The following is a 143,314-nucleotide window of genomic DNA, read 5'->3' on the forward strand; positions in this document are numbered from 1 at the left end:
GGAGGTGACACTTGAGCTGAGTCTTAAGGGACTGCTGAGCAAGCAGATCTGAGCAACAGTTACTTTGAGAACTATTTCTCAGCCTTTATCACACAAGAAGCCTAACAATTGGTTACTGTCAGGCTGATTATCTCATGGAGATGATATCACGCTGAAGGCGCTGGGGTAATTACCAAGCAGAAGTTACAGCCCAATGCCTGTGATTCCAGGGTGATGACAACTTGGGCACCATGGACTCTTATGGTGAATGATGCCCTAAGGTCCTTGAAGCAGGTGGTCCCGTTGGAATGCACCACAGGGGCTGCTGCAGCCTCCATGTTCAATGGAAGGTGCAGGAATGGAGGCCCGGCCCACTGGGGAAGGGTGTGGAATCATTTTCTCTTCATGAAGAATCAGCTAGATGGGATGGTGACAAGGACCGTCCGGCCTGGAATGTGGAAGGGAAGAACCAGATGACCTCGGGAGTCTCCTCTGATAAGAAGTTTCAGAATTTGGCTTTATTTCTAACTTATCCCAAGGATCTTGCCTCAAAGCGCTGCCATTGGTCTTTCCCTCAAACTAATTAGCCAGGTTTCACACCACCACAGGAAAGGCATCCATGCATCCCACTCCCATGCTTCTATGCCGCAGGTGTGGGGAGCCCACAGAGGCCTACAGAAGTTGAGCACTTTGCAAAAGGCCACTCAGGGAACCAAAAATAGAACATTGTCTGTGGCCACTCCAATGGGTCAGGTAAGCCACACCCCTCCAAACAATGCAAAGAAAAACAGCTTTTCCTGCCTACACACTTTCTCTCCACCCCCAACCACCAAATCCCAGAAGAAACTAAGCAGATAAATGAAGCCAGCCTAGAGCCAACGGCTGAAGCAGCCCCTATGCGCCTGTTCTTGGCTCTGGTGGACGCACTCCCTCCGGCACCCTCACTTTCAGCTCCAGCAGATGAGGGTTCCTCTAAGGCAGAACTGCAGACCCCAAATGTCAGTGTGGCACGGGGTGCTGGGGAGACTCAGTAAGTCTTAAAATGCCCCCTATCTCAGTTATCGTCCTCTTTCTGTTTCTGGTGTGTGCCTGTCAGAATCTGAATAAGAAGGATTCAGGTTAGACCTTCCGAAGAATTTACTTATTTCTAATCGATAAAAGAGGAACGTGTGATAACCCAAGGAGGCAGCAGAGTTTCCTTCTCAGGGGGATTTTGAGGAAGAGGGCGCTCTACCTGGTGAGCCTTACAAGGGTCTGTTCGGAGGCAGGGGTGTGGACAAAGTGACTTCCCGGGAGCACAGGGCGTGGCTCCTCCAGAGGTCAGGCTGAGACCCCAAGGGCTCGGGGCAGAGTGGGGCAGACAGTCGTTGGGGAGGGACACCACCCCAGCCCACAGGACCCTCCCTTCACCTGGGGTCTGCCCTCCATCTGCCTACTCTCCCTCTCCCCAACCCTCCCCACGCCCAGGTTAAATACAGGAAGTAGGTGTCCTTTTCCCAGAAATGTTCTCCATCCTCAGTCCCTGCTTTCTGGAGGCTGTTAAACTGAGATGGAGGGACTTCCCTGGTGGTCCAGTGGTTAAGAGTCCGCCTTCCAATGCAGGGGACGCGGGTTGGATCCCTGGTCGGGAAACTAAGATCCCACATGCCGCGGGGCAACTGAGCCTGCGAGCCACAGCTACTGAGCTCGCGCACCTCAACGAGAGAGAAACCCCGCATGCCACAACTAGACAGAAGCCCGTGCACCGCAACGAAGACCAGATGCAGCCAAAAAAAATAAAGAAAATAAATAAATAAATATTTTTAAAAAAACAAAACTGAGATGGACAAGCAGACTAGCCAGACATTTAAAACCTCTCTTTCCTCCCTGCCCTGGCAACTCTGGGTTGGTCTGGACACTGTACTCATATGTTCATTGTTTCTTTTAAGTAGCACAGAAGGGTGAGGGCACAGCAGGCTTGGTCAGAATGTCTAGAACTGGCCCCACCTCTGTGACTTACTGGTTAGCAGCCCTCTCTGAGCTTCATTTCCCATGAAATGAGCGTAATGCCACCTACTTCTTAAGACCACCAGGGTGAAAGGAGATAAGGCAAGTGAGGTGGCCTGCCCATTGTCTGGCACATAAATATTAGTTGGATGAATGACTGAAAGGCAAGTGTCCAACCTAAGCGTTTGCCCAGGCCCCAGTGGGAACACTTCAGTTCACTCTGTGTTTGGAAGGGGTCATGAAGATGGGGCCTAAGCAGCTGCCTAAATAAGGGGAGAGACTGAAGGGCCCTAGATCCTGGGGTAAAAAGCCTGAGCCTCCCCTGCAGAGCAAATTCCACCCGGGGTTTCTGTGAGGGTCCATCTCCTGTGGTCTTTCCCAGGTGAAAACATGAAGGAAGGAGAATTTCTGGAATCCAGGATCCAGTGTCAGCTTGAGAACAAACCAGAGGGGTTAGAATTCATTTCCTGGGATGGAGGCAGAACTACTGCTACCTCCCCTTTGCTGCAGCCCTTCCCAGCCAGGGCTGCTCTCCCCAGGTCTCCCTGGTACCACCCAAGCCTAGAAAGCCTGAAGCCTGAAGAACCGGCCCAAGGTGTGCAGGGTGAGAAACCCTGTCACCTCAAGGTAGGGGCAAGAGCCTAGGTCAGCAGCCAGAGGAGCTCGTTACAGTCCTGCCACATGAACTGTGTGATCTCATGCAATCCTGTCTGAGCCTCGGTTCCCCAACTGGAAAATGGGAATAATAGCTCACACCCTATTCTCCCTACCATATAGGACTACTGCAAAGATCCAATTATTCTATGCAGAAAAAGCGCTTTGTAAACTGCAAGTACTGTGCAAACACGGAAGAGCTATTAAAGGCTCTGGAACAGAGGACATGTGAGATGGGACAGATTGTAAATTCTTCCTGTCTGGCAGGGGGGCCAGAAAGAATCCTTCCAATTGGTTTTGCTTTGATCTTCATTTGAAACTTAATGAGCACTTAAGGCATTGCTGACACTCTAAGTTTAAAAATTAGGGACTTCCCTGGTGGCGCAGTGGTTAAGAATCCACCTGCCAATGAAGGGGACACGGGTTCGAGCCCTGGTCGGGGAAGATCCCACATGCCACGGAGCAACTAAGCCCATGCGTCACAACTACTGAAGCCCGCGCGCCTAGAGCCCGTGCTCCGCAACAAGAGAAGCCACCGCAATGAGAAGCCCACGCACCGCAACGAAGAGTAGCCCCTGCTCACTGCAACTAGAGAAAGCCCGCGCGCAGCAACAAAGACCCAACGCAGCCATAAATAAATAAATAAACAAATTTATTTAAAAAAAATTAAATTTAAAAGTCATTACTTGTTCCCTTCTTTCCACACTCACTTCCTCAGCTCTATTGAGCACAACCATTAACCAAAAACTATTTTTAACTGTCACTAATTTGATGTAGACTGAAACAAATGAAAGACAAATATTTTGTTAGAAAAACAGATTATGAACCAAACTTGAGTTTAAAAAAACCTAGCTAATGAGTTCAAAATGAAATTAAAACCAAGCCACTGCAGCTTCTAAAACAACTGAACCGTAATGAAGTTGGAACAGCAAAATATGCTCCCAAGTAAATCAAACTGATTCTACATATCATCAAAGGCCCTGGATCCAAAAAGCGCTTCTGGTCCTCACCTCTGCTGGTCCACGCTTTCCCACGTCAGATTCTGCACTCCTTCATTTAACAGGATGCCCCAGACGTCCCAGATGTGCTAAGTCACCAAGGATGCAGAGATAAGGAAGAGACAATTCCTTCCCTCCAGGAGCCTATGGCCCAACACACAGGTATTTCCTATTCAAACATGCTCCCACTGCCCATCGCAACTGCCTCCCCACTCTAAACCCTCTTCTGCCTGAGACCACAGAGTGAGATGGAACTCTCGGCACCTCCACAAAGCCTCATTATTGCCAGAATCAGAGCGTGAAACCAGCCATAAAACAAAACACCAAAAACCCAAAAAATAAAAGTTGAGCCCCAAAGGCCTCTGTGGTGAGGTGCTCCTGAGACCAGCCCTTCCCAGCCAGCAGAGAAAGCATCCTTTGATTTAATTCTGCATCGTAACCTTGCAGCTCAGACATGCTTTCTAATGATCTCTAAAGATTGTCCCATCATCCAGTCCTCTCCACAGGAATCCCAGAAAGTAGAAAAAAATGAGATTGTTGCTTGTCTACGGTAGTCAACCACCCACACTCAGCAAGGGGGTGAGCTGGGAGCCAGGCCTCCTGTGACGGGCCCAGCAAAGTTCCTGCAGTGGAAAAATAGCCCTGGCTTGCTGCTGCTACTGCTGCTGAGACAGCTGCTGTGATTAGCTTCTCTCCCACACTAACAGCCAGAGCTATCCATCCTTTAATAGTCCTTGGACCCTCCCAGCTGAAATCACTATTGCCTTCCAGGATAGAGTCCTCCCTATCTGGTTCCTGGAACAAACCTCACCACAGACTTGAGAGTTAGTTGTCTGAGTGCAGATGAGCTTGTCTTGGCTATCTGTGTTCTTATCTAGTTGCAGGCTTCTTTTATCTCCTGTCATCTTGGCCCAGGCTAATTCTATGGACTTCTGTCTTGATATCTCTGCCTAGCAGTCTGACCCCCAGTTACTAGCAGGTACTCTTGTCCCCCAACCGTTGAAACCAGCCTGCGGCCAAATTAATTTCCTAAATCCTGTCTTCCAGTTTCCTCTCCATCAATAGCCTTGTCCTGGATTATGTGTAAGGACAAACAAAGGGCATGGAGGCAGAAGTTGCTTGGATAAATGCCTCTGTCTATCCTGCCTTCAGCCATCACCAGAATTGTTCTGCAGGGCAGTGGGAGGAGAGACACTGGGAAGAATTTCAAAGTCCAGCTGGAGTCCCACCAACACTAAAAAGCCTTCCCCAAAGGCTCCAGCCCATCTTTACCCTTCCCTTCACTAGACCCTCACTGGATTTTTCACCTGGATCCAAGTTTTAGACTTAATCACACACTTTGTTTTGTGATCTGTTTTATGTGTCTCCACAACTGATCAGAAACTTCTAGAAAATATGGACTATGTTAAATATAACTACATTATATAAAATTGCCCAGCATTGCACTGGGCGGGGATTATCCCTGCCTGCCACCTAGGTTTCCAAGCTACCAGACACACTGCTGCCACAGCCAGCTTGCTAAACATAGACCTGAAGTGGCCACTCAGGGCGCTGGACAGTCCATTCCCAGCCCATCTCCCAGCCTCCACTCTCTACAGTTTCTGCTTCTGGACCTTTGCTCACAGCTCCACCCCAACCCGCCCGCCCCCCCCCTCCCAACGCCAAAAACAGGCTAAAGCTTACTCTTCAAGATTTTCCAGGTACCCCCAAATACCATCTCTTTCCTAGAGCCTTCTAATGTTTTTGTCAGAAGTAGTCACTCCCTGGAATTTCCAGAGAAGTATTTTCATACTCCATATTTCAACATATACTGTCTAGCACATAGTAAGCACTCAATAAATATGTTTAAAAGAATAACTAAACACCTTCTATTGTGGTTATTTATGCTATGAATATCTCTTTTTCCTCCACTAAACTATAAGCTTTATTATCTCTGTATACCTCATCTGGGCCCAATAGATGTTGAAACAGTAGACATTCAATATGTGTGTACTGAATTGAATAGTAGATATTCAGTAATGAATAAAATGAATGAATAAAATTCACTGAAATGAGTGTATCTAAGTAGTAGGTACCAGCATAAAAGGTTTCTATATTACTTAGTACAAGTGACCAAAAAACCCAGTTTAGTCTAGATTATACATTCATAATGAGTCATGTAACTAACTCATCTGTAGGAACAGCAAGGGTACAGTAGGATATGAGGTAGAGTTGATTCAAATGCTTCCAGAACTTGCTCTTTAGCTTCCTTCTCTGTCTTTCTCTGCAGGTAAGCTTTATTCATTCCTATGGCAGGCTTCTTTCATGTGGCAGGGAATATAGTCCCTCATACTTCCAGAGCTTCACTCCTCTGAGTGTCCACTGCTGGAGAGAATCAAGCCTCATTTTCTTTTTGGCCTTAAACTCAAAAATCTCAGGAAAGAATATAATTGGCTCAGTTTGGGTCAGGTAGAGATGGGGCCTCTAATACAATGACAGTTCCCATATTAACAATGAGGAGAAAGACCACCTTAAAGAAGACCTGGGTCTGGGAGTGGGGAGGATATCTGCTGTTCTAGACAGATAAAACAGTAGATATTCACAGGAAGGAGAGGTATAGTCTGCATTCAAGAAATCTGGGGAGAAATGACACAGGTAATTTGGGGAACTCAAAGTGGGACTCTCAAGAGGCCAGAGGAACATACTCTGTTAACAGCTAAGGGAGAGACAAGGCTGACTGCATTTTCTTCAAGTAAGAGTCAGCTTGAGGACAGGGTCCACAGTGATGGAAGCCCACTAGACTGACCTGCTCTGGGGAGGCCATGACACCTGGATGAGGAGAGCGGGGCTAGAGCTCAAGAAGTAGAGAACATGCAAAGTCAAGGGCATGGCAGGGATAAGAAGGAAAAGGGTCTAGTCAGAGGCTAGTCAGCCAGCCATACACAACAGCCCAACTAGGAACTTTCGATGCTAGAGTCAGTAACCCCCCTCTTGCCATGGTGGGGGAAGGGGCACAATTTTACTCTCCCACACTTGGCGGTTACTTTTTTTTTTTTTTTTTTTTGCTGTACGTGGGCCTCTCACTGCTGTGGCCTCTCCCGCTGCGGAGCACAGGCTCTGGACACGCAGGCTCAGCGGCCATGGCTCACGGGCCCAGCCGCTCCGCAGCATGTGGGATCTTCCCGGACCGGGGCACGAACCCGTGTCCCCTGCATCGGCAGGCGGACTCTCAACCACTGCGCCACCAGGGAAGCCTGGCAGTTACTTTTATGTGTAGATTTATCTTTATCTTTATCCATTCTAGATTTCAAGCCCGCTGCTAAAAGAAACAAGGCACCAAGGCTCTGGGTTTCCAGAAAACACTGGAAGGCTTCAGGGGCTGGCTCAGTTATAGAGATCAGGTAGGTGACAGCCACCCCACTCCCACATTCTCCCTCCTGTCTACAAGGGGACTGGAGTTGGGATGGGGTCGGGGAGTTCTTCCCTCATCCCACAAACCCCCACCGGTGAAGGGGACACTGGGCAGATCTACCTGACACTGGCCCAGGGACCCCAGCCAGCCAGAGGCAGGACAGACTTCAGAGCCCCTTTGGGCAGCACCTGCCCTGCACAGCCTGCCTCCCTGGAACCCAAGGAGTTTGAGGAGAGGATCTAGCCTTTCGAATACTAACCAGGCATCATTTCCCGGCCCCCACATGCCAGGCAGCCAAAGCAGACTCTTCCTTTAATGGGCCCACACATCTGGCCTAAATTGTTACTCCTCCAAGACAAGTTTACGGAACAGTTAGGCAAGGCCTCCGCGCACAGCCACTGCAGACAAGCTTAAAATACACTTTAATACATTTAAAGCACCATTTCAGAGACTGCCTTTCTCATGATAAAGATGCAACTGACACTCACTGGGGACTAAAATGTCAAGCGGTTGCAGTCCGGCAGGGAGCCTGACAAGCCATTAAATCTGAAGCTCTGTTCTGCTGATTCCTTTCCTTCCATTGCCCTGTCTTCCCCAACAATTGATCTGGGCTCCTGAAACTGACATTTTGGTAGGACCTTCCAAACTCTAACAAGGTACCATCTCTATCCCTGCCATCAGTTCTTCCACTGAAATGCCCTGGGGAGTGGAGTGGGATGGACCAGAGGAGGTGGAAGAGAGGCGGGGAGTGAATGAGAGCGCACCTCACCTTTGGTGTCCTCTAAATGCCAAAGAGGAGGAGACTTTCAATCTCTAGGAAAAAAGGACTGCTTGAAAAACAATCCATGATGACTTCCAAAGAGGGTGACCCTAAACTCCCCTCCACACCCCTGGAACCTTCCATCTGCTGGGCTGGGCTGGAAAGGAGAGGCACAAGGATAGGCAGGGGCTTATTCTGGATTCAGCTCCCAAAATAGATGGCAGTAGGCAACCTCTAGCACCACATTAGGAAACTCTGAGTTCCGAGCCCAGCCCAACCACTCTAAAAAGTTTCTTTACTTTTGTCTCTTTAACTTTCCCTGGCTCAGAAATAGGACATAGATGAGTTATTGAGAAATATTAGGATAGAAAAATAAAGAGAGGAAAGAAAGGACCCCAATGTTAGGACACTGGGAAGGGTGTTAATAGGCAGAGGGAAACCAGTTGTGTCTAATCCACAACTCTGTTTCTCCACGTGCACATGGTTCTTCATCCCAGGGTAGGGAGGTCGGATGGCAAAGGAGGACAGGTGTGGTGTGAGGTGTTGAGTTAGGATGGGAGGATCAAAGAGGTCTCTTCCCAAACCCTGAAGCTGTGGCCAGTCACCCGTCTCTCAGCATAGTTTACAACTCTAACCTCTGAGGTCTGTGTTAACCTGCCTGTCATTAGCATATGAATGTGTGTGTGTGTGTGTGTGTGTGTGTATGCGCCTGCTGAGGTAGGTGTGGGAATATATCAGTCAATGAAGACATGCAGCGAGAACCAGTTGATGGTGCACGTTTGCACCTGAAAGCCAGAATTTTTCAGGCAAAATCTAGGAGTGGCACTGTTGCACAATGCTGGTGGGTGTGTGGCTGCTGGGTGTGATTAACAGTTTATAGTCTATGTATAAGTGTGCATGGATGTCTGAGTGTGTGCAAACTAAAATGGAAATGTGTGCCGGAACATGATACAAGTGCAGGAGAGTACACAGGCTTTGGAGTCAGTCTGACTTGGCCTTGCATCCTTGCTCTGTTACTTACCAGGTGTGTAATCTTGGGCGAGTCACTGATCCTCAATCTCAACTCTGAAATGAAAATAATAAGACCCTTCAAGATTGCCATGAGCATTATAAACCGTATATACAAAGCTTGTGGTGCCATAGCCCACACAGAGTTGAGCTAAAAAGTAGGCAGCTGTTGGGACTTCCCTGGTGGTCCAGTGGTTAAGAATCCGCCTTCCAATGCAGGGTATGTGGGTTTGATCCCTGGTCGGGGGAACTGTGGGGAACTAAGATTCCACATGGCGCGGAGCAACTAAGCCCGTGCACCACAACTCCTGAGCCCACGCGCTCTGGGCCCCAGCGAAGATCCCACGCGCCGCAACTAAGACTTGAAGCAGCCAAATAAATAAATATTAAATAATTTTTAAAATGTAGGCAGCTATTTTCATGCACTGTGGATGTGGGTACAGAGGCAAGAGGGAGCAAAATGTGACCTGGGAGTGTGTGTATGAAATTTGGGTGAGGAGTGCGTACTAATGTGCGTGTATAAGCAAACGGTGTACAGGTGTGTGCATCTAAAGCAATGCCTTCGCCTTGTCCAGTGGGCCCCCTACTCAGACAGGGGCAGGAGGGTGGCAGGGGGCGGTCCAAGTTTTCGCAGACACCTTGGGTTTCTGGGTCCTGGGTCTAAGTGAGTAAGAGGTTGAGAGGAGCTGCAGGAAGCCAACCGCCGGCAGAAGCTTCCTTTTTTCCCTCCACCCAGCAACAGTTGAATACCGCCACCCACATCCACTCCCGCTCCACCCACACCCTACTTTGCTTTCAACAAGGGAGAGAAAGGGCGGGGAGGAAACTCCACAGGAAAGAGGATTCCTCCCCTTCTTTCCCCATTCCGCCTTAAAACAAACCAGGAAGCAGCCACAGCTCGCAATCGAGCCACCTTAACAGTGGAGTAATGGTCTGGCTTCTCGCCAAGTCCCACCCCCGTTCCGTTTCTCGCTCCTCCTCTTTCTCCTCCCGCTCCGGCCGGGCTGGTGAGCCAGAGTCTGCCCGAGTTGGCTGGAGCTGTTGCCATGACAAGCATTTTCTCAAGAAAGCTCTGCTGTTGAAACCGTCTAAAGCTGGGGGTTGAAAGGGGGCACGAACTTCCTGGGGAACTATCCCTCCGAGGAGAGTAAGACCAGAGACACCCGCCCAGCTCCCCTGCACCCTTTCCTTCCAGAAACCTGAGAGGTCCTTCCCTTTGGGAGGGCCGGGGGAGGAGACCCAGCCCACTCCCTGGTCGTGGCTGGAAAGGCAGAAGAGACCAGCCAGCATCTCCGGCGTGGTTGCCACATTGGACCGCTGGGTGGTCACCCCCACCCTACCCCTGTGCATGGACAGCCAGAGGGAGAGTCCCGCGTGGAGAAGCCTGGATCTTTGCTAGAAAGAGAGGTAGGCTTGCAGAAAATGAATTGAATCTTGATTTGTAAACTTAGTTTCTTTCTTTCCTCTCAATGGCTTCTAAAACTCCCTGAATTTCCTCTGACTAGCATATTTCTTGCGACTGGGTTTAGGGTGTGTGTACGTGTGTGTGTGTGTGTGCACAGATTTGTCAAATACTGTATTTCCTTCCTAGATTCAGCTCTTAGAAACCATATAATCAAACAAGTGATTTCTCCTTTCTTCCCCCCTAGTTTTTGTCATTCCTGGCCTGTGGGTGTAGGGAAGTGGAGGGACTGTATTCTTCATACCCAAATTGAGCTTTTGGAAAAAGCATTTGTTTTCCCCCATTCGTTCCTGCCCTCCCCCTCCCCCTTGGCTTGGGAATGAGACGCAGAATGGAAAACTGTTGCAAAAATATTTTCCGGGTCCGTTCCCTTTCTTGAAAGCACCAAAGAAAAACGGAAAAAAAAAATGAGTATGAAATCTTCAACAGGAAGGAGGGACACCAGTGGGGACTGAGGGAGGGGCTCACTGGGGGGATGGCTGGAGGTAGGAGCTAGGAGAAGCTGGGGGTAGGGAAGGGGAATGTACAAATTAAATTTCCTTGGCTTTGTAGAGAAACCTCAGCAATTTCTCTCTACCGCTTGCAAAACATCCTCAGACTTTCACGTCTATAATTAGTCGTGGAAAAAGCCGGGAGTTCCCTCGTACCGTTGTTGTTTGGTTGTTGTTTGAGTGTGTGCGGAGAGTCAAGAACCAACTGTATGAGTGTCTCTGAGGGCACTGCCCCATATATAGCTGTTCCCAAAGGGGAGAAGAGGTGAAGTTGGAAAGTTTGCAATTTCAAGGCTGGTGACTGTGGGGCTGGTGAGTGTTTGGTGGTTGGGGGTTGGCCACAGGCATCCTTGGGAGGGTCCCTGAGCATCCTGGGCCACTGCGCTGTCTTGCTGAAGAGCTGTAAATTAAGGCCGGGATTGTCCCTCCTGCTTTCATCCACAAACATACTCACTCAAACACTTGGCTTGCTCTTGGTGTGGAAGAGGCAGGCTGGCATCCTTTCCAGACGAGTCCAGCCTCACACACTCTTCCATCTCACTGAAGGATCCACCACTTTTCTCTTGCTGGGTGTGGGGGATGCGAGAGTGGCTAACCACATCCTGGGAGAGAGTGGGCACTCTGCTGGCCAGAGACAGTACCCTCGTGGGCATTCCTGCCGGACTTACAGTAACTTGCAGTCGGTACCAGCCAGCCTGGTAGGGGGGAATCTCAGCTGAAGGAATAGGCGGGCACTCAACTGGCATCACTTGCGGAGGGGAAGTAAAATCCCACTCTACCAGGCTACCTCCTCCTCTGGGTGGGGTGTCTGGCAGGCAGTCTTAAGATTCTCTTCTCCCTCCTTGAGACTTCCCCCAGAGCTGCTCCTTCTGGTCCTTCCTATTTGGAGCCCCCCCCCCCTTTCTGCTCCCTCAGGTCCAGGCCCTCTTTACGAGGAAGGAAGGGAAGGGAAGAGACCTGGGTCACCCTAGGCTGCGACAGGCCACAGAGAGGGACCTAAGGGGTTAGGAGGAGCTGGGTGAGGGAAGGTTTAAGAGAAGGAGGAGGCCAGGAAGAGTTGTGGAGCTGGGTTCCCTCGCTGGTTGGCTAGGGGTGGTGGCCTGGGAAGCTGACTCTGGGAGGGGGTAAAAGGGTGCTCTATGAGGTGGGTCCTGTACCGAAGCTGGGGAGGGGGGTGGTGTGCGTGGGAAAGAAGCACCTGCCCCCTGTCCCAGCTAGTTTGGCTGGAAGAGTGGTAAAGGCAAGAGGTTAGAAACTGGAAAGAAGGAAGCAAAAGAATTGGAGGATAGCAGAAATGGGGGCCGGGAAGCAACAGGAACCAGTTTTCATCCTGAGGTTTTGGATGACTGATTCGCCTGCACCCAAGGACAGACAGCTCGTCTCTCCCTAGATTCTGCTGGAGATGGGAATGAGGCCTTACCCAGTGGGCAGGGGACCCATGACAGGATCCATGCCTTGGTTCTGTAGAAAGCCAGGGAGGAGAACCTATTTCTTTGCTTCTGCCCGGGAGCCCCATCCTCCCTGCCACCATCTTGCAGAGGTACAAACCCCGAAATCACACCGCCCGCCACCCCACTGCCTGCGCCCTCCCATTCTGGGAGCCCATAATCCCACCGTTCCTGCAGCCGACCTTCCCGTTTTCAGTGCTCTGACTAGGGGTAGATTCGGGTAGGCTCGGAAGAACTTCTTGAGAAGCAGAGCGCGCGTCGAGGCGCCTGTCCCGTGGCCTTGAGTCGTGGGTGGGTGGGGCGGCGGGGGGGAACTCCCCGCAGCCCCCTCCCTTCCCGCCGGGGCCGCGGGGCGGGGTCGGTGCCGCCTCACACCCTCGGCCCCCTCCCCTCGGCCGCTCTGCGGCCACGCCCGGTCGCAGCCACTCCTGCAGCGCCGCTCCACCCTCGGGCTCTGCGGGAATCTGAGTACTCCTTGCACCGGGCGCTCAGAGCTGGAGCGGAGGTTACCTGCCTCTGGGGCCGTGCTGAGCCTCGGTTCCTTCCACTCCCAGTTACCATCTCCGTGTCCCTGGCTGGATTCAAGGTCAACTCGAAGGAACACAGCTCGTTTTTACCTCTAGGATTCCTAGCACCTAGGCGCTTGGTCAATGTTGGAAGAAGGAGGTGGCATTTTGGGGGAGTCTGGGAATCAGCAGATCTGGGGATCCACCTCATTCGGGCTGACTCCTAGCTTGCCCTGTGGTCTTCGGTTTCCCCCCTGCAAGGTGGAAAGCTTGCTCCCGCAGTAATGGTGGGAGGGAGTGCTGAGTCAGATTTGTGGGATTTCTACGGCTTTTGGTGTCAGAAGAAAGTCAAAATGGGAGGGCGCAGTTAGGGGCAGAACTGGCGCAGTTTGCCTGAGGTGTGAGCGCCAGAAGTCGTCAGGTGGTGTGGGGGAGGGGCAGAGGTCCCTGAGCAATGGGAAGGGGGAGCCTTACTCTTTCCCACTCTGACCGCAGCCTCTTGAAAAGAAGAGGGGTCCTGGGCCACTCAGCCCAACACCGACCCAGCAATTCAAATATTACACAGGAAACTGCCTCTTATTCAAGAATTTAACTTCTCTCAGCAACCCCCATGAGCCCTTTTCTCTTTTTTTCTATTATCCTGGCCTTGGACCCAGCACCCAGAGAGAGGGATAAGGCCTGCCCATTCCAGATCCACCAAAGCCTTGGAGGGAAGAAAGGAGGTTGTTCATTCTTGGTCCCAGGACCTTAAGAATCACGTTTGGCTTAGGTTGACACAGGTATTTGGTTTGACTTTGAAGAGGAATGCCCTACCCTAGGCCTCGCTGCCTTCCCAGAGTAATTATTCCTGCCCTCTGACCTCTTCCCCCCAGCCTACCCTGAGATAGGGCTCTCTTCCCAGCCAGTTCCTTGCTCCTCAGACATGCATGCATTGACTTCTGTCATCTCTGATTGCTATTTGGTGGATAGAGGTGAGAAGGAGAGAGGGATGAGAAAGGCCAGGTCTCTGGGTCACAAGGAAGGAGAACATCTGGGCAGAGTCAACTGGGATGACATCCTTTCCCCACTCATTTCCCCCTTCTGTAGAATGGGTCAGAGGAATAAAGCTGCCCCCCCCCCCCGGGGCTGGAGTCCAAAAGGGTTGCGTGGAATGTTTTGTACTCTGCTTCCTCTCCCAGCATCTCTCTTTGTCTCCTCTTTCCTCTTTCCCTTGTATGAGCCATTCTTGTTCCACTGACTTATTTCCTCTGCACGTGTTAAAACAGAAATGACAGGGACTTCTGCCTCCACCTTAAGCCAGTCCTCTGTGTTCAGCCCACATAAACGCGGGCTGAGGAGGGAAACCAGGCAGGACCTAGTTAGAACCAAAGCCAAGGACTCCCAGTCAGGGGAGGAGCTTTTGGAGGCAATTTGCGTTGGGAGAGGGGGTAGCAGAGACGCCAAAGGAGAGAAAAGGGAGGTGAGAACGTAAGTGTCAAGGGCCGAGGGTCCCTCCCTCTATTTGGACTCTCCTCACTCTAGTTCTTCTCTGCAACATCTAACAAAACAACATATGCATTTACCCAGCAATCCTATTTCTAGAAATTCATCCAGAAAATGCACATTCACAAATACAAAAAGATGTGTGCACAAGGTGATTCTTTAAGACATATTTGTAATAGCCTTACAATATTTTTCTTTAAATACCCTTCTAACAAATTTATTCACTTTTTAACCATTCCTGTGTGGTAAAAGTCACACTTTTTGGTGTCCAGTTCTATGAGTTTGGACAAAAGTGATCATCATATAATCAGCACCGCCATGAGATACTGAACCACGGTGTTTGCCTTTCCCGAATGTCCTATCGATGGAATTGTACAGGATGTGGTCTTTTGTGTCTGACTTGCACTCAGCATGACACAGTTCAGAGGTTCCCATGTTCTTGTGTGTCTCAGGAGTGTGTTCCTTTTTATTACTGAGTAGTGGTCCATTGTTTCAGGTTGTTTATCCATTCCCTAGTTGAAGGACATTTGGGTTGTGTCCAGATTTTTGGAGATTGTGAATAAATTCGCTATAAACATTGGATTCAGGTTTTTGTGAGAACATCGTTCACTTCTTTAGGGTTATAATTTATAAGAACCTGCCAGACTGTTTTCCAAAGTGGCTGCACCATTTTGAACCAACACTGCATGAGAATTCCATTTGCTCTACATCCTTACAAGCACTTAGTATGGTCAGTTTTTTTTTGGGGGGGGGTAGTGTTTTAGCTAATCTCATAGGTGTTCAGAGGTACAAAATTAGTTGGTAATTAGACTTATTTGATGTCATCAGCCTGAAACGCCATCACCTAGTAAGAAATAAAGCAGGCATCTCTGGATGTTATCAACCAAAAAACAAAAAAAAAGCGTCTGCTGGGGTAGAATGAGAGCCATCCTACATGATAACTGAGACTTCAAAAAAGTGAATTCATTAAAAAAATAACATTAAAATTATGTGTTTGGGGAAAAGGGTGGGGAGGTGGAAACCAGTCTAGACTTAAAGAAACTAAAGAGATATTATAGCCAAATGCAATGCAGAAACCTTAATTGGATCTTGGGTCAAAAAAAAAAAAAAGACCATAAAAGACATTCTGGGACAATTGGGAAATTTTTAATATAGATATTAGATGACATGTAATTTTTGTTAATCTTTAAAGGTATGCTAGTGGTCATGACAATGGTTTTATAGGAGAATATCTTTATGAAAAAGTATTCAAGGGCACAGTGTCTGCAAGTGATTTTCAAATGGTTCAGCAAAAAATGTATATATATACCTCAAGAGAGGGCATACAAGATGCTAACAATTGGTGAATCTAAGTGAAGGGTATGGAGTTGTTTATTGTACTATTTTTTTCAACGTTTCAAATTTGAAATGTTTCCTAATACCAAGGTATGGAGAGAAGTACATGCTAGGAAGGACTCCAGATTCCTAGACTGCCCTCACTCATTGCCCTGACTCCGGACCGACTGACCAAACGGGGCATATTTTCTGAGCTCTCTAGCACCCCCCCCACCCCAGCTCGCTCGCCACCCTCCCTGGGGAGTCTTTGTTTTCACTCTCACTGCTGTCAACATCAGGCTTTTCTTTCTGGGTGGGAGTGGCTGGGGCACAATGGGCTGGGCAGCTGGGCGGGCCAGGAGCAATGGGTGGAAGCAGGCACTTCCCCACAATGCCATGGGCCAGCTGAGGAAGCCTGCGGTTTGAGAGCTTCCAGAATCACCCACCTGCCTTCTGAGGAGGGTCCCCAATTGTAAGAGGAGGAATCCACCAACAGTCCAAAAGTTGTTTCTGACCAACCTTTCACATCCCTTCTGAATTCTATAATGAGGTGCTTCTGAGAGAAGCCAGCTGTGCCTGCCCTGAGCCTTCATGTGTGGGCTAAGCAAGGGCTCCTAGGTCCTCCCTTGCTGGAGCCTGCATAGCAGCTGCACTGTCACTGACCCAAATTACTGTGCTGTCCACCACTGCCTTTTCAGCCTGGTGCTAGCTCTGGAGAGATATCAGGTTTCCAGGAGGTGTATCTCTCTCTCCCCCTCTCTTTTCTCCCTGAAAAGCTTGGGACTAAGGCTCTGTGTGACTCAGTGTTTTTTTCATGTAGCAGAGGGCTCTTGATCCTTTAGTCAATTCACCTTCTGTCTTGCTGAGGGAGGCTGAAAGAGCAGAAGCCAGGAAGTTGAAAGGGGGCAGACAGGGAGGAGTTTGTTCTCACGCGCTGCCAGGCCTGCCAGAAGAACATGGGACTGGGAGTCAGAAAACTGGTGATCATGGGACTTCCCTGGTGGCACAGTGGTTGAGAGTCCACCTGCCGATGCAGGGGACACGGGTTCATGCCCCGGTCCGGGAAGATCCCACATGCCGCGGAGTGGCTGGGCCCGTGAGCCATGGCCGCTGAGCCTGCGTGTCCGGAGCCTGTGCTCCGCAACGGGAGAGGCCACAACAGTGAGAGGCCCATGTACCGCAAAAAAAAAAAAAAAAAAAAAAAGAATCCGCCTGCCAATGCAGGGAGCACCGGTTCGAGCCCTGGTCCGGGAAGATCCCACATACCATGGAGCAACTAAGCCCTTGAGCCAGCCACAACTACTGAGCCTGTGCTCTAGAGCCTGTGAGCTACAACTACTGAGCCCGTGTGCCATAACTACTGAAGCCCACGCGCCTAGAGCCTGTGCTCCACAGTAAGAGAAGCCACCGCAATGAGAAGCCCGCATGCCACAACGAAGTGTGGCCCCCACTACTAGAGAAAGCCCACGCACAGCAATGAAGACCCAATGCAGCCAATAAATAAATAAAATGAATAAAATAAATTTATTTTAAAAAAAAGAAAACTGGTGATCTGGGCTTTTGACTACTGTGTGACCTTGACAGAGTCAGGTGATGTCTCTGGGCCTTCGTCTCCCCCACTATAAATTGAAACCAAGCTTGGACAAATAGGCATTTCTTTTTTTTTTTTTTTTTAATTTATTTATTTATTATTTTTTATGTTTTTGGCTGCGTTAGGTCTTTGTTGCTGCGTGCGTGCTTTATCTCGTTGTGGTGAGCAGGGGCTACTCTTCGTTGTGGTTCGTGGGCTTCTCATCACCGTGGCTTCTCTTGTTGCGGAGCACGGGCTCTAGGCACGTGGGCTTCAGTAGTTGTGGCTCGAGGGCTCTAGAGCGCAGGCTCAGTAGTTGTGGCATACAGGCTTAGTTGCTCCGAGGCATGTGGGATCTTCCCGGACCAGGGCTCAAACCCGTGTCTCCTGCATTGGCAGGCGGATTCTTAACCACCGCACCACCAGGGAAGTCCCAAAAAGGCATTTCTGATTCAAGATTCTCTTTTTCTACAAAGAGGCAAAACTCTCAACACCCAAACCAAGCTCTTTATCGTAGTCTAGCACAATGTAACAGCCTGTAGCTAAGTTCCATCCTTCTTCCCAGGATGACCAGACATAAGGAGACCTAAAAAGATCTGCCTTGTGGACAGCCACACCCTCAAGTTTTGGGACTAGAACAGGTTCTCAGAGTCCCCATCTCCACCTGTCTGTAAGTTCAATTGAGTACCTACTCAACACCTTCTAAGGCCACGATTCTGCTATGTCCTAAGCTAGAGAAAGAAAGATTAGCTAGAGATACAGAAATCCAAGCCTTCAGGTAGTATACTATCTCCTAAGGAAAATGATCCCCCCCACAAAGAGTTATTAGGTCCAACCATATGAAATTGCCAGTTTGCAACCGCTTTTAACCTATAAAAGGCAATTTAATATGATTCAACATAATATTAATATTATTAGATATTGGAAATCAGGAACTACAGTCAGTACCATGGGATGGAGAGATGAGATTTTCATCTGAACAATGGATTGGGTTTGGAGAAATTTGGGTAAAGCCACCAGTTGCTAGGCCGGTCTGTCCTACCTCTCTCTCAATCCAGACTTTTGGTCCTGGAGGTAGACACATTGGCCGAGCCCTTGTCCAGACTTTGGTTGAGATTTCAGCATTAGCATTTCTGGTAACTGGCCAGGGCAGCTGCCCATGGGTAGAGAGGAGAGTGCTGCCCATCTATAGTCCACTATTCCTGTGCCCTGAATGCCCTGCTTCATATCTTGGGAATTGAGAATGGAGGAAACTAAGAAAGGAAGAAATAGGAAATATCCATCTAATTTCTCCCCCCTCTAGTGGCAGACAACAGCGGGGACACACACTTGAAGCCTCATCTGGCACAGTGATACGGGAGCTGAAGGGGTATTAGAGGGAATGTGGGGACCAGAATTTGGCAGGGCTCACCTGAAAATTATTCTTGGGGGAGGTGATTGCCAAACAGGATTTGAATGAGGAGAGAAAATAGCTTTGATGAAGGAGAAGATGGGGGTGGGGGTAGATGGGAGGAAGGGTTGTGCTGCTGCATCTGGCTGAGGACACTCAGCTGTCGTGGAGAGCCGGATGCTCTGGCAGGTGAGGGAGGCTGTCTGCTCCCTCCTGCTGAAATGCCTCCAGCCCTCTGTCTGAGCCAGCACCTGGGTCTCAAGCAGGATGGCATCTGGCCTCAGCAGCAGCCTGCTGCCTGCCTACTCTCCTGGTGCTCATGGACCATTAGGGTGAATTTTGATGTTTTCTCCCCTGCCTGTACTACAACCTTCTTTGTGGGGAGCACTCATAGGACATCTGTTAGGATGCTAGGATAGGCAGAGCCGGCATCCAAACTTCCAGGGGCTTTCTGACCTTGGTGCAGGGGAGGTCAGTCACCAGGCTTTGGGCTGGGGGGTAGCTCATTTTATTGAGCCAGGCATTTGAGATGGATAGAGTTGGAGAAATGGTCCAATTTCCCTTTATCGCAAGTGAGAAAACTGAAAACTAGAGACTTGCCCAAGGACACCAGACTAGTTGGAGGCCAAGCCCAGTTCTCCCCACTCCAAGTCGATGTCTGGGCCCCTGAGCCCCTCAGTGCATCACTGCATGAGCCAGATCAACACCAAACCACGTTGGTACCCGATTTCTCTACCCACGTAACTGGGAGAATTATTCCAGCCCCTCTTAGGATGACGTGTGACACGATGAGGTCATGTGCTAGAAGCTTTTTGGAAGAAAGATGCTAGAAACCATAAAAGTGCTGTGCTGTGATTGCTATTATTAACAATTAAGGTCATTAGGACTAGAGAATATGCAAAGGAGAAGCACTTTTGACACCACCCTTATCACTGTGTATCTCCTGATGGACCTGGTTTTCTTTCACAGCCCCTCCCAGGCAGCTGGGCCTTGAGCTGGGAGAGGCAGGATAATGGAGAGGGGAAGCAGAAGTCCTGGAAAAGGACCTCCTTCTTCCTGGGTGTCCCCAGCCCAGCCCTTTTCTCAGGATGTGGCCTCTCGGAAGGAGTGTGGAGGGGAAGCACTCTGACCTTCACTTCTTCCCTGGCAGCTGACTAACCCAGGTGGGCTGGGAGCTCTGATTTTGGGGCTAAGAATCAGCAAGGTTGAGCCACTGTAATGGGACAGCACAGATCGATTTTATTGCCAGAGCCAATCTGTCACTCATTTGCTCGTTTATTTATTTATTTGTTCATTCAACAAACACAAAGTAAGCACAAATTGTGTGCCAGGCGCTGTGTTAGTATTTGGAGAGAAGTGGCGTCCGGAAGGCAGGGAAGGACTAAAAATCACCTACTTTCAGCTCAAGGACAAGTGTCCTGAGCCTGGGCGCCCACAGCAAACTCTGATTGTAGCAGTGTTCCAGAGAACTTGCATTTGTGTTCTTGGAGAATACCTTTAACTCCCAAACTCAGGAAGATAAGGCCTAGATTCCGTGAAGGATTGAGCTGGGAGAGGCACCTCTGTGTTACCAGTGAGCCTGTGGCCTGATGATGAAGGACTTGCCCTTGTCCTTTGCGTTCTGGGCCAGGGCCTGGTGCTGGAGCTGGGTGTTTCTGCAGCCTGGTATACCCAGTCCTTGGGCTGGCATCCCAGTGTCATCTGACTTTGTAACCCCCTGCTTATGTTCTCAGAATCTGATGGGGCAGAGACGTTCTGTTGCCGGGATGTGCAGAGTTCCATCTGAATGGAACCTCGGAATGAAAATAAACTTCAAGAGAAACCCTCCAGTTTCTCCTCCAATCCTTACGTCTCATTTCAGCCCTTCCACCCTACTTGTGATATTGAAGGATAAAAGAGTGGATTTAGATTCAGTTGATACATGTTATACACATCTTTATTGAACCTCAGTTTTCCCATCTATAACGTGTATATAATATCACCTTTCCTTATCTACCCTATAGAGTGTTGTGATGGACAAATGAGATACAGTGGATGACAGCATTGGGTAAACGCTGAAGTGCTGGATGTATGTAAGGCTTATTATTTCCAGTGGCCCCCTTCTCATTTTCCGGTTCGCATTTCAGTCCCCTCTACTGCCCAGTCGTTTGACGCCACTTGCCAGCACATCCTTCTCTGATCTCTCACTGTCCACTCCAGATTCTGCTCTTACCGTGTCTTCTCTCCTTGCCTAGATCAAGATCTAAAACAACACTTGTTGCATCTTAAATAATACCAACAGTAGAAGTAATAGTCTGAGCTAACATCCATTATGTGCTAGGTATTAAATTTGGATTATCTCATTTAATATTCTTTTTTAAAAATTTATTTATTTATTTTGGCTGCGTTGGGTCTTCGTTGCTGTGCACAGGCTTTTTCTAGTTGCTGTGCGCAGGCTTCTCATTGTGGTGGCTACTCTTTGTTGCGAAGCACGGGCTCTAAGCACGTGGGCTTCAGTAGTTGTGGCTCACGGGCTCTAGAGCGCAGGCTCTGTAGTTGTGGCTCAGGCACTTAGTTGCTCCACGGCATGTGGGAGCTTCCTGAACCAGGGCTCGAACCTGTGTCCCCTGCATTGGCAGGCGGATTCTTAACCACTGCTCCACCAGGGAAGTCCCATCATTTAATATCCTTAGCAGACAATAAAGTAATACTAGTATTATCTTCATTTTACAGATTAGTAAAGATGTTCATAAAACACAGGCTGAGGTCCAACCCAACTGTAGGCCATTTCTGAATTTCCTCTTTCCATTGCTGAATGACTGAGTGGTTGACAAGAACAGGGAGAGATTCGACAGCATTTATTGAATGTCGACTAAATACGCTGATTTCAAATTATGTCACAATAACCACCTTCTGAGACAGGTACTGGATTTGTCTTAGACATCATCTGTTTGCAGAACAGAACCAACCCAAAGAAGCACAAGTAAAAGGGGGCTTTAGGAGGTTACAGAGAAATATCACAGGATTAGCAGCAGGCAGTGCAGCACCCGGTGGACCGCGTCTTTTCTCTGGAGCTGCTAGCACTCTCTTCTCTGCCTCCTGGTCCACATGCGCAGCACCCATTGTGGTTCACCAAGCAACAGGTTCGATCTCCAAATTGATATGACCTTCCTGCTTAGCTCTCCAAAGTAAATTAACTCAGTTTCTCCAACCAAATGTCAAGAGATGCTGATTTCCAGCTCACGTCCAATGTCCACCCCTGCTAATTATCCGTGGCCTGCTTGAGGAGAGGGTGGAGTAATCAAATCATGACCACCCAGGTCTATCCCTTCAACAGGGCCTATGGGTGGGAGCAGATGTTTCTAGAGGGGAAATCCTGGACCTCAGGTAGATGCAAACCCAAGTATGCTCTTTACCACACCGGACTGTCACTAAGGACATCATGGAGATGATGCCCTGCAATGCAGCCCCTGAAGAAAAGAGCATGTGAGTTGTCCCAGAGTCTGCATGTTCAGGTGGGCCTGGAGAAATAAGAATACCATTTTTGAGCTCTGCTATATGCCAGGCATTTTATGTGCGTTATCTTTTATCCTTACAACATCCCTACAATGTGTCATTGTTTCATTTTATAGATAAGAAAGCTAACACTCAGTAAGCTAAGTTAGGGCTAGGCTGATATTTGACCCAGGCCTGTCTGACACTAAGACCCTTTCTAGTAACCAAGACTCACCAAAAAAAAAGATATTTTACATTGATCCTGCTGTAATGTATGCTCCATGAGGGCAAAGATCTTAGTCTTTTTGTTCACTTATGTATCCCACCTAAAATAGTATGTGGCATATAGTAAGTGCTCAATTAAAAAAATCATTGAGTGGATTTTGTTTTAGTATCTTCTGCACTCCTGGGCTTCCCATGGTCAGAGGGAAAAGGGTAATATTCTAACTGTTGGAGGATGGGCCACTGAAATAACTGGGGTAACCCTCTGGGTGTGCCTCTGATCCCTACTCAACTCTACTTTGATGAGAGACATTAGGAACAGTCCCTCAACATGAAGGAGTCTAAAGGCAAGTATGGCCCTATATCCATCTGTGTCTCCTGTCCTGTACATCTGACCTAAGACACTTAGCCCTGTGAAGGGAGCAGGTGAAAGGAGATTTCCCAAACACTGGAAAATACACTTAATGGAACAGGAAATAGGATGCCAAGCTCCTCTGTCCCTAGAGAAAATAATGCTAATTTCCATTGGGTTTCCAGCCCCAGGATCCAGAGTTTACCAAATCCTGAATCTCTTCGCATGCCCTTCTCTATAGCAATGCCCTCTGTCTTCAATCACCCAGACAGCCTTCCCAATCCCAGATTTGGGAGAGTCAAACGGAACTGGGTTCAAGTCTGCCTTGCCATCCTTGTGACCATGGACAAGTTTTTCCGTGACTGGACTCAACTTTCTCTGAAAAAAGAGGATAACATATTAACAAAGAGTGCTACGTGTTCTGAGGACCTGGCCCATAGTAGGTCCTCGTTGAATTTCAGTTTTTCCTCTTCCATCCCTCCAGTTCTCCCTTCCTTCTCCGTGGATCCCACAGCCTGCCCACCTGCTCCCTGCTAACTTTTGGGCTGAGTACCTTTATAAAAGGGTCATAGTCCATTGTCTCCAGGTAACTGAAAGGCCCAGAAGGCCCCAGCTTCCTGCAACTTTCCACCAAAGGGCTTTAGGGACTGACTGCGGACTCCATCGCTTCCGCATGGCAGGTTACCCTCTCAGTGCCAGTTCCAAGATTGTGCTCGATCCTTGCACAGCAAGAGTCCTGGCAAAATAAGGCAGAGTGGCAGGTGGAAAGCTACAGTCACCTCACCTTATTTGCTCCTGGCTTGCATTCCTCCCCCGGGAGGTATACTGTAAGAGCCATGCCGGGAAATCTCTTGTTGATGCAGGGAGCCAGACTGGGTGACGGTGCTCTACTTGGTTGTAGAAGCTGTGGCCCAAGGATGCCATTGGTATCATGCAGATCATCTGCCAGCTGCCACTGGACTCAAGCAGGCTACTTAATAAACAGGCCGGGGGACTTCCCTGGTGGCGCAGTGGTTAAGAATCCACCGGCCAAGGCAGGGGACACGGGTTCGAGCCCTGGTCCAGGAAGATCCCACATGCCACAGAGCAACTAAGCCCGTGCGCCACAACTACTGAGCCTGTGCTCTAGAGCCCGCGAGCCACAACTACTGAAGCCCATGAGCCTACATCCCGTGCTCCACAAGAGAAGCCACCGCCATGAGAAGCCCACGCACCACAACAAAGAGTAGCCCCTGCTCACTGCAACTAGAGAAAGCCTGCGCACAGCAACAAAGACCCAACGCAGCAAAAAATAAATGAATAAATATATAAATATTAAAAAATAAACAGGCCGGAGAGTCCCAGTCTGGGATCTCCTCCTCTCTGCCCACTACACACCCACACAAACTTTAGCTGGTATGAAGTGGCAGCTTGGCCAAGGTAATGCATGAACCAGAACTTGCCCTTCCTGCGCTGGAAGGGGCTTGGCAGTGAGAGGGTGGGTTCTTGCTCCTGCTTCCTATGGATTACTTAAGTGCTCCGGGCTCTCTTGGAGCGGAGGAGATTCTCCAGCCCCCTCCCAGTCTCTCAGGGAAGGCATCCAGTGACAGGAGATGCTTTCAGAAGAAGTGAGCATGTGAGTATTAACCAAGTTCGTGTAAGCAGGCCTATGGCAGTGTGGTTGCCGGGACGTGTCAACTTTTGTGGCTCTGGCTACAGCGTCAGCCGGGCCCACACACAGCCTATGAGCTGCTTGAAGGGAGGAGTGGTGCCTTCGTTAGCTCTGTTTAGCCAGTGTTTAGCACAGCTCTTGGTTCAAGGAATGATCATCAGTAAACGTTGGATGGATGAATGACTGAATAAACAAATAGAAATGTTTCTGTAAACTAGAGTCAAGATCACAGCAGAGTTTACGTTTCTTCTTCCCAGGGTCACCATCCCTGTTCAACACTTCATCATCTCATGCTGAATAATTGCGAAGGACTCCTAGTGACGAGCAGGGTGGTCTAGAGGAACGAGTTCTAGATTAGAAGTTGTGAGATGTGGAATTTGAACCCTTAAAGTTGCTCTGTCACTTTGGGGATAGATCGGGGCTGCTGTTTGTTCAGGTGCAAAATGAATAGTCTGGCCTAAGTATACTGCAGGGATGTTCTAACTCCCAATTCTCCTCATACCCAAACAACCCTGCAGATTACTTAGAGTTGGTTAGCAAATTTTAAAAATAAGATTTTCCATAGAAATCCAGATTTCTTGCCTCTTCTCCAAAAGTGGAAGTCTGACAAAAATCCTGCCTTTTTTCCATGGCAACAGTTAGCAGGAACTAAGTAACTGCCACCCCATTCAGACATGCATATGCTTGCTAGTTTGCCACAGACTCCTCCTCTCCCTGCTGCCTACTGCCTAATGCTCAGCCTGCTTCACTCATTTCTGTGCCTGCCTGGTCTGTGTAGGCATTTGAATTTGCAGACCTAGAATGGGGAAAGCAAAACTTCTAAGGGTGGAGGCAAGGGCACCTAGGAGGGGGTAACAGCTCAGCTGGGCTTGGTGGCAGAGACCGGGGGATCTTCCTGGGAGGTTGGTGACTGGGTTGTGAAAAGAAACAGTAGCCAGTGCCCCAGGAGACTTTGCTTAGGGACTTGGCCTCCAGGATTTGTTAAGCCTGTCTGAGGAAGCTGTCCCCACTTCACCTGTTTCCTTTTCCTCGGACCCCTGCTGGGAGATTTTGAGGCTCCCTGGGGCTGCCTCTGTATAACTTTACCTGGCCACTACAAGGCGGGGAGGAGGGCTGGGGCTCCATCTTAGAACCCTGGCAATGGCGGTAATTCCCTTTTCACTTCTCTCACTAGTGTTTTGGGCACAAACAGGTCAGACCATTGGAATAAATACAACATGAGGCAACCCAGGATCCCAGCTGTATTCAGATTGGTGAAGTGCACGTTCTCCTGTTAACTTACTCAGCTTATCTCATGCACCTGTTGCTGTAAACAGCTGTACTTCAGAGCTCCGCAAGGCTGGCCAATCCCAAAGTCCCTTGTCTAACTGGAAGCTAACTCGTGCCCCAGTGTAAGTCAGGGCTGTTTCTTACTCAGCTCCTTAGTTATCCTGTCTAAGTCCTAGGCAACTCTGCCTCTCTCTTACCCTAAGCAGGCAGAACATCCCCTGCATACCCACTCACAGAAACTGTTTTTCGTACTTTCTGGTTTGCATGCTTTTCTTAAGGGATAAGTAAGACTTGCATAAGTCCAGAGATAATTGTTAACATTTTGGTGTATTCTCTTTTATTCTTTTATATATGTAGGTGAGGTGACTAAACATTTTTAAAACAAAATTGGGACTACATTGAATATCAAGTTTCTGATTCAAATTTTTTCTTACCCAATACTAAGTCATGAGCATTTTCCTACATCCTAAGAAACTGGCCACAAGTCAGTTAAAAATATGGTCCATGGGCTTCCCTGGTGGCGCAGTGGTTGAGAGTCCGCCTGCCGACGCGGGGGACACGGGTTCGTGCCCCGGTCCGGGAGGATCCCACATGCCGCGGAGCGGCTGGGCCCGTGAGCCATGGCCATTGGGCCTGCGCATCCAGAGCCTGTGCTCTGCAGCGGGAGAGGCCACAACAGTGAGAGGTCCACATACCGGAAAAAAAAAAAAAAAAGGTCCATGGAATCAAATAATATATCAGGCAACCTGAGGCGAAAGGTTGATGTGATTTTGGAAGGGAAATAAAGATACTGTTGCCTGCACCCTTTGCCTTGAAAGTTGACAGTCTGGAGCCAACCTGGGTGGGGCACAGGGGTCTGAACCTGGGATGAAGAGATCAGAGAGGAGAGAAAGCTTGGAATTCTTGAATTGCCTTTGAAAATTCTTTCCCTCTGTGTGTCTGGATCCCACATGAGGGTCCAGGCCAACTTGTGTTTGAAGTGAGAGTTAAAAATGTAAAGTGGCTTTTACACAGGCTCCGTTAAGGGCCGGGCTCTCTGGAAGATGTGGAACGCCCTAAATCAAGCCCCTGTAATGTAAAGTGGCTTTTACACCTGTGAGTGGAATTACTCATTAATGGCAGAGAGGCTGGCTCCTCCTGCTCTCACACTAGCCCGTGGTTGGAAAGAACCACATGGCTTTCCTGCCTTCTTTCTCTTAAATGGGTATGTGTGAAAGAGGCCTAGTATATTTTATCTTGGGCTGCATATATTTTTTAATTTTTATTTTTTCAATTATTTTTTAAAATTTTATTTATTTTTGGCTGTGTTGGGTCTTCATTGCCGTGCACGGGCTTTCTCTAGTTGTGGTGCACGGGCTTCTCATTGTGGTAGCTTCTCTTGTTGCAGAGCATGGGCTCTAGGCACGCAGGCTCAGTAGTTGCGGCACGTGGGCTCTAGGGTGTGCAGGCTTCAGTAGTTATGGCACAAGGGCTCAGTAGTTGTGGCTCATGGGCTCTAGAGCACAGACCCAGTAGTTGTGGCACAAGGCTTAGTTGCTCCACGGCATGTGGGAGCTTCCTGGACCAGGGATCCAACCTGTGTCCCCTGCATTGGCAGGCAGATTCTTAACCACTGTGCCACCAGGGAGGTCCCATCTTGGGCTATATTTTTAAAGAAAAGAAATGTTTTTGTTTTTGTCTTTTAAATAATCATCGAGGACTAGATCAAGGAGGGGCAGAGAGAAAGGAGTTAGGAAGAGCAAGAGGCTGCCACCACCACCAAAATTAGCAAACGTAGGGCTGGGGACAAAGACGAGGTCAAGTGCATATGATGGAGACAGAAAGTCCCTGTGCTTTTGGTAGGCAGCTCAACACCCCTCAACAGTTAGGATGCTTTGGAATGAAAGCCTAAGGTGTCAGCCTCTTAGAGGTTGCACTAACCAGCAATTATACATTTGAGAGTGACAAAGAGTCTTGGTGACCAACATGATGGATATAAGCTTATCTGAAGAATGTTGGCACTTGTTCAGTGTAGGCTCAAGGAGTGGGACATGAAGTCTTGGGTTCATCCACGAGCTGGTGCCACCTCCCTATGTGACTCTGGGGAAGACTTCCACCACTTTGTGCCCTGGCCCACAGGGAGGTTTCACCTTCGCACTTTCCTCCTTCCTAGGGAGGTTTCATCCCTGTACCTTCCTCCTTCCTAGGCCATCTTAGAGAGATAGATGAGGAAGATGGAGGGAGATGCTTTGGTTTCCATTATGAAATAGAGGAATCTTTGTTATTATACTAGTTACTCCAGAAACTCCTGCCATAACACAGGAAGATAACAGACTGGGTGTTATCATTGCAGGTGTCACCCAACTGCTAAACTTCAGCCTTTTCATTCTCCTTAAAATATCAGATAATATAATTCTGAATACCTTACAGGATCATTACAAGAATCATATGAGACAGTGGGTGTAAAAGTACTTTGTACAACGAAGATTCTTGAGTGGGGAAGCCCCTCCTCACTCATGTGACTCCTCTGAGGTTTGGAAGGCCTTTTCTCCAGCTCATCTAAAATTTGAGCCCTCTTTCTTAGGTAGGGTGGGTTCTCTCCATGCTGTAGATGGAGGGTGAGACCCAGCAAGTGTGAATGGTTTGCTCAAAGTAGGTAAAAAAGCTGGAACTCTAGAGGCACTAAAAAGAGCCCCTTAATGGAGTTCCACTCTTGACCATGCCACTAGCTAACAGCGCGACCTTGAGCAAACCCCTTAACCTCTGAACTGAGGTTTCCTCATTTGTCATTTGTTTCTAACCATGAGAACTGTTAATAGATAATCTAGGGGGAGAGTGTAGAATCTAAAAAGAAGTATTCTGCGAAGTTAAAAGCACTATACATGTGTGAAAGTACGCTGTTAGAGCTCAGAGGTGTTCCTGAGGATGTCAAGATGAACCAGTGTTTAAGGCTACAAATCCTAGAATCCTATTATATCAGAATTGGAAGGGGCTATCACTCAACTTCCTCAGTTTTACAGACGAGAAAAATTGAGTGCAGGGAATCCACACAGTCCCCACTTGTACCCTGACCAGGTCACACTCTACTCTAGGGCTCAGGTTCCCCACATGTGTGGGGTGCCCTCCAGTTTTACCTCTCCCTCATCCCAGTGTGGAGGAGTGAGGACTGAAGAGATCATGTACTCTGCATACACACCATAGTGTCCTGTGTCAAAGGCTCTCAGATTTGCCACAGCCTTCCCTTCCACTGGGATGCTAACATCTAGAAGCACCCCAGTATTTGTCCCTGTCCTCTGACATCATGCAGCCGCCGATAATCAACATTCGTGAAGCGGGCGTGCTGGGCAGAGTGGGGAACTCGGCCCTGCGCCCAGCGGTCACAGCAGCGGCGGGACAGGGCTCTCTGGAGGATCAACTGTGCTGAGCAGCCGGCTGAGTCATTGAAAGCGCAGGGTTGAGCTCTGGAGTGTTTAGGGAGGCTAGGTGAAGGGCGGGGTGAGACCTGGAAGGGTTCCTGAGGCTGAAAGGTGGAGATTCCTCCCCGGGGTGTGGCACGGGGAGGACAAGAGTCCTGGGGGAGGATCGGGGGCTGCCGGGCCTGACGGCGCGGTGAGTCACTGCCTCCTCTGAGCAATCGCGGGGCGGAGGGGTGGAGGCGCCCGCCTTCTCCCGGGCTTTGGTGCAGAGCCAGACTTGGAAAGGGCCGAGGCATTTGCTGCCCCAGCTGCTGCCGTGGCCAGGCCCGGGCGCGTTGGGAGCCGAGCTGCGACACGTCGGAACCCGGCCGCCCCGGGCCAGGGCGAGGGCGAGGACTAGACCGGCCCAGCGAGCGGAAAGGGAGGCCCGGGGAGCTACGGCGGCACAGCTGCTACCCTGGGTCTCCGCCCGCCTACCGTACAGAGGCCGGCGAGGCAGCGTGTGGAGGCTGGGCCGGGGATTTCGTGCTGGCGGGAGGCTCGGGAGCTCATCGCTGGCCTCCCGCGCCTAGAGCCTGCATAGAGCTCCTTGTCTGGGTGGGGTTGGTGGCAGCAAGAGGACCCAGGAAGTCTCGGCGGGAAGGGGTGGGGGTTCTCCCCGAGCTATTTCACTTTGGATCCAAGAGGAGACTGGCGCTTAGGCCTCTGCCCCCAGTTGCTGTCTCCCTCCATTGTGAAATGAAATGCCTCTCTTTCACCTCTCCCCACCCAAAGCGGGGGACCAGGTCACTGCCGACTTCTCCCTCCCACCTTCCTTCTGTGCCCCTCCCGCCTTCTGGCTCTCTGGTCTCTAGAGGAATAATGCAAACCAGCCCTCTGCCCTGCTTCCCTTTACCCCCACGTCTACCCAACACCGCGCCCAGCCCACCCCCTCACCACGCCCAAAATCAGAATTTCTAAATTGGTTGATATGTTACTAGCTAACATGGTCAAATGCAGTACATTGACTGTTGTTAAATGGCAACTTTAGACCGTGAAGTCGACAACAGAAAGTCTTATCTAAAAGAGTCTTGCTAACTTAACTTTTGGTTAAGATCCATGACTTTGATCATGCGGATTAAAAAATGTTGCTGGCGGAAATACTGGAAACATTTTTCTTTCTTCTCTCTCTGATCTCTAGCTCTATCTTTTTCTTCCTTTTATTTCTCTGGTGCACAAAAATGGATGTTTCATGATACATATTCTTCACTGGTTTATGTATGTCTCTCTTTTGCTACTTATTTATATAGGTTATTAATGTATTTTAATAACCTGTTAAAGACACCTAAACTCACCACCCAATCCAAAAATGAGATCACTACCATATTTTGCATCCACCTGTAATCCCTTTCTATGCTATCCCCCTACCTCATCACCCATCCCAACCACTATCCAGAATTTTGTGTTTACCATTCTTTGGATAAACATATGTACGCCTAAATAAATATATTATTTAATCTTACTTCATATTCTTTATTAAAAATATATACTGTGTACAGTCTTCTGGGGCTTGCTTATTTTCATTCAATATTATAATACTAAGATTCATCCCTGTTGAGTGTAGCTGCAGTTCATTCATTTTCACTGTTATGTAATATTCCATTAGCGAAGCTATCTCCCTTTTTCACCATAATGAACAGTACTACCACAAACTTTCCTGTTCATGCTTTCCTCTGCAAGTCACTCCTAGGTATCAGTCTCAGAAGGGAATTGCTAGGTCTTAGTATGTGAACATTCAGCTTTATAAGATAATGACAGATTGTTCCCAATATGTTTGTAGTGCTTCTGCCTCTACCAGTAAAGTGTAAGAGATGCTGTTGGTCCATGTCCTCTCAAGGGCCTGGTATCATCAGACTTTCAAATTTTTGCCAACTGAATGGTGTAAATAGTGTCTCTTAGTGGTCTTAATGGGCATTTCTCTGATTACCAATGAAGTTGAACAGCAGAAATAACACTTCACAGATCAGACCCACAAAAATTGCAGACATTGGAGTTATTGGATATAGAAAAAATTTTAATATACTTAATATGTTAAAAGAAATAGGAGGGTATTGAAAGAATGATGTAGGGACAGGAAACTCAATTGACCAGGCAGATATCCAGAGAGAACTTCTAAAAATGAAAAAAATACAATAAAAGAAATTAAAATTTCAATGAATAGCTTAAAGTAGTATTTTGCAGCTAAAGATAAAATTAACGAGTTGTAAGATATTTCTGAGTAATTATAGACAATGGAAGATGGAAGAGATGAAGATGGAAAATGTGGAAGAGGTATAGGGGCATAGAAAATAGATCAGAGATTGGCCACATAGTAAATATTTTAGGCTTTGTGGCCCATATGGTCTCTGTCATAACTACTCAACTCTGCTGTTGAAACATGAAATCAGTCACAGACAATATATAAATGAATGAATGTGGCTGTATGCCAATAAAACTTTATTTACAAAAACAGGCAGCAAGCTAGATTTGGCCCAGGTTATATAGTTTCCCCACCCCAGGAATAGAGTAAAAAGATCCCGATATACACTTAATTAATGCTCCATACTGAGATAATAGAGAAAATAGGAGTATGACAATGTTTAAAGCAGCAGTGGTCAAGAATTGATGAAGTAAAAAAAAAAAAAAAGAATTGATGAAGTATAATCATTATATTTGTGAGGCCTAATGAATCCCAAGAGGGACAAATAAAATTCACCATTAGACACACAATAATGAAACTACGAAACACCAGAGATAATTTTAAAGTAACCCAAAAGATAAATTATCTTCAAGGGAATGACAGTTAGACGGACAACAGATTTTTCAACCTCAACAGTAAAAGCGAGAAGATAGTGGAATAATATCTTCAAAGTTCTGAAGCAAAAAACTGCTAACACAATATTCTGTCATCAGTGAAAATCTTCCAAGAATGAGGGCAAAATAAGGCCCTTTGTAGACAAACAAAACCAGGTTTCTACCAATAGGCTTTCCACAAAAGCAACTTCTAAGGGAAATAGTTCAGTTCAAGAAGAAGAAAAATTACCCACAAGGAAGGTACAAGAAAGAATGATAAGCAAAGAAAATTGTAAACGTGGTGCTAAATCTAAATATTACTCACAAAGAAAATAAAGATAACAGTGTCTAATTTATAGCAATAAAGTGAAGCTGTAATTAAATTTGCCAGTGACAATAGCATATAAATTGGAAGATAAGTAGAGTTTAAGTGTTCTAAGGTCCGAGTATTGTTTGGGAAGAGGTTAAAGATATTGATTTTCAGAAGTTTTTAAGTTAAATATACATTCTAGGATTCTTAAGATTTCTAGGCTAACACTAAAAAACTAGGAATAATATAACTTCCAGACTAGTGGAGGGGAAGAAAATGGAAAGAAAGAAAAGAATGAAGACAACAGGAAATATGACAGTTTAAAAAGGTTAAGGCTGTGATATAGAAGAAAATAATAACTGTTACCATTTATTGAGTAGATGTCATGTTAGTCATTTTGAATCATTAATCTTCATAATTTCATGTAATATACAAAAGAGTACCAGGCACAAAGTAGGCATTAAAATGTACAGTTTCTATTATTACTATATGTCTGTGCTTAAAACAAGATCTGGACCTTAGTAAGCACTCATTTATTGAAGAATGACTTAAATGGGAGTGAATATTGATTCCTATCTAAAGATGAACAAACTGAGGCTCTGAGAAACATGATAAAAAGAAAAGCATCAGGCAGCATGAGAATGAAACTCCACGACTCTTCTACATAGGAGCTTTGTGGTTTTGAGCATAAATGCCCCTCAATTTTCTTATTTGTGAAAATAAGTCGAACAGTGATTGACACGTGACAATGCTCATTAAATGCTTAGTGCTCACTAAATGATAGATGCTATTGGTAGGGAACTTGTGCAGAGTCACAGAGCTTGGATTCCAATCCAGGTATTTGGAATTCAACCATACCTACTTCCCGCTCTACCATGTAGTAGACTTTCCCTCTTTCTCTGATGCAGAAGTATCCATACAATAGCTGAGAACAGGAGATTTGGATTCAGGCTGACCTGGGTTCATGGCCAGGCTTGACCACTATAGGACTTTAGTTAACTATAGGACTTTGGGCCTCAACTTCTTCAACTGTTGAAAGGGGATAAAAAAAAAAAGAAGCTATTTAAAAAGGTGGTTGTAAGATTGTGAGACTGCATGCCAATCACTTCGATGGTGGAGATCACAAATTAGATCCCAGTTTAATATAAGAGAGAGTACGAGCTTTAGGGAGCAGTAAGAAGAGAATGGTTTCTAACACTGGAAAAGAGATTAGTCTGGATGACCTTAAGGTGTTCATTTCTTCCTTAAGCAGAAGCAAGGGAAATACTGCAGTGCTTCTCCACTCACCTTCTGATGGTGAGCAGGTCTCTAGTGACTCCAGACCCAACAGTTGAAATGCGCTGATTGATGGTGTTAAATAATAACCACAGTAATTATATTTGAGTGCTTACTGTGTGGCAGCAGTGTGTGCTTTTACATGGATTATTCAATTATCTCAAAATCTTGTGAAATATTTTAAGTGGGGTTACTATTATCATCCCCATTTTATCAATGCCAAAATGGAAGAGCAGAGACATTAACTAACTTTCCCAAGGTCAAGCAGGTAGTGATGGTGGATCTGGGGTTTGGGCCCACCTGCCCACAGAGCCTGCGCTTTTGATCACTGCACTATACCTTATAAGGTGACTGGTCCCTGAGAAAAAGAACCCTCGTGTCTGGAAAGCACCTTCAAGGCAATAATGTGGGGAAAGTGTGGCCTTTGCCAAACTCGGGTTTGGATTCTGGCTCTGCTTTAGTGTGTGGCCCTAGACAAGGTATTTAAGCAGTTTTCTTCTCTGTAAAATAAGGGTGGTAGTATCCACTTAGTTTGTTGGATCAACTGAGATCGTATATGAGGTCCTTAGGAAGACTGGAGACCCTGTATTTCCATCATGGGTCAGGAAGGCCTTAGCTGTACCTGTTCTAAGCAGATGCCTATGTGCTCTGAGCTGATGATGGGGTGACTTTGGGAGAGTGAGTAGATGAAAGCTGACTTTTTTCTCTGCTTCTTTAAAAGGTGATTTATACATTGCCCTCAACCCTTCTACATCCCTGCCCCTACCCCCTCACCACCACCACACACACACACCACATACACACAGAGCATGGTATTCAGAAAGCCCCAGTCTGGACTTCCCTGGTGGCACAGTGGTTAAGAATCCGCCCGCCAATGCAGGGGACACAGGTTTGAGCCCAGGTCTGGGAAGATCCCACATGCTGCGGAGAAACTAAGCCCATGCGCCACAACTACTGAGCCTGCGCTCCAGAGCCCACGAACTACAACTCCTGAAGCCCACGTGCCACAACTACTGAAGCCTACACGCCTAAAGCCCATGCTCCAGAACAAGAGAAGCCACCGCAATGAGAAGCCCCGCACCGCAATAAAGAGTAGCTCCCGCTCGCCGCGACTAGAGAAAGCCCGGGCACAGCAACGAAGATCCAACGCAGCCATAAATAAATAAATTTATATTAAAAAAAACAGGAAAGAGGGGCTTCCCTGGTGGCGCAGTGGTTGAGAGTCCGCCTGCCGATGCAGGGGACACGGGTTCGTGCCCCAGTCCGGGAAGATCCCACATGCCGCGGGGCAGCTGGGCCCGTGAGCCATGGCCGCTGAGCCTGCATATCCAGAGCCTGTGCTCCGCAACGGGAGAGGCCACAACAGTGAGAGGCCCGCGTACTGCAAAAAAAAAAAAAAAAGGAAAGAAAGAAAGCCCCAGTCTGCTTCCCCTCCCCCTGGCCTTGCCACTCAGCCTTGCCAGGTCCCCTGTTGAGTTGTTTGATGTTGTGCTAGGCCCTCCATGGGCTCTCAGCTCTGGGCAAGTCTGTGATAACTGACCTCTGCGCCACTGGGCCTCCACCACCACTGCCAAGACGGGGCTGAGCTCCTGGTGACAGCAGCAGCTGGATTCCACAGTCCTGGACTAGACTGTCCTTCCCTTCTCACCTGTTTGTACCAGCACTATTCCATTTGCTTTCCTGTCTTCTTTTTTTTTTTTTTGCGGTACGCGGGCCTCTCACTGCCCGTTGCGGAGCACAGGCTCCAGACGCGCGGGCTCAGCGGCCATGGATCATGGGCCCAGCCACTCCACGGCATGTGGGATCTTCCCGGGCCCGGGCACAAACCCGTGTCCCCTGCATCGGCAGGCGGACTCAACCACTGCGCCACCAGGGAAGCCCCTGTCTTCTTTTTTTTTAAAAAAAAATTTTATTGTGGTAAAATACACAGAACGTAAAATATATCCTTTTTAACCATTTTTAAGTATACAATTCAGTGTCATTAATTACATTCACATTGTTGTGCTACTATCACTGCTATCCATTTCAAGAACTTGTTCATCACCCTAAATAAAAACTGTACCCATTAAACAATAACCCCTGTACACTTTTCCCCTCAAGCCTGGGCAACCTCTATGCTACTTCCTGTCTCTATGAATTTGTGTCCAGAGTAGGTACTTCACGTAAGTGGAACTGTACGATACTTGTCCTTTTGTTTCTGACTTCTTTCACTTAGCATAATTTTTTTCAAGCTTCATCCATGTTGTAGTATGTATCAGAATTTCATTCCTTTTAAAGGCTGAATAATATTTCATTGTATGGATATACAACAGTTTGTTTATCCATTCATCTGTTGATGAATGCTCTCTTTTTTAAAAAATTAACTTATTTATTTTTGGCTGCATTGGGTCTTCGTTGCTGCACGGGAGCTTTCTCTAGTTGCGGTGAGCAGGGGCTACTCTTCGTTTCAGTGCGTGGGCTTCTCATTGCAGTGGCTTCTTCTGTTGCCGAGCACTGGCTCTAGGTACGCGGGCTTCAGTAGTTGTGGCACGCGGGCTTAGTTGCTCTGCGCCATGTGGGATCTTCCCGGAGCAGGGCTCGAGCCCGTGTCCCCTGCACTGGCAGGCGGATTCTTAACCACTGCGCCACCAGGGAAGTCCCTGCTCTCTTTTCTTTAATCGAACTTCTTTGGGCGTATCATAATTCGCAATAATATGGAGAGAACAGCTTCTTGCAGCAGAACACGGAGGGGTGTCACTGTCCCAGGTGGTGGGAGAGGGTGCAGCCAAGTGTGCTGTTTGTAAACTCTGCTCTGAAGCCTCTTCTGGGGTTTCACCCTTCCAGAGGTCTCTTCCCAACAGGTACATAACGTGCTGACGTCACCTGAACCCAGAAGTGCTAGTGGCAAAGGAGAGAAGGGATTATCTGGGGCTACAAGCTTGCCTTTGCCTGCCTTCCTGGGGACAGAGCCTACTGCTGCCCCAGGGATGCTGTGTTTTCAGTGCTGTAGGCAAAGGGTCTAGAGACTCTAGAGCAACTTTGGTTTTCCTGTTTATATTGTTAAGTTTTTGTTTTGTATATTTCTTCTCATCAATCTCTGTCATTTCTGGTCTCCTGCTTGACACGTCAGTATTTCTGTGTGTACTATACTATAATCGTAGGGTTTATTAATAGAGACGTGTCCTGTCTTCTTTATTTAGACTTCTGTATCTGGGAGTTCCCTTAAGGGAAGGGCTCTCTTCCTTTCTCTGAATCTTCCTCCACCCTTTTTTGTTCTCCCTTCTCTGCTTCTCTCCCTTTCACACCCCCTCAATGCACCAGAGCCGCATAGCCTTTATGTGGACCACAATCTGTACCCTCAAGGTGTCCGTGGCTAAGATGATGACACACACCGTCATCACACATACCCTCAGCGTGTCTCACAGTTACTTCTCAGGGGAAGTGGGAGAACCTATACTAATCCTCTGAGCTCATCAGGACAGGAATCTCCCAGCTTCAACATCCTGGGTTGGGCCTAACATCATCTGACTGTTTTATATAGGCTGCTCTCTTACCTCTTATTCCTGTTTCTTTCCACTTTCTTTATAGGAACTTGTAGCATGTAGTATGTCTTAGCTTCTAGGCTCTTCCTGTGGTTGCGTGGCCTTAACTGAGTCATGTCACCTTTAAGACCATGTGTTATAAAATCTGTAGAATGAATAATATCATCAGTCCTGTTTATCTTAAAAGGCTGCTTTCAGATCACACATCAAAGTGCTTTGAAACTACGAGGCAGTACCCGGATGTGAGTTCTTACCTCAATCTTCTTTGACTCTCATGAAGTTTTCTGCCCTTCTCCTCAGTCTTCCTGACACCACTTAACAGAAAACCTCAGGCAGACAGATTCCCAAGATAAAGCTGCCAAAGTTGGAGATTATGGAGAGATCCGTGAATGGGGAGTATCAATGTCTTCCTGGCACACAGAGCCAGGATCCAGACCCAGTACTGGGAGGTATAGGAACAAGGTGGCCAGAGGCACTGTGAGCCTCTGACAGAGGGGCAGCCTTGGTTGCCTCCATTCTGCAAAAGCTTCTTAATGCAACTGATCTTCATCCAAAGGCAATGGCCCTTTGGATACAAAAGAAGTAATAACCCTCTCAACTTCATATGAGGCCAGTTACTCTCATTATCTCCTTTTTTCAGATGAGGAAATTAAGGCCTAGGCAGAATGGATTTGGAGGAGAGTGTGCTGAGGGGAAGGCAAGCCTAGTGCTACTTGGGAAGAACTGTTAAGGGAAAGCCTGTGAGCTGTGAGGGGCAGGAGCCTGGCCAACAGTGGGCAGATCTGGCCCCCAGGCAGAGCTCCATCAGGGCCTGGGCCCACGGGGCTGGCTGCTTCTGGTGTATCCTCTGGTCACACTGGATTCACTTCTGGTTTTCTTCCTTAGATATTTCTTAGGGTCCGCTGACCCAAGTCAATGTGCCAGGTTGACGGTTAAGTGCAACTGCCAGCCCATAAGACACCTTTATAAAGATGTTAGCAAGGTGTTCCCTTCAGATGAACGCAGCGCATGGGTGCGTAGCCTACCTGGCAAAACCTAGCATGTCTCATCTCCCAACCCGCTCCTTACCATGGCTCATCACATTCAGGGCACACTGCACACCTGTATGTAGCAGCTCTGGAAAGCTGTAAGAAACCTCTGCTTTGCTCAGGGTGTGGGCTGAGCCCAGAGTTGGGGGTGGGGGTGCTGTGAGTGAGCTCTCCCTGGCAGTCACGTGACGGCTGCAAGCTGGCCTGCAGAGCAGACCCTGGAGGTGTTGGATACACACAGGTGAATGGGTAAGTGAGGTATTTCCGCCCTTCATTTGACACCTAAGACAGATTTCTTCGCATCATCTGCCCCCCCTGCTTTCCCATCTAGATTTTCTTAAATTAATTAATTAATTATTTTAAAAATTTATTTTATTTTTGGCTGTGTTGGGTCTTCATTACTGCGCGCGGGCTTTCTCTAGTTGCGGCGAGTGGGGGCTACTCTTCGTTGCAGCACGCAGGCTTCTCATTGCAGTGGCTTCTCTTGCGGAACACAGGCTCTAGGAGCGTGGGCTCAGTAGTTGTGGCTCGCGGGCTGTAGAGCACAGGCTCAGTAGTTGTTGTGCGCGGGCTTTGTTGCTCCGAGGCATGTGGGATCTTCCTCGACCACGGCTCAAACCTGTGTCCCCGGCATTAGCAGGCGGATTCTTAACCACTGCCCCACCAGGGAAGCCCCTAGAATTTTTTTTTTGTTTAATATTTATTTATTTGGCTGCGGCAGGGTCTTAGTTGCGGCACGTGGGATCTTCGTTGCAGCATGTGGGATCTTTTAGTTGTGGCATGTGGGCTCTTAGTTGCAGCATGCAGGATCTAGTTCCCTGAACCCAGGCCCCCTGCATTGGGAGCACAGAGTCTTAACCACTGGACCACTAGGGAAGTCCCCCATCTAGATTGTATAGTCTTTTTGTCCTAGTGCCCAGCACAGTGTTTGACTCATAGAGGCTTCAGTGTAAAATGAGGGGATTTGTATTAGGCTTTCCCCAAATTTCCCTACCGGGCTGTGATTCTGGGATTTTGTGAGGTGTTTGCTGTAGTTGGTAGGAAGAGCAGAGGATCTGCTCCCTGGAAAGCCGAGGAACTTACTCTTGAGTGCAGTTACTAATAATGAAATTGTGATTAGGTCTGGCCTGCCTCCTAGCTTGTGGCCAGTCAACCCCTGGCCCCACTCTGCTTTGAGAAGGTAGCGGGGCATACATGGTACTTAACCTACAAAGGTGCTGCAGTCACTGCTTCTGGGTGTAGCAGAGTCCTGAGCAGGTCTGTCTCCTTTCCATCTCTCCAGTATGAGTCAAGCTGGCAGCAGCTCTAGAGGAGGCATCCAGGGGGTTCTTGTACAATGCAGAGAGCTGCCCATGAGCATGAAAGGGAATTCCTAGGCCAGGTGGCCCCATTCACCTGCCAGCTCCTGCTGGAAAGACATGGTAGCATTTTGGCACTTGACACTATTTTGCCCCATCTGGCTCCCTTTGGAACGAGAATAAAGAGTCCTGACCAGGGGGCCTGGGGAGGCAGTACGCTGATGCTGGTATAGGGAGCGGCCAGTGGGGTGGGCCTCAGTTCTGGGGAACAGCACCTCTACGTGTCACTTTTGGGGATAGTTGCCTCACCTGTCTCTTGCAGGCAAATCTCAGAGGCTTTGGAGGTCCTTGCCTTTCCCAAAGCAACTCAGTTTCAGCCTCTGTTCTCCTTGCCTCCTAGGTTAGGTTGGCTGGGCATTTGAAGAGAAGTTGCTCATCTTCCTAGGTAATTCCTAGGTTTATTTCACCCCCTACATAGTGCCTTATCATCCTAAAAATGGGGCCTTCACCCTAGCCTCCCCAGGAAGAATGGGGACTATCAAGTCCATTTTCTGTCCCCTGTAACCTTCTGTAAACTTCTCTTCATTGTACGATATGCCCCTCCTGTCTTAGCTCTTGAAACTACTCCCATTGGAAAAAAAAGGCAGTTCACCCTCCTACCCCTCTTCAGGGCCATATTCTGTTTGTTCTCTTGGAAACCATGGCAACTTGGCCTAAGAGGCCACTTCTACCACCTTGGAAGTTAATGCTCCAAAGCCTTGTACTCACAGCTGCGAGGTCTCTAACACGTTTTTCCAAAGTGGGACAGGAGCCTCTGAATTTTCAGTTCTGCTAAAAGAAGAAAGTTTCAAACAAACCAACCCCGATATAATCCTTTTACAAGTTGGTTAGGAGTGGGAGCAACATTCCCTGTAAGATCCAGAGTATGAATACAGGCAGCATTAGCTGGGAATCCTGAAGCGTATTCTGGAGTGTCTGGTCCACACTTATTTTTCTTATGCTCTTTTCTCCTTTCCCTTCTCACAATTACTCGGTTGCTTAGAAAATTCTGTTGGAGGTGCTTATCTTTTAGCTCACACCAACTTTTTTTTCTTTTTCTTCTTGACATGTTTGTACTTCTTGCTCTGGTGCTACCTTTTAAAGCCCCAAGTAGGGAATCCAGGGAGCTGTGATGATTGACTGCAGGAACCCGGTAGAAGAATTCCACAGCCTTAGACGGCAACGTTTCCATAGCCTCACTGCCGAGGGACCTCCCCCACAAGGAGTCCTCTTGCTTGAATTGGCCGCTGGAGGTGGGAGGGGAGAGAGTGGGCTGGCCTGTCCTTGGCTTCTCTTTGGACTTGGAGGCTTGCAATGGGAGGGTTTAGTGGCTGAAGCCTTGAAGGGAGGGCACTGACCCCTCCCCCCACACTGAAAAGGATTTTCTCTGGAGATAGAGGTCTTAACTGATTTGGAACAGCTGGCCAGGGCATGTGAGACTGGAGCTCCCACAAACCTTTGCAGAAGCAAATGTTGGGTAAATAGTGTGAGATGCCTACAGAGTTCTGGCTCTGCTGGATTAGGATGCCTTCTGCTGCTCCCCCTCTGGTCCCCTCTGCAAATCCTTGAATCCTTGCAGGTGGTGGGGAGAGCTAGGAGAAGGTGGCCATGTCACCAGGGAGCTGAACGTTTGCCTCCATCTGTCTGTACCCAGCCCCAGTTTTATAGGCTCAGAGTGGAATTCAGGTGGAATAGTGGAGCCACCTTGCAGCTTGTGGTTGGGTAGGACTAGTTTATCATGTTCAGTTCTGAATTTTCACCTTCTGTGGGAGTACTGAAAGGATCCAGAGTCCAGTTGTAGCACAAGGTGTATTTTACATCTGTCTGATCTCCCAGCCTCTTCCTCCATCAGGCCACTTCCTATTTATACTGGATTGGGAACGGCTGAGCATACTAAATCCTGACTTTACTTTTTAATCCATAGGAATAGTCTCATATCCTTCCTCTCCCCCCACCTCTGTTAGGGCTTCTCACTTCTGAGTCCTCAGTGTTTGCCTCTGCTTCAAGCATGGTTAGATACTACATATTCGACTTATCCAGGCAAGCTCCAGGTAGATTTGGGAGAATGCAGATTGGTTCATAGAGTTCATCCTGTGTGCCTTTGGGCCCATCATCCATGACCCATGACACGGATCAGCCCTGTGTTGGCGCTAGCTGTGGCAGCCCCATGAGTTCCCGGCTTGCCTCTCAGCACTTCCATACTCTTTCGCTATTTGAGCCAATGTGGACTTGACAGGGCTGATTGGTTTCAGAAATTACCCAGGTAAGGGGAATGGAATTCTGTCCAATTAGGTTGTCCTTGGAGATGTGGAAAAGAGAGAATGAGAGAGATTTTGAGATTGAGATAGATAGATAGATAGATAGATAGAGGCTATCTATTTCACATCTCTGTATATCCCTTTCCCTTCTTTAAAGATAGAAGATAGATAGAGGAGGTGAGAGGAAGAGAGAGAGAGAAGGAAGGAGGCAAGAAGAGAGGGAGAGATGGGGAAAAGGATATACAGAGATGTGAAAAAACAAAGTGAGAGGCTTGGAAATGAGGTATAGAGAGAAAAATGAGGAGGTGGAAAGAGATTGGTGCTGGGTATTTTTCCCATGATTTTTGGTAGCTCAGTGCTTCAAAAATAATCCAGAAAACACCCTTTTTTGCCACTTCCTACAGACCTCCCCCCAACCACCATCATCATAGTTCTCCCAGGTTTTTCCTTGGAGGTATGGCAGTGATGTTCAAAATGCTGTGTGTGGGAGTTTAGAATCAAATGGGTGTTAGGAGAACTTGAATTCTTTATAGTTTACCTTTGCTTCTGCCTAGAGAGCGGATGATTCCTACAGTGATGGCTGGTTTCCCTTCTGTCTGCACCAGAAAGGCCCTGTGACTGTGTCTTGGAGAACAAGGGTGACGTGCCTCCAATACACCAACACTATATATCCCCAGAGGGAAGAGGGACTTACAGACAACTGATTCTCTGTGCAGATTGGGTCCCCTTCTGGGCCTTCCATCTTTCTGCTTCCCTTAGAAACAAAAGCATACTGGAGCAGAGAAGGGTGGTTCATTCATGAACTCCACATGTTAGGTTGGGCGCTGGGACAGACACTGGGAGAGAGAGGTGATACAACCTTTCTGCTCACTCAGAAGAATAAACGGTACCTTCCTCTTTCTCTCCTGTGAGATTTCCATAAACAGCCACCAGCTGGGGCTGAGTCACCTCTCTGCCTGCCCGTTGTTTCTTTCAACAATGGGCCCTGTGTCCATCACTGTGGATCTGAGCCCTTTTGAATAGATGCTCTTTCTAACCATGATTTTTGGAAGCTTACTCTACCTTGGGGGTTCTGAGACATGTCTGTTTCTTTGTCTTTTATGTATTCCCAAGTAACGGCCACTCAGCCTGAGTAAATACCCTGAGACTTAGGAACAGAAACACTGGTGTCTATGATGCTATCAGCCTCCAGTGCCCCATATTGGGCCCTTTCCTCACCTCCTCCCTTCTCCCTTCCTATCCTACAGGAACAACGGGATGCTGATGACAGTTGGTTTGACAAGCCTAGAAACCATGTGTGCTCTGCTCTTTTGACCTCAAGGTGCTGCCAAGACTGATTTGTGTCCCAAGTTCTGATTTTCCCAGCAAGATTTTATCAGCTCACCCGGCTGTCAGTTAGGACTTTGACCTCTCCTGGGGCAGCAGAGGGTGCTTCCCTTGTGGAATCAGCAGCAGCTTCCCGCTTCCTCCTCCCTCTTCCCCTTGGGGGCTGTTCTCATTGATAGCCTTTCTGAGCCATAGTGGTATCTGCAAGACATTCACTTATAATCTGAGATGGACAGAATTGAACAGTCTGTGAGATTTGCTCTTCTTAACACTGCCCTAATTTTATTTTTTAATCTGATTAATATGCCCATCGGCAGTGGGTTTTTTCTCCTACTAAGTGTATAACAATCCAAAAGGAACTGGAATGAGATGGAGAAAGAAGAATGGTAAAAATCCTGCAGCACCTTTTGTATTTCCAAGCAGCTGTTTCTGGAAGGTGTCTCTCTATTCCTTAGATACCATTTAGTGACTGGCATATTTATCAGTCAGCACACACTTTCAGCTCAGTTGTGTGTGTGTGTGGGTGTATATGTGTGTGTGTGAGATTACCACATGGTAATCTTCCACTCTCTTGCCCCACTTGATCTGCCTGTGCCTGATGGCCCATTTCTTTGTTCTCATTTGTTACTCTAAGTTTGACTGGGCGAGTGGAGAAGGTAGGAGGCTATAGTGCCCCATCCAGTAGCAAGAGGTAGGAGGTACTCGCTATTTCTACCAAAATCTTTTCCCAAGTGCCTAGTGCCCTGGAGACATATGTGTCCAAGGATAAATCAACCTCGCTTTTGGTCATCCTTCAGCATCTGACTCCTTGGTGCTGGTGAGAGGTCCTCACCACCCTGACTAGAACCTTGAATCTTGTTGTGCAGGAGTATCCCTTCACCCCAGAGCTCCCTGAGGAGTAAGAATTGGATGAAAGTTCTCTGTACAAGTGGCGGAAACATGTGTCTCTTCAGAGGTAACTCAGAGATCATTTCCGGCAGCCCTCCAGCCAGGAGTGACCAGGCTCCATGCTGGGTGACACTGTACCCAGGTTGTAGGGGGTGGGGCTTGCTTTGAGGCTCTCTTCCCACGACCCCTGGTGGAAGTCTCCGTATCTTCATCCTGATGTTACAGGCAGCCAGTGGGGGCTGGTAGGGAGTAAGGGGATGCGAGGAATGCTGCTGGCTGGAGCCAGCCTTTGACAGGAAGGAAGAGGACAAAGCGCCTTTGTCTCTTCTCAGTGTGAGTGGTGCAGAGGTGAGAAAACCCTGAGTTTGGACCTTTCTCCTTGACGAGCTGAGGCAGAGGCATGTAGGGGCAAGAAGCCGTACATTCCCTTCTTTAAAGGAACTTACTCTACTCCTCACTTCAGTGTTCCCCCTGCTGGCTCAAACCGCATGCTCTATAGTCTGGCCATACTCTTTTTGTTCCTGAGAAAGTTGTGCTGACATTTTTTTTTTTTAAGCTGTTTTAGGGGGTTGGGAAAGGAAAACTTTAAAGGTAAAATAATAAAAAACAGACCACTCTGCCATTACAGGCACATAAATAGCTCCACCATAGCCAGGCTGCAGACTCACTTTGCCATAGCAACCTCGACGAGTGTTTATAGCAGCCTGTCGCCCCAACTGGAGAACGGCAGCTGGCGATGCTCATCAGCTGCGCCCGTGCCGCTGCCTTGGCCTCAGCACAGCAGGCACGCACCCCCCCACCCCACCCCGAGAGGTGGCGCAGGGGCCACAGACCAGCCCTTCTGCGGGGGCCGTGGGAAATGACAGAGCAAAAGCAGCATGGGATTCAGATGTGCTGGGGGGCAGTAATATTTGGGGAGCCTGAAGTGAGTGGTGGGTGTCTTTTGCATCCGTGTTTCCCCCGCCCCTGGGTACCACACCGCCTCTCATCTCCTGCCGAGTAGGAAACAGGAGTGCAGAGGGTGCTTAGCTGCACCAGAACCCGAAAGGGGTCTGGGTTTTCCTCTGAACCTCACCAGGTATCTTGTTTTAACCTTCTGAGTAAATCTTGGCTTCAGCTGCAGCCTGTTCAGGGAGGTCCTCTCAAGTCTATTTTCTCAAGGACTCACGGGAGAGGAGCTTTCCTTGGGAGGATCATGGGTCTCTCTGGGAAAGAGGGCTGCCCCAAGATGAATGGAAGCAGAGATCAACATTCTAGAAGGACTAAAGGAGGGTGAGACGTGACAAGAGCCTCCTGTGCCTCCCCTGTCAGGCTGGATCTGAGGACAATGTCGGGACTGGGCCCCTAGTCGAGGCTGTCAAAGTGCTTTAGCCTGGTGTTGCTGGAGAGTCTCACGACGTTGTAAACTCGGCGTCGTTCTCAAGTGTGGTACCCAGACCAGCATCAGCATCCTCTTGTTAGGGAGCTTGTTATAAATGCACATTCCCAGGCCCCACCCCAGACTTCCTGAACCAGCAACTCTGGGAGCCCTCCTGGGAGTCCTGATGCTCAGTCAAGTTTCAGGATCACTGCTCCAAGGCACAACAGAAGTGCAAGAGAGTATGGTCTGCCCACTTTCTAAAGACCAGAACTGGCTTAGCGCCTCCTGTGTGAAGAAGGAAGAGTGAAACTGGGGGGTGAGGCGACAGCTATTCGGGAATGCTCCCAGCTCTCTTTCCTGGTGAACTCCATCTTCTCAGCATGGAGCCCTTGTCCATTCACCTGGGAATTCCGGGAAGTAGCTGGGCTGAGAGAGCCTGGAAGAGGCAGCGGCGGGGGCTGGCTCTCTGTAGGCTGTACCGGCAAGACGGCCGAGGACTGGGGGAGGCGATGGGACGCCGGCAGGCACGGTGTCCAGGGTGTGGCACTCTGGCTAGTGTCTGGGTCCCACAGGAATGTTATTTTGCTTCCTCTCCTGCTGAGCCCCTGCTGCCCCGGCAGTCTCTTTTAGGTAGATGCCATGTGGCCTCCTCAGTCTGAGGCCAGGCAACTTCCCTCTCACCCGGAGGCCTGCCCAGAGCCTGAGGCCCGGGAGCAGGGAGATCCTGACTGACTCCAGTAGTCAAGGGAGATTGGCCCTCCTCCCCCCTCCACGAGCATGGCAGTGATTCTGCTGAAATTTGTTTCTAAAAATAACACAGGATCCAACCCAGCTGCTAAAAAGCCCCTTGATTCCCTTGGGACCAAAATGTGGAAACACCGCAGCAGCCTCAAGAAAGGCAATCTGTGTTGCCCAGGAGAGTGTGTGTACTAGATATTTGAATGCTGCTGTCCAAGGGTCTGCCTCTAACCGTCCCAGTTTCGAGCAGCTGCACCTTAGTGTTAGAGGCAGGTACCCTTCTAACCCACATCCTGAGCATTTCCCACAATCTGGCCAGCACTCCTTTCATTAGACAACAGACCTGGCTGGCACTGTTGCTCCCACCTGAAGTCACCTCTTGTCCTCTAATCAGCTGAAGGAGGGGGAGGTTGCTGTTCCATCCTCTACATTTTTTTTTAGCTCTAGCTTGCTGTGAACGTTTCCTCAACACCCCTTGAGTCACAGGAGTCCGCGGAGGTGACCCGGACCCGTATGACTCATAGTATTTGGAAAAGAGGGTATATTCCCTATGGCTCTAGGCTCAAGGGACTGCCCGTTTTCATCTTGATCTGTTGATGCTATTATTAGGATGAATGCAGGGGAGTGACAATGCCCCACTAGACACATGCCAGCTTCAGTTTCCCAACCCATGCTGTGAAGCTTCCTGTCTTCATCTCGTTGGTTCCTGGAGTCTCTGAGAGGGGCCGGATCGACAGGCCAGATGATCAGGAAGAGACTGTCATCGGCCTTGGGTCAATTCGTGGTATCACTGTTGAGAGAAGGCTGTGCTATCTATGGGCCTGACCTTCTCCCTGCCCTCTGAAGGCATCTGGCCAGAACTGATAGGTTTTGTCCTCATTGTCATAGCATATCTTAGACAGTACAGCCCCTCCAGGCTCCAGCATCATAGTATGTTTTATTTTTTTCAGACCTCAGGTACAGACGATTGAGTCAATCATACTAGGGATTCATGGCCCGGTATTATCGTTGGTCCATGCGAGGCCCTTCCTGTGCTCACTGTTTCTCCATAGCCCATGTCTTTTCCCTTCCTTGCCTAGGAGCAGCATTCTCATGTGTTAATATGTATCTTTTTGTTTAAATACATCCCTTAAAATGTATAGTTTTGCTTTAGATGCATGTGTTTTTAACTTTTGTTAAAGCACCTTTTTTACCCCCACTAAGCACTATTTTTAAGATAGCAATATTGTTGTGTGTATATCTGATCTGTCTTTCTAACTGTTGCATAATATCCCCTCTTATCTAGCCCACATATTTTACCTGTCCATCACTGGGAGAGGGGATCCCAGATTGCCTTCAACTCTCTGTCACCACAGATAACGCCCCAGTGAACATCCTTACACACGCCCTTTTCTGAACCTGCGTGAGAGTTTCTTTGGGAGAGGTACCCACTTGACGACTGGATCCAGGGTATGCATAGACTTAGTTCGGTCAAGTACGAGGTGGCTCCAAGGATGAGGGGAATCTCTGGACCCCTGAGACCCAGGGGTTGAGAGCAAGACATTTTCTCCAGATGGATGCTTTGATTCTAGCACTGCATTTCTGCTGCTAGGTTGAAGAAGACACTCTCAGGGTAGCAGACTTGGGGAGGGGGAGGGTAAGGGAGGGACCCTCATGTATACCACCTCCTAACCAGCAAGTGATGTTTTCTCTTTAGGAAGGGAGTACCCACCAGAACCCAAATCCTAGGGGCTGGCTGAGAATTAGCATCAAGTTCCAAGACCAGGACCAGAAGCACAGGCTACCGTATGCCATGCTGAGGCGTGGTTTGGGGCCTCAGCCCTCACTTGGCTTCCTGGCACCAGCATGGCTATTACTGATGAAGACAGGTGGTGCCGCCCACTACCTGAACTTTAGCCAACATCCTCTGCCTCTGACCTTCTTCCCATATGCCTCCAAAGGGCCTCAGTAGACTGAAGGAGGGTATGTGCGCAGGTCTGCTCTGCAAGTCAGCAGGCATTAGGGGAGCAATTAGGGCAGGGCGGGCATGGGGAGGGAAAGAGTACCTGGAACCACGATGAGGATGGCTGCTACACCCAAGTGGTGGGAACTAGCGCAGGTGGGCTAGACTCTGGGTTATGGGAGTAAGGGGCCTGTAATGAGGAGGGAGCAGAGCAGCCTTCGTGTAGAATTTAGACTTTCAGAGAGAAGGGCCAACCAGGGATGTTTTCGCGCTGGGCAGCCTGCCATGTTCAGGTGCTTGCCAGCTTTCTTGAAAGCCCCTCTAAGAGGTATGACAGTGCCGAGAAAAGGAGTGAAGCTTAAGACACTGTAGGTAATGGCCGAGGAACTGCCCCCACTGGAGAAAGGAGGGAGAGAATCTAGAGCCAGGGCTCTCTGTGCCTCTCCCCAGTCCCTACAGGCTGCAAGGCCCTGGGTGTGAGAAGAGGAGTGGAGGGAGCCCTCAGCCCCACTCCTTCAGTCTCTAGGTGGGAACTGGATATACTTGGAATCATGCCAATCCAGAGCTAAGGGCATTCTGGCTGGGGGGGTACGTATGTGTGGGGGTGGGGATGGAGTGGGGAGTGTCTGCCCCTCACAAGCTGTAGCTCTACCCCTACGCCTGCCCTGATGTGTTGTAGAGGCTTCAGGGGTTGTGGGCCAGGGACAGATAGATAGGTTTATATGGGCCTTCTGATCAAGCTGTAGGAAGTAAACCTGTAGCTTTTTTTTCATTTTTCTTACAGGATTGTCCTTGTACTTGAGGCAGGGTGGCTTTGGATTCAGACTAAGACACAAATCCTGGTTCTCTGAATCTCTATTTCCCTGCTATAAAATGGGGTGCCCTCCTTATAGAGCTGTTATTGAAGATTCAGTGAAACAATATGTGGAATAATGATAAATAACTACTATGTATGGACCAACCACTACATATCAGCTGCTATGCTAGGCTGCTGCCTATACACTACACCGTGTGTGCGCATGTGTGTGAGTTTACATATATGATTTCTCTTGGGGAAGTGTGGGCTCGAAGCAGGTTTCATACTTCAGTTTGGTGCATTCTAAGGTGGGTCCAGCCTACTCCTGTGCCACCCGCCTCCCCACCCGCACAAGGTCTTCCCTCCCTGGACTGACGCTCCAAACACAGCATCTCTGAGTGCTACCAACTCACTTCTGAGCAGAGGCTCCCAGCCCAGCGAAGAGGGCAGGGCATGAGAGTCCACTCCACCGGACAGCCCCTGCCTGCAGCCCGGAAACCAGAGTTGAGCATAGCTACTTATTATTCCAGGCAAGTCTGGCTGCAGTGCTGCACCAGCCTGAAGCCCTAGGCCCCTGGACCCTCCTGTTTCCTTTCTCCTCTTTCCATTCATACTTCACTTCCCATGCATCACGCCAGATTCAATAGGAGCCTTTGGCAGGGGAGATTCAGGGGGTGGGTTCCTTTCAGATTCTCAGAATACCCTACTCCCTACATAGGGAGTTACCCTTTTTCCTCATAGCCTGGGGATGCACCCCAGGAAAGTTAAGAGTAAGGGATTTCTTGACAAAATTGGAGGAAACAGTGTCTGACTATTGTTTGTGGTTTGGTGACTTAAGGCATGAGGTTTTTGTCTCTGGCAGCTCCTCAGTTTAGAACTTGCTAGGGAGCTTAGCTGCATATTGAGTCATCAGGAAATATAGGATGGTCTGCTTCTCAGGCATGTGTAGGAACAGGAGGGGGTCTCTTTCACCCTCATTGCCTGGGATGTGATGTAGTTGATTCTGAAAGAGAAAGAGCAAGGGTAAGAGTCAGCATTTCCTCTAAGCGGTTATGTGTATTCTCTGTATCCCAAAGCTGCCTACTTTTTAAAGGACTTATATTTGTCAGAAAATGGGGAGGTCCAGACTTGAGGGAAGGAGCAAGTATAACAAAAAGAGGACCAGGCAGTCAAGGCCACTGACTTGCCAAAGGACAAATCACTTTTTATGTCTGACCTCAGTGTCTTCATCTGTAAGGTGGGAGTCACAGCTGTCCTGCCTAAAATGGATATGACAGTCCTTTTACATGTCACTGCAAGGTGTAGAACAGATGTTACAGAACTTTAGGAGGAAAAAAACTAAAATGATTTCATGATCATATAAGTAGTATGACTTCTTGCCCCCGCAGGAAGGGATGAGAGTTTGCTCTTCCATCCCATCATCATTAAGCTGGCAAAACGCTAGAAACGGGGAGTGAGAACACACCTCACCCAGGAGGCCCTGAGCCGAATGACTAATCCTGACCTGGCAAGAGGTGGTACCTCCCTGGCATCTGAGCACTGCATCTGAGGCTGAGCCTGTGTGAGCATTTACGTACTATTCTTTGCCAGTTGCCTAATAAGGTTAGGGGCTAGGCAAGCCCAGCCGTTGCGGAGAGCTCTTATTCTAGGAGCTCAGAGAGGAGTATCGGCACCAGCTATGCCTCTGGATTCCGGAAGAACTTTCGCGGAGAGCCCAACTTGAGAAAGGGTCCCGAATGGGCACCGTCCCTGTGACTTTGTGCCAGCAGCTCAGTGCTTGACCTACATGTGTGTCTCTAGAGCAACCCGAAGCAGACAAACCTCATTCTTTTCTACTTGTCCCATGTGTTCTAATCTTAAGTGACCTTTTCTCCTTGGTTGTCTGTGTGAGTGGAAGAATCTCTCCTCTTTGATCTCTTCAGACTGCCCCTACTTCTCTGGAGATCCAAGGCCGCATTGCCTAGTGGTTATAGCAAATGGTTATAACCTAGCTAATGGTTACTGCTAATGAAGCTGCCTTGGAATTTTCCATTCTTTTGGGGGTGTGGGAGTTCCCCCTGGCAAGGAAAGATGGAGGGGCACATGGAAATTATTGCTCTTCTGCTTAAAGGGCTAGATAAAAAAAGTTCACTAAGATCAAATTAAGCTTTTTTCATCACTTGAGTGTCCTATACTGGACACTGGTCATCTTTCATCTAAGATTTCAAAGCACTATTTCTATTTATAATCCCTTCCCTTTATCACTTTCTTAGGATGGTGTGAAAAGGTAGGGCTGATTCTTCCCCCAGATAAAGATGGGAGGAGCTGAGCCCTAAGAAAACTGAGCACTAAGAAGGCCAAGTGACTTGCCAAGGGGTACCTGGGAAGATGGTGAATCTGGTTCTGAATGTACTACTGGTTATTCAACCAAAAGAATTAGCTGAATGCCCACTCTGTGCAGGTGCTCATCTAGGCACTGGAGAGAAAGCAGTGAAGAAGACACGTGAAAAATCTCTGCCTTCATAGAACAAACACGGCAGTGGGTAGAGAGTAAAAAAAAGTAAAATCTTCTGATTTCCAGTTAAGCTCTCAATCAGCACTGTCCTCAACATCCTCTTGAAAGGTTAAGGGGTTCAACTTAAGGGTCAGCTGGGCTTCTTGCTGCTATAGCCCTTCCCACTGCTTCCAGACTTGGAGAAGAAGGTGAACTGGAGAGAAAAGTCTGTGGTACTGCCTATCCCTATGCCAGTATGATTGAAGAGAGTTTGACACTCTGCCTCAGGTTCTCTCCAGACCTCCTTGTTCCCCAGGATTCTCTGATGACATCTAAAAAGAAAGGGAATATGATGTTTAAAAAACAATAGCAACAACAACAAAACAAAACCCTGCTTGCGTAACCCTTTGTAAGTCAGAGTAGCTCTAAAAATTTATAGTAGAAGGAGGAGGCAGAGGGCAGACTGGGAGAGGGAGGGGTTTAACCACCTCCATCCCCGTGGAACCTGCCAAGGACAGGATTGATCACAATTAGCGGGAACTTTGGCCACGTGTGATTTTTGGAAAATTAATTGATAAAAGAGTCAAGTCCTTATCTGATGGTCCTTGTGCTCCCTCGTTCACCTTCTAGAAGCAAGGATGTCATCCATTTATTAGAGAGGGGCTGGGCCCCCGGTGTTCGGGTGCTGTGTTCAAGAAGAGCCCCTTCACATTTAAATAGCCAATGTGTGGCAGTCCTCCTGCAAGCCACACAGCAGCCCCTTTCTGACGCTGAGAACGGGGCTCAGGATAAGACTTTTCACCTTCATCCTCCCTATTCTCACCTGTACATACTCCTGACCCTCTCTCCCTAGTGAGCACGTGTAAGAGGTAACAACACATGCCTTCCTGAGGGGAGAAATGCTGGTTAGAGACCCTCTGGTGTCACTCATATGCAGACTAACTTTGCTCCCCTACTCACCTTGTGGCCCTAGGCTCTATCTGAATCAGTAGCTGTCGTATTCCTGCCACCCCAGAGGAACTTTAACACTCATAGGCTTCAAACTCACTATCTTCCCTCCTCAGAGGTCCTTCTGTCCCCTTAATGTAAAAAGGTTCCACCCTGTATCGCCTACTGACAGAGCATTTTACTCATCCTTTCCCCCCAAAAGCTTTTTGGAGCAGTGGGGGGCTCAGCTCCTGATCTATTGACACCTGCGGCATCCTGAGGAATTTCTATACAGCATCAGGCTGAGTATTCTGAGGGGCTGCAGAGGATTGGGCATCTTCTACCAGGCTGTCCTCCTGGTTTGTAAATGTGTGTGTTAGGAGTAGGGGAGGGTGCAAGGTATGGGGGAGGGTGGCAGACTGGCAGGCCACCCTCCAGATCACTCTGGTCTGGACTCCTTTTCTGACCTATTCTCACCTCTTAGAAGTAAGGTCAGACTAAAAGATTCTATAGCAGGTCCCTCAAATAGACAGGGAGTGCATTAGAACAATTAGAGGTCATAACCTTTTATTTCCAAGTTTCTGAAGTTGCAGGATTTGTGTTACGTGGTTTGGAAGAGGTGAGGTATGAAGACTGGGGTATATCTGAAATTATTGGAGTCTACAGGCTGCTGGGGCCTCCCAGGGAGGAAGGGGCCTCAGCTCAGGCCTCAGCTATAAGTTCAGCTCAGACATCAACTGTCACCTAAACCCTGTGCTAGAATGAGTACCTCTTGCCCTTGCAGATGCTCGATCTCCATGCTGCTCTAATTGTTTCTTTTTGTCTATCTTTGAATCTTTATTCCAGAGATCCTGTTGTCATCGGTATCCAGGGAACCCTCCTCTTCCTCCTCCTCCTGCCACCTCTCTACCACTGCAGTCGCTGGTTGTTGCTAAGATTGCCTCCATGGTAACATGCACATCCTGTTTACACCTCCATCTGTGCAAGTTGGTCTAAGCTAGGAACCTACCTACCCTGGACAACCACTTCCATCACCACCTGGGGACACCAATCATCGTGACACGTGGTCCAGTTCCACTCAGTTCCCCCATCCTCTTCCTCCTCCTACTGCCAAGCTTCATACCCAGAAAAGGATCTGAACTACGGGTTGCTACTCTGAAGCTTATTGCACAAGATATAGTCGATCTATTTCCCGTCTGGGCTCCCAGTGAAGCAAAAAGTAAGAAGAAGTGAGGCAGAGAGGCAAGAGACCCTGATCAGTGGAAGGGAAATTTCACATTTTCTCTGGTTGAGGGGCTTGGTAACAGCAGGCAAAATGACAAACCCAACAGAACACGCCTTGCCAGCCAACTCGATAATTGAGAGCCATGAAGGGGAATTTGGCTGCACGGTAATGGACCTGAGGAAGCTCATGGAGCTGCGTTCAGCTGATGCAATAAACCAGATCAATGTCCACTATGGAGGAGTAATGAATCTCTGCAGTAGACTGAAAACCAACCCGGTGGAAGGTAAAGGCCGTACCAGGGGTGGGGAATCGGAGGAAGGTGGCTAGTGTTAAAATATATTATTTTCCCAACTTCTAGAGAAGGAACATTTCTGGAGACCTTGCTGGTATATCTGTGTCTGGTGGGTAAAGTATAGTATCTGAAGCGCTGGAAGGAGGTGCGACTATGGAGAGAAATGTCATTTCTTTCCCAGAGATGATGTTGAGTGACTGTGGTATTCTCTGAAGATCATTCTTTCCTCCTTTTTCTGTATCAATGTACAGAAGGCAGAAGATCTCTATTTTATAAGTGTTTATGTTAGAGATGCTTTTATCAGTAATCAAGTCCCTTATTCTGTATCAGTCTTTGATTGCAAAGGTTGAAGATAAAATTCTTCCCTACACTGATCTTACAGTGTAATATGAAGAAAAGTGGGTGAGTCTATCTACCTAATGTAGCACTTCTCTATGGTACACAGTTACAAACGGGATGGTAAGTCATAACGTAGAGAGTTGTACCCACCATATCTTTGGATTACTCACTCTGTTTTCTTTCAGGGAATTATTGATGACTTTTTCAACCCTGTCCTATGCACTTTTAGTATAATTGTTCATAATCTATTCTTAAAAGAAAATGAGGGCTTCCCTGGTGGCGCAGTGGTTGAGAGTCCGCCTGCCGATGCGTGGGACACGGATTCATGCCCTGGTCCAGGAGGGTCCCACATGCTGTGGAGCGGCTGGGCCCGTGAGCCATGGCCGCTGAGCCTGCGCGTCCGGAGCCTGTGCTCCGCAACGGGAGAGGCCACAGCAGTGAGAGGCCCGTGTACCGCAAAAAAAAAAAAAAAGAAAAAAAAAGGAAAAGGAAAAATCCAGCTTCATGCTTACCTGGCTCAGTCCAGTTGCCCAGTGAGCCACGATAATTTTGCCTCATTGAAATGGAGAGAGTACCAGAGGAATCTTATTTTCTCCTTTGCCTGGTTTCAGCATCTGTTACAGGTCCTTGCTTGGTCCTATCAGTCAGGCAGGCCATGGTTGAGTAGCTTGAGATAGAGCAAAGATCTTGTCCTTTAGATGCCTTCAGCCTCTTGAGGTATACCATTTCTGACCCTTCCTTGGAGGCCACATCATACTTCTTGCCAATTCTAAGAAGTTTTGACCCCTAGCCAATGTTATAAGTTACTGACTTGGAGTCCAGACTCTCTAGGATTAAAAAAAGGAAGAGATTTTTATCTAGATATCTGTACATTGCCCATGTCTTATTTTATTTTATTTTATATTTTGCAATCAAAGAGAGCTGCCCTACACGTTCTCTGTACTTCTAGAATTCAGTTTCTTATCTCATAGGCTCTAAGTTCAAATATTACCTCTGGGCTTCCCTGGTGGCGCAGTGGTTGAGAGTCCACCTGCCGATGCAGGGGACACGGGTTCATGCCCTGGTCTGGGAAGATCCCACATGCCGCGGAGCGGCTGGGCCTGTGAGCCATGGCCGCTGAGCCTGCGCGTCCGGAGCCTGTGCTCCGCAACAGGAGAGGCCACAACAGTGAGAGGCCCGCGTACCACAAAAAAAAAAATTACTTCTACCATTTACTAGCTGAATAGCATTGAACAGTTTGCTCAGCCTCCCTAAATAAACATCATTTTCTTCTTTGAAAATGATGTTAGTACCTAGGCTGCAGAGTTATTGGAATTAAATAATGTAATGTTGTATACAATGCCTACACTTATAATGGGTGTTCAATAAATTAGTCGTCTCACATTAAAATGGAGTCCAGGTGTCTGAAGATATTTGCCAGAATATGAGCGCCTATGGAGTGCAATGTGTTTTTACATCTGGAGAGGCTGCTGCAGTCTACTTGCAACCACTGTCCATTTTCTCCATTCACCTGTTGATGTCAAAAAGCCTGGTTAAGATGGCAGTGTTTAGTTGCTTTCATGTGGCTTAGCAAAGGCCTTCTGTTTAGTATCTAATGACTGCCCTTTGGATAATGCCTACTTCTTGTCAGCTAGATTTCTTTATTCTGCCACTTTCACAGTAGCATTGACCTTAAAGAGAGGGTATTCTTATTATGTTTAACTGAGATACTGCAATACTTTTGAAACATTCATCAGAATTTAAGCAGGATCTTTCTTTTTCCCTTCCTCTTCTGTTCTTATCCCTTGGGTCAGTTGTTTCTCTCACAAAGTGAAACTCAGAAGTCCAAATAAGCTGGAACCTAAGAAACTCCTAAGAGCCGGGTCCAGACTTTCCTCCCGATTTTCCAAACCCTTTCTCATAGCTGTTATTCTTAACTTCCTGATTCCCAGAGAGCTTCCATTCCCAAAGGCCAGCATATATATTGTACTTTAATCTCAACATCAGATATCAAATGCTTAGATTCTTTCCCAGTCCTGGTTTCAGACCTGTAGTTGAAAGTCACCCTTCTGATGTCAGGTGCCTCTGTCGCTACAAACCCTGGCCATGCCTATATCCCAGTACCCCTACCTTTGTCACAGTTGTCCACTGCCATTCTCCTCCTTCCTTAGATCACAAATATGTATCCTGATTTATTTCATTACGACTTACCCATAGGGCCGGTCCTGGAGCTGGGGAGGCAGGGTGTCAGAAAATAACTTTTCCGTGAGTAATTTCTAGCCCCCAGTGCCAACAGTGACCCCCTCATATGTGAGAAGAGTAAAGGGATGGGAAAAGGAGACACAGAAGAGCTATGACACAGGAGTCTCTCCCCAGACGGGGGTGGTGCTGAGCGGTTTGGTTGGACAGGCTGAGAAAAGAGCATCAATATCCAGGTGCCATAAAAAAACAGCCTGTTCACAGAAGACTGCTCTGAGGTGCCTGACAGCCTAGCATAGCTGTGCGAGGCCCCTGCAGGCTAATAATAAGAATAAAGAAATTTTCCCGGTGTTAGAATTCTGCTGATTGGAAACCAAGGTGAAGTAAGATAGGGGAGATTGGTTCCTAGAATATGACTCTTCCCCTTTATTTTCTGTTGGATTGATAGTATCTTTAGTATAGATTGGTAGATTGTTTTATTTTTTTTAACTTTTTTTTTTTTTTTTGCGGTATGTGGGCCTCTCACTGCTGTGGCCTCTCCCGTTGTGGAGCACAGGCTCCGGACGCGCAGCCTCCACGGCATGTGGGATCTTCCTGGACTGGGGCACAAGCCCGTGTCCCCTGCATCGGCAGGCGGACTCTCAACCACTGCGCCACCAGGGAAGCCCGGTAGATTATTTTAAACCATAGCTACTAAAGGGTCTTATGGAACTTGGAGTTTATAACATTTCAAACACTAACATGTTTTTTTTATTCTGTCTCACTCGCTCGCTCGCTCTTGCTCATAACAGACCAAAAGGTTTAAATGACTTGCCTAAAGTCTTACCACAGGGGAGAACTCGATGGAATAATTCATGTTTTCTGAATCACAGTCCATTAATGTTCTGCTGCCCCTTTGGCTAGAGCAGCAGCATGGAGAATCTCAGAATCACAGATAATTTTACAGTTTGTTTTGTATTCCAATGCCTGATAAAATGTCTAACCATGACCCAATGCTAATGTGAGTTTAATGTTGGCTTGCGTTCCTTGAGTACAATGGCTAGTTGGAACAAGAGGAGATGCCCCAGTGGCCAAGAGTTGGTTACATTCGAGATGACGTGGAGGTGCTCAGCCTCCATGGCATTCAGCAACGACCAGACACAAGGCTGAGTGTGAGCAAAAAAGGGAAGGAAAGTTGGGGAAACAAAAAGCGGTGGGGGAGACGTGAAAGACGACACATGCTTTCTTCTAGGCCACTACAGAGTTCAGCCTTCATGGCCATGTTAAAGAAAGGCAAAGAGGCAGAGGTGAGGCTCTAGTTCCTGGATAAGCGGTGGCTGTGTTGCCTGAGGTTTACCAGTAGGGAAAACCTGAGCATTTTGCGCCAATGGAATCTGTTTAGTTTGCTTGCTTCTTTCCTCATTCCAATTTCTTTATCCCCCCTCTTTCTATTGCCTCTTCTTTCCCCATTACATCCCAACCCCAGCCAATCTCTCCAATCCCCAGAGAGCTGAGCATTTTGGGTGCTACCCCCTAGAAGATAGCCTTTTATCTTCTGATCAGTTTTCCATGCCATCTCCTGGCTTCCAAGAGCAAGAGAAACCTTTGTGAATCTGGAATGAGAATTACCTGTGGCTTAAGGGGAAGAAAGAAGAGGTATTTTTCCTTAGTCTCAGTCTCCCTTTGTGTGCAGGAAGCAGAGAGGATCCTAGTTGAGAGATTCTTTGGTCTAGATAGAAAGTTGTATGAATTCTTCTTCTCCATAGAACTTTTCCACATTGGTCCTCAGCTGTGTTACCCTTTTTAGGAGGAAGAATGATGTTTTCTGAGGAGGAGCTAGGCCAACGGTTAGGGGGGAGGTCTGGGCCCAGATGAGAAAGGGCAGAGAAGGGGAGCCTTGACTAAACAATGAGTCATTACCTGTGGACTTCTTTCATAAAGCTAAAGACTATTTATGTTGAATTTGGATCTAGAAGAATGTTGGTGGGAATTTCTGTCTCATGTTCCCTCCGTACCCTGCTATTCCTTTCCGCCTCTACAGAGTTGAGGGTGTGACAGTGGGATACAGAGGGTTTCTAATTTCTTTTCAACCACATTAAACAAATATTTAATGTCCGGCAGGTGCTGGGGACACAATGGTGAACACGACAGGCACAGTTCTTGCTTCCATAAAGCTTACAGGCAATAAGAGGATACACAAAAATTAAGGCAATTTCAGAAATATTGTCATAGTGCTATGATGGTATTATGGGAGCACACAGTACAGGGACCTAAGCTGAGGGGATTGTAGGGAAGGAAAAGGGGGCCTAGGAGTCAGAGGTAGGACTCCTCCATCGTGTGATTGCCTAGGGAAGCTCTGGCCTGGCCATGCTCTGTGGTAATTGCTACCACTTAGTAAATGTTCCTGGCATAAGATGCAAGCATCTTTGCCTTGCCTAATAACTGAGCACCTACTAGGTTTTGGGAGCTGAGATTCTTTGGGGAGTAAAGAGCAGGAGGGGGAAAGAATCTGTTTTAAGACAGCGCAAACTTTGATTTTGGTTCATTAACTGCAGGATTTAGGTTAATATCTCCTGCCACCTTAAGTTCTCTGGGGTTTAGCTGTGTTCCTGTTGCCATGCCTTTTGAGGTCAGTGGCATGTTCTACCAAGAACTATCCATTTTCCCATAAGCTGGGACATACTGGGATTGGGCTCTTCCTCAGTGTAGGAGATTGAAATTTCCAGTAGCATTGTCAATCTGAAAGAAAATTGCACACGTAGCCCCAATAAATGTTCACCTACAGTACTTCTAACACTAATATTATTTACATAGTAGGATCTACAAGAAATAGAAATGGATGAAGTAATACAAAAAGTTCCAGTACCTTTCCCACGCTCTAACGGATGAATGCATGCCCCCCATTTAGAGACCACTGCTTTAGAGAATGTTGATGTTGCAGGGGATGTAAAGAAATGGGCAAGTGGATATGGAATGGAACGGATATGAGAAGAAGATGGGCAACTGGCTTCTCTGAGATTTTCCTCCCTATCTGTAGGGCTTATAGTCTGATTTAGAAAATAGACTTTTAGGAGTCCATCAATTTCAACTTAGAAGCATGGCCAAGCTACCTCTCTTTCCTCATGCCCTCTGCCCCATAGCCATCACCTGGAAGATGCCAAATAAATTATTCTAAAAACAATTCATGTGGGCATGACTGCTGAGAATAACAATCTGTGGTCCTCTCTGCCTATCACACTTTGGGCAGACATATTAAGTTTAAGGTATGACAGAGACTCATGCCAAAAGAATATCTTAGAGGGAGGAGAAGGGTTAGAGATGGGCAAACCAGCTCAAACAGCCAGAGAGCAGCTACACTGTGATGTGAGTAGCTGTGAAATATTTAGTACTTGGCAGAGGGGTGGGAAAGGTTTTCACAAAACCTGGGGGAAGCAGCATCAACAGTGGGATGGTAGATGATTTGAGAAAGACAGGAGAGAAAAAGTGCCCTCCCTTAGTCCCTCCTCCCCCTGCAGGGAATTCCATGTTGCATCCTGGGAGTTCCCTGTCTGGTTTGAGTTATATGCCTAGGGCTGAATTAGGCCAACCATGCGTGACAGCTATGGGCCTGCTCTTTCCCAGGCCAACCCCAGGCTCTGTGAATTCTTTTCTATCCAGCTCCTCCTTGCCCGAAGCAAAAAGTGTTGTTTTGCTTTAAACCTTCTTGTCAGTGCCTTGCACTGGACCATCAGCTAGGGGAAGGAAGAAAGATAGCATCCCCTCCTTGGCTGGGGCAGATGTTGCATCCACCCTTGGAAGTGGAGCTTTCGCTCTCTGTATTTAGCTCTGAGGTGTGAGTACTGGGGGGTGTGACACCGCAGGGGAGTGTGTGCGTGCAGCGTGGGAGAGGGCGGCCGAGCAGAGGGTGAGGAGGGCGCTCTGGGGAGCTGTCTCTTCTCTGTGCCAGAGTTGGAGTGTTCACAAAAGGCATACAGCAGAGGGCCAGATAGGGGGAGACATTCCCTGAGGAAGCTGTCCACCTAGGGCAGGGCTTTAGGATTGCGAGTGAGAAAGGGGCATTCTTCTCTAAGTCCATCATCCTCTTGTTGTGACCTTAGGGAGACTGCCTTCTCTCTGGGGGCTGGAAGGCCAGCAGGTACGGAGCACATCTCCAAGCTGTGGGTGTGTTAAGCTAGAGATGCAGAAGCCGGGAAACTGCTCTGAATCCTCGGAGGAGTGGCAATGGGTTAGCAGCAGTAGCTGGCTGAAGCCTGTCAGTCCTTATGTTGATTTTAGGCTACTCTTCCCTCTTGCCCCCTAATCCAGGGTTTTTAAGGTAGGACTTGAAAGGTATTCTGATGTCTGTTCTTATATAAAATAGGATTGCCTTCAAATCAACCCAGAGAAACCTCTCCCTTATACTATCTTTGTAGAAGATTCTGCTGTCCCATTGGCAAGGTATCATAACTCAGACAGCTGGGAAGTCCCTCATGATGTCTAACCTAGCCCCACCCTTTCTGGGCCTGGGCTGGCTCTGATAAGGGGTGCCTCTGCCAACAGTCCTCGGCCTCCTAGGGAAGCTGGCCCTGGCCCTTCCCTGCTGGAGCCAGGCCACTGAGGGCTGGGCCTCTGCTTCTCCGCCCAAGCCCTGGGTCCCCGCACAGGCTCATAGCAGACACAGATTTTCCACTGCTGTTTATTCCGTCTCCCGCCAGCCTGGGCAGGGCTGTGTAATTCCCCAGCGTGGGGTGGGGGCAATGACTTCACAGACTGACATTCTTGTCACCTCTCCTAGCTCATGTGTTAAGTCTGGTTCTTCGGGCCAGATGTATTCCCAATTTGGGTAGGATTTTCTCTCTTATGTTCTTGGGGACAAGGTTTCTTCTCATTTTCTTGATGTATTTTTAGGGGAAACCCTTTTCCAGTGTTTCCAGCATTTTCTCCCTGCCAAGTCTTCCTTCCCCTCTTCGGGAAGCGGTATATTTTAGAAGCAACTGTGGAGATAAGGGACTAAAACCCCCTCCTGGGCTGGACAAGTATTTATGTGAAATCACAGCTGCTGAGATCAAGGCCTGAGAGCCTCTTGGGGGCAGGAAGAATGGGAATGGAAAGCCCAAAATTGGGGATTGGCCGAGCTCCCAGTCCCACATGGCTTTCCTGTGCCATGCCACATGTCAGAGAGGATTCCCAAGGCTACTACGCTGACAGCCCCAAACTGCCCCTCCCTGCCACAGGGCATGCTGGGAACTTGGGCAGCCACTTGACTTCTTAAGGTAGCTATTGTAAGAGCGTAGGGTGACTTAAGGTGGAGCAGAGAGATGAGAGAAAATGGCAAAAGGGAAGTAAGTGTGTGACTTTGAGGGCATCTAAGTGAGAGCAAGGCCTGACCATTTTTGTTTTCCATAACCTGTCTTGTTTCATTTGCTTGGGTCCAAAAAAGGCCAGTAATGAACCTCTTATTGAATACAAAATTCATAGATTAGACTCTGACAGACCTGGTGTCACCATCCCTGAGGACGGGAAAAGATGGGACTAATTCACCCCGGTTGTAAAATAAAGAGTGGGAACGGGACTGATTTGCCTAGAGGTGTAGAGAAAAGCAGCATGTGGGCCTGCCCTGAGGTAAATAAAGGAGGGTGGGGGACCAACCATCCCTGTTTGCCTGGGGCTGAGGGGCCGTCCCAGGAGTCAGGAGCTCCAGTGCTAAAACCTGGAAAGCCCTAGACAAACCAGGACAAGTTAGTCACGCCAGAATGAAGCTTCAGCTGAGTGCGACTGCCTCCACACCCCAGCCCCACTGTGTGTAGGTTGGCATCCAGCTGCTTCCTGTAGAGCGGCATAGACTGCGGCGCACTTACTTGAGTAGTTAGAAAACCTCTCCAGGCCATAGTTTGCTTATATGTGAGGTGGGGTTAATAGCAGCTACTGCATAGGGCTTTGCAGTGTTTCGGTGAGAAGACACAAATGTGCCTGGTGAAGCATCTGGCACAATTGTAATCGCTTCAGTGTTCACAGTCTTATTTATTACTCATTCATGCAGTTCATTCAATAAATCTGTGTGCATACTGTGTGTCCAGCACTGTTCTAGACCTAAGGAACAAAGACAAAAATCCTGCCCTTGTGGAGGGGCATAGACAAACGTAGGATAAGTATATAATCTGTTCTGAGAGAAGACCTGTAGAGGGAAACGGTTAAGCAGGATAAGGGGATCAAATGTGCTAGGGGCAGAAAAGTCTGTGTTAAATACGGGGGTCAGGGTGGGCCTCACGAGGAAGGTGGCGTTTGTGCAAAGACCTGAAGGAGGTGAAAGGATGAGCCCTACCTAGTGAAGAGGAATCTGAGAAAGGAAACGTGTGCAGGGGCCCTGAAAAAGAAACGTGTCTAGTGCATGCAGAGAATGGCAGGAAGGCTAGCTTGATGGCATCTCAGTGAACAAGGGGAAAATGGTAGGAGTTAAGGGGTGGGGGGCTGGGGGCTCATAAAGGGGGCTTGGCTTATAGGCCATTGTAATGTCTTCTGTATCCAGTTTCATTCCAAGTAAAAGGCACCAGAGGATTCTGGGTAGATGAGTGTCATGGGTTGGGCTGTAAGAGATCATTCTGGAAAGAGAAGAGACTGAGAACAGAAAGGCAAGGGTGGAAGCAGCAGGCCAGTTAGACAGTCGCAGTGGTCCAGGCGAGAGATGACCGTGACTCAGACCAGGATGGCAGCTGTGGAACATGAGAAGTGAGGGAACCTTGGATATATTTTGAAGATAGAGCTGACAGATTCCCTGACTAAACGGATATAGTGGATAAGAGGGAGAGAGAGAGAGAGGAGTCAAGGGTGATTATGAGGCATTAATATGAGAGCAGGGAGAGGCAGGGCTACCTCAGATGGGGTGCTTTTAGCGAGACTGTTCTTGTGGTGTTGACGCCATTTTGGCCTTCATTAGACTTATTGGGATGTCCCTTGATGATAACCTCTAATATCTGATGTCTTGATTTGCCCTCACCCTTGTTAAGGAGGGAATAACATATCCTCCCTTTAATTGTGAATCCTGCTTTCTTGAGAAACATCCTAGGTAGATTAACAAATTAGCAGAACTCCTATTTCCCTCCAGCAAGCCTGGCCGTCCAGCACAGCAGTTCCAAGTTGGCACAGACTTGCTATCTCAGGTCCCTGAGAGGAAGAACCAGCAAGGCCCTGTCCCCTGGCAACTCTGCCTCTGCCTGCCTGGGGGTCAAGATGCCCTGCCCAGAAACACTCCTTTCCCAGGCCCTGGATTTTCCTTCCTGCTGAGAACTGACTTCTCAGAGTGGTAGAGGCAGGGATTCTCTGGCAGGCAGCCCAGCTTGCTTCTAGCGCTTTGGTCAAACCCGCTCCCCTGCAGAGCTCTGCTGTGCCTCTCAGCTTTCCAGCCAGGGTGGTGCTTTTGGGCCCAAGGAGGCAGGAGGCCCTGGATAAGAGCATCAGGCGCCACTTGCCCTGTTTCCCTCTCCTGAGCACTGGCAAGAGGAAGTGGTCTGCAGTCCTCACTCCACAATCGTGGGTGCCAGTTCACACCCTCACTTTACCTCCAGGCGGGGTCCCCAGGTAGATTTCAAGTACCTCTCCTGATGGTTTTTGTTTTTAGGGTGGAGAAATGGACCCCGCAAACAATACTCCCTTGAGTACCTATTTTTCCATTTTCAAAATCTTGCTCTGTCTTCCTTAGTTCTAACCCAAATCTCTCTCCTTGCCATTTAAAGTGACACTCTTGCATCCTATTCAGTGGAGATGGAGAATAGATGTCTGCCCTCCTGCTAAGCCCCCATTCCCCACCAGTGGAGTAGCCCTTCATGTTGACTAAAGTGTGAAGAAGTCCTCTGGCATCAGTATCCCCATTTCCTCCTTGCAGCTTCCGGTCATCTGCTTTTCTTGCACCTCTGTGTGAAGCTGGGTTAAGTGTCCCCATCCTTTGATTCTAACCCTCCTCAGCTGCTGATCTTTTTTCAAGACAAAGGTTGCCTCACCCTGACTGTGGGGATCCCACAGTATAGCCAACAATGTCCAGTGCCAAAACCAGGGCTAATGTGCTAATCAAGTTGTGTAAACAACTTGATAAATGTCACCTGGCATTAATTAAAGTTAGAAGCTGTCTCCTCTTCCCTTAAACTATAACACCCCTAGGGCCCAGGAGAAGGGCCTAAATATGAGGAAGACACTGGGAATAATTCTGCCTCACTCTTCTTCTCTCTGGCAACATGCCTGGACTGTGTGTGCACACTCACACAGGTACGTAAGCACATGTGTGTTAGTGGGGGGCATGCTGATAATCAAGGACTGAGTACTACCTCAGTGGCTTCACCTTCATTGTTCTCTTTTTATTCAACTTGAATAATAGTGCGTCTCCTAGTACTTTGTCTAAGTAGTACTTCTCTTAGCACCTAGTACATCTCTAAGTACATAGTACTTAGCAGAACAATAGTGCTTCTTAGTGATGTGTGTGTGTCTATGCATGTATGCCTCTGTGTGTGACAGAAAAGGATGACTGTGTGCAAAAAGGGGATGCCCAAAGTTGGAGTCTCGAAGCCTCTACTCTGTTGATCTCCTGAAACCACTGAAACTTGGACGGGACAACTGGTTGGGCTCTGTCTCCTAGCCTCCTAGCATGACCTTGGGCAGATAGCTTATTCTTTCTTGCTTTTGTGTATGAGCCACTGGGTGGAAGCCAACTCTGTTTTTAGTTTTTATTTTTTTTTTAATTTTATTTTATTTTTTAATTTTTGACTGTGTTGGGTCTTCATTGCTGCACACGGGCTTTCTCTAGTTGCGACAAGCAGGGGCTACTCTTCGTTGAAGTGCATGGGCTTCTCATTGCGGTGGCTTCTCTTGTTGCAGAGCATGGGCAGTAGGCGCGCGGGCTTCAGTAGTTGTGGTGCGTGGGCTCAGTAGTTGCAGTGTGCAGGCTGTAGGGTGCACGAGCTTCTGTAGTTGTGGCACGTGGGCTCAGTATTTGTGGCTCACGGGCTCTAGAGCACAGGCTCAGTAGTTGTGGCGCACAGGCTTAATTGCTCCACGGCATGTGGGATCTTCCCGGATCAGGGATCGAATGCATGTCCCCGGCATTGGCAGGCAGATTCTTAACCACTGTGCCACCAGGGAAGTCCCAGCTCTGTTTTTAAGTCATGAACAGCATTTACATGTTAATGTGAGAGGAAAGTTCTGTGTGAGTCTCAGGAAACATTTTAATGTGTGTGCTCTTAGAGCTGGAGCCTGGAGCAAACCCCATGAGGAAGAGATGAAGTTTTAGGTCTAGGTTAGCTTACCCTGGAGACCAAGAGGAGTGAGTGGCCCCTGTGACCAACTTGTCTTGGTTTGCCCCCATTTTTAGACTGAAAGTTTCACACCCCCTGAGTCTGAGCAAAAAGTCTGTCAGCCACAGAGACCAGTCACCCTAACTGGATCTCATACTTGGGCAGATCGGGAAGCAAGGTATCTTTTTTAAAGGGATCTTTTAACTGCCTTCTTCTGTCATTCATCTCTACCCCTTTTTTCTCGCTCATTTGCTCCACTCTTATGTCTTTTTCAGGCCTATCTGGAAACCCTGCAGATCTGGAGAAACGTAAACAACTATTTGGACAAAACTTGATTCCCCCCAAAAAGCCCAAGACCTTTTTAGAATTAGTGTGGGAAGCCCTTCAGGATGTCACACTCATCATCCTGGAGATCGCGGCCATCATCTCCCTGGTCCTGTCCTTCTATCGCCCCCCTGGGGAAGAAAATGAACGTGAGTATCTTGAACAGACCAGCATGACTCTGATCTGGGTTCTTTCCAGCGCCACCAAAAAGCACTTAGTATTCATGTTGACAGATTATAGCTTTAAAATGCCCCCCCCCCCCCGCATTATCCAGAGCGGGTTCTCCAAAGGAAACTAACAAGTAGCTAGTAAGCTATTCTTCCAACCTATCCTGATTCCAGGGTCTTTTCCCCCTTTTCCCATCAAATCCTTATTCAGAATGTCTTAAATTCTCTATGCTCACTCAACCAACAAAGCCCTGCATCTCAGAGTTCCCCCAGTTGTGTGAGCATCATAGGAAGTCGTAGTGGGAACTACCATGTTGGCGGTCATAAGTTCTTTATATGTGACTTGCCTGTAATTTGTATTGATATGTTTCATGCTAGTCATTTGCTTCTTTTAGGTAAACATAAATAGTTATATTGGTGGTGAGATGACGCCCAATCCTGCTGTCCTCCAGTATCCTCAGAGGAGAGCTATTCTACCCAAGAGAATAGCTGTTATTCTCTTTCCCTGTCTTTCTATTCTGGGGGGTTGCAGAAGCACCACCCCCATTTTTAATGTCAACAAAAGCCCCTAGGTGACCCTTCTTTTCTCTACTTTCCCTGGGCTAGAGTGCGGTCTAGCCGTAACTAGCCCAGAAGATGAAGGGGAGGCAGAAGCCGGCTGGATTGAGGGGGCAGCCATCTTATTCTCAGTGATCATCGTGGTACTAGTGACTGCCTTCAATGATTGGAGCAAAGAGAAGCAATTCCGGGGGCTGCAGAACCGCATTGAAAAGGAACAGAAATTCTCCGTTATCCGAAATGGTCACATCATTCAGCTCCCTGTGGCTGAGATCGTGGTGGGGGACATTGCCCAAATCAAATACGGTAAGAGCTCTGTGTTTCTTGTACCTGTGCCACCCTCCCTATTTCAAGGCTAGGTCCTTTGGCATAAGGGGGCTGCTTGGAATTGCTGAGGACCCAAAAAGATAAGACCCCAAATTGTGTTAGCTTCTAGGTTAGAGTTTAAGGAGGTTATGGAAGAGAAATTCACAGAAAGCAGTAACTGAAACTCCCAAAGACTGTTAGACTGTACCCTGTGTGGCTTAGATTAAAAGTATATAATATTCAGGCCATGGGAATGTGTTTGGGGATCAGTAACTATTTGAATTTATAATACCCGGAATGGAGTCTTATCCCAGGTTGTCAGAGCTGAAGTTGTCTTTCAAATGCTCTCCAGATTCTCCCTGGGCCTTTGCCGTATAGGCAGGGCCCATGGGAGCAGCCCTGAGATGGGGTTGGATGGTCCTTACCTACCCTCTTTCCCTGTTGCCCCTTCACCTCTGTGTACTAGGTGACCTGCTGCCTGCAGATGGAATCCTGATCCAGGGCAATGATCTCAAGATTGACGAGAGCTCTCTGACTGGGGAATCGGACCATGTCAAAAAGTCCCTGGAAAGAGACCCCATGTTGCTCTCAGGTATGGCCTCTGGCTACACCAGCTCCCATTCTACCTCCCCCCAGACAGTCAGCCACAGAGACCATATCCAGACCTTGCTCTCCTTTCTGGCCCTGCCCCAAGGTTCAGCTGAGGCAGTAGCATATTAGTGGGTTGAATACAAGGATATCAAGCAACCTATAAGAGGTTGCCTATGAAGCAGGTGCTATAAGGGCTCTGCTGGCTGGGGGTAGGTGGTGGGAAAGGAGCCTTACCCTAAAGCAGTTAGGCACATTGTTTTCCTTACCCCCCAGTTTGCTTGCTCTTGATCTTTTCCTATTATCTGCTGAGTATATCACTATCCACGGGAGAGGAAGAAAGAGGGATTGCTTTTTTCCAGGTCTACGTTTCACACCAAAGAATGGCCAGGTATAAAAAAAACAAAAAACACTTCTCTTGTCTTCTTTCTCATTTAGGGACCCATGTCATGGAAGGTTCTGGCCGAATGGTAGTGACTGCTGTGGGTATCAACTCTCAGACTGGAATCATCTTTACCCTCTTGGGGGCCAGTGAGGGGGAAGAGGAAGAGAAGAAGAAGAAAGGTAAAGGGCTTTCGGGACGAGAGTCTTTTCCCTCCCACCCCCGTGGACAAACTAGGAAAGGGAGCAGGTCTGGATGCAGTACCTGGTTGGAAGAATCTGCAGGATGATGAGTGCAGATATCCAAACTCCTTGTTGAGCTAAGGGTATCATCCCTGGCTCCCCACAGTGCTCTAATGGAAACCAGATCCTGGCTCTAGGCTCCCCAGTCAGGTTGCATTGATTCCTGTGTCTATTGGTGGATTGTAAAGGGATGAGGTAGAAAGCCTGCCCCAAATGAGCTGGCGAGGTGCTCAACTCCCCTCTGTGTAGTCCTCCGACCCTTGCCCCTTTTTTCCTCAGATATGGGGGGCTATATGAATCATCAAGGCTAAGGGAAAACTGTCCAGGAGAAGAAACTGGATTCCTGCTGAAACTATAGGCTGTCAGTGGAAGAGAGACACGGCCAGGAGAGTTAGCCCTGTCTTTGCCATTCACTTGTTCCTGAAAGAAGGAAAAACAGAAGGCAAAAAAAGATAGCAAACCATATCTACACCTTTCCCTTAAGAATTCCTTCTTCCCTTGGAGGAGAGAAGGATTTCTACCAGTTGGCTGGAGGACCTTCTTGGGCTGTTTAGGGAAGGGGAGTTAATGAGAAGGAGACAAAACACATTCACTCAGGAGCTAGACTATCCGTTTCTGCAGCTGCCTGCAAGTGAATAAGGAGGACGCTTGCTTGGCGCTGGTAAACTGACATGGAGGCACCTTGCAGGGCCTTTGCCACCAGGCAGAAACAGTTCAAACCTTTCACTTCCTAACCCCCACCCCATTTCTCCAAGTGGTGTGACTCAGGCTGGGAGCACCCTCCCAACAGCAGCTGTGCTCCAGGAGAAAGCAGCTCAGAAGTGGGTGTGCACTCACCTGCATGAGTGGCCTGGTCCATACCCCAAGGATTCATGAGAGCCCTTAATGAAGATGGAGGTAAACAGATGTGAGCTTCCTTTACATTCCCTTTCCTGCAACTCAGCCCCTTTGCTGTTGCCCTTTTGGGCTCTGAGCAGGACCGAAGCATTGGATATCTGATCTCTTAATAGTCACTTTGGGTCTCCACCCCATTTTTTTCTTTCTTGTTCAAACAGGTAAAAAACAAGGAGTCCCTGAAAATCGCAACAAAGGTAACCTTTCCACCCACTCATTTACCATCTCTACCTGCCCACACTCAAACCAGGCCTTCCCAGGCCATCTGCCTCCTCCCTTTTCCTCTCCATAAATTTGTTATCTGCTGCTGTGGCCCAGATGCCTTATCCTGAGGAAGGTGCAGAGATTTGGGGGTGGTCTCAAGCTCTCAAACCCAATCTAAGATGGGACGACAGCATCCTCTGCTGTTGGCTCAAGGAACTTTATGTCAATCTTGGAGAGCCTGTGAGATTGATCTGCTCTTCCCAGGGTGCTGAACTCTTTGCTTCACTGCCCTAGGCCAGATTTAAACAACAACGGTCATCGGTTTCTGGGTTGGAAGACTTCAGGGTCCTTATGGTGGAAGGAGTTGGGGTGGGCAGTCCCTGCACCCTCCTCTGTTGGCTTCCTCGTCGGTGTCCTCTTCTGATCTGGATTCCTTCTCAGCTAGTCTTCTCAGGGGTGGAGAGAGCCCTTTCTCCGTGACCTCACTCCCCACCTCTTTCTTTGTTCTCTCCACAGTCTGTTTTCTTCCTCCTAATCTGATGTGTGTTGCTTTTTTGGTGGCTGTGTTTACATCCTGTCTCTGTCTTGTTTGTGAGTCTGACAGCAGAGACAGTATCTCAGGAAGGGCATCTAACCAAAGGAGTCGAGCTCTGCAGGGGTGAAATTGGAGGGGTGCCAGGAACCAGCAAGAACTGCTCTCTTGAGACAGCTTCTAGAGATTTTTTCCTTTTGTAACCCACATCATAGTAGTTTTTAGAAATAAAGGCATCATGTCGGAGAACCAGGGCTCCACAAAAATAATTCTTTAATTTTAGATTTCTTTAACTCTTCTTTTTAAAGCAAAGTGGATTTATATGTCTGTCTTTACCCTGGCTTTCTCTCATTCCAGGGAGTCCCTCACACCAGCTTCTTCCCTTTTCCCCTAGGTCCCACTCTGTACCTCCCTACCTTCATCAGACAGGGGAGAAAAGAGATTTCCTTCCCCTATCGTTCAACTAATACGAGAGGGAACTGGAAAATACCCTGTGTCTGGGGTCCGTGTTTCTTCCTTGACAGTCGATATAGATATAGATATAGATATAGATATAGATATAGATATAGATATAGATATAGTGAGAGAGAGATGAAGCTTTCAAAGAGCTGACTAGGACCCTTATGCTCTAGGAATATCTACCAGCCTTCCCCTTCAGCCCCTTTCTGCAGTAAAGATTCACTATATTAAGCACTGAATTCCGGGAAGGATGGTTGTTGATAATAGCACTTAGTGGCATGACTAATCCTCTTGCTGGAATAAACCTGGCTTGGGACTCTGAGGTAGTGCCAGGAAGCTGCCACTGAAGTGGAAATCCATACCCTAAAAGCACCATATTTCACCTCCAGTTGTTAAGATATCGTTCCAAAAGCCCTAATAGAGGGTCAGAGTCAAGTTCCCTGTATGGCATGGGGTGAGGGTGGTCAGATCTGATGTCAGGGGTCCAAGGTATATTCCAGGAATAAGACAGAAGGATTTGTTAGTTTCCACTTGCCTGCTACTCAGTGCTACTACCTTGCCTGCTTACCTGTCCTATTTGTGTGTACACCCTAGCAAAGACTCAGGATGGAGTGGCCTTGGAAATCCAGCCACTCAACAGCCAGGAGGGGATCGACAATGAGGAAAAGGAGAAAAAGGCAGCCAAGCTGCCCAAAAAGGAGAAGTCGGTGCTGCAGGGCAAGCTGACGCGCTTGGCTGTACAGATTGGGAAAGCTGGTGAGTAGGGTGGAGCCTTCTTGGTTTGTTTATCAGTGCTATTCTGGATCCTCGCTACTTTGCTTGCCTTCTTTCTACACCAGCCAGGTCTGGCAGAAAGAAGCTGAAAATTCCAAGTGGCTAGTGCAGTCCAGGTAGCTGTGTCTCTCTCTGCGACTGTTTAGCTTTTGCAGAGAGAGATGTTTTCCTGTGTGTTAGGGTTAAAGGCGCAAACAAATGGGAGATTTACATTAGCAAGAAGGAAGACTTCAATAGCTACTCACCTGCTTGTGTGTTGGCTTGTAAATTCCTTAACGGTAGAGAAGGCTGTTGTTTGCTGAGGGCAATTCCCTAGCATAGGAATGGCCAGGCATAGAGCAATCAGTTCAGAATAAGGACTGGAGGGAAAAGGAAGACAGTGATTAAAGAGGCGCTTTGCAGAGCAGATGTCAGTAAAGGCACTCCTGTGCATCGTGAGAGGAAGCAGCTTCTCCATCGCTCGCCTCTGCACTCTCCTCTCTCCTGCCTTCTTTCAGTGGTGGGGTGGGGCGGGGGATTTAGAGGAAGCAACAAAGGAAGATCGCTCCTTCAGCGCACATATCCCTTAAACTAGTCTTTTTCCACTGTTTATTTGCTGACCTCACCTGTCTGTTTACTACAGTACGTTTCTGTGTGGGGCCTGAGATTCTGCGTTTCTAACCATCCCCCAGGCGATGGCAGTGCTTGCTGCTCTGCTAAGCACACATTGAATAGCGAGAATCTATGCTGTCCACTACTGCAGCCACTAGCCATGTGTGGCTGTTTCCGTTTAAATTAATGAAAATTAATGAAATTAATGAGAATTAGATATAGTTAAACATTCAGCTCCTCAGTCACATTAACCTATTTCAGTTGGTCAATAACCACATGTGGCTACTGGCTGCCATATTGGACAGTGCAAATAGAGAACGTTTTAAGCACCACAGAGAGTTTTATAGAGTGTCAGTCTGGCCTATTCATCCAGTTCTAGTACCTAGCTAATTTTGACCACCATGAAGTCTCTTGCATATAAACAATACACAGATGAGGGACTTCCCTGGTGGCGCACTGGTTAAGAATCCGCCTGCCAATGCAGGGGACACGGGTTCAAGCCCTGGTCCGGGAAGATCCCACATGCCGCAGAGCAACTAAGCCCGTGCGCCACAACTACTGAGCCTGCGCTCTAGAGCCCTTGTGCCACAACTACTGAAGTCCGCGCACCTAGAGCCCTGTGCTCCACAGCAAGGGAAGCCACCGCAATGAGAAGCCCGCACACCGCAACAAAGAGTAGCCCCTGCTCGCCGCAACTAGAGAAAGCCTGCGCGCAGCAACTAAGACCCAATGCGGCCAAAAATTAATTAATTTTTAAAAAGAAAAACACAGTACACAGATGAGATAAATTGCAAGTGTGGAATCAAATTGCTGAGCCTGGCACACGGGTTTGAAGCATTAAACAGATCCTACTGTTGTGCTCCTAATCCCTAGCTTATTCTTTAGGGAGGACAAGCCACCTGAGGGCTAGCCACTGGTCTCCTCTGTTTATTCATTTCACACATCATCTAGACCAAGGACCAGGGGGAAGCAAGTGAGGTGCCTGGCACCACCCTGAGAGTGAACGCCTTCTTAAATTTTGCAGCCTAGGTGCCTTGCTTGCCTCACCTCTTAGGGCTGACCCTGATGAAGCAAAGTACAAAAGAATATGCTTTCAATGATACAATCACCTGTAGCCTTGTTCTGATCCCTCTGAATCACTGGACCCTCAGGCAAAGCAAAGACACAAATCAAACTATGATTTGAAGTGGAACTTTTCCCAGATATTGTGCCACAGGTAGATACAGATGCCCTCAGAGCAGCCAGGCAGCACCCAAGGCAGTTGGAACCCCTAGACCAGTTGTTTTCTGATCTTGAGCAGATTCTTCCATTGTAGGATATGTAGGATGACCAACTATCCCAGTTTGCTTGACACTTTCTCAGTTTTAGCACAGAAAGTCCCACAGCCCAGGAAACTGCTCAGTCGCAGGCAAACCAGGATGGTCGGTCCGCCTCCAGTGTGCTATACCAAGACCTCTCTGTGCCTTAGAGAGACACAGAAAAGGGGATGATAATAGTAACATCTCACAGGATCGTTGTGAGGATTAAATGAGTTAATACCTGTGACGTGCTTGCCTGACTCATAGTAAGCACTATATTAATAGTTGTTATTATTGTCATCTTCTGTCTGTGCCATGTCAGGAGAAAGGTTGGGAAGCACCGCTCTAAGGGTTAGTTATGTAGGTGATGTGCTAACACCATAGGGGCAACACTGTGAACAAGTTGTGAATTGCCTGACATTCTCAGGCTACTAGGGAAGAAGTTAAAATTGATAAACTACTAGGAAATAGGCACCTGTAGTCACTACATTATGATTTGTAGGAAGAGAGTAGGTCTGAGATAGAAGCATAGAATGCTATTTTAGAAAACTAGACCAATCCTCTTATTTATGAATGAGGAAATAGGCCCAGAGAGGGTCAAGACCAGTCAGAAGCCACAAGTCAAGTTAGTGCAGTGCTGAGAATAGCAGCCCTGTCTTTAGGATGCAAAGCCACCTCTTTCCCCTACACTGTAATGTACAAGCGCCAGAGAATGGATAGGGGCTTTGGGTATGACTTAGAGAGTCATTTTAAAAATGGATAGCAAAGGCTACAATTTATGCCACCCATCTCTGGCTAGGGCCCGAGGAATACCCTGAAGCCTGGGTTCATTTGACTTGTTTCCTGGACAGGTCTGATCATGTCTGCAATCACAGTTCTCATCCTGATTCTGTACTTTGTGATCGACAACTTTGTGATCCAGCGCAAACCATGGCTGGCTGAGTGTACTCCCATCTACGTCCAGTACTTTGTCAAGTTCTTCATCATTGGCATCACTGTGCTGGTGGTGGCTGTGCCAGAGGGGCTGCCACTGGCAGTCACCATTTCACTGGCTTACTCTGTGAAGGTGAGACTGGAATGAAACTGTGTCTTCTTTCAGAGCAGAGACCAGAGGGGAGGGTACCGTGTAGCCTCTGGGATGGGCCAGTCTGTCTTCATAAACTCTGGGTGATGCCTTCAGGAGCAGAAGCCACTGGCACTTTGGAAGGACCATCTGGATCAGTTGCATCAACATTTAAGCAATCCAGTAGAATCTTAAGAGTATTTACAAAAATGGTATCCTGCATTTTTGTGTGGGACCAGAGAATGAAATGTGGAGAGATGCTGGCTAGGCAATGGCCTTTGACCTGTATTTGGGAAGTCTTTTCTCTTCTCCTTTGTAGAAAATGATGAAAGACAATAACCTGGTACGGCACTTGGATGCTTGTGAAACAATGGGCAATGCCACGGCCATCTGCTCCGATAAGACAGGCACATTGACCATGAACCGCATGACTGTGGTGCAGGCTTATATCGGAGAAACCCGTTACCATCAAATCCCAAGCCCTGATGTCCTTGTGCCCAAGGTCCTGGACCTTCTTGTCAATGGTATTTCTATCAACAGTGCCTACACCTCCAAGGTTCTGGTAAGCGTTTCCTTTGCCAGGACACTTAAAATGGGTAGGTGGAGGGAACCATTCATTTTCTCTTGTTTATTCTGCCTGAATTGCCATCCCACATCCCATTTCCCACTCCCCAGTGAACATGTTTGGGGTGAAACTAGGAAATAATCCATGGGAGTAGATTGGGGGATGGGAGGGCAAGGGGGAGGCAGGTAGGAATCTATGGCTATGAAATGACCTCCAATCACCAGGTAAAGGTAGTATGTCTAAAAAGATCTTGGGACTTCTCTGGCAGTCCACTGGTCAAGACTTCACCTTCCAATGAAGGGGGTGTGTGTTCGATCCCTGGTCGGGGAGCTAAGATCCCTCCCACATGCCTCGGGGCCCAAAAACCGAAACAAAAAACAGAAGCAATATTGTAACAAATTCAATAAAGACTTTAAAAATGGTCCACGTCAAAAAATCTTAAAAAAATAAAAATAAATAAATAAAAAGAGACCTCATGCTGGTCAGGAGTAAATTACTCAGTTTCTAGAAACTAAGAGAGAGTGTTAGAATAAGACCCACACAGGGTGAGACACCAGCACCACTCCCAGGGCAACTAAAAAATCCCCAAGCCCTGGGTGGCTCAGGGACCACAGTCGGCACCCCCACGGGCCCTGGGTACATGTGTGAAAGCCTCGAGCGGAGTCCTTCCCTTCCTAGGTTCTCTCCCCAGCTTCGGCACCTCATCCAACACTCCCATGTGTGTTTTTCCTCTCAGCCTCCGGAGAAGGAGGGCGGCCTGCCGCGGCAGGTGGGCAACAAGACCGAGTGCGCCCTGCTGGGCTTCGTCACGGACCTGAAGCAGGATTACCACGCCGTGCGCAGTGAGGTGCCCGAGGAGAAGCTCTACAAGGTGTACACCTTCAACTCGGTGCGCAAGTCCATGAGCACCGTCATCGAGAAGCCCCGCAGTGGCTACCGCATGTACAGCAAGGGTGCTTCTGAGATCATCTTGCGCAAGTGAGCGCCCCTCCCCCGCTTCTTCCTCCCTGCAGGATCCTCCCCTCAGGGAGGTCAGAGTGCCAGGCCTCACACTGAATCCACCTGGATGATGAGTGAACCCTCCTTCCAGGCGGTGACATCATGACTAACATCTGAGCTTGGTTCAGGCCAAGCCTTGCTGTTAAGTATTTTGGATACTGTACTTACTCTTCACAGCTCAGCGAGGTAGATGCTGTCATTATCCCTGTTTTACGGATGAGAATTCAGAGGTGCTGGGAAGTTCAGTAACTTGCTGGAAGTGATACAGCTCTTAGTGGCACAGCCACGGTTCAGACCTAGGCAATCCAAACTTCCATTTCCTATTCTGAAAAGAGATAATAATACCCACCCATCTCACAGGGTTACTCTGATTAAGTGATTCAATGTATGTAAAATGCCTTGCACATAGCAAGTATTGATACTAGAAATGTTAGTTCTGCGTTCCCTTTTCCTTTTTATTCTCAATTCTGATCACATGAAGTTGCATAATCAAAGTGGCTAGATGATCCATAGGTCATTAAAAGGTGACCTACGTGGATCACCTACGTGGATATAGGGCCAGTAGCTAAAAACCAGTGCCCCAGCTTGGCTTGAGCCACCCCCTTTCGAGTGACACGTTCTTGTTGAGAACACCCTCTGCACTGAGCACTCTAGATACTGAGGATTGAGAAAGTGTCTCTACCTTTGTGAAGCTCAAAGGAGCAGGCAATCCACAAATGACCCTTGATATCGTATCCACATAAGAGTAGGAGCAGACAACATGGGAGAATCAAATGCTCTGCCCACCTAGACGTTACCCACCTACTGGCCACCCCACCTTGGAAAAAGGGGCTCAGCTTTGGGTTATGAGTGGAGATTTATGGCCACACGACAGTGTCTTTAGGAGTAATGCCGAGTGGCCAGAATGTCTGTAAATGACCATGCAAGCACATGGGGGGATGCTGCTTTCTGACTGTGTGCCCCACCAGGTGTAATCGAATCCTGGACAAGAAAGGAGAAGCAGTGCCGTTCAAGAATAAGGACCGAGATGAGATGGTCCGCACCGTCATCGAGCCCATGGCCAGTGAGGGACTCCGGACTATCTGCATAGCTTACCGGGATTTCAATGACGGAGAGCCCCCATGGGACAATGAGAGCGAAATCCTCACTGAACTGACCTGTATTGCAGTGGTGGGCATTGAGGATCCTGTGCGCCCAGAGGTGAGGCTTTGACTTGAAAAAAGGACTAGGAAACATGAATGGAAGTCTTACAGTGGCCCCGGCCCATGCGCCGGCCCAGTGTGACCTAATGCGAGGCCACCCAGGAGTTGCAGGAACTGGGGTACTAGCTCCATTTCTAGTTGTAACTTAGGAAACTTAGGCAAGTTTCCTAACTGTTTCTCATTTGCTGGGATAGATGCGTCTGTGCTTCCTGCTTCACAGAACTGCTGTAGAGTACTGAACTCATAGAAAGTGGCATTCCTACAGTTCATGCTGTCTGAGGGGTAAGAAGCATAGGTTTTACTGGGATTATTGTTTGGTACTCAAGAATCGTCAGGAGATGGAATTAACTGGAACACCAGCTTTGTGTCTAGCCACCTTCTTTCAAGCAACACATTCTTGTCGAGCACCCCTAGAATAGCTAAGCACCACTCTCAATTGTAGGGCATTGAAAAAGTCTCTGCTTCTAAGAAGTTCAGACCAATGGACTATCAACCATCAAGACCCAGAGACATGACAGTGTGTCGTGCATTTGGGAAACTTAAAAGAATTGGTATTGTTGGAGTATGTGCCAGGGGGGTGGAAGGTGGTTAAAACTTCTGCTAGAAAGGAAGGCAGTGGCAAAATCTCAAAAGGCCAGGCGTGCCCTGCTAAGAAATCTAGATTGTGAGTGGGAGAGTAAGCTTTCACACCCGGCTCCTGAAGCAAATTTCCCCTTCAACTCATGACACAATAAGGCAAATTCAAATGTGAGTATCATGGATAGGACAGAAGCAAGGTGGCACCAAGCGATATAAAAATGACCAGACTTAGCCCACGCCCCATGGTTCTGCTTCCAGGGTGCCTCTCCGCTGTCCACCATGAGGGGACAACTGAACAGGAACAGCCTACCAGGCCTCGCCACCCCCACCTCCTCCATTCCTCTTGCCTCACTCTCCACAGGTGCCGGAAGCTATTGCCAAATGCAAACGAGCTGGTATTACTGTCAGAATGGTGACAGGTGACAACATCAACACAGCCCGGGCCATCGCCACCAAATGTGGCATTGTGACACCTGGGGATGACTTTCTGTGCTTGGAGGGCAAAGAATTCAACCGACTCATCCGAAACGAGAAGGGAGAGGTGGGTCTTGGGTGGGAGGAATCAGGGCCTCCTTTATTAGGCGAGGGCTGGTTCACGTGTAAGGCATCTGGGACAGGTGGGAGGAAGTGGGTGGTTTTTAAACTAAAATCTATTCATAGTGAGATGTCCCTTTTACCAAAGCTGTTCAGACAGTAAAACTGGATTTTTTTCTTCTCACTATCTTCATTCACAAGCCATCTTTTGAGACAGTGTCACTAACCTTTCATGTCTTTCCATTTTTTTCAATTGTGGGATGATTCTGTACTGATTTCCTTCTACCTCACCCCTCCTATGTCACTGCCTTGTGACTGACAGTGGCACAGGTTGGTAGGAGGACATGGTCTGGGTGTGGAGCAGGCCAGAGCTACATTAGGTCAATGTAGATATTGAACCTAAGATCTCAGAAGCACTACTTTAGCCACCTGAGCCAACAGCTAACCCTGGCCCACCTCTGTCAAGGGTCTAAGAAATGCGGAATTGGGGCTTCCCTGGTGGCGCACTGGTTGACAGTCCGCCTGCCGACGCAGGGGACACAGGTTCGTGCCCCGGTCCGGGAAGATCCCACATGCCGCGGAGTGGCTGGGCCCGTGAGCCATGGCCGCTGAGCCTGCGCGTCCGGTGCCTGTGCTCCGCAACGGGAGAGGCCACAGCGGTGAGAGGCCCGCGTACCGCAAAAAAAAAAAAAAAAAAAAGAAAGAAATACGGAATTGGCTCCCAGGTAGGGAATTCGCAGGAAAAAGAAGACAAGCGGGGCCTGAATGGTCACCATCCGTGAATCTGCCCTGGAGCCTGAGTTGGCTGCTTCACCTCCACTGGAGGCCAGGATAACACTCGCCCGGGGGCCATGGAATACCAGTTCTCCCAGAAGCTCAGCGTGGGTAAAGAAGTAAGATTTTCCCAGATGGCTGTTCTGAGCTTGACTGACCCAGGTGTGGTCTGGTGTTGGCAGGTAGAGCAAGAAAAGCTGGACAAGATCTGGCCTAAGCTCCGGGTGCTGGCGCGATCCTCCCCCACTGACAAGCACACACTGGTGAAAGGTGAGGCTGGTTCCTGAGGAGGTACCTAGGATAGAGGAAGGCAGGCGGGGATGAGCACAGATCAGAGCCATCAACCAAAGCAACTCTCCTGTCCTGAGTAGGGAGGTCCTAGGAGAGCTTCCCCGCTCATGGGAAGAACATACAGTTTAGCAAACATCTGAGGCCCTGGTGAGTATAAGATATATAATATAATAAAGTTGTTTTTAAACACTATCCTATCTTGTTTGTTGATAGTACTGTGAATTAGACAGTACAGGTTAAGCTAGTCCCATTTTGCAAATAAGGAAGTTTGAGGCTGAGACAACAAGTAACCTATCCAAATTGCCCAACTGGTAAGTGGAAGTGTTACCATTCAATCCCTGGGTCTCTGCCTTCAAATCATCCAGTGCTTTTTCTACCACATAATAGCTGCCTTGGGGCACCGGACAGGATATTCGACAAGGTCAGACTTTCTTAGCTTAGAGTGCTACCCGTGAAACAATTTACTGCCATCAGGTGACGCTACAGAACCTCTAGCATTGGGAAAAAAAGAAGGAAAGAGCGTAGAAAGGGAGGTGGTGGCAGGGACCGGAGAGGAAGACCATAAAACTGCCTTTCATGGGGAAATGGCCTCAGATGGCACATGTGGAACTCACTGTAGTGTGTCTGTTTTTCCCAGGCATCATCGACAGCACTGTTGGGGAACAGCGGCAGGTGGTGGCTGTCACTGGGGATGGCACAAATGATGGGCCGGCTCTGAAGAAAGCAGATGTTGGTTTTGCCATGGTAAGCAGCTCAGCGTAGTGTGTCTCTCTGCTGCAAGCTGCCTCCTCCACTGGGAAGCCAGGACAGGCTTCTGGTAACCTGCTGCTTCCCGTACCTTCACATCCCCCTTTGTACTCTTTCTCTAACTCCATCTCGCCTCCCTACCTGGCCAATAATAATATGTATAATGAGGGACCCATCAAGTATGAAGGCAGGGAAATCATGAGGTATCATTACCCAGCAAAGCAAGACCAACTGAAACTTGCCCATGGACATGATGGTATTGTCTGCCTAGGCACACTATGGAAAATTCACATTCTATATGGAAAATGTGCACTCTATAGTTAGCACTGTTCGTCACTCTGCTTTTCACTTGTGAGGCCCGGAGCATCAGAGTCACTTGGAAAGTTCATTTAAAATCATATATTCCAAGGTTCCACAGTCGGCTATCTTGATTCAGTAGCATCTGAGCTGGGTCCCAGAAGTGTTTGGATTTTCTGAACAGGTACACTTATTGATTCTAATGCTCAGGGACATTTAGAAGTCCCCGGATTGCAAAGTACATTCTCACACTCAAGTAACTTATGATTGTAAGCTTCCCATACACATTGAACTGTTGGTGATTTTTAAGAAGTGGAAGAAGATTCAAGAAGAAATCTGTCTTTAGGGTGCTCTCTTTAGCCAAAAGATAAATTTAAAAAGTTTTTACTCTAGGAAATTTCAAGAATATACAAAAATAGAATAGTTTATTGAATCCTCATGTATCTGTCACCCAGCATCAAATATCGACACTTGGCCAATCTTGGCCCACACATACACATTTCCCCATCTACACCTGAATTACTCTGAAGCATATCCAAGATATTATGTCATTTCATCCAGTATGTGTCTCTGGAAAATATATATGTATCAATAAAATATCTAAAAGAATCATAGTACCATTGTCTCACAACAAAATTGATTCTTTACTATCATTAGATATCTAGTCAGTGTTCACATTTCCCCAAATGCTTCATAAATGTTGTTTTAATACATTATTTTTCTAAATCAGAATGCAAACAAGATCCATACGTTGCAATTGGTTGATACATCTCTTGAATCTATTAATCTATAACAGTATGTCCTGAAGTGTGCTCTTCCTTCCAGCTGTACCTGGAAACCTATAGAAATGCAGATTCTCAAGCCTCACTCCAGATCTACTGAATCAGAAAGCTTGGAGTTGGGGCCCAGCAGTCCATGTTTTAACAGTCCCTCTGGGTGACTCTGACACATCATAAAGTTCAGCAGCCACTGACCCTGTAGGATCTATGTGTCAGGGGTCCCCAAAACCACCCTTCTGTGCGTTCACTGGAAGGACTCAGGGGACTCAGCGTACAGTTGGACTCATGGTTCAGATTTAGTCCATTGGTATAGTAAGAATCTAGTAAGGCAGAAAGTCACAGGTAGAGTCTGGAATCCACACGCAGGGTCCTGTATGATCTTTTCCTCCCATGAGGGGTCACAAAGAGCACCTTCTTCCCCCAGCAATGAAAATGCAGCAGTACATGTGATGTTTCTGCCCAGAGAAACCCACCAGAGACTTGGTGTCGTAGGTTTTTATTGGGGTTGGTCGTATAGGCACCTTCTGCCTAGCATGTGCTAAGATTCCAGACTTCCAGAAGGAAGTAGGTTTTCAGTGGAAACCATATGTTTGGGCACAGTCTAGGCACAGTGAATCACTAATTAATTTTCAGTTAATTATTGACTGAGAGCCAAGTTTCCAGGTGCTAGCCGAGGGCCAACCTTGCAAACAGAACATTCTCAAGAAAGCAGTCTCAGGCCTGCTATGTAACTCTTTTCTGCACAATCCCTTTCCATCTTTTTTTCTAGCTACTTAGTTTTGAAGGAATAAGGTTGTTTTTCTACATAGAATATCCCATGGCAGGGATTTTGTTGATTGTATCCCTATAGTGTCCTTTAACCTGTTCTTTCAGCCCTTGTATTTCCTATAAACTAGTACTTAGTTCTATGAGCAATCAGATTCTACATCCCATCTTTCATTAGGGGTTGCAAAATGACAATGTTCTGATTTTCTTTATTTATTAACTTGAATACTTCTGTAAAAAGAAATTTGCCCTCGTCGATTATTTGGTTACTGTGAGGTTCACTTCCTACATGAAAGACAGGTTAAATGCTTGATTTTTTCTCCCTTTATTAACCAGTTTTCAAAATAATGAGTTGACTTTTTAGGATCCTCCAAAGGTGACCAATGAGTTGTTCACTTTTTAAACTTACTAAACTACTAAAAGTTAATTGTCTGTTTTTTTTAAATATCATTATGAGCTCATGGTTTTAAGTATATGTGATATGTTTTGATCCATTGCCCTTATTATTATTCTGATGTTTATACTGACCCATCATTAACCTCTTCAACACTGCTAAGTCCTTTGGGTACAACCTCAGTTGTCTTTAATAGCTTTCTTGGTCTCTTGCATGATAAGATGTTCCAGATTCATCATGCATATTTCTTGTCCTAGATCTAGAATCATCCACTTCTCAAAGGAGTTCTGCTTCATTTCAGTGAGAAATGATATGTAGAGAACACAATCTGAATGTCAGGATGTTCCTTACTTCTTAGTAAATTATTGTTTCTAGAACTTTTCAGTGGACAAAGCTAGGAAATATGTCTTTTTGCTTTATCCTAAAATATATGTAATAGTCTCAAAATAGCAATAATAATACAATTACTCTACTAAAAACAGTTAAAGATTTTTCTTGTAGTTCTTTTTATCCTGTAGGTACATCCTAACATCAAGTTACTGTGTTTTTCAAAAAGTCATTTGGAACTTTTCCCTTGGTATGGTTGTGCTACCAACTGGTTATATCATGGGGTTTTTTTTCTTCCATTTTTGAGATTGCTTATTTTAAACTTAATTTTGTTTTATACTTGTATAAAGTAGTTACATAATTCTAAAGTAAAATATACCAACAAGGTCTATTCATAGAAGTCTAGCTTCTATCCCTATCACCTCCACGCTGTTGCCTCCATCTTAATCCCACAGATAACTTACTTCTTTGATTTTTGGTTTATCTTTCTGTTTGCTCCTTTAAAATACAATCAAATGTGTAGTATATTTATATCCCACTCTCTTAGATAAGTGATACTTATCTATATCTATCTATATACACACTATATACTCTTTTTTCCACCTTGCTTCTTTTAATTTAACAACCTAGCTTAGAGATTATTCTGCAATAGTACATATATAAAGATACTCTTTCTTTCTTTCTTTCCGTCCTTTCTCTTTACAGTGCATGGTACAGCATTGTGTGCATGTGTTAGAGAACTTTTTGATGGGGAAATTTAATTGTATAGTCTATCTAACAGATATTCATTTGTTGCAATCTGGATAGGAAAATAATACTGCCAGGTAAATGGTACAAATAATCTACTAGTGCAGGTCAGATTCACAAACAAGCCCCTCTGTAGGTTACAGGGGTTGTAAGACATGGAATAGAAGAATAGGCTGGGGATGTAAGGGACAGCTTTGCCAAGCAAGCAGGGCTTAATTAATTGAATAGAACCTTAAGGACAGATAGGATTTAAATAGATGGGGAAAGAGGATGTTCCAGGCTTGGAGAAAAGGGTGTAAGTAGAAGACTGGACTCTAGAAGTAAATGAGAGATTCAGGGAATTGTGAATAAAGCAGTAGGTTTTGAGCAGAAAGATATAGCAGGTTGGAAGATGAACCAGAGTTCACTTGTTGAGGGCTTTGACTACCAGACTAGAAAGTTTACTGTTTCTAAAACACTGCTTTCAACCACTGATCTTTCTATTTAGAAACCTTTGGTGGTTCCCCAGTGACAGGATTTTGAACAAGGACAGGACATCTGAACTGTACTGCCAGACTACTCCTCCTGGGAAAAAATGTAGAGTAACTTCAAGGTGCGGGAGAGATAAGGATTTAAATTAAATATTGGCAGTGGCAAAAGAAATTTTAAAATTTAGAGGTAGAACAGATAGGACTTTTTCTCTATCTTCTAATTATTTTCTAAGGTGGGAAAGTAGGAGGGACGGGAGAAAGGAATATCAGAGATAACTGTAATTTCCAGTCTGAGTTCAGGAGTAAGGTGGAGGCATCATGGCCCAGTCCCCTTTCCCACAGAGTGACAGTGACACATTTTCCCTTCATTTTCTTTTTGGGAGAGAAGACCGCTCAAAATATGGTGGTTTAGTCTGTAGGATTTGTGTGGCTAGTGTGCCCTCTAGTGTTTATGCTGAGTTCTGAAGCTTCTTGGAGGTCAAGATATGAGTTCAGAATGTGCATGAATTTTGTCCAGTTCCTCACTGTTTTCCTTCCCCTTCTTACCTCAGGGTATTGCAGGCACGGATGTGGCAAAGGAGGCCTCTGACATCATCCTAACAGATGACAACTTCACCAGCATCGTGAAGGCAGTGATGTGGGGACGAAACGTCTACGATAGCATCTCCAAGTTCCTACAGTTCCAGCTCACTGTCAACGTGGTGGCTGTGATCGTGGCCTTCACTGGAGCCTGTATCACCCAGGTGAAGGGAATGTGGGGTGAGCTGAGATGGGAGGGATGAGGCTGGGGCTAAGGAACAGGGGGTGCGGGGTACAGTATGTCGACTGAGGAGTAAGAACCAGAGTTTCCGAAGGGGTGTTGGGGCAGGAATAGCTCTACTAGGTCTCCATCTGCTCATGTGGGATGATGATAATTTATCTACCATTAATGTAGTACTTACACATTAGCCAGTGTGATGAGCACTTATATGTAGTTTCTCTGTTCTTCAAAAACAACCTTGCAAAGTAGGTATTATCCCCATTTTACAGGTGAAGAACCCAAGGCTCAAAGAGGTTAAATAAGTTTCTCAATGTCACTCAGCTAATAAATGGTGGATAGCAGGAGGCAGGCCATTTCAAGGGCAAAGATGAGGCTGATGAGTGAGGTGGGGGGTGGTCTCCAAGGAAAGCTAAAAGGAGTGGTTCTTCTTCCCACCAGGATTCCCCACTGAAAGCCGTGCAGATGTTGTGGGTTAATCTCATCATGGACACTTTTGCCTCATTGGCCCTGGCCACAGAGCCTCCTACAGACTCTCTGTTGAAGCGTCGCCCCTATGGCCGAAATAAGCCTCTGATCTCACGCACTATGATGAAGAACATCTTGGGTCACGCCGTCTATCAACTCACTGTCATCTTTTTCCTTGTCTTTGCCGGTGAGCCAAGGCGGGGGTGGGTGGCGGCATTTGGAGTGCTAGAGGGAGATGGGGGCAGAGAGCAGCCCAGGGAAAGAAAGTAGCAGGGAGCAAGCTGAGCACAAGACGGGAATGATAGCAGCTTCGCTTACTGAGTGCATCCTCTGTTCCCGCTACGTGGTGCATTGTGCCATTTTATTACTCCTCTTAATAATCTCCGTAAAAAGAAATGAAAGTGAGTTATTTGTAGTGAGGAGGATGGGCCTAGAGTCTGTCATACAGAGTGAAATAAGTCAGAAAGAGAAAGACAAATACCCTATGCTAACACATATATATGGAATCTAAGAGAAAAAAAATGTCATGAAGAACCTAGGGGTAAGACAGGAATAAAGACACAGACCTACTAGAGAAGGGACTTGAGGATATGGGGAGGGGGAAGGGTAAGCTGTGACAAAGTGAGAGAGTGGCATGGACATATATACACTACCAAACGTAAGGTAGATAGCTAGTGGGAAGCAGCCGGATAGCACAGGGAGATCAGCTCGGTGCTTTGTGACCACCTGGAGGGGTGGGATAGGAAGGGTGGGAGGGAGGGAGACGCAAGAGGGAAGAGATATGGGAACATATGTATATGTATAACTGATTCACTTTGTTATAAAGCAGAAACTAACACACCATTGTAAAGCAATTATACTCCAATAAAGATGATAAAAAAAAAAAGAATCTCCAAAGGGTGGCTTTATGTTACCTTTTTCTTAGATCATAAAACTGAAGCTTAAGTCACATATTGAGTAAATAGTGGCACGAAGATTCAGACCTATGTCTGCCAGACTCTCGTGCACATAGTTCTACCACAATGCAGCACTACGAGAAGGCAAATAGTGATGGAGCAAGCTGAGAGAGAGGGTCAGAAATGTTGAGGGAGTTCCCTGGTGGTCCAGTGGGTAAAAATCCGCCTTCTAATACAGGGGGCACGGGTTCGATCCCTGGTCGGGGAACTAGGATCCCACATGTTACATGGCACAGCCAAAAATATTTAAAAAGGGGGCTTCCCTGGTGGCACAGTGGTGAAGAATCTGCCTGCCAATGCAGGGGACACGGGTTCGAGCCCTGGTCCAAGAAGATCCCACATGCCGCAGAGCACCTAAGCCCATGTGCCACAACTACTGAGCCTGTGCTCTTAGCCCGCGAGCCACAACTACTGAGCCCATGCGCCACAACTACTGAAGCCCGCGTGCCTAGAACGTGTGCTCCGCAACAAGAGAAGCCACCACAATGAGAAGCCCATAGACCACAATGAAACGTAGCCCCTGCTCAATGCAACTAGAGAAGGCCCAGGCACAACAACAGAGAACCAACACAACCAAAAATAAATAAATAAATAGATAAAATTTATTTAAAAAAAAAAAAAAAAAGTGATGTTGAGACCAGAACTAACACTGAAAATATTTGATGACTGTTGTGGTTCGGATACTGACCAGTTAGAATGGACACCAGTCATAAGCAACCAGTGAGGCCATACTCAAGTGTTCTGACTCAACCTGAACCCTCCTTGAGAGCATACTTATCCTCCGATGCATCCCTTCTCCCAACTAGGTGAGAAGTTCTTTGACATTGATAGTGGGAGGAGAGCACCTCTGCATTCACCACCCAGCCAACACTACACCATTATTTTCAACACCTTCGTGCTGATGCAGCTCTTCAATGAAATCAACTCCCGCAAGATCCATGGAGAGAGGAATGTCTTTTCGGGCATCTTCCGCAACCTCATCTTCTGCTCTGTGGTCTTGGGCACATTCGTCAGCCAGGTGGGATTCTAGCTGGAGCTGGGATAGGAGGTCTGGGACGATAAAGGCCAGAAGCTGGGGGCCAGGATTCCCTGAGCACCCGGGGAAAGGAGTGAGGGAGTGATGGGGACTCAGGCTGTGGGTTGAACACTTTGGGGTTCCCAAATGCTTCCGATTTGCTCATTGCTCTAGAATTGGATCCTGCTGTGTCAAGTGCTCCAGTGCAAGGCAGCATGTTGGTAGCGAATAAAATAAAATTAGTGGAATCCTTTCCTTATCTTTCTAAAACACAGCAATTTCACATAGTGACCAGGAGGAAGATCACTGTCTTCTAACCCCTTTCCATGCCTCCTGCCAGCATACTTGAAATGTGCATGCAAGTGCTATATGGGATCTCTCCCTGTCCCTCCTTGCCCCTTTGTTCAGAAAGGGCTCATGGTAGAAAATGGTATGCAATTCAGAGAAAAAGAGAAGACATGGAATGCTGCCATATGTAGTTGACAGATAAGCCTGACGTGGGCTCCTTCTGTGGGAAGTGGGGTCAAGGGCATGGCTGCCCTGGTGGTGAAAAGATTGAGCCCCTTCCTTCTTGCCCCAGTCAGAGGTACACTAAGACATCTGCCAATACAAGAGATTAGGAGCCTGCCCTGTAACAAAAGAGCTCCTGCCTCACTCTTATTTGTCCCGCTCCTAAATTCCTCTTCTCCATCACTGTGCCTTCTCTTTGTCACCTACTGGCTTTAGTCACAAGAAGCCTCCAGCTACCCTTGCTCCCCCAGCCTTTGCATTAATAGTGTTCATAGTAGCTGTATCTGTCTCCCCATCAGAGTGCTCTGTAAAGACTGTGTCTGTCTTCCCTTCTCCCCACCTGGATCTCTCCTTTCTCCTTCCCCAACAAGCAGATCAGGGTTCACACCACAGGGACCCTGGGGTAGGGGGCTGACGTGGCTTTGATGGCCTTGACTGGAGGGCTGGCTACCTGTTACCTCCCAATGATGGGCTGCCTCTTTCTCTGTTCTAGATTATCATTGTGGAATTTGGGGGGAAACCCTTCAGCTGTACGAACCTCACCCTGTCCCAGTGGTTCTGGTGTCTCTTCATCGGTTTTGGAGAATTGCTGTGGGGCCAGGTGAGTACGGGCTCACCCTCCCCGTGCAGTCACATGGCCGGCAGACACCCCCCCCCCCCCAGATGAGATGGAACGAGCAACTGTGGAGACGCCCAGCTCCTCGCCTTCATATCCTTCCCTCTTCTCTCTACCACCAGGTTTTCAAGTTCTTTCCATCTTGTAGGAACCCAAAGCAGAATGATCTGTGCCCACCACTTCAGAGGCTTCTGATCTCTTCTCTAATCATGCCTGGAGACAGACAAATCCCTTAGCTTCTCTGAGACGGAAGTGGAAATTTTCAATGGAATTTTGCTAAAAAAAAAAATTAAGGGTCTTAGAAGTAGAAGAGTTTGCAAAGCATATGTCTTCAATGAAGCCGCAGTCTGGCCGTGAGCTGCTGTGCTGTCATAATGTAGGGCTCCCTTGCCTCTTCTGTTTCTCACCATTGCCTTATCCAGGATGGGTGCCTGACTGTCATCTAAGATAAATCCAGACTCACAAGGTCTCTAGAGAAGCAGTATAGCGTATGGTTCAAAGCACAGACTTTGGAACCGACCATCTAGGTTTGAATCCCGGTTCTTCTTTTTACAAGCTGCATCATAGTGAGCAAGTTTATTAGCAACTCTGCCTCAGTTTCCTCAACTCCGGATAACAGGATCATTGTGAATCATTGTTAATCAGCAAATCAGTTTCAATACAGAAATGACTTAGAACAATGTCTAGTACCCTGTAAGTACTCAATAAATGTTAGCTATTAATATTATAATAATATAATCAGGTTTGATAAGAGTTTCATTCCTTCCCTAATACCACTTTGCGAGTCCCTCTCATCCTCAGCTCTGGCCTGGCCTTTACCTCTGCTTGCAGACCCCAGGTCTCTACTGATTGGTGCCCAGCCACCTGGGTAATGGAGGCTTTGCTCTAACTGGCCCCAAAGATCCCTCCCTAGGGCTGCAGGCTTTCCCCCATAGACCTGCTAGTTGTTTCTTTCATAGCTCCTAGATGCCTCCCTGATTAATCCCTATCCCCGTTCCTAACACAAGTCCTTCCACCCTGCACTCTTTGCTGAAGTTATTTACCAGTGGGTCCCTAAAGCGCTTCTACACTGGGGCTGAGCTTGATGATTTCACGTACTGTTTGAAACTCTCACCTGGGTCTAGTCTCACATGTGGCCATGTGGCCTTGAGGCCAGGTAACAACAGCCTTCCTTCTGTATCACAACAGCTCCTTCTAACATCTAAAAGCAGAACGTGGACATTCTTTCCACTTCAAACACTTGACTCCATGTTGGACTGCTCACACAGTCCCCCTTTCCCAGCTGAGCCCTTGTCTTACTTGTAAAGGAGAACTGACTGACAGCTTATAGAGTGATTTATTTTGAATTGCAAGCCCCAGCCTACTGCTCCGTGTCTTCTGATAATACTCATATGTCCCTTCTATGGGCTATCCCGCCCAGTTCCTCACCCCAAGCCCAAGAAAACTTTTAGTATCCTCTCACTATAGTTTTATAAAAGAGGAATTACTTAGCATATGGTAACTAAGAAGAGAGTCATTGCCCTCCAACACCCTTCTTTTCCCCTTGCCCATACACATACATTTTGACCATCCTGTCTCCAGACTTGTTTTCTCCCAGGTCCTTGTCTCTGTCTCTTCCTACTGTGTATCATGCATTATGGTTCTACTTCCTTTAAGAGACAGATGGCAAAATGCAAAGAAAGAACTGAGACAGGAGGAAGAGAATGAAGTATATAACAAGGCAGATGGCTGGTCAAATACTAGAATATAAGTTCTCCTTTGTACGTCCACAAGTACAGAAAATCTTCCTGAGGGCCTGACAGCTGGTAGGCACTTGGCAAACGCTTGCCTGAATGGGTTGGCACTTTTCCCAGCGGGAAGGTTTATAGGGCAAAGAGTGACCTACCCAAGGGCCTGACCCATAAAGTTGAGAGACAGCTCTTCTCGCCCTGATTCTGGTGTCTACCCTTTTGCTGCACCTGTTCTCAGGTCATCTCCACAATACCTACCCAATCCCTGAAGTTCCTAAAGGAGGCTGGGCATGGCACCACCAAAGAGGAGATCACCAAGGATGCTGAGGGGCTGGACGAGATTGACCATGCAGAGATGGAACTGCGCCGAGGCCAGATCCTCTGGTTCCGGGGCCTGAACCGTATCCAGACTCAGGTACTGTGATAGTGGCCTGTCCTCGCCCTGGGAGAAGGAATCTCCCCCATCTTTCTTGGGAGGTGTTGGGAGGGCAGCAGTTCTTGCTGGCCAACGTCTCTCCCCTTCCTAAGGCCCTCTCACTGGAGGGCAGCCCGAGCTCCCTTGCTTCAGGACAGACAGGCAGAGGCAGTGGTATGGGCTCCTCTGAGAGGAGAGTGATCATGGGGGGCCGAGAACACGGGACACTAACTGCTAGCATCATCCTCTAGCTTTAGGTTCATCTGAAGCCCACTTCCCACCCTCTGTCGGGTGGGCCATCTTCCCACATAAGGTCTCTTGTAAGCGCTAGGCCTAACCTCAGGGTGGGAAATGTTCAGAGTCTTTCCTGACCCTGCAGAGGGTAGGATTTAGACAATATCTCTATGCCAGCATCCCCAGCAGACATTTACTGTATATCCTCAAGCTGCTATTAGGGGAATGTAGATGTTATCTGGATTGATCTTTGTAAAAGAAACTCGCTCTCTTATGTCTTCCCCACTCAAAATTTAAGGCCATGATGGGGAATCTGATGGCTAAGTGTATATAAATGAAAATAGTCTCTCAGTGCCTGAGTATCTTTTACAGGATTCAGACTTGCTTCCCAGAAAGCAAGAAGCTATAATTTCTTCAAACCTTTTCCCTTCCTGCAATTTCTAAAATGGGATAGAAGCTGCTCCTGCTGCTATTAAGTCCCCTCCTATAGCCCTACAGTAACTTTTTTCCCCCACTTCCCGTGCAGCAACTGTAACTACCTTCTCCTGGGTAAATGGGCTGGTCTAGACATTGATAATCCTATCACTTTCCCTGTTCTTACCCCACATACCTCTATTGTGTTAGTCCTGAGATTTCCCATCTCAAGAAATTGTAAATCCCCAAGTTCTCAAAGGTGTTCACCAGAGAACAGGCCTGTCCCTCTTTGCTAATTGGCTAGAGATCCCAGAAGTAAATTTCACTCTCTGAAATTAGCCTTGCAGATGGTTTCAAAAGCTCCCTAGTGGAGCCCACCAATTCCTAGGGAAGAGGTGAAATGAAAAGTCTAAGCTAAATACAATAGTCCCTCGCTTATCCGTGGCTTTGCTTTCCTTGGTTTTAGTTACCCGTGGTCAACCACAGTCTGAAAGTATTAAATGAAAAATTCCAGAAATAAATAACTCATAAGTTTTAAATTGCATGCCGTTCTGAGTAGCTGATGAAATCTCACGCCCCCCACTCTGTCCTGCCCTGGACATAAGTCATCCCACTGCCTATCACATCCTCGCTGTATAAGCTACCCACCCATTACTCTAGGAGAAAACATAGTATATACAGGGCTCAGCACTATCTGCAGCTTCAAGCATCCACTGCGGGTCTTGGAACGTATCCCCCACGGATAAGGGAGGACTACTGTAGCAGCTGGGCATTGGTCTCCTATAGACAAAACAACAGATGCAAATGGGAAAGCAGGGCTAGGGAGGGAAGCACACTGGGGCTCCTCTTGAGTTCCCCTTCCCGGAGAGGGAAATCCGCATGGGACCCGCAAACACTACCTCAGCATGTCCAGAGTTTCCACACGCACCCCACCCTCCAGGCTGCCAAGTCCATCACGAGCAAGGGCCTCACGTGCCCAGAGAACTTGGCATCTTTGGCTCATGTCTCTAAGGCCTCGGTGCTTCCCTGTAGGTCTGCTCTTTTCAGAATAACCTGTCTGCTTTTCTTCCCTTCAGGATCGTCTGCCTCCTCTTCTACTATGTAATTTTTTTCCTAGCCAGAATGCCCTCGTTCCAGTGTCTCCTGGCTCCTTCCCAGTCTTCTCTCCCGGGGCTGAGATTCATGGATCTTCCTTCCCCTCCACTACCAATTTCCATTCCCTCGACTATATACCTCTCTGGTTTCGCTGTCTACATAGCTTTAGGTATACTACCTTTCTCTGTTGGAGCAAAAGGCGGTTGGACCAGAATGACGTTAAAGCCTAAACTTAGGCAGCAAAGGCAACCTGTTAAAGATGCCACGATGAGCATATCTATGCCATCCCACCTGACTCCATAAGCAGATGACTGTGCTAACCTGCATCCTGGATCCTAAAGCTCTCTCCTGGCATCAGCTCTTCACCTCAGCTGGGTTCTAATGAAATTCCCTGCCATCCGATTGTTGTTCCTTGTTGTCATTCTTGCAACACTTATGGGTGGGAAGTGTTGCCAGGCTATTGTCCCATCCTGGTCCCTTTAGCTTTGGGAGAGCTAAAAGCACTAGAAAGCAGAAGATTGGGAAACTTGAGGTCTAGAATCTTGGGAAGGTAAATCTGGGGGCCAGTTTCATTGTGGAGGTTGGGACCTTGTGACCCTAATAAGCACTGAGGAAGGTGACTCTCCAGCCCCTTCTTCCGTGTGGCTGAACCCTCCCCACATGCAGACCTTTTCCTCTTACAGCATCAGGCTCCTCGGTCCCCTGGAACTGAAAACCGTATCATGTGATGAAGAGTGGTATTTTAGCTCAAACTTGGTCTGAGTCCGGAAACTAGCCCTAAACATTTCATGGCTTCTCAGGAAGCTTTATAAGTAAGAACAACTGTCTGACTCACAAGGTACCTGCTTTCCCACCTTCTCACCTGGGGAAGTAAAGTTAGATGAGTGAAATCAGCACCTTTCCTACATCCCTGGTCAACTGGTCCTTGGTCAGGCAGAGGTCAGGGATGAGGATGGTAGGTTTGACTGAGGCCCTAGATCAAGACCGCTGTTGGAAAACAAATGGCATTCATTGCCTCAGTCTCTGAGGAGTAGGACACTGAAAACCAGAGACAACTTGTATGGGGCTGGACTTGCAGCTGCTGCCACCACCGCCAGCCAGCTCTTCCTCCCCCCACCCCGTCTAACTGCTGAGTTCTCATCTGCACTTGTGCCAGCCTCTCAGGATCTCCAGTGCGCGAATGCTGCCAGTGGCATTCTCTCCACAGAGCCTGGCCACTGGGTTCCTGAGCTCCACTTTCAGGGGCCTTATCCACTTCTGCCCAAGGACAGGGAGTCTCAGAGAAGAACCCAGAAGAGGGTGAGCCCAGCAACTCATGGTCCAGGAGCCTTTCCACCATGGCACCTGTGTATGGATTACTACACGCCTCTGTTTAAACACATGAGTTGTTTTCCTGGAAAATCTGCAAAAATAGGTAGTCAATTTAATTGGTTTAGAGGTTCCTGAGCCTCAAAATTCAGTAATATATACACTTTGCCTACTATCTTAAATTGCATGCCTTATTTTTTTAAGAGTGCAGGTCAAAAAAAAAAAAGAAAGTACAGGTCAGAGCATAAGACAGTGAATAAGCTGTCACTCTTTGTCAGGAATCATGAGTGGGAAAGTCCATTTAAATTTTTAGATACTTTTGGATACCAGCACACCTAAAATATCCATCGTAGGCTAAAAGGGAAGAGAAGACTGGATTCTGGCTGGGTATTTAGACTCCATGGCAAACTGTTCCTTAAATGAAGTGTGATGTGCAATTAATGTTTTTCCCCCTTCTCTTCACCATTGTCTTGTGTGTAAGGGACTCTCTCTCTTGCTTTCTGTCTCCTGTCCCTTTTTCCCAGCTCTTTCCAACCCCTCCCTAACCCTCTTGGACCCTCCCTTCCTCTTTCTTCACTTCTTTCTGACTGTGGAGCAAAGCTGTCTCACTTTCTGATTCTTTGCAGATCGACGTAATTAACACATTCCAGACGGGAGCCTCTTTTAAGGGAGTCCTAAAGCGCCAGACCATGGGTCAACACCTTGATGTAAAACATGTTCCTAGCTCATCCTATGTAACAGTTGCACCAGTCAAATCTCCCCCCACCACTTCTGTTGCTGCTGCTGTTTCATCTCCTACTCTGGGCAGTGAGTGATAGTCTATTATGATGCATGATTTGCTAAAATGACCACAAGAGAGCACGTAGCATTCACTTTAACCAGCTGTGGTTATCTTTTCCTTTTGGTTTTTCCCTTTGATCTTTGACTTAAGGGAAGAAAAGCGGGGCAAAAATTCCACTCCAAAACCGGGCTGTGTGCCATTTTATTTAATTTTATTTTTTTTTTTTATGTTGAAAAGCTCTTAAAACCATAACCATTTTAAAGACAGTAATCCTGTGTTCTGATTGTTCCTCTGCATTGCCTGGTCCTTCCTTGAGTTTTGTTTGTTTGTTTGTTTTACTTTACTTTGTTTGTTGCTGTGTTTGAATATGTTGTTCCTCTTCTCTCCTGCTCCTTTGAGTCTCAACTCTGTCTCCTAAGGTTAGGGGTAAGGGTAAGCCGAATGAAGACTCAGGAAGTCTTTTGTTTTCTTTTAGGAATTTCCGAAGAGCAAACTTTTTTTTTTCCCTTCTCCTTTCCTCTAGTTTGTTTTACTTATAGCCAGCACTTCATATCTTATTTTGCATGTAAAGTTTGAGGAACCCCTTTCTCAGCCAGCCTATTAGCCGGAAAGCTGTGAAGGCTCAACCTAAGATCTGGTGGATTATTGGTAGATTATTGGATTCTTGCTAATGCTTATGCCTTCCTATTCCTGATCTTTTTACCTTCCCCAAGTGGGACACAGAGAGGAAATGGAAGGCTCTTTGCTGATAATGCTATTAAGGTATTTGGTGGGGAAGGAGTCTCTCTGTGTTAAGTATACTCCGGGCTTCAAATATCTGAGTGTTTGAGTCTGTTTCTTCCTCCCCCACTCCCGTAACCCTGGGATGGGGGATAAAGAAAAAACAATTGCACTATCTGTGGTTCACTTGACTGTGAGTGTGTAGGTTGATCAGACTTAGCTTATCTGTTGTCTTTCTAGCCAACTCTAAGTGTTCTCGTGTGAGAGATGAGGGGCAGGGGGAGAGGAGGTTTATATAGAGGCATATTCTTTTTTTTTTTTTTTTTTGCGGTACGCGGGCCTCTCACTGTTGTGGCCTCTCCCATTGCGGAGCACAGGCTCCGGACGCGCAGGCTCGGCGGCCATGGCTCACGGGCCCAGCCGCTCCGCAGCATGTGGGATCTTCCCGGACTGGGGCACGAACCCGTGTCCCCTGCATCGGCAGGCGGACTCTCAACCACTGCGCCACCAGGGAAGCCCTAGAGGCATATTCTTTAGGCTCAAAGGCAGTCAAAGAACTATGTAAGTCTTACCCTACAGATATGCAAGAGCCTCTCATTCTAGTCCTTCCATATTCCTCTCATTTCCTTTTTTCTTCTAGTTTTGTCGTGTCCTTCTAACTAGTTACTGTTCTTTCTTAAATCATGCCTCTCTGTTAGAAGGAGTAGTGTCAGCTGCCCTGGTAATTTGAAGGTAGAAGGAGACTAAGGAAAAGACAGAGCCCACTGGGCTCATGTAGTAGAGTTGCTGGTGGAGGATATGGTGCAAACCCTCAAAGGCTAGAAACTCAGGAGAGTCAGGCCGCACCTGCTCTTTCTCCAGCTGTGCCTTCCTATTGGAGGGCCTAGAAGTTATAGTCATGCATTTTAAAACCCATTTCCCATTCCAGAGTTCCAAATGAATTCATTTATTTTTCTAACCTTCAAGTAGATAAACCTCTAAGATTTCTCTCTGTAAGAAGGTCCTAATCCCTTCTCTGCCCCTGGTTTCTGACAAAGGAGCAGAAACCTACAGAATACCAGCTGAGGAAATGGAGTCTTCATCTGCCCATTCATTGGGCTCCAGAGAGTGGCCCTTAGTGCTCATACCTAACCTAAGGTCCAGCCTGGTTTGGGCTTCTGAGCCATGAGAAAGTGTTGTCCTTCAGTCATCCGCTTTCACCTGTAGGATAGGGGCCACAGAAGAGACATTTCCCAGAGACTTTGAGAGATGATGACTGGGGAAGGAAGGGTTGATTGACTGAGTGGAGAGGACCTGAAGCTTTCACAGCACCCACCTCACTATCTGTGTCTTATTCCCCATACACTGCTCATGCACCAGGCACCATGCATCCAGAAAGGAAGATGCCACCACTCGGGGTGGATTGGTGATGATGTAGCCGTGTGATTGTTCATCGGCACGCACTATATAGTCTCTGAGGCCAGTGCTGGAGTTGAGGAGCATTCTGGCACAGCCCCACCCTTCTCTCCACCTGCCAGGCCACAAGATGGTGCTCCCTAGCTCTCCGACTCCTCTTGTCTTGAGCTTCCCTTACAGGTGGCTGCTTTCCCTTTAGATTCCAGAAGTCCTGTTATCTAGCTGGATGACTGCTCCTTGCTCCCCCAAAAAAGAAATTGTCCCTATCTTTTCCATCTACCCATCCCCAATTCACTCTGATCTCCCTTATTGTTTACCTGTAACAGTGATTGATCACCCCAACAGGTGAGAGGAAAAGCCAGCAAACAGGGATCCAGACCCCCATTCCAACTCCTATTTTTAAAAATCTGTTTTCTAGATAGGACTTCACATATCATTATTTCAACAAAGTATTCAATTGCTTCAAAAAAAATAGAAGCAGGAAGTTTGGAAATCAGTGATATTGAAGATGATCAACTCATGGTATAAAGGTACCTGTTCTCCTGTAGCACTTGTTAGAAATGCTGAGATCTGAAGAGTGAGTGAAAAGTGTGGGCTATATTATCACTCCTACAGGGGGTGGTATGGCTTTGAGCCCATTTCTTGACTAGGGCCAGGGGAGAAGGCATTGGGTTTGGGCTCACTTAATCCAAGTTGCCTTGCTCTAAGATGTTTGGCATAGATCCATTAAAACTTGGGATTTCCTGAAAGCCAGATGGAACCTTTATTCCATCTGATCTCACCTGAAGATAGAAAAGTAGGTCCTAACTTTCTGTGCAGCATGGTGAATGTGTGCCCAGGTTCCTTGATTCTTCTTGGCTGAAGCGTTGAGCGGATTCCATTGAGTGACAGAGTCCTTTGCCTTCTGAGCTCTGAGCACCCTCCATCCTGGGTGAGTCTGCCAGTCTGTTGTGGAGTGAGGCAAGGTAAGGAAAGCCTTAGCCAGTGGAGACACAACTTTAATGAACCTTCTTTGTGCATTACTTTTGTAGGTTCTCTACAGTGATAGGAAACACTGAGACAAGCAATCCAACCAGTTTATTTGCCTGCCTCTTTGGGTGCTCTGATGTCTCCACATTCTTGCCTCTTTTCCAGGAACATATTCTTTGCTTAAAGAGCAGAGTAACGAAAGATGTGCCCTACCCCAACCCTCATCATTTCTCCTTATCCCCCTCCCCACCTCAACAGTTTCTCCTGCATTACTTCCATTTCTTTTCTGAGGAAAGAACTTTGGGACAAGACTAGGATCAGCCACCTCCCAACAACTAAAACTGTCCTAGGACCACTTTCTTTTCCCCTGGCCTCTCTCTCCAAACTCTCAGGATCCAACCTTCTCCCCTCCTCCAATTCTACCAACCCAAGTTGCAAAGCATACCTCAGCGAGGCCCCCAGTTCAGAAAAGGAGCTGCTCCCTGTGGATAAGGTGAAGGCTGGGCCCAGGGATCAATTGTTGTCAATTTTTCCTCTTCTCTAAACTGAATCCCTTCCTTTGTTGTGCAGTAGAACAAAGACTTTGACACTTATAGGGCAGTGCATTTCCCTTTGCCCAGTCAAACTGCAAATTGTTTCCTTTCCCCCATCCTCTTGGTCCCCCCCATCAGAAAAGCCTCTTGTTTGTAGCACTGCCTCCTGGATGGGGTGTTTTCTGTCCTGGTCCCATCCTTTCCCTTCTCTACATAAGATCACATTCCTCTTCATAATTTACAAACAGCTGGAGAAAGCTGCACGACTGGGCACAGCTGCTGTGTGTCAGAGACATGGCCATGCGTGTCCGGCCTCATCTGAGCTGAGAGAGCGGGCCTTCTGTCAGCGTCAGGGGGAGGCATCTTTTGATGCCTGTATTCATTCACCTCTTCCAGGGGAGGGACTGAAGGAATGGAGTTCTACTTTCTTTGGGGGAAGAGGACATGGTGGAGGCTGTGGACTATATATATATGCATGTTTCCTGACTGAAAGAGCAATTACTAATTGGAGAGTATAAGAGTTTTCATTTCTTGCATGCTGCTGACACAGATGAAGATTGGTTTGTCTGCCTTGCTGAATGGTGTTCATGGTCACTTATCACCCAAAGTGTATTGCGTGCGAATTGATATGTGTTTGGCTCTTTGAGGGTTTTAAACAGATAACTAAACTTCAGTGTGTAATTTTCCATTCCACATTCACAAAATGTTTGGCTTCAACACAAAAATCCACATGTCTGAATTATCTTTTAAGTTCAGCTATTAATTTGCACCTAGTTCCAACGTCCTTGCCCTCCATCCAAAAGAACTAATGAATCGTTTTGTTTCCTGTTTCATTTTAAGAGTGGATTGTTTGGGAATGCTAACTTTGCTTTGGGTTTTCTGCTTTGTTTTTATGCAGCTTTTGAAATATTCCAGTTGTTTGCCATTACTCACTCTCCCCACCCCACCTCAATGCTTGAAATTTGAGCCACCTGATGTTTCTAGTGTTTCATGATCTCCTCTCATATGTTTGGTTTTGGTTGTTGAGCAGTAGTGTCTTGTAGTTTGGGTCTTGTTTCTGTCCTCAAACCCCCCAGTTCCTTGTTCTACTAACCAATTCTTGCCTCCGTATTTTCTCATCCTCCTTTTCCTTCCCCTGGTGTAGATCAAAGTGGTCAAAGCATTCCATAGTTCCCTCCATGAAAGCATTCAGAAACCCAAGAACCAAAACTCCATCCACAACTTCATGACCCACCCTGAATTCGCCATAGATGAGGAGGGGCCACGAACACCACTCCTGGATGAGCAAGAAGAGGAAACTTTTGAAAAGGTCTCTAAGCCTGGGACTAGGATGCTCCCATCGGATGGTGAAGTCACTCCACAAGCCAACAAAAACAACAATGCGGTGGATTGCTGCCAAGTGCAAATTGTTGCCTGCCACTCAGACAGCCCTCTACACAGCCTGGAGACATCAGTTTGAACTTCATTCTCTGACTCCCATTCCTGCTTTCCCTATTTCCCTTTTCATCTGCCCCATCACTAAGGGGATGATGGGACTTTTCACTGTCATGTCAGCTGCTCCCAAGTATGTGTGAACCCCCACCTGGCAATGAAGAGGCAAGAGCACAGACCTACGAGGACTTCAGCTGAAACCTGAGTTGGGGTTTGTAGCAGGACCCAGTTAGACCCCAGGCAAGTAATGAATGATAGATCTATACTCCTTGCCTGTATCAGTTGTCATTTTTAAAGAAATGACAAGAATCCTTTTGGCATTGACCCCAACCTAAATTCTCACCAGTATTCATACCTGTGTCAGCCATCTCCTCACTTCTGGATTTTTACCCTATGAGTCTGTGCTGTTTACAGGCTCAGTTAAAAGTTCAGAGTGACAGATATCCTCAAATGAAATGTGTTGAGGTAAGAATGGAAGGTACAGAATCAGCCTATAGAGTGATTGTTTTAAAACAATTTTTCCATTTTGAAAACTTATACCTAAAGCCCTTTACCTCTTTCTGCCCTTCCAGTCAAGCCTCCCCATGGTCTCTTGGTCTTTTGTGACCATTGTCTTCCTTAGCTTCACTAATTTTTTTTTTTTTTTTAAGTTGTGATGATTAGAAAATGGAAAGGACATGGATGAGTTAAGTCGACTTTGACCATTCTCCCTTCTGGCCCCAGTGGAGCCCTTGATTTAGTTCTAGAGGCAGATAGTTTTCTTTGCTAACAGGGTCCTTTGGAAGCAATTGAGAGCTGGTAAAAATATATTCCTGTTGTTACCAGGTTATCTGCTTCTAAACTGCCATGTTGTCAGGTGTGTGTGCTTTCTAAGCGCCAGGGAGATCAGCATTGACGTGAAGCTTGCATATATGCGGTTTGTAGTTTTTACCTGAAGCCTGAGCTTTCTCCTCTTCCTAAAGTGGGGGCAAAGGAATGAATTAAGAATGACCTTGCCTCCTAACTGGACTTGGAAAACAGACCATCAAAGTCAACTCGGTGGAGTCCTCCTCGGGGTGACCACTACTGCTTTCAAAGCCATCCACCAAGGCTCTTCCAGGGCAGGACCTGATTGTTGGGACAGTGAGTATTGAGAAGCCTTGGGAGAGGCCAAAGTTCCATTCCAGCAGCATCTGAGCAAACCTTCCTCTCAGAAACCAGAAACCTTGAGTTTAGGTGGCTGGGGAGCAGCTTTGACGTGCCCTTTAGTTTTTAATTCTACTCTTTGCCATGTCCGCCAACATCAGTCTCTGAAAAGACCCCAGCCTTTCTCAAATATTCTGATTTTGAAAACATGTATCCAAAGTGGGAGGCTTCATTGACGCTTTCCCGACTTAAAGGAGCAAAAGACCCACCCTGTAAAGCTCCCCTGCTTCCACCCTCCCTCTTGCACACCCCACTCAAGCCCCCTCCAGAATGTGCTCAACACTGCACAGTTAAGCCCTGTGCCTTCTCTCCCTGAACACTGCCCAAAGCGTCCCCTTCCCACCTGTCTCTCAGGAGCTGGGGACTTGGCTAGGAGATTTGTTAAGTGTTCCTTAATGCAACAGGGTGGAGCCACCTTTGCAGGATCTCCATTTCTATCCCTACCATGCTGCTGTAAGCTCTTCCGTGTAGGGGTCAGCTCATGTCTGCCAATTCCCATCTCCCACTGGGTAAATGAAGCCTACCCCCTCTTTCTAGAGTGATGGGAGTAGGGAGAAGGGGCTTGAGGCTGTTAGGAGCTGCCGAATTTCCATTTGGGAGTCAGGTGACCCGAACCTCTCCTCTCCGGCCTTTTCTTCTGGATCCCTCCTCCCTCACCCTTTCACCTGAGCTGCCCTAGGAAAGAAGAATAAAGAAACAGTATCCCCTGCACATCCCTATTACTACATCAGCGACCAGATCTGATTTTGGTTTTGTAAAGGTTACACGTTTCAGTGATCTTTTCTCTGTCTTCAATACTAATGGGGGAAAAAATAGCTCACCCGAGGCGTTAGGTGTTCACATATATATTTATTAAGTACAGTGGAAGATTTAGTTCTGTCGAGTCTTTTTTATTACCTCAGATCAGTTTTTAAAACAAACTTTGGAGGCTATTTTATCATTCCTGCTCCCAAAAGACTCTCATGGTGCCAGACAGGTTACTTGTGAGGGCTTGTGTCTACTTGTTTAAAGTCAAATGGGATTTTGTGTGTATTCTAGTTTCCATAGTAGGAGAGAAAATATAGAAATATTATGCAAAGAAATATAGTTTTCTTTAGATGAGAAACTGATATTTTTTGAGTCAGCCATATGTATTTTGTTTAAAGGATTTAAAATAAAGTGCTGTCATGTAACCCTGTGGAAGGGAGCACATAACCAGCTATTAGACATGGCAGGTGACTTATAGTATATTTGCAATTGGTTTTAAAACCAATGCACCAAACTTCCTTTCTCCAAACAGCCATCTTTATACTTAGGGGAAAAAAAATTTGTTGGGTTCTAGAATGTTTTTAATATAAATTTGTTGATATGGAATTAAGTTTAAGTATTTATGTGCATATATTTTTTATATAAATTTTTTTTCCTGTTCAGTTGCAGTGATCCAACTGGCAGTGAATAAATATGGCATAAGTTAATAAAGCTTTCCCCAAAAATGGTGCTTTGGATTTGAAAAGGGTCTGATGGGGGAAAGGGGGAAATATTATCCTAGATTCCTCTCTTGATAAACCTAGGAGAATGGGCAGTGGATTACGGATGGGAAGGAAGGCATCCAGGAAGAAGGGACAGCCAGCAGGAAATGAGTGTGCACCCCCATGGAAATGGGTACCAGGAACTAGTGGTCAGGATCAGGGACCTCAGATAGATTTATATTTCTTGAAGAACAGCTGGCAGAGTGGTACCCAAGACACTGGGCTGCAAGGATACTCTCTCTGATTTGGGGTTTGCCTTTTTTATGGTTCTTTTCACCTCCTGTTTCCCCTGGAGTTTTCCATTAGCGACTTTTTATGCAAGGATTTGATTTGAGACTTCCTTCCCTCCCCTAGAAAAGTTTCACGTGATGTATTAGTTGGGAGGTAGAGCTCTAAGTGGAAAAATAAAGGCTGGTTCTAGCCTGGGTGACAGTCTTGACTAGATCCTTCCCACAGGTGCCCTCTGCCCTCTGAAATGACTCTCCATCTCTAAAGGTTGTAGAGAGACCACCGAGAAATCCCACCAGCACATGTGAGTTCTTTAGAGTTTGTGTTCCTTCTTCCTGTTGAGCTCCAGAGGGGGGAGTCTGCACACTTAAATCTGAGTGATGACCTTACTGCCAAAAACCAGAGGGGTGTGGCAAGCTCACATGTGCCCTGAAACCTCTGAACACGTCACTTCCTTTCTTTCCTCCTTTCCCTGCCTAGTGATTGAAGCAGCCCATGATGTCATCACGAAGTGTGTACTTCCTCACTCTTCCTCACTCTCCGTATCTGAGGACCACCCCACTACTGTGGTGGGGGTGGGGCACTTATAAATGTCTGCTCTTCTTAAGCCATTCCAGGCTCTTCCTCAGAAAAGACCAGACACCCTTCCATTTAGCTCAGTGCTGTCCTTTGCCTTTCCAGCCCTGCTGTTGGGCCTGCTGTCCCCTTTCCTCCTGATTAGGAGAGATGGAGGGAAGTGAGCTCCCCATGACTGAATTGGCCTTTCGTACATATTTCTCCCCATATGTATATATGCCATATGTGAATATGCCATATATATGTGCCAACAAATCTATCTGTGTTGTTCTTTTCAAATCAGCAGATAGGAATTTTGAGTTTCTTCTTTTTTTTTTTTTTTTTTTCAGTAACTAGTATAACAGGCACTGGTATTTTTATATAAAAAGAAAAAAAACAAAACAAAAGATTGACTATTGTGATCTGCATGACATAAACAAACAAATGGTGATATCAAAGCAATGTGTACCCCAGCGTGTGTTGCCGTAATCTGCAGTTCAGCTAAACCGTGCACCCAATCTGTATTTGCATTTTGATATTATTTAAGCTCTCTGTACAATGTTTTGCATGTATTTATAGGGTTCTTAGAAAAAAAATGCTATAAACTGGCAAATCTGAAATTCAAATATGTTGTTCCATTGAGAAAGGAAGACTAGAAGGGGAGTTTTAAAAGAAGGAAAAAGAAGGGTAATTTTTTTGGAACCAATAAAGCTGTTGCTGATGAGCAGAAACCAAACTGTTGCGCACTGAGAATAAAACCCATGCCCACTGGAGACTGTGCTGTGCTCAATGTGTATCCACTTTTGGGTAATGTCAATGGATGTCAAAGGTGAGAAGGGGTCTGCCACGGCTACATGGAGAGCTTACCTGTGCAAGCCCAGAGCTTAGCCTGTCATTGGACCCTGACATGCTTCTCTGCCAATGCTTGCCTCTGGTGACTCGCAGCCCTGGTTTCCAGTTTCATTCCCTTGGAGTACGAGCTTTGCTCTGCCCACCTTGGTTAGAATCTGCAGTAAGAGAACTGTGAAGCTGAAGCTTTTGAAGAAAGGATGAATTTGGAAGGATGAAAAAGAGTCAGGCTTGGCAGTCCTTTCTTTCTTTTCTTTGTTTTATTTTTTTGTTTTTAACAAAACGCCTATCGGGAAAATTAGTTTCCCGTATAGCAGCTATTCCCTATCTTTCTTCTGGGGTTCTCCAGTTCCCACCTTCCCAAAGGTTTTTGGGGAGGTTGGGAGTTTTTTTGTTTGTTTGTTTTAGCTGTTCCATTCACTGGGTCTCTAGCATGACTAATAGCAGGCCTTAGTTTCAGGTCAAAACAGCTTCCTGGCAGGTCATTTAAGTTCTGAGCTCTCATATCTGAGAACACAGAACTCCTTCCAGCAACTCTCATCCAGGCACACAATCAAGTTCCCTTCTCTCTTTTAAAACAGCAAGGAGGATTTCCCTGGTGGTGCAGTGGTTAAGAATCCGCCTGCCAGTGCAAGGGACACAGGTTCAATCCCTGGTCCGGGAAGATCCCACATGCCGCAGAACAACTAAGCCCGTGCACCACAACTACTGAGCCTACGCTCTAGAGCCTGCAAGCCACAACTGCTGAGACCACGTGCCACAGCTACTGAGCCCACATGCCACAACTACTGAGCCTGCACTCTAGAGCCCGTGCCCCGTAACAAAGAGAAGCTACCACAATAAGCCCACACGCCGCAACGAAGACCCAACACAGCCGAAAATAAATTTAAAAATAAATAAATTTAAAAAAAATAAAAATAAATAGGGCTTCCCTGGGGGCGCAGTGGTTGAGAGTCTGCCTGCCAATGCAGGGGACACGGGTTCGTGCCCCGGTCCGGGAAGATCCCACATGCCGCAGAGCGGCTAAGCCCGTGAGCCATGGCTGCTGAGCCTGCGCGTCCAGAGCCTGTGCTCCGCAACGGGAGAGGCCACAACAGTGAGAGGCCCGCGTACCGCAATAAATAAATAAATAAATAGAACAGCAAGGAAGGAAAGGACTTTGTCGGCTCCCCAAGGTATTTTAGGAAAAGTATGATGTTGAAGAATAGCCCAGCTCTCCTGGCTGTTTGAACAGGCTGGTTCCGAAGGAGGAACGAGCCCTTGAAAGAGTCTTCTGTAGTGAGAAGTCTCGTCCCCACTTTTCCTTCCTGTCCCAGCTTGCTCGCCACAGGCACAGCCACACTGCCCTAGTTTCTTTGAAACATGTTGGGGAGAAAATAATTAATAACCAACCAAATAAACGGGCTGGGACTTATTTGATAACAAATCTTTCACAAAACAGAAATAAAGCCTCTTTCTTTCCACTGTAGCTTCCATCCCAAATACCCTTGCTTAAAAGGAGTGCAAAATACACAAAATACACACACACACACACACACACACACACACACACACACACATACAACTAGAGTCCTTTCTAAAGCTTGGCCCTATATTTCCCCTCTTACCTTGTCTTCGTTGGGCCCTAGAACTGTGCCTCTCTGCTATGCCAAACAGGATCTTTTTTTTTTTTTTAATTTATTAATTTATTTATTTTTTGGCTGCATTGGGTCTTCATTGCTGCGCGCAGCCTTTCTCTAGTTGTGGCGAGCGGGGGCTACTCTTCATTGCGGCGCACGGGCTTCTCATCGCAGTGGCTTCTCTTGTTGTGCAGCATGGACTCTAGGTGCATGGGCTTCAGTAGTTGTGGCACGCAGGCTCAGTAGTTGTGGCTCACAGGCTCTAGAGCACAGGCTCAGTAGTTGTGGCTCATGGGCTTAGCTGCTCCACGGCATGTGGGATCTTCCCAGGCCAGGGCTCGAACCCGTGTCCCCTGCATTGGCAGGCGGATTCTTAACCACTGCGCCACCAGAGAAGTCCACCAAACAGGATCTTAAGGACCATACCTCCTAACCCCAGTGTGTGGTGAGGCATGAAGAAGAGCTACAAAGTAGCTTTCTGGCAGAGACCAGTGTTTCCTAAGACATTGGTTTCACGGGGTATAAAGCCAGCTCAGCTCCTTAGGCCTAAATTACCATGTGGAAAAAAAGCATGCTCTTTCCTTCCATCTTTTCCCTACCCCCGCTTCTAAAAAAAGTAGTTTCTTTGCCCTCCATCTTTAATAACGGCTTGTGAATCTCTTTCTCAGCTACCACATCCTCTCCCTGTGGTCATCGGGTTTGTTTGAAACTCTCCATCAAGACTGACTGATTCCCCCACCCCCAAGTATATACACACAACTAGGAACACCCTGGCTTAAACTCTGGGCAAATCCAAGGATTACTCACTGGATTTGAGTGAGTAAGCTGGTTACCAACCAGTATGCTGGTTACCAACCCCTGACCTGGGTCTATTAGGGCACGGCCTCCATGTCACTGCAAGCAAGATAAAAATGCTATGTCCTTTACCAGCAAACTTTGAAACCCTGTTGTAAAGAAAACACACCTATTACTATCTCTGTGTTATGTTGTTAACATCCAGTTGTCCCCAACATGAACCTAAGCCCCGAGAAGCAATAACTAGCTAGATTCATAGACCAGAATACTTTTAGCCTTGACTCTTAGCCTTTTAGGCAGTGAGTTCTGGGTTCTGGACTTGCCCATATCTTGTTGGAACTAATCTTCTCTGAAATTTATTTCAAAGAACACCTCCCAATCCTCAGAAAATACACACATAGAAGGGAGCGGTCTCTTTGGAATGTCCTCCCAGTGTCACCTCCTGGGAGGCTGGTGTCAAAACCAAAATGCCACTTCACACTTACTTAAAATGAGAATTTAAATGACCCACGTATTTGGAAACCCGAATTATAATCAGAAGTTTAACTGATGCTCATGAAGTACTTGAGCTGTCTGAGTGGCTGGCGCCATCGCACTCAGAGCCAGTTGCATCGTTCCCTAGTTGGATAGACCTGGTCCCTGAGTTCAGGCTCAGGCCCCACTTGGTTTCTCTGATGTCCCCTGTACTAACGACCATGCAGACCATCCTCCAAACAGCACAGTTGATTAGGTTAATTTTCTTGTTTTAATTCCAGATCTTCATATCCCGGCCTTATTTAAAGCAAATATAGGGAATTCCCTGGCAGTCCAGTGGTTAGGACTCCGTGCTTTCACTGCCGAGGGCGTGGGTTCAGTCCCTCATCGGGCAACTAAGATCTCGCAAGCCGCTTGGCATAGTCAAAACAATTAAATTAAAAAAATAAAGTAAATATATATGAAAACTTTTGAAAGAGAACGTGAAGGTGAGGAGGGAAGGTCTGGAAACGTGATTGCCTTCAGCCACGGTTATCCAAACCCTTCATTTGAGTCAAGCATTCCTGCACCTTTTGCATTAAACCTTTGAATTGAAACTGCTGCTAATCAGGTAGGAGAGCAAAGGGGTTTGAATGTTTTTCTGCTCACCCTTTGGTGGAGGAGCTTAAACAGAAAAATTAGATAGAGTAAAATCCTGATGTGAAGTCTGCTTCTAGACTGGCTTGATTTTCCATCTCTACAATGAGAAAGTGGAACTACATCGATCATTTTCCAGTTACACTTTGAAGACCTGAGAGGGATTCCTCAGCGATGATTCAGAGCCCACCGTGTTCATTTTTTTCTTTTTTTTAAGTGTTTGTCTTCCAGGTCAGCTGTAGCTTTAAAAAATGACTTAAAAGCACTATGAACTAGCCATCTAAGGTCCCCCAGCTCTGGAATGCTAAGGTTCTAATTAACAAATCAAATAATCAGTGCTGAAATGATCCAAACTTAGGTGACAATGTCACAACAACTTGTGTGATTAAACACACAAGCAAGCGGAATTGGGTTCCTGTCTTCATTGTCTCCCATTATAATTATCAACGTAAGCATAAATAATATAGAGTAATGGATTATAGTCCATTCTGCTGAGATTGTTATCTGGCTGTTCTGCTTTGGAATTTGCTGTGAAGAAGAACAGTAGTTCGGAAATCCAGAGATCTAACCCAATGGAATGGCATAAAATTAGAGAAGCAAAGTGGCTCATTTGAGCTTTGGTGGAAAGAGCTGGCCTGGGAATTAGAAGGCCTGTGTTATAATCCCAACCCTGCTGCTAATTTGCTGTGTGACCTAAGGGTCTCTCCAACTCTGACACTCTTTCTTTCTCTGGTATCTAAAATTGCTATTAATAACCATAACAGAATGTCTAGATGGTGTTTCTCCATTGCTTTATCTTCCCTGAAATGCGGCATTGTGTGTGCATTGAGCACTACTGCATACTGGGACAGTACCTGCAGGCTTCACTTGGGGCTCAGCCACTCACACCTGCAACAAAGACAAGTTGTTCCATAGCCCTTAAAGTACAAGAAGTCTGTTTCTCTTCTTTTCTAAATCAAGTCAAATCTAGCACCAAACTAGCTAGCACTGGCCAAGATCTGTGAGAGGCCTCTGCTAGTCATTTTTTATGGTCTCATCTCCTCCACTTGAATATTGGTCCACTCATTCGTTCATCAAGTATTTATTATGCCAGGCACCAATGTATGCACGGGGGATACAAGGAACAAAACAAAGACCCTGACCTTTTTGAATTTAGTCTTGTGGAGAGAAACAAAACAAACAAGTAAATACAGAGCATATGGAATGGTAACAAGGACCAAGGAGAAAAGTAAAGTGGCGTAAGGAAAACAGGGAGCACAGGGCATGAGGGTTGCTCTTTTGTAGAGTGGTCGGGGAAGCCCTCTCTGACAAAGAAGACTGTGAAGAGAAGTGAAGGAAGTAAAAGGGTGAGCTAGGTAAATATGGAGAGGAAAGAGATTCAAAACAAAGGGCATAGCAAGTGCAAAGGCCCTGAGGCAGGTGCTCCTGCTTTGTTTGAGGACAGGCAGGGAAGCTAGGGATTGGCACTGAGTGACCAAGTGGGAAAGTGAAGAGATAAGTTCGGAGATGGAGGGCTGGTAGTGGACGCAAGAACCTATAAGCCAGTATCAGGTTGGCTTTCATGAAACAGGAATTCATTGGAGGGTTTTAACTGAGGATTCCAATGATCTATCTTACAGTTTAAGGAGATCACTTTGGCTATTGTGTGGCTGCAATCAAGGGAAGATGGAAGGACAGTAATGCAGCTTTAGCTAGCACACATGCCATACATGGGCCTAGGCTAATACTAAGGGATGCAGGTAAATTCAAGCCCCACTGTCATGCTGTTGTCCTTTGACACACAAAATAGTGAAAAGAAAATTCTTGTTCAGAAAAATTAAGATATATTGCTTGCCACCCCAGCTTGTTCAGGGTGCCCTAGTTAATGAAATGATTGAAATAATATTTTATTCACTCACACAAGAAGGAAACAAAGAAAACCATCTTGACCTGTGCCTTCCCCATTCCAACTTCCCAATCCTGTTGTCATGCTGCTGCCTGGTCCCCAGGCAGGCCCTCTGCTCTCAGCGCCTCCTCTGACCTGCGCTGTGCTCTAATCTGATTCTTGGTGTGACTACCCACCCTGCTCCCTCTGCTGAGGAGTCATCACCCTCCTGCCAGAGCCTCTCTGCCTGTATGGGCTCAGGGGATGGAAGCCAGCTCTCGCACAGCTCTGGGGCTGAGGGAAGCCCGGGCTGTCAGCCTCACAGCTATCTATGCTCCGTGGCTCTCCAGCTGCCAGGACTCAGGGGGAGGCTGCCAAACAAAGAACTCCAGAAGGACCAAGCTGGCCGAGGTCGGCCTTCTCTCAGGACACCAGGCTTAAGGAAAGGGCTCGCTTACCTGTCGGCAGTGCCAACCCACCTCCTCCACTGGAGCTTAGCGGAGGGGACAGAAGCTATCCCCTAGTCTGGTCACACTCCTTGCTTCCAAATTCTCCTCACTCTTCCCAAGGACCTTTGGTTGAGTGGGGACAGGGAGCAGAGAGGTGGAAGAAATATTTCTGTACTTTCTAAATCGTTTTGTCCTAATCCTGCTTTCTCACAACGTTAACTTAAAAGGAAGGTGTTCGCTGCCTTTGTTCTGTTTCAGACATGCCTGGACTGGAGAAGCCCTCCAGGACACGAGCAAATGAGCGTAGAGGCGTGGGCTGCCATTAAGGCTCCAGCTGTCATCCTGCTGCACTGTCCCAGCCCCCAGACCTTCGAAAACAAAGCCTGGCTGCAGTTGTCTTTCACACAGGGCAATTTTGGCATTTTGGGGGGCCCAGAAATACAAAAGCCACTGTTAACCCCTTCCTAGGACAAAGGAGACCCAACACAGGACGTCAGGTTGCCCTTCCTGTGAGGTGCAGGGAGAGCAGTGCAGAGATGGCTTTGTCCTTTGGCCCATTAGTGCACAGCAGGAAAAAGACAAGGACACTAATTTCTTTCTCAATATCTCACCCTGTTACACACTTAAGTCATAAATTCACAGCATCAATAAGCACCTGAGAGAACTTCTCCAGTCAGGCACCGTGCCAAATGCCAGAGATGTAATAACTTAAAACACAGTCTCTGCCCTGAGAGGGTTCAAAGTCTACTTGGGGAGACATACATTTAAACAGCTAATCCCAACAACTGAGAGGTGCTATTACACACGGTGCCACAGAAGAGCAAGAATCCAGTTCCAGGTGCAAAGGGCTTCACAGAAGTGGTGATGCTTAGGGCACATTTTTTAAAATAACAATTTTATTTTTTATAAAAATGACACTTGGACTTCCCTGGTGGCGCAGTGGTTGGGGGTCCGCCTGTCGATGCAGGGCACATGGGTTCGTGCCCTGGTCCGGGAAGATCCCACATGCCACGGAGCGGCTGGGCCCGTGAGCCATGGCCGCTGGGCCTGTGCATCCGGAGCCTGTGCTCCGCGGCGGGAGGGGCCGCAGCAGTGAGAGGCCCGCATACCGCAAAAAAAAAAAAAAAAAAAAAAGACACTTGATCTTGGCAATAATTCAAACAATGGGTCCAAAAAAGAAAACAACAAAACACCTCAAGCCCCACAACCCAGAAATAACCTGTATAAACTCTTAAAATGTGATTTTATTGGAATTCTACAAGAGAAAAAGAATCCGCTGGTAAAATGAAGGAACTAGTGCAAAGGCCTAGAGTCCGAAAGTAACAATGAGCCGGGTCTGCTTGGAGTGCAGAGTGCCTGCAAGGGGGTGGCCATCCAAGACTGACCACGGCAGGAGAGCTGGGACCGCTTCTGTTTTATGTGCAAAGCCAGTGCCTGGTACCGTGCAGTGGGAGTTGTCCCAGAGATATGTGCTTAAAGAATAAAGGACCACGCAGAAGGTAGACAGACTAAGCATCGAGAAAGGAAGAAAGGCTTGAGAGAGCAGTCCATTAAGTGTAAAGAAATGAGTCTCATGCATCAGGAGATGACATGATAGTCGCAGCCCCATTTAATGAACTGTTGCATAGCCAAGAATTTTTCATTGTTCGTCCAATTAATTCTCACAACAGCATTACCTAAACACTATTATTATCGTCATTTTGCATCCAAGGAAACAGCCAAAAAGATTAGAGGACCTGCCCGACATCACCCAGGTAGTCATTTAAGATCTGATACTCTTAACCCAGCGCTCTGTCTTTCCTGAGAGGATTCTGAACGATTTTTGGTATTAGCAACAACGTTTAGCGTGTAGCCCCGCCCCCTCAAAGGGCTTTGCTTGCTTGGATGGTTAAGTTCTGTCTATTTAAAACCAATCTTAATACTTTAGAATCATATGTCGCATTCAACCCCTCAAGTCACTGAGTGGTTAAAAGCCAACACTAGAGCAATCAGGTTTAAAACACATACGCTGTCACCCAGGAGTGAGTAGTTTTCTTCCGCTATCACGATGAATAACTTAGGGTATCTATTTTGTGTTTTGAGTGGTGGGTTTGATTGGTTTACGTACCATGGGGAGGGAAAGAACAGGGGAAAGTGATGCAGCCAGGGCCTGGCAACCAGAGCTCACTCTGAAGCCTGGGAACTTTCTATGAGGAGGCTGTTTCACTCAAGCGTGGGGCCAGGAGAAAAGCAGAAGACCGGAGAGATTAGTCTAACTAAAGCAGACTGGGTAGATAAGATAACATGATAAGACCTTGAGATGATCACAGGCAGGGGGAAGTTCTTGAAAAAAAAATTTTTTTTTAAGTAGCTGTCAGTGTGCTGAGGTTTGGTTCTATCTGCACTTCCCATGTACCTACCATCTTCCAAGTTCCCAGTTCACACACCATCCCCTATTGGCACCACTGGCTCCGGACAGGCCTGTAGAGCCCTCTCTCTTCCTTCGGTCCCAGACACAAGTGTGATGCAGCAATGGATCTTCTTCCCCTGTGAGGAGTCCTAGTTCTTACTCAGACCCATCCAAAGGAGAGGCGGACAGAGACCCAGGTTCCAGCTCTAGAACCAGCTGCCTCTGAGTCATCTCTACTTCCTGCCAGGTAAGGCTACTTGGAGGGAAGGCAGCGAGGGCCTGCACTGGCAGAGCCCAGAGGAGAGCTGGCCAGGGCCAACCTGCAGACCTTTCCCCTGGGGGCCTTCTGGGAGCCTGGACACAGGGCAGGCACCGACACCTCAGGGAAGCTGACTGAGGCCTCAGTGTCCGCTGGGATGACATAAGGGAGAAGCATGTTAGACTTCCCTGGTGGCACAGTGGTTAAGAATCCACCTGCCGTTGCAGGGGACACGCGTTCAAGCCCTGGTCCGGGAAGATCCCACATGCCGCAGAGCAACTAAGCCCATGCGTCACAACTACTGAGCCTGCGTGTCACAACTACTGAAGCCCGCATGCCTAGAGCCCGTGCTCCGCAACAAGAGAAGCCACCGCAATGAGAAGCCCACACACTGCAACGAAGAGTGGTCCCCGCTCACCGCAACTAGAGAAAGCCTGCGCGCAGCAATGAAGACCCAACACAGCCAAAAATAAATAAATAAAACAAATAAATTTATTTAAAAAAAAAGAGAGAGAGAGAGAAGCATGTGATGAGGCACTGGCTGGCTTCCCTGCCATCCAGCTGGGAATTCATTTCCTTGTGGAAAGTGACATCAGAAGCTCTTCTTCACTAATAGTCTTAGTGGCCCCTTCTCCTTGGACTCTCCCAAGATGAAAGAGTGTCAGGAAATGCGTAAAAGGAAGAGGGGGAGAAAGCTAGAAAAAAAACTTTGAACAATCTTTGAAGGGACTTCCCGTGTGGCACAGTGATTAAGAATCCACCTGCCAATCTTAACAAGAAAAGAAATGGTTCTGAAGAACCTAGGGGCAGGATAGGAATAAAGATGCAGATGTAGACAATGGACTTGAGGACACAGGGAGTGGGAAGGGTAAGCTGGGACAAAGTGAGAGAGTGGTGGACATATATACACTACCAAATGTAAAATAGCTAGCGGGAAGCAGTCACATAGCACAGGGAGATCAGCTCAGTGACCACCTAGAGGGGTGGGATAGGGAGGGTGGGAGGGAGAGGCAAGAGGGAGGAGATATGGGGATATATGTATATGTATAGCTGATTCACTTTGTTATAAAGCAGAAACTAACACACCGTTGTAAAGCAATTATACTCCAATAAAGATGTCAAAAAAAAGAATCCGCCTGCCAATGCAGGGGACACAGGTTCGATCCCTGGTGGGGGAAGATCCCACGTGCCGCGGAGCAACTAAGCCCGTGAGCCACAGCTACTGAAGCCCACGCGCCTAAGCCCGTGCTCAGCAACAAGAGAAGCCACCGCAATAAGCCCGTGCACCACAACGAAAAGCAGCCCCCTCTCGCCACAACTAGAGAAAGCCCGCGTGCAGCAACGAAGACCCAACGCAGCCAAAAGTAAATAAATAATAAATTTATTAAAAAAAAAAACTTTGACGTTTGGGACACTTTGGGTAGACACGGGGAGTGAATCTTCCAGCTTCTGAGACAGGTGCACAACAGGCCAGACTGGGATGGATCTTCTCTTGAAGAGCCCTGTAAGCAAGCCAGCCAGCGGCCGGGGGCCCTGAGGGCAGGCCCCCGGGGCCATGTCAATCCTGCTTCAGCTTCATTCTGGGGCTCATACCCAGAGCAGAGGTCCTCAAAATGTGAAACACAGACCAGTTCTGTGAAAATCACCTGGGAAGTGTTTATGAAAACCACCAGTCCTCCTCTGCCCCCTCCGCCCACGTATCAGCAGCCGGTGCCAGAGATCTGCATTTGTTTCTAAAAAGCACCTCCCAGTGCTGAAACAAACATTGTAAATCTGGAGGCTTATAAAACTCTCCGTGTCTCAGAAACCCAGGGCGAACAATCACAAATCCCCCACCACCTTGCCCCATCTTGAATCACGCTCCCCCCAGAACACAGCGCGCCGGGCAGCCCAGGGAACGGGGTGCAGACATGATTGCTTCTACCTTATTAAGAGCTGAGCAGCCTTTCCTGGGCCCCATGCTTCATTAGCACGTTGGTGGTGTTGCTTCCTGTAGCTGACTCTCTGTTTCCATTCTGGCAAAGTGTTTGCTCTCTTATCTCTGCTTTGGGGGTTGGGGGAAGATGAGCTTCTCACGGAGCCTGTCTCTGCCTTCTTTGCAGTTTCCCCGTCAGTGCCCCTCACATCCCCCTCACAAGGCAGAGACCCTGGCTTCCCCCTGAGCCTCGCTGCGGAGCACCACACCCAGAGGAGCTCGCCCCTCCTGCAGTCGGCATCGCAGCTACATCCAGGTAGAACCAAACCTGTTGTTTCATATTTTGGGTCAAGTCAGCCTGACATTTAAGGGATAGAGGCAAGGTAGGGAGTTGATTGGGGGGTAGAAAGTTCTAGAAAGATAGATGGGAAGCTTTAGAAAGAAAGAAAGAAAAACCAATAGACTTTATTTGTGAGGGACTTTGGTAAATAAAGATTTACGAAGACGAATTTTGAGAGTAAAATGTTGTATGTTAGGGAATGTTCGGAAGACATGGAGACCAGGAGGAGTTCTGTCATTTTTATCTACTAAAAAAAGTGGTTATACCACACAGGATTATATGTAAAACACAAACCAATTCTGCCTTTTCTCCTAGGAGTCAGCAATTTAGGAAGAGCCAGGGAAAGTGGCAGACAGGCTGGCAAGCAGATGACGATTAAGAGAAGGCTTAGAAGGAGGAGCTGAAGCCAGAGACGGTCCTGGGATAATGGATGTCACCATACCGACCCGCTCAGAAATCAGAGCGAGGACCTCACAGCCCAGCACTCTGCAGGGAACCCTCGGCAGCCCAGACACGTAAGTGGCCCGGGTGGTGAGCTCTCCCCTCCCCTGATTTAGACAGAGGGCCCTGGTCTACCCTGGGATGCTTCTACCCCAGCAGCATTGCCACCCCTCACCAGGGTGGTCCCCTGAGACCAATAAACTCTAGACTCAGAGAAGTTTACTCAGAACTGCTTGGAGGAAAGAAATGGGTATTGAGGAGAAAAAGGAGTTGATAGGGGGAGACAAAATATGATAACACAACATTTCCTTAGAGCTGGCTGCCGGCCTGGTTGTATTTCTCACGCTCAGAGGTCCTGATTGCTGTCCTCGATCATTACTGTCTCAGGTCCCACCAATCACTCCTCAAAGAAATAAAAACAAAAACTAGTTCCCACTCTGATGGAAATAGAAAGCCCACTTTTTTCATGTGTTTTTAGGCCCTAAAAACTTGCCATGAATAAAAATGGAATCATAGATATCATAAAGGTATATCCTTAGAACATAAAACCCCACAGAACTAATCGTAGATGTAAATTTTACAGCTAAAACTTCAATATTATATTAAATAAAAAATCCATCAGCCATTGAAACTTTGACAGTGGGAGGTATAAGTTTCAGTGCTATCATAACAGCACAGCTCAAAATAATAAATTTTAAATCACTGTAGTTTGGGGCGGTAAGTATCATTACCATGACAAACAAATACATGTCACTTGCAGGTGGACAGAGGCATTGATGGGGAATGAATTCATAAAATGTCAGAACCCTGCAACTCCCCCGGCAAAAAAATCCTATCTCTATATTCATTCATTTGTTTGATAATTTACTCATTCATTCATTTAACAAATATTCATAAGGCCCCTACTGAGTACCAGGCACTGTTCCAGGCACCAGGTGAACCAGACAGACAAGTTCATGACCTCCTGGAGCTTACAGTCAAGTGGGAGAGTCAGATAGAAACAGATGAACAAATGCATGGATAACATAATGTCAGTCAGTCGTAAGTGCTCTGAGGAAAAACCAGGGCAGAGTAAGAGGACTGAGAGTACGAGGGAGGGTGTGGCCAGGAAGGACCTGTCTGAGGAGGTGACATTTCAGAAGAGACCTGAGTGAAATGAGGGACTGAGCTGTGGGAGAGGAAGCAGCAGGTCTGAGAGACCAGACTGCTTTGCCAGGAACAGCACAGAGTCCTGGAGGTCAAGGTCAGAGGAAAAGTGGTAGGAAATGAGGTCAGAGGCAGGCAGAAGCCAGAACAGAAGAGGCCATGAAGTTCTCACTGGGTAGGGACTATGGATGTTATCCCAAGTGTGACAGGAAGTCATGGGGGGTTGCAAGCAGAGGAGGGACGTGATCTGATTTACCGTTTAGAGGATCACTCTGGCCCGAGCATGAAGATAGTGTGTTGGGGCCAAGAGTGAAAGCAAGGAGACCCATTAGAGAGGTTCTTGCAAAGGTCCACATGGAATGCACGGTGGTTCAGACCAGGGTGCTGGTAATGGAGGAGCAAGAGGTGACTGGTTTGGATAGATGCCCAGGGATGAGCAGACAGAGTCTGCTGGTTAACTAGAAGTGGGGTGTGAAAGAAAGAAAACATTCAAGGATGGCTCCAAGGTTTTTGGCCGAGTCATTAGATGATGGGAAACACCGGAGGGGCAGGTTTGTGGGGAGAGAGCAGGAGTTCTGTTCCAGACATTTTTGGTTTGAAATGTCTATTAGGCAACCTTGTGGAAATGTCCAATACAGAGTTGGGTAAACAAGCCTAGAACTCAGGAGGACAAAAATCTTCCCTGATAGATGACCTGGTTTCTAGTATCTGGGGGAGCAGGTCTGCTAGTGAGTCCTTCTGTAACATCAGTTGGCTGCTTCTTATAGGCAAAGCAGAGCAGTAACTCCGTGCCTGCCTGGGAACTGCAAGTAACCCAGAACTTGCTCCGTGCATTTGCTAAATTCCGCAGAACAACAGAGTGTTGCTTGGAGACCAGCTCCACAAGTTGGTGCTACAGGGGTTATTCAAGTGCAGGCAACATGAACTCTTGTCCCAGAGCTGCTCCCTAATTGTAAGTTGGGTAATCTTCTCCTTCAGGCAAGACAGAAAGCCCAGGAGCAGCGAATGGGGGAAGCGGGAGCAGGTGGACTTGACATTACAAGTTTGGAAGACAGTGTGAAGCCATAGAAAGAAGAGTCTTTGGGCCCAAACAGACCTAGACTCACGTTCCATCATGCTCTTTCCTACCTGTGTGATCTTTGACATGTTACTCTACCTTTCTGAGTCTAATTCTCGGATTCCTTGGTCACAAAGAGAAATGGGATTGTTGTACAGATTAAATAAGGTTCACATGCAAAACACTGGCATCCAGTAGGCATTCAAAAAGGATAGGTCCCTTCTCCCATGTCCTATTTCCCTCTCTCCAAGGGAAGATGACCCTCTCTTCCACCATCCAGCCCAGCCCACCTCAGTTTCCTTCACCGGGCTCTCATTCCAAATCCTCAAGCCCTACCTCCTAAAGGAAGCATCTTCTCCAACTTCCCACCCTCCTATGGCTGGGTCATGGCGTCTGGTTTTCCTCGCAGAGCTAAAGACCACAACAGCAGCATCTTTTCTGGGTTTGCGGGACTCCTTGCCATCCTCCTGGTTGTCGCAGTTTTCTGCATCCTGTGGAACTGGAGCAAATGGAAGAAGTGTGAGTCCCTTGTTTGTCCGAAGTTGAGACACACTAGGATCAATCAACTAGCCTGGTATTTAAAGCCCAGTTTACCCTCCAGAGATAAACTGTTGAGCTGGGCAGTCCTCTGTTCTTACCTGACACACGGGTCATCGTCTCCCTTGGGATCCTAAGCTGTGACTCCATAAGGCTCAGTGCTGAGTGGAGTTCCATTTCGAAAGTCATTGCCCTGGTATCCCTGTGCCCTGCTTCTGTCCACTGAGTCCCCTATGCTTCTAGCTCAAAGGGAATTGGTCGAGTCTGAAAACGTATTTTTCATGATACATGGTGAGAGGGTGGGCAATATTTTCAGGGACGATCTCATCCCCAAGGGGCCCCGCATTCTGTGCAGCTGGGCCCAGCCATGACCTCCGTGTCTCTCATTGCCTTGCAGGGCGAGTTCCTTACTTCCAAGTTACCGTCATGCCCTTGTTGACTCTGCCTCGACCCAGACAAGGAGCCAAAAATATTTATGACCTCTTGCCCCGAAGACAAGAAGAGCTGGGTAGGTTTTTCTTTCTAATCCATGGAGTCCAGACCTACAGAACTTCTACCCCCGGAATGTACCTCTCACCTGGACGCAACTTTCTCTAAAGTTGCAGACCTTTCTGCCCTTCAGGGAGCATGAGAGAGAATGGGATAGATAGACTGCAAGATGCAACTCCAGTGGGGGCTTGGAGAGCTCGAAGAAGGGAGCGGGAGGTCATCTGGGTTGGGGGTTTTGTTTGTTTCTTTTTCCAATTTCATTGATAAAAAATTGACATACATCACCGTATAAGTTTATGGAGTACAGCATTATGGTTTGATTACATAGACAGCAGCTTTGGTTTTTCTTGACGTAAGTTAGCAGGCGACAGCTGGGTACGTCTAGCATTGGGAAAGACATACAGAAGGAGAAAATGGCCTCCAGCCTCAAGGCAAGGAGGGTTCGCCCCAGGAGCCTCTTTCCCAGTCTCCTCAATTCCTGTGCTAGTGTCCTTTTGTCCTCAGCTAGCCGAGGAGGGTTCCAGGTCTCCTAGCACATCATCCTTGTAGCTCTGACCCTCTCCCCACAGAACGCCAGGCCCCAAATCCCAGACATCACACAAACCCACTTCACCCAAGATGCAGGAATTGTACAGGCCGAAGCACTCGGAGGACTGGCTGACTACGTTCAGGGTTTGTTCTCTGTCCTTTCAGGAAGACATCCGTCAAGAAGTATTCGTATTTTCAGTACCGAGAGCCTCCTCTCCAGAAATTCTGACAGCCCTCCCTCCGAGCATGTGGTAAGAGCCAAGTGAAATGACAACCCGTTTGGGAGAAATGATATGTCTCTGGCAGAAGAGCTGAAGTGCAAGAGTGCTAGGTCTTGGCTCTAAGCCTCTGCAAACAGCATGTCCTTTGGCACACACACACCACCCGCCTGCCCCCCACCCCCGAGGCCCTATTAATAAATTGGGAAGACTAGCCTCAGGACTTCCCTACCACCCAAGGCAAAAAAATTTAGAAAGAGAGGAGCAAGCACTTGGGATTTTAGGAAAGGCACCAGGGCACGTGTATTCAAGGACACGATGTTAGAACTGAAATGTGTTTTCCAAATGAGTGTTGTCCCCTTCAAAGTAATCACCTTGGGAGGGTACCGAAATATTCCAACAGTGCTGTTGGTACTCAAAATACTCTTAAAGTCCTACTTTGACAATTACTTCTGAGCCTATGTCTAATTGTTTCAATCCTCCTCCATAGCAGAAATACTCGTAAGTTCACTCAGCACTGTAACTGGTGTAGAAAACACTGAGCACGTCGGGGATACCTTTGAGGTTACAAGGGCACCATTACAATTAATAACAATAATCCCTTGTGTCTTGTAGTCTGGCTCTGAAGGCAGCTCCCCAGGAGGAGTCACACCAGAGACAGTAGAGGGACTATTTTGAAGATCAGGGTGCTTATTTCCATAGATAAGTTCTCATTAGCTTGTTAAAAGAATCAGTTCCTTTGGTTTTGTGACCATCCTTGGGTAAGTACAGCCATGCTGCAGCTGCTGCTAATTCGGTTGTTACCTAGCCTTTCTTCACCCAGGGGCTTAGGTTGATTACCATGCGGCCGCTCCATGTTGCCACCTTTGCTTCCCCTTCCTCTTGCATGTCCCATCCTTGGGCTCTGCTCCTGCTTCTAAAACTTTCTGGGGCAGCAAGTCTAAGGGGCTGATAAAAGGAAGAGCGGAGGAAACTCCACTGCTAAAGCGACTTCTAGGACTCAGGGGGGCCCTGAGGGAATTTTGCATCTAGAGTTTAGATTTCAAACTGGCTTAAGCCCACAAACATGTTTGGATTGTACTCTGTAGTGTTTGAAGGACATTTTGAACCAGTTGGCAACATTCAAAAACCTAAAATATTTCATATTAAAGTCCAGATGTCCAGCTTTTCTTGAAAATCAGAAGTTCTGGAAACAACAGACTAGCATCTCTAATTGGCCATAAGCAGCTGACCTGCGTGTCAGCTGCCCCTATACTAATATAACAACAAGCATTTTTTAGTGTTTTCTTTGTGCCAGGAGCTATTCTAAACACTTTACGGTCCGTAATCCATTTACTCCTCACAAAACCCTCATGGTGTAGATATTATTATGATTATACCCATTTTATAAGTTAGGAAACTAAGGCACAGTGAGATTAGGTAACTTGCCCAAACTGAGCACAGAGTGGTGAGGCCTGGGACTTGCACCCTCAGTCTGAGCCTAAGCCTCTACCTTTAACCACTATGCCGCGCCTCAGTGTGCTCTGGGGTGTGGCAGGCTCTCTCCAATTCCTAATACTTCCCCCACTCCCCATTGAAACCCCACAGTGTGGCCAAAAATCTGTTGCAATTTATTGTCAAATTTACACTGCTGCTTTCCTTAAACTCAGCCTACTTCACTTATTCCTACCTAGCATCTGAAGCCTTGAGGTTTGAGATCCCTGATTCAGACCTTTTCTCCAAAGTGAAGAACTGAGAGGAAGAACCATTAGATGTAGTAGTACTGGGCAGGGAAGAAGAAAGGTTTTGTCCATGTTTCTACTTCTATCCTGTCACTGGCTTTTTCTTCTTACTCATAGCCCTCCCAAGCAGGTGATGCCCTCCATGTGCACAGAGCCCATACTCATGCCATGGGGTATGCAGTGGGCATCTATGACAATACCATGGGGCCCCAGATGTATGGAAACCTCACTCCCTCAGCGCACTATGTCAATGTCAGAGCTTCAAGAGATTGCCCAAGCACTTCTTCAGAGGATTCAAGAGATTATGTCAATATCCCCACAGCAAAGGAGATTGCTGAGACTTTAGCTTCTACCAACAGCCCTCCTGGGAACCTCTTCATCCTCCCAAGTTCCAAGGTGCTGGAGTTGACTGAAGAAATAGATGAGGGCTGTGGGAACGCCAGTGACTACACCAGTTTGGGGTCTCCAGGAACTGAGAGCAGTTATCCACTCAACGATGGCGAAGGGTCTTCTCAGACCTCAAATGATTATGTCAACATGGCAGTGTTGGATCTCGAGACCATCCAAGGGAAGCAGCCCTGGGGAACTTTTCAGTGCTGCAGAGATTATGAAAATGTACCACCAGATCCCAGTGGAAACCAGCAGCGGGAGGAGAAGGAAGCCACATCCTCAAACACAGACCATGTAGAGGGCAGGACAGGTGGTCCAGAGACCCACATCCAACCTGTCATGCAGTCAGGGAGTTTCCTGGCCTTAAAGGATTATGTGGCCTATCAGTCATCTGCACAGAGTGAGAACAGTCAGATGAAACATGGAGAAGAGATGTCAAATGAAGACTCTCATGACTACAAGAATGTGTGAGCTGCCAAGGTAGGAGCTAGGGACTTTGAGCAGGGGCCTGACACATGGCTCCTTCCTGATGAATTAACACCCAGCCACCCAGCTGGAAAGTCACGTGGAGTGGTCTATCCTGCCGGATCCATAGCCATTACAGGGTCTAGTGAAGACCCTTGACCACCCTTGTATTTCAGTGGATTCGTTTGGTTACGCTAAAAAGAAGCTGAAATGAGTAGGGAGCTAAGAGGCTCACAAAAGCAGAGGTTTGAGAAAGTCAGAAAGAAATTCTTCTCAGGCAGGGTGCTGTTACCTCTCATACCAACTTAAGAATGCTGAAACTGCCTTATAGGTCTGTGAGGAGGTTAAAAATGGAAGAGTGCTTTAGTACACAGTGGAAACATGAAGTAGTCTAAAATCATTACCTTCACTAATACCAGCAGGCTGCAAAGCAGGAATACAGATTATTTGGTAATCCAGGCAGAGGCCAAAAGGAACAAGGAAGTTGGGCTGGGGTGGGGGGACAGTTTCCACTCTAAAATGAGTGTGGACAACCAAACGCTGGAGAAAATGCAGAACAATAGGAACTCTCGCTCATTGCTGAAGGGATTGCAAGGCATAACATTCACTCTGGAAAACTGTTTGGCAGATTTTTTTGTTTGTCTTTTTTTTTGTGGTACGCAGGCCTCTCACTGTTGTGGCCTCTCCCATCGCGGAGCACAGGCTCCGGACGCGCAGGCTCAGCGGCCATGGCTCACGGGCCCAGCCGCTCCGCGGCATGTGGGATCCTCCCGGACCGGGGCACGAACCCGCGTCCCCTGCATCAGCAGGCAGACTCTCAACCACTGTGCCACCAGGGAAGCCCATTTGACAGTTTCTTATAAACATAAACCTATTATACAGCCCAGTCATTCCACTATTAGGTATTTATCCAAGTGTGAAATTTGTATTCACAAAAAAACCCATACAATGACTGTTTATAGCAGCTTTATTCGTAATTGCCAAAATCTAGAAATAACCCAAATGTCTTTCAACAGGTGAATGGATAAACAAGTGTCCTATATCCACACGATGAGTTTATCCACACTCAGCAGTAAAAAGGAGTGAAGTAGGTTCATGCAACAACATGGACAAATATTAAACGTATTTTGCTGAGTGATAGAAGCTAGACCTAAAAATCTACATATTGTATGGTTTCATTTATATGACATTCTGAAAAAGGCAAAACTATAGGGGTGGAAAACAGATCAGTGGTTGGCAGGTTTGGGGAGAGGGAAGGGGTTTACAGCAAAGAGCTGTACAAGGGAATTTTTAGGATAATTGTTCTGTATTGTACTATGATGATGGATACATGACTGTATTCATTTGTCAAAACACACACACACAAAAAGCTGTATAGCACAAAGGGTGACTTTTATCATATGCAAAATTTTTAAAAATTCACCACGCTGTCAGGGGAACCCACAATAAAATGCAGATTGTAAAAAATGAATCTAACTGTTTCACAAATGTATGATATAATCTCACTGAAGGGAGTGGGGGAAAAAATGAGCTGGCCTAAGTAACTTTGGAAAACAATGTTTTGCTTGAAACTGTAAGCTAAAGACACAAAGAACTGAAAACAAACACTGCAGTCTAGTTGGTAAATTTGTAGGGCATACTTGAATTGAACAAATAAGTAAATATATTACAGGTAGGGAGAGGCAGGTTTCTTGCTGTCAGAGAAAGAAGTGACAAATAAGCAAGTAGAAAAGGAAATATAGACGTGTATATACATAGGCTAGTATACATATATACTTCCTAACTCTGTCCACTGGAGGGTCTAGCAGCAATCATGGTCCAGTAGCAGTGAATGCACTTAGCTCTCAGACCTTGGTTTCTAAACTTGGTAGACACCACGTTAACCATGTGATCAAGGTCAACTCACCAGTAATAAGTTATACTGCTATATGATCAAGGAGAAGGGTACTTCACCGCCGTGGTATTCTTCCCCCAAATCCACAACCCCAGTCTTATCATGAGAAACATCAGAAAACTCAAATTGAATGACATTCTACAAATACCTGACTGGAACTCTTAAAAGTGTTAAAGTCATGAAAGACAAGGGAAGACTGGAGAAACTGTCAGACCGGTGGAGACTAAGAAGACATGATGACTAAAATATAACATGATGCCTTGGATGGGATCATAGTACAGGAAAAGGGCATTAGTGGAAAAAATGGTGAAATGAAAAACAAGAAAGTCCATATTTTAGTTAATAGTATTGTATCAATGTTAATTTCTTAGTTTTGATCAATGTGCCATGGTTATATAATTAACATTAGGGGAAGCTGGGTGAAGGGTATACAGGAACTCTCTGTACTATCTTTGCAACTCTTCTGTAAGTTATGTCAAAACAAAAAATAATTTTAAAACATGGACAAAGCTGGAAGTGAAGACATCTGGGCTCATTCCACTTAAATAAATGTGCCTTTGTTCCTTTTTCTGCAAAATGGACATAATATAAAGCATATGCTACTGTAATTGTTCTGAATATTTGTCTGTTTTCTGCATTGCTCTGTTAATGTATGTACTCAGTCTCTCCTATCAAACTGAAATCACTTTGCCTTTAGGAAAATATAATTAAATCCTTTGTATTCACCCTAGTTCTTGGCACGAGGCCCAAGATGAACTCAGGTTATCGATGTGACACTTGATGATGTGGTTTCAGTGCATGTCTTTATAAAATGTTGAGTGAGGTTTTTTCTGTGGTTCAGGAATGGAGACTAAGGCTTAAAGCTAAGTATCAAAGGTGTTAAAACATCCCACATTCTGAGTTCAGAGCACCACCAGCTGTTAGGGGTCTGCCAACACCACTCAAGGCTTACTGAGAGTAGGAAAATTAGTCCTACGATGTACTGCTCTCCACCACATCGCATCCCTTCTCCACAGGAGAGGACTGAGATGTGATTGCGGTTAGCCTTTGAGGACATGCTGGTCAGGAAGAGAGTTTCTTTCCTCCTTCACTGCCCCCGTCCCCAGGGATGCTAACCATCTCTTCTGCAGAGCACCTGATGCCCCAGTAAAAGGAGAAAGAGCAGTGTGTTGCCAGAATGGAGAGAAAGGGCTGTGGAGCAGATGGCCACCCACTGTTGGCCATGGCAACAATAAAAGTGTCACCAGAGGAAGGCAACTGGACCTGGGTCATTTTGTTGGCACCACCTCAACAGGGTGCCAAGGCAAGAGGCCTCTACGCCTGTGAGGTATAGACCATCTGAGGTGGCTTCACAAACACTTGGGTGGGTGCTATAGACTGAACATTTGTGCGCCCCCAAAATTCATATGTTGAAACCTAATCCCCATTGTGAGAGTAGTAGAAGGTGGGGCCTTTGGAAGTGATTAGGTCATGACGGTTGAGCTCTCGTGAATGGGATTAGTGCCCTTGTAAAAGAGGCCCAAGGGAGCTCCCTCATCCCTTCCGCCCTGTGAGGACACAGCAAGAAGATGGCTGCCTAGGAAGCAGGTGTCAGGCTCTCACCAGACACCAAATCTGTGAGTACTTTGATCTTGGACTTCCCAGCCTCCAGAACTGTGAGAAATAAATGTTTGCTGTTTAAGTCACCCAGTCTATGGTATTGTTGTCATAGCAGCCCAAGCAGACCAGGACAGTGGGATAAAGACAGATTTTTACAGGAGCTAGCTCTCTCATACCTGGTGGCTATATTTTGGGTAGATTTCTTCATTGCTCTCAGATTCACTCTACATGTGACCAGCATTTAAATTCCTGCCACACAGAGGGTACCACATCAGTCTGATATTGATGGCCAGTAAAGGTTGGCCTGAGAAGCAACAATAAGCACAGTCAAGTAAGGAGAGATTTGTATCAGATGTGAGATGAAGATTCAGACAGAACTGAAAAACACTGGCATGTAAGGATTCTCATAACCAAGAAACAGTTACGTAGTCGAACCCAAGTCCATGTGCCCGACATACAGTGAGGCCAAACAAACTGAAACGTTGGTGTTTGGAGCACAAAAAGGTTTATCGCAAGGGCCATGCACGGAGAATGGGTGGTTCATACTCGGAAGACCTGAACTCCCCAGTGGTTTTCAGGGAAGAGTGTTCTGTTTTGTTTTGTTTTGTTTTGGCTGCACCGCTTGGCTTATGGGATCTTAGTTCCCCAACCAGGGACCGAACCTAGGCCACAGCAGTGAAGGCGCTGAGTCCTAACTACTGGACCACCAGGGAATTCCCAAGGAAGAGTTTTTAAAGGCAATATTTAGGGTGAGGGCTGCAGGGTGTACAACTTTCTTTGGACTAGTTGGTGGTGAGGTAAACAGGGATCTCAGTCATCAACCTTCTGGTTCTCACCAGTCTGGCGTCTCAGCATGTATTTACCATCCTCCAACTGGATGGGGGTCTTAGTTCCTGCAGAACAACTCTAAAATATGTATCAGATTGTTACGTGTATTCCCTGAGGCAGAACTAGGACTCTGTTCTATCACTGAATTATTGTTTCTCGACTGCTTTTCCTGTGTTTCTGCATTCTTTAATTAGTAACTGCTTGAATTTGAATCTGTTCTTTGGAACTCAGGGAAGGCCTAGGAAACTAAAGCCTTCTTCTATAAACAAGAAGTGTGGGGGTGTATCTTTTGTACCTGGGCGGGGCCCACAGGATCCTGCTCAGTGTCAATCTCCCCTTTTCTTTGATACTCCTCAATCTTGAGGGGAACAGGGGCAGGACAAGAAAAGGAATAAAGTTTTGGATAGAGAGGTTAATCATAAAGTCAGCAGAGGAACTCAGTTTTAGGGGGACTCAAACCCAGCCAAAACCTAGATGGGACTTGAACCCATGGTCTCTTTTTTTTTTTTTTTTTTTTGGTCTGTTTTTAAATAAATGAATTTATTTGTTTGTTTCTTTGTTTATTTTTGGCTGCGTTGGGTCCTCGTACTGCTCACAGGCTCTCTCTAGTTGCAGTGAGCAGGGGCTACTCTTTGTTGCAGTGCGTGGACTTCTCTTTGCAGTGGCTTCTCTTGTTGCAGAGCATGGGCTCTAGGCGTGCAGGCTTCAGTAGTTGTGGCGCACAGGCTTAGTTGCTCCACGGCATGTGGGAACTTCCCGGACCAGGGCTCGAACCCATGTCCCCTGCACTGGCAGGTGGATTCTTAACCACTGTGCCACCAGGGAACTTTGAACCCACAATCTTTTAATTGAGATCACACACTTGGTCTCAGGACTTAACGAAGCTCAGGTTCTTAATGTCTCATCACAGAAAGAATTTAGTGAGAGACAAAGTGATAGGTAAGAAGTGGATTTATTTAGAGAGGAACACACTCAACAGAATGTGGACCATCTCAGAAGGCGAGAGCAGCACCAGGTTACGAGGTTGCCAGTTTTTATAGGGATGGGTAATTTCATAGGCTAATGAGTGGGAGGAGTATTCTAGTTATTTTGGGGAAGGGGCAGGGATTTCCAGGAACTTGGCCACTGCCTACTTGTTGACCTTTTATGGTCAGCCTTGGAACTGTCATGGCGCCTGTGTGTGTGTCATTTAACTTGCTGATGTGTTACAATGAGTGTATACTGAGGCTCAAGGTCTAGTTGAAGTCTTGTCTACCATCTTGCACCTAGTTGGTTCTAACCAGTTTATGTCATGTCCTATGGCTTTGTCATTCTTTTAAAGGTTGTGCCCTGCCCCCCTTCCTTTCTGTTTCAGTTTCAGTTATGAGATGAAAAACTATGGGATCAAAATGAGTTGTTAAGAGAGCTACCACCCAGTAAGAAAGGGAGGTTCAACCTACAACTTGGGTGGCAGGTCCCAGAAAAAAGAAAGCCAGCTCATGCTTATACCCCAATGAGCTGGACACCTCAATAAAAAAGAAATAACAAGCCCCAAATGGAGTCATTTGCCCTCCACTACATCAAACCACGGCTTAATTGCAGTGTCAGTTCTGCCCAGAAATGTGACCTGTAAAACAATATGAAATTTCCTGATCAGTACAAGTGAGGTAATCTGCATGATAAAGATCCTTGCTATTCCCTTCCCCTCAAAAAGACGAGGATCTGGCCCAAAGTAACCTTTTTCTTTTGCTAATAACTTTCTTGTCCCACCCTCCTTTCTATAAAAGCTTTCCATTTTGTACCACTCCTGGAATGCTAGATGGGATGCTGCCTGATTCTTGAATCGCCTAATAAAGCTAATTAGATCTCAAATTTACTTGGCTGAATTTTGTTTTTTTAAACATCAATTACCCTTATATACATTCTCCCAAATTGAGAATAATTAATAAATTATTTTCTCAGATAGGTAACCTTTCTCTTTATTTCTTGTTCCGAGAATTTTTACAAATGAATGGATGAAAGACTTTATTATAATTCTTTCCCCTTACAGTTTTGTTGCAGGAAGGGGGACCCCTTCCATGGCCCAAGAGTGAGCTCTTTTCTAACACTCGGAAATGAATTATCCGAGGAGACACACATGCTGACAGAGCAAGAGACTTTATTGGGAAGGGACACCCGGGCGGAGAGCAGGAGGGTAAGGACTGCTTTGCCACCTGACTCACAGTCTCAGGTTTTATGGTGATGGGATTAGTTTCCGGGTTGTCTCTGGCTAATCATTCTGACTCAGGGTCCTTCCTGGTGGCGCACACATTGCTCAGCCAAGACGGATTCCAGCGAGAAGCATTCTGGAAGGTTGGTAGGATGGACTGGCAACTCCTTTTGACCTTTCCCAAATTCTTCCGGTTGGTGGTGGCTTGTTAGTTCTGTGTTCCTTACCAGGATCTCCTATCGTAAAATAACTCATGCAAATGGTTACTGTGGTGCTGGCCAGGGTGGGCGGTTTCAGTCAGTGTTTCCCCAACAGTTTTATTTTCTCACATTAGTTGCCAGGAAATTTGAGTTAAATTGAATGCCCAGTTGTGAAACAGGAGGGAAGGGGGGATGTCATCTTTAAAAGAATGACACAGCCGTAGGACATGACAAAAACTGGTTAGAACCAACTAGGTCCAAGATGGTGGAAGATTCGACTTCCAGTAGGCCATGAGCCTCATTATACATTTATTGTAATACATTAGCATGCTAAATGACACACCCATCAGCACCATGACAGTTCTGAAGGTAATCATAAAAGGCAAAAAAATGGGTGGTTGCCCAATTCCTGGAAATCCCCACCCCTTCCCCCCAAATATTTGGAATAATCCTCCCACTCATTAGCCTATGAAATTACCCAGCCCATAAAAACTAACCACCCCGTATTTCAAGGCCTCTTGCCTTCTGATGGCCCACACTCTGTCTGTGGTGTGTACTTCTCCCAAGGTCACTCTCGCCTTTTGAGATGGACCACATTCTGTCTATGGAATGTGTATCTCTCTAATTAAATCCATTCTTACCTATCACTGTGTCTCTCACTGAATTCTTTCTGCAATGAAACTTAAAGAAACTGAGCTTCATTAAGTCCTGAGACCAGGTGTGTGATTTCAATTAAAAGACCATGGTTTCAAGCCCCAATCTGAATTCTGGCTGGGCTCGAGTCCTGGCACGTGGGTTCACATCCCATCTGAGTTGTGCAGTTTCAGCTGCAGTAATTGTCCCATCTCATATGCCTGATAATGCTAAATATGAAGACATTTTTTCAAGATCAGAATGAGAAAGTAAATATAAAACTAACTTATTCAGTATGAGTCCTTAATTAGTTAAATATAGTAAGTTAATTATTCAAGCTTGTAGCATATAGATTATGACTTCCTTCAGAGTACTGTTTAGTATCAAATACAGAAGCTGGCTAAGTCTCCTCCTTCTCTCTCTATCATTCACCCTCTAATGGTGAGCAGAGGACATTCCCTCTGGCATGTCTCCTTCCTGAACACTCCATTAGTGTCACGGTGCTTTATCGTCATTGCTGATTTTCCTTTGGGCTGAGAGCCTGTATGAACTTGCAAATACTTCCAGAAACTCTCAGTCTTAAATGAGTCAGTAAGCTGTTGTCACAGAAAGAAGGCAATGGTGGTCTAGGAAACACAAACAACCAAGGAAATCTATCATAGCTATTCTTACTTTGTTACTGTTACCCAAATAATGGCTTCACCTCTTTGTGGGTGTCAAGCCAAAAGACTCAACCAAGGCAAGGAGCAGCAGAAGGAAGCATTTATTACTTACAGCAAGTAAGGAGAACACTGGGGATCTTTCCCAAAGCAGTGTCTCCTCAAACACCAAAAGCGGGGAAGTTTTGAATTGGGGAAAAGGTTAGAGTCCAAGACTTAGTTGATTGAAGTCACGAGGGCCAGAAAAGGTCAATATCATCATTCTTTAGGTTCCAACCATTTTGGGGTCTTAGCAAGTATTTACTATCCTCCACCTGGCTGGGAGCCTTAGTTCTTGTAGAACAACTCAAAGATGTGTGTCAGGTTGTTATATAAAAACAGTTCCATGAGGAGGAACTGTGTTTATATAACTCTGTTTTATCACTGAACCATTGTTTCTAGGCTGCTTTTCCTGTGTTCCGTTAAGATCATTAATTACTGAGATTTGTTCAAGGACAAGAATTATGGCCAGGCTTATATCACAAAATGGCTTTGGCCAAAATGGCTTTTCTTATGTCAAAAAGCTATATCTGGGCTTCCCTGGTGGCGCAGTGGTTGAGAGTCCGCCTGCCGGTGCAGGGGACACGGGTTCGTGCCCCGGGAAGATCCCACATGTCGCGGAGCAGCTGGGCCCATAAGCCATGGCCGCTGAGCCTGCGCGCGTCCCGAGCCTGTGCTCCGCAACGGGAGAGGCCACGACAGTGAGAGGCCCGCATACCGCAAAAAAAAAAAAAAAGCTCTATCTGGTTCTTTTCCTCCTGGGACCCCGTACCCTATCTATGTACATTATTTCCTTGTATTGGTTAACCACTTATGTTTGTAGGGGAGCAGAATTTTGCCACTGCAAAATATGCCCTCTTGACATAAGGATTATTTTAAACTGGTTATTTTAAAGAAACTGCAGACACAGGAGAAGCTCTGAAAACGGAGTAAAATTTACCCCTTTGTAAGAGACATTTACATTTATAAGGGAAATCTCCATTTGGAAGGGTGTCTCCCTTACTGTACCAGGAAGAGGGGGATGACTAAATCTTTAGAAACTCTTATCATTGGAGAAGGCAGCAACTTAAATCTGCATAACAACCTTACCCTTGTTTACTGTGCTTTTCCTGGTGATCGCCCATAACTGACTCACCATCACCACATCCTTTGTCTTTAGCTGAAGATGGTATATAAGGTGCCCTTTTCCACCACTTTGAAGAGTTACTCACTTTTCCTAGGTCTGTCCCAAGGATACATGTTATTAAGCTTTTGTGATTTTTTTCTTCTGTTCATGTGTCTTATGTCAGTTAGGCCAGCCAAGAAAGTTAGAAGGGGAGAAGGAAAATCTCCCTCCCTGCCCCCGCTGAAAAAATTCCATTATCAAGAAAGGGAAAAATAGGCGAATCCATGGTTTGTTCTTCTGTCTGCCCTTACTCATCAAGTCAAAATTGGAGAGTGTTGATAGAATGCACGTCTGTTGAGCAGTGGAGTTAATTTTTTTAATATTATGTATTTATTTATTTATTTATTTTTGGCTGCATTGGGTCTTTTTTTTTTATTATTTTTTGCTGTACGCGGGCCTCTCACTGTTGTGGCCTCTCCCGTTGCGGAGCACAGGTTCCGGACACGCAGGCCCAGCGGCCATGGCTCACGGGCCCAGCCGTTCCGCGACATGTGGGATCTTCCCGGACCGGGTCACGAACCCGTGTCCCCTGAATCAGCAGGCAGACTCTCAACCACTGCGCCACCAAGGAATCCCCCAGGGTCTTTTTTTTTTTTTAACATCTTTATTGGAGTATAATTGCTTTACACTGTTATGTTAGTTTCTGCTGTATAACAAATGAATCAGCTATATGCATATGTATATCCCCATATCCCCTCCCTACCACCCCTCTACGTGGTCGCAAAGCACCTAGCTGATTTCCCTGTGCTATGCAGCTGCTTCCCACTAGCTATCTATTTTACATTTGGTAGTATATATATGTCAAGGCTACTCTCTCACCTCATTCCAGCTTACCCGTCCCCCTCCCCATGTCCTCAAGCCCATTCTCTACATCTGCAACTTTCTTCCTGTCCTGCCCCTAGGTTCATCAGAACCATTTTATTTTTTAGAGTTCATATATATGTGTTAGCATGCAGTATTTGTTTTTCTCTTTCTGACTTACTTCACTCTGTATGACATACTTTAGGTCCATCCACCTCACTACAAATAACTCAATTTCGTTTCTTTTTATGGCTGAGTAATATTCCATTGTATATATGTGCCACATCTTCTTTAAACATTCATCTGTCAGTGGACACTTAGGTTGCATCCATGGCTATTGTAAATAGTGCTGCAATGAACTCTGTGGTACGTGACTCTTTCTTTTTTTTTTTTTGCGGTACGCGGGCCTCTCACTGTTGTGGCCTCTCCCGTTGCGGAGCACAGGCTCCGGACGCGCAGGCCCAGCGGCCATGGTTCATGGGCCTAGCTGCTCCATGGCATGTGGGATCTTCCCGGAATGGGGCACGAACACGTGTCCCTTGCATCGGCAGGGAGACTCTCAACCACTGCGCCACCAGGGAAGCCCCATGACTCTTTTTGAATTATGGTTTTCTCAGGGTATATGCCTAGTAGTGGGATTGCTGGGTCATATGGTAGTTCTATTTTCAGTTTTTTAAAGAACCTCCATACTGTTCTCCATAGTGGCTGTATCAATTTACATTCCCACCAACACTGCAAGAGGGTTCCCTTTTCCCACACCCTCTCCAGCATTTATTGTTTGTCAATTTTTTCATGATGGCCATTCGGACTCGTGTGAGGTGATATCTCATTGTAGTTCTGATTTCCATTTCTCTAATGATTAGTGATGTTGAGCATCTTTTCATGTGTTTATTGACAATCTGTATATCTTTGGGAAAATGTGTATTTAGGTCTTCTGCCCATTTTTGGATTGGATTGTTTGTTTTCTTGATATTGAGCTGCATGAGCTGCTTGTATATGTCGGAGATTAATCCTTTGTCAGTTGCTTCATTTGCAAATATTTTCTCCCATTCTGAGGGCTGTCTTTTCATCTTTTTTTATGGTTTCGTTTGCTCTACAAAAGCTTTTAAGTTTCATTAGGTCCCATTTGTTTATTTTTGTTTTCATTTCCATTTCTCTAGGAGGTGGGTCAAAAAGGATCTTGCTGTGATTTATGTCATAGAGTGTTCTGCCTATGTTCTCCTCTAAGAGTTTCATAGTATCTGGCCTTACATTTAGGTCTTTAATCCATTTTGAGTTCATTTTTGTGTATGGTGTTAGGAAGTGTTCTAATTTCATTCTTTTACATGTAGCTGTCCAGTTTTCCCAGCACCACTTATTGAAGAGGCTGTCTTTTCTCCATTGTATATTTTTGCCTCCTTTAGCAAAAATAAGGTGCCCATATGTGCGTGGGTTTATCTCTGGGCTTTCTATCCTGTTCCATTGATCTATATTTCTGTTTTTGTGCCAGTACCATACTGTCTTGATTACTGTAGCTTTGTAGTATAGTCTGAAGTCAGGGAGCCTGATTCCTCCAGCTCCGTTTTTCTTTCTCAAGATTGCTTTGGCTATTCGGAGTCTTTTTTTTTTTTTTTTTTTTTTTTTGCGGTACAAGGGCCTCTCACTGCTGTGGCCTCTCCCATTGTGGAGCACAGGCTCCGGACGCACAGGCTCAGCGGCCATGGCTCACAGGCCCAGCCGCTCTGTGGCACGTGGGATCCTCCCAGACTAGGGCACGAACCCACACCCCCTGCATCAGCAGGTGGACTCTCAACCACTGCACCACCAGGGAAGCCCTATTCAGAGTCTTTTGTGTTTCCATACAAATTGTGAAATTTTTTGTTCTAGTTCTGTGAGAAATGCCATTGGTAGTTTGATAGGGATTGCATTGAATCTGTAGATTGCTTTGGCTAGTATACTCATTTTCACAATGTTGATTCTTCCAATCTAAGAACATGGTATATCTCTCCATATGTTTGTATCATCTTTAATTTCTTTCATCAGTGTCTTATAGTTTTCTGCATACAGGTCTTTTGTCTCATTAGGTAGGTTTATTCCTAGGTATTTTATTCTTTTTGCTGCAGTGGTAAATGGGAGTGTTTCCTTAATTTCACTTTCAGATTTTTCATCATTAGTGTATAGGAATGCAAGAGATTTCTGTGCATTAATTTTGTATCCTGCTACTCTACCAAATTCACTGATTAGCTCTCATAGTTATCTGGTATAATCTTTAGGATTCTCTAGGTATACTATCATGTCATCTGCAAATAGTGACAGTTTTATGTCTTCTTTTCCAATTTGGATTCCTTTTATTTCTTTTTCGTCTCTGATTCCTATGGCTAAAACTTCCAAAACTACATTGAATAATAGTGGTGAGGGTGGGCAACCATGTCTTATTCCTGATCTTACAGGAAATGGTTTCAGTTTTTCACCATTGAGAACAATGTTGGCTGTGGTTTTTCATATATGGCCTTTATTATGTTGAGGTAGGTTCCCTCCATGCCTACTTTCTGGAAAGTTTTTATCATAAATTAGTGTTGAATTATGTCGAAAGATTTTTCTGTATCTATTGAGATTATCATATGTTTTTTATCCTTCAATTTGTTAATATGGTGTATCACATTGATTGATTTGCATATATTGAAGAATCCTTGCATTCCTGGGATAAACCCCACTTGATCATGGTGTATGATCCTTTTAATGTGTTGTTGGATTCTGTCTGCTAGTAGTTTGTTGAAGATTTTTGCATCTATGTTCATCAGAGATATTGGCCTGTAGTTTTCTTTTTTTGTGACATCTTTGTTGGGTTTTGGTATCAGGGTGATGGTGGCCTCATAGAATGAGTTTGGGAGTGTTCCTCCCCCTGCTATATTTTGGAAGTGTTTGTGAAGGATAAGTGTTATCTCTTCTCTAAATGTTTGATAGAATTCACCATCCAAATTTATTTTTTGGATGAGTATGCTGTATTCCTGTCTCACTGGTTGTTTGGCCTGCGACATCCAGCACTTGAGTTTGCAGGCTGTTGGATAGAGCTGGGTCTTGGTGCTGAGATGAGGACCTCCGGGAGTCCTCACGTCGACTGATATTCCCTGGGGTCTGAGGTTCTCTGTTAGTCCACCAGTTTGGACACAGAGTTACCACCACAGGAGCTTGGCCTGACCTCTGGCTTGGGATAAAGATCCCACAAGTTTCATGGTGTGGTTAAAAAAAAAAAAAGAAAAAAAAAAGGAAGAAAGAAAGAAAAAAAGGAGCAGTACAATATCAAAGAATAAAAAACAAAATAAAATTTGAAAGATAAAAAATATATTAGGAAAAATAAAACTATAATTGAAACAGCTGCAACAGGTAAAATGAAACCACAATAGAAAAAGGAAAAGAAAAAGGGGTGTGTGTGTGTGTGGGGGGGGAAGAAGCCAAAAGGAGAGAACAATAACAAAGTATAAAGAATAAGACAAAATTAGAAAAATAAAAGACTTGTTAGGAAGAATAAAAATATAAAGGAATCAATAACAGTGAATCAATAAGGTAAAATCCTATACACTAATCCTATACACAATCCTATACACTAATGATGAAAAATCTGAAAGTGAAATCAAGAAAACATTCCCATTTACCACTGCAACAAAAAGAATAAAATATCTAGGAATAAACCTACCTAAGGAGACAAAAGACCTGTATGCAGAAAATTATAAGACACTGATGAAAGAAATTAAAGATGATACAAATAGATGGAGAGATATACCATGTTCTTAGAAGAATCAACATTGTGAAAATGAGTATACTAGCCAAAGCAATCTACAGATTCAATGCAATCCCTATCAAACTACCACTGGCATTTTCCACAGAACTAGAACAAAAAATTTCACAATTTGTATGGAAACACAGAAGAACCCGAATAGCCAAAGCAATCTTGAGAACGAAAAACGGAGCTGGAGGAATCAGGCTCCCTGACTTCAGACTATACTACAAAGCTACAGTAATCAAGACAGTATGGTACTGGCACAAAAACAGAAATATAGATCAATGGAACAGGATAGAAAGCCCAGAGATAAACCCACGCACATATGGTTACCTTATCTTTGATAAAGGAAGCAGGAATGTACAGTGGAGAGAGGACAGCCTCTTCAATAAGTGGTGCTGGGAAAACTGGACAGGTACATGTAGAAGTATGAGATTAGATCACTTCCTAACACCATACACAAAAATAAGCTCAAAATGGATTAAAGACCTAAATGTAAGGCCACAAACTATCAAACTCTTAGAGGAAAACATAGGCAGAACACTCTATGACATAAATCGCAGCAAGATCCTTTTTGACCCACCTCCCAGAGAAATGGAAATAAAAACAAAAATAAACAAATGGGACCTAATGAAACTTCAAAGCTTTTGCACAGCAAATGAAACCATAAACAAGACCATAAGACAACCCTTAGAATGGGAGAAAATATTTGCAAATGAAGCAACTGACAAAGGATTAATCTCCAAAATTTACAAGCAGCTCATGCGTCTCAATAACAAAAAAACAAACAACCCAATCCAAAAATGGGCAGAAGACCTAAATAGACATTTCTCCAAAGAAGATATACAGATTGTCAACAAACACATGAAAAGATGCTCAACAACACTAATCATTAGAGAAATGCAAATCAAAACTACAATGAGATATCATCTCACACGAGTCAGAATGGCCATTATCAAAAAATCTAGAAACAATAAATGCTGGAGAGGGTGTGGAGAAAAGGGAACACTCTTGCACTGCTGGTGGGAATGTGAATTGGTACAGCCACTATGGAGAACAGTATGGAGGTATGAACTACAGATAGAACTACCATATGACCCAGCAATCCCACTACTGGGCATATACCGTGAGAAAACCATAATTCAAAAAGAATCATGTACCAAAATTTTCATTGCAACTCTATTTACAATAGCCAGGAGATGGAAACAACCTAAGTGTCCATCATCGGATGAATGGATAAAGAAGATGTGGCACATATATACAATGGAATATTACTCAGCCATAAAAAGAAACGAAACTGAGCTATTTGTAATGAGGTGGATGGACATAGAGTCTGTCATACAGAGTGAAGTAAGTCAGAAAGAGAAAGACAAATACCCTATGCTAACACATATATATGGAATTTAAGAAGAAAAAATGTCATGAAGAACCTAGGGGTAAGACAGGAATAAAGACACAGACCTACTAGAGAATGGACTTGAGGATATGGGGAGGGGGAAGGGTAAGCTGTGACAAAGCTAGAGAGTGGCACGGACATATATACACTACCAAACGCAAAATAGATAGCTAGTGGGAGACAGCCGCATGGCACAGGGAGATCAGCTCGGTGCTTTGTGACCACCTAGAGGGGTGGGATAGGGAGGGTGGGAGGGAGGGAGACGCAAGAGGGAAGAGATATGGGAACATATGTATATGTATAACTGATTCACTTTGTTATAAAGCAGAAACTAACACATCATTGTAAAGCAATTACACTCCAATAAAGATGTTAAAAAAAAAAAGATACAAGTTACCTTAAAAAATAAATAAATAAAAGAGGAAAAAAGAAGAAAAAAAAGCCTTGGGTATGGGGGCGGAGTTTAGGCTGGGGTGGAACTTAGGCAGCGGTGGGGTTTAGGGTGGGGCGGGACCTAGGCTGGTGGGGGAGGGTGACGTGACGTTTGAGCGTGGGGTGGGGCCTAGGCTCTGGACCCACGTAGCTAGAAAAGGCTCTGGCGGCGGGGCGTAGGCGGGGCAACATTCAAGTGTGGGGCAGGGTCTCTGCTTAGGACCTGAGCGGAAGGAGAGAGGCAGCACAACGAAAGGAGGGCGTCTGGAGTGTGGAGTCCTGGAGTTTGGAGGTAGGGCCCTGAGTGAGGGTGTGTGGGTGGGGTTTAGGCCCAGTGTGGTTAGAGGGGGTCTCAGAGGGGGTCTCCGAGTGTAGATTTAGGGCCCTGGGTGGGGGTGTAGGGGTGGGGCTTGGGTTCTGCACTGCTGGAGGGAGGCTCCGAGGACAGAGGATTAGGCCTGGGAGCCCAGCAGGGTCCCCAGTGCCTAAGTGGACAGGGAACACACTGGCCATGTTCCCTTCCGTTCCTTTGCCCCCCTCCCCCACTGTCTCCCTCAGGGTCTCCCCCGTCGCCGATGGACCCCTAACCATGGGTGGGTCCCGCTGGATGTAGGAACACCTCCCCTCACCCAGCCACCCCTCAGGGGTGCCATTCCTGGGAGTCCGGCCTTTACTTTTGCTCCCCGCCCCCCACTCCCTCAGGACCAGCACGGCTGGAGGGGTCCCAGGTGGGCAGAGGATCAGGCCCGGGATCTCAGCAGGTTCCTGGGGGCCCAAGTGGGCAGGGGAGCCCTGGCCATGCTCCCTTTTGATCCTCTGCCCTCCCAGTGGTTCCCCAATTTACCCCTTTGGAGTGGGATCCCTTCCCCTCCCCCAGCTTCCCCTCAGGGGTGCCAGTCCCATCTCACCTCCACTTCTCCTCCGCCTTCACTCCCCCCACGCTGCACGTCCTATCCGGTTGCTGGGGGTTCCTCCTGTCCCCTGAGGTGTCCGTGGTCCCTCACCGGTGCCTGGTAGATACCCTAGTTGTGAAGAGATGCGAATTCCACATCTTCCTAGTACGCCATCTTGACTCTCCCCCACTGCATTGGGTCTTCGCTGCTGTGCGTGGCTTTTCTCTAGTTGCGGGAGCAGGGGCTCTCTTCGTTGTGGTGCGTGGGTTTCTCATTGCAGTAGCTTCTCTTGTTGTGGAGCACGGGTTCTAGGCGCGTGGGCTTCAGTAGTTATGGCATGCAGGCTCAGTAGTTGTGGCTTGTGGGCTTTAGAGCACAGGCTCAGTAGTTGTGGCATATGGGCTTAGTTTCTCTGCTAAGAATCGGGATCTTCCCGAACCAGGGATCAATCGCATGTCCCATGAATTGGCAGGCGGATTCTTAACCACTGCGCCACCAGGGAAATCCAGAATTAACAATTCTAATCACCGATTACAGCATGTGGGGAGTTTCTGCGCACCAGGCAATTCTCCAACACAGCTTGGTATCCTACAGTTCAATTCAGTTCTGACACTATCTACCCTGAGATAGCATCAGTTCCCACAGGTTAAGGGTTCAGTCCTATAAGACTGCCTTCCATTTCCAGTGCCAACTGCAAATCCTGGTTGTTACCCATGCTTCTGGTTATAAATCAGAGTTTCTCACAACCGCCTTCTTGGGTTCAATTAGTTTGCTAGAGCAGCTCACAGGACTCAAGAAACTAGTTAGCTCACTAGATTACCAGTTTCTTACAAAGGGTATTAAAGGGTATGACTCAATAACCAGATGAAGAGATATGCCAACTAAAGAAGGTTACTCACCATCTGGTTCTGAAACCGAGCAGAACCCTGTGGAGCTCCTGGGCACAGAAGCCTTTCTGTGTCCCCCATTTCTTGTTTGTAGGGAATACCCTTCAGCCTCCATAAACTTCCCTGAGTACCGAAAGGCGGGTTCAAACAGTTGCTAATCAGGGAAGGGAGGGGATGCAGAGACAAGGGAGGAGGAATCAAGAAAAAATAGTGCAGCCTTGGGGCAGAGTCCTGGTTCCTCCTCAAGGGATACACATAACAATATCTTTGAGCCCTTCTGCAGAACTGAAACCCCCAACAGCTGGAAGATGTTAACTACTTGACAGAAGCATTCTTCATTACAGAGAGAAGGGCACAGTTTGATAACCTTGAGAATCACAGAAGTTCCTCAGGAGACCACCTGAGGCCAGATTAAAGGAATGCAGGTCCTGCACACACCCTGATCCTTATCAGCAACCCCGCCCTTGAACCACTGCTATAAAACTCCTCACCAAATCCCCCCTGGCTTGGGACACATAGTTTTGAGGGCATGAGCCCTTTGCCTGACAAAACAATAAAGCTATTCTTTTCTACTTCACCCAAAACTCTGTCTCCAAGATTCAGTTTGGCACCGATGCACAGAGGCCCAGTTTTCAGCATCGGTTCTACAAGCATTAAGTCATTAGCCTCTCAGTCACTGACCTTCAACACACCCTGTAAGGAATTCAGGGTGGAGATCAGGAATTAGGCATTCTGTGCTCTGGAAAAACTGGCAGAACAGGCCTTCAGATAGTTAGCTATTTTCAGGAGAAATTTTTTGTGAATCTGCATTCTTGCATCTTCCCATTCTTAGAAAGTCACTAAAACTGTTAGGGGAAACACTGACCAAAACCGTCCACCCTGGCCAGACAAGATAGTAGCCGTTTGCACAAGTTATCTTACAACAGGAGGTCCTGGTAAGGAACACAGAGCTAAGAAGCTACCACCAACTGCAATAATTTAAGAAAGGTCAAAAGGAGGGAGGAGACGCAAATCAATATGTCCTACCAACCTCCCAGAATCCTTCTCGCTGGAATCCATCTTGGCTGAGCAATGCATGCACCACCAGGAAGGACCCTGAATCAGAATGATTAGACAGAGACAACCAGAAACTAACCCCATCACCATAAAACCCGAGACTGCGGGCGACATGGCAGAGCAGTCCTCCTGGGTTCCCTTACCCGCCTGCTCTCTGCCCGGGCGTCCCTTCCCAGTAAAGTCTCTTGCTTTGTCAGCACGTGTGTCTCCTTGGACAATTCGTTTCTGAGTGTTAGACAAGAGCCCACTCTGGGGCCCTGGAAGGGGTCCCCCTTCCTGCAACAAAACTGTTAATTAAGCTATCTAAGCTATCTAACTGAGTTCCTTATGACTAGCAGCAACATTCTACTGAAATGTGTGCTTTTTTTTTTTTTTTTTTTTTTTTGTGGTACGTGGGCCGTTCGCTGTTGTGGCCTCTCCCGTTGCAGAGCACAGGCTCTGGACGCGCAGGCTCAGCGGCCATGGCTCACGGGCCCAGCCGCTCCACTGCATGTGGGATCTTCCCGGACCGGGGCACAAACCCATGTCCCCTGCATCGGCAGGCAGACTCTCAACCACTGCGCCACCAGGGAAGCCCGAGATGTGTGCTTGATTGCACCTATACCCTTCGCCAAAATCACCTACACCCTTTGCCAAAATCACATACATACTGACCTCCCCCCTTACCTTTTGAACAGTTTCTCAGAGCTATCTGAGAGGCTGTCTCCCAGGCTATAGTTGTCAGTAAGACACTGAATAAACTCAGCTCACAGCTTTTATGTTGTGAATTTTTTTTTCAGTTGACAGACATCAATACACAGGGTGCCATCCCAAACAAAGGAGCTTCTATCATCACGGTGGAAGCACTCTGGTTCACCAGCCTGGAAGCTCTCCAAACTCTGTCCTTCTGGGGCGTTATGGAGGTTTTGTTTCACAAGCAGATTGATCAAATCATTGATGACTGGCGATGGATTCAACCTCTAGCTCCTCTTTCCCTCCCTTCCCTTCCCTCCTTGTCCTTTCCTTCCCTCTAATCACATGGTTTGTTCTCCTGACAATCAGCCCCCTTCCTTAGGTGGGGCCAGTAGTCACCTCAATAACATAACAAAAGGTATCTTTGTCATCCTCATCACTTAGGAAATTCCAAGAGTTTTAAGATCTCTGTGCCAGAAATGGGGACAAAGACCAAATATATATTTCTTATTATAGGTCACTATATCACAGGAGTTAAAGCAGTTGTGTTAGTTTTGTACAGTGTTTCCACTGCTCTGGTAAGAACGAAATACAATTGATTCTTGTTATTCACGGTAGTTATGGTCTAGAAAGTTACCACAAACACGGAATTGGTGAATACTGAACCACAGTGCTCCCAAGGGAAATACAGAGTTAGGTTCCTGCAAGCTTCTGATCACATTTTCATCAACAGATCAATACATAACCTTATTTTATGTGTGTTTCTCTTTAAAGACACTTTATTTAACATACACTATTGATTCATTAACATTTGAACTCACAGTCAACTGCACTAACTCATGCCTAAAGGAGGCTTATCTAGCACACATATTTTCTCCATAAGGCACATCACAGCTTTCTTGCCCTTTGAACCTTCAGCACTACACTTGGGGGTCACTTGAAACAGTGAAATCATGAACAAAAACCACAAAAATGCAAAAAATGTGACACTAAATAGGCCACAAAAAAGACACTTGTTTACAGTTTGAGACCTAAAACAAGAAAGCAGAACTTCACCTCTTTCAACCTGTAAGAAAATTAATAAACAGAAACCTCAGTTGAATAGAGTGGGGGACTAGAAGGGGAAGCTGTCACCCCTGGGATGATGGCAGAGCCCAAAAGGAAAAAGGAAGACTCGTCTGCTTTCTCAGCAAGGAGCCAATGAAAAGCCATGGACTCTTTGTTTGCTACAGCCCTCCCAATTTCCTTTTCCTCCTTGTCAAGTACCCTTCCATTGCCATGTGGGGGCTTGCACATGGCACACCATGTTCACAGACCTCGAATTGCAATTCTCTGCTGTTTCCGAATAAACCCATCTTTGCTGGAGAAATATCTGGCAGTCTATTTGTTTTAGGTCAACAAACCTAAAAGGTTTGCTGGCATGTAGGATCTTCCCTAAACCTTCCTTAAAAGGTTTGCTGGGAGGGAATATGCATGTTGTCCAATTCCAGTTTTTCCCAAACTGTGCATGCACATGTCCATGAATGACCAAAAGTGCTGAGAGTATTGATTTTGAGGTTACAAATAAATTTTAGCTAGTAGGCAAATTCACAAACACAGAATCTAAAAATAGTGAGGATCAACTATGTGTATGCACGTACAAATTACAAAATAAAAATTGTGTAATTTTGGTGATTCCACTGATGTGTTAGTTAAATGCTGATATATTTACATTTAAAACTGGCATTTGCACAATATAAAGCTGAATGGTAAAATTATGTTAACAATTTAAAATTCAAGCTTTACTTAGAATGACATTAAGTAGTAAGTGAAAAAACACAAGTCAAGGGACTAGAAGAAAGGAAAACGTTTTCTATTTTAGCACCTTTGACAACACTTTTTTTCCTGATTTTTGAAGAATGGGTCCCACTTTTTCATTTTGCATTGGGCCTCACGAGTTATCTGTCTGGCCCTGTTCCCAGGGGCCTTCTTTCCCTGTCCTCCAGTTGATGTGCTTGTCCCAGCGTTGCGTATTGGTTTGATATGATTTCAAATCCAGGTGTTTATCACCTAGGTGAAGTTGTTTTAATCTACTTGTTTATGACTAAGACAAAAAATGTTGTTTTTAGAAGTAAAGTTGTTTTCATATGAGAATGAAGTAAGCTGTGTCAGGATGTCATCATCTCATCTGTTGTTAATAAGCAGTCAGTAGCTTAGTGGCTGAGGGATCCGGAAGGGGGCTTTTCCGTAGAGGATGTGGAGAAGGAACTATGGCCAGGGAACATTTAGACTATGAGTACCGAGATTTTTGTCTGGGCAGAGCTACTCTTTATTAACCTAGTTCTCCGAAGACCTTGGGGCATTGGCTGCTTTGGGAAAGGCAACTTCTTTATTGGCAGTGGTGACCAACTGCTGGGAGATCAGCCAGCCTGCCAACACAACCACCATCGTTCCCTAGCAACGTGCTTTAGCAACCAGGGACTTTTATTTTTGTGCTGGCGTCGGATGTTAACTCTAACAAGAAATCAAAGCTCATAGAAAAGGTATTCCCTCAACTAAATTTGGACTTTATTCATCTCCCCTTGCCTGGAGCAATCTATCATTGGTTTGGTGTATGTTGTTTCTTTACTGGCTTATTAAGAGACACTATCCTGTATGCTATTGGCTTGTGAAATCATTGTAATTCCCGCAGTGAACCTGTGTTAAATAAAATATTTAACAAGAACAATCTCAGTCTCTGAGCATAATTTGCCACCCCCAAAGAAAGTACTGAGTCTCTTTACGGGAATATGGGACATTCGTCTTTCCCACTCCAACCTCAAGAAACACATCCTTTCTCACAGGGAGAGCTCTGGCTCCCTCAGTCCTTCACTCTCCCCAGCACTCTATGCCCCAAGCCTAGGATTTGCAGGCTTCAGTGTCAGCTAGACAGACAATAAATGACCATCTCTACCTATGCTAGCAGATTCCTATAGAGAAAGACAGGCCCAGTCCAAAGATCAAACAGATAAAGACTCTTCCATCTATGTTTCCTTCTTCTATTATATCAATACAAGATACAGACCTCTGGCTGGTTCCTTTAATTAGTCAATCTATTAAAGTAATAAAATCTAAAACCATGGAAGTTTCAAATGAGACATGGGGAAAAGGTTTATAATCTCAGAGTGGCAAAGGTCTTTCTAAACATGAACCCAAACTTAGAAAGCTATAAAGAGAAAGATTGATAAATTTGACTACTGTATTAGTTTTATGAGGCCATAAACTTAGTGACTTAAAACAACATAAATTTATTATCTTACAGTTCTGGAAGTCAGACGTCTGAAATGAGTCTCACAGGACTAAAACCAGGGTATCGGCAGAACTATATTCCATCAGGAGGCTCCTTGCCTTTTTCAGCTTCTAGAGACCGACTGCATTCCATGGCTCATGGCCTTTATCCTTCATCTTCAGAGCACACACTCCAACCCTGTTTCTGTTGTTGTATCTCCTATTTTTTGACGGTGCCACGCAGCTTGCAGGATCTTAGTTCCCCGACCAGAGATTGAATCCAGGCCCAGGTGGTGAAAGTGCCTAACCACTGGACCACTGGGAAATTCCCTACACCTCCTTTTCTGACTCTCACCTCTCTTGTCTCTTGTCTCCCTCTTATAATGACCCTTGTGATTACATTGGGCCCACTCAGATAATCCAGGATAATTTCCCCATCTCAAAATTATTAATTTAGTCACATCACATAGTCCTTTTTACCACATGGGGTAACATATTCACAAATGCCAAGGACTGAGACATGACCATCTTTGGGAGGGACATTATTTTGTCTACCACAACTACATGACAGTTTAACATATCTGATGATAGATGAAGCTGATAGCATCTGAAGCTCTGTTATAAGATTCAGAAAAGTAAAATGATATGTGC

At 46.7% G+C, this 143,314-nt stretch overlaps 2 protein-coding genes across 5 annotated transcripts; both read left to right on the forward strand.

The window, feature by feature from the left end:
- The first annotated feature begins 9,786 nt into the window (after nt 1-9,786).
- Nucleotides 9,787-102,503, forward strand: ATP2B4 (ATPase plasma membrane Ca2+ transporting 4). Of its 4 annotated transcripts, XM_082653486.1 has the most exons (22): nt 9,787-10,183; nt 52,639-53,300; nt 65,338-65,535; nt 66,160-66,417; nt 66,884-67,009; nt 67,444-67,569; nt 68,685-68,720; nt 70,313-70,474; nt 73,233-73,447; nt 73,764-74,006; nt 74,746-74,987; nt 75,977-76,208; nt 77,151-77,330; nt 78,280-78,367; nt 79,026-79,132; nt 83,466-83,657; nt 84,113-84,326; nt 85,902-86,113; nt 87,114-87,221; nt 89,205-89,381; nt 93,059-93,239; nt 97,975-98,131. In XM_082653486.1, exons 2-22 carry the CDS (start codon nt 53,108-53,110, stop codon nt 97,998-98,000), a joined length of 3,516 nt encoding a protein of 1,171 aa, XP_082509612.1. In that variant the 5' UTR covers nt 9,787-10,183; nt 52,639-53,107; the 3' UTR covers nt 98,001-98,131. The 4 variants fall into 4 exon arrangements, with proteins under 4 accessions (XP_082509612.1, XP_082509610.1, XP_082509613.1 ...); XM_082653484.1 differs by lacking the exon at nt 93,059-93,239 and having other exon boundaries at nt 97,975-102,503; XM_082653487.1 differs by lacking the exon at nt 68,685-68,720.
- Nucleotides 102,504-113,752: 11,249 nt separating this feature from the next.
- On the forward strand, nt 113,753-120,324 carry LAX1 (lymphocyte transmembrane adaptor 1; the record flags this gene model as incomplete). Its single annotated transcript, XM_082676210.1, has 5 exons — nt 113,753-113,841; nt 116,380-116,489; nt 116,905-117,015; nt 117,690-117,775; nt 119,581-120,324. 5 exons carry the CDS (start codon nt 113,753-113,755, stop codon nt 120,322-120,324), a joined length of 1,140 nt encoding a protein of 379 aa, XP_082532336.1.
- Nucleotides 120,325-143,314: the final 22,990 nt, after the last annotated feature.

This window comes from Grampus griseus (genome assembly GCF_964374135.1).
Source record: "Grampus griseus genome assembly, chromosome: 1".
Taxonomy (NCBI): domain Eukaryota; kingdom Metazoa; phylum Chordata; class Mammalia; order Artiodactyla; family Delphinidae; genus Grampus; species Grampus griseus.

Coding starts and splice junctions, on each gene's coding strand:
- ATP2B4 (XM_082653484.1), top strand. CDS start 53,108: ATGACAAACCCAACAGAACACGCCTTGCCAGCCAACTCGATAATTGAG. Junction 67,010..67,443: donor AGACCCCATGTTGCTCTCAG/GTATGGCCTCTG, acceptor TTTCTCATTTAG/GGACCCATGTCATGGAAGGT. Junction 78,368..79,025: donor CAAGCACACACTGGTGAAAG/GTGAGGCTGGTT, acceptor TGTTTTTCCCAG/GCATCATCGACAGCACTGTT.